The sequence below is a fragment of the Mesocricetus auratus genome, unplaced genomic scaffold, assembly GCF_017639785.1.
Source record: "Mesocricetus auratus isolate SY011 unplaced genomic scaffold, BCM_Maur_2.0 Super-Scaffold_100676, whole genome shotgun sequence".
NCBI classification, from domain to species: Eukaryota; Metazoa; Chordata; class Mammalia; order Rodentia; family Cricetidae; genus Mesocricetus; species Mesocricetus auratus.
The window spans coordinates 185419994-185563578 of NW_024429266.1; the positions used below are offsets into that span (position 1 = coordinate 185419994).

At 47.4% G+C, this 143585-nt stretch overlaps 3 protein-coding genes across 3 annotated transcripts; 1 reads left to right on the top strand and 2 right to left on the bottom strand.

The window, feature by feature from the left end:
• The first annotated feature begins 302 nt into the window (after positions 1 to 302).
• On the top strand, positions 303 to 9405 carry Fgf23 (fibroblast growth factor 23). Its single transcript, XM_005084070.3, has 3 exons — positions 303 to 615; positions 5434 to 5537; positions 7180 to 9405. The coding sequence occupies exons 1-3, from the start codon at positions 405 to 407 to the stop codon at positions 7618 to 7620; spliced, it is 756 nt and encodes a 251-aa protein (XP_005084127.1). The 5' UTR covers positions 303 to 404; the 3' UTR covers positions 7621 to 9405.
• Positions 9406 to 10835: 1430 nt separating this feature from the next.
• On the bottom strand, positions 10836 to 28496 carry Tigar (TP53 induced glycolysis regulatory phosphatase). Its single transcript, XM_040738177.1, has 6 exons — positions 28355 to 28496; positions 22458 to 22495; positions 18259 to 18380; positions 16736 to 16813; positions 15226 to 15336; positions 10836 to 14080 (listed from the first exon to the last, which is right to left on the bottom strand). The coding sequence occupies exons 1-6, from the start codon at positions 28384 to 28386 to the stop codon at positions 13661 to 13663; spliced, it is 801 nt and encodes a 266-aa protein (XP_040594111.1). The 5' UTR covers positions 28387 to 28496; the 3' UTR covers positions 10836 to 13660.
• Positions 28497 to 45795: 17299 nt separating this feature from the next.
• Positions 45796 to 71815, bottom strand: Ccnd2 (cyclin D2). The gene is made up of 5 exons (XM_005084071.4): positions 71306 to 71815; positions 69416 to 69631; positions 66729 to 66888; positions 59558 to 59706; positions 45796 to 50880 (listed from the first exon to the last, which is right to left on the bottom strand). Exons 1-5 carry the CDS (start codon positions 71495 to 71497, stop codon positions 50731 to 50733), a joined length of 867 nt encoding a protein of 288 aa, XP_005084128.1. The 5' UTR covers positions 71498 to 71815; the 3' UTR covers positions 45796 to 50730.
• Positions 71816 to 143585: the final 71770 nt, after the last annotated feature.

Below are 143585 nucleotides of genomic sequence, written 5' to 3' on the forward strand. Positions count from 1 at the left end.
CATTTCCTGATGGAAGTGGGACAGGTCAACGGATGACCCATGGTCATAGATAACTTTTGCCCACGCATTATTCACTTTTGGGAGCACTGGCTTGAAATTGAGGGGTGTGTGCGTGCGCGTATGTGTGTGCCTGGAACCAACGTGCCTTCCGCAAGCCTAAGAAGTCTGGGTTTCTTCTTCCAATGGATGATTACAACACAGAGGATGTGGCAGGGTTGTTTTTCCTGTTTGATGTCATGCCACTACCCTTTAAAAGTTCCAGGGCAAAAAGGAGGGAATCCAGCCCAGGATCCCCACTCCAGTTCCCGGTGTCTTCCTAGGAAGCCAGGAAGGCCAGCAAGATCCCGGCCTGGCTGGGGGTGTCAGATTTCAAACTGAGCCTGAGCCACTCAGAGAGCCTTGCGATGCTGGGGACCATCCTCAGACTCCTGGTGGGTGCTCTGTGTAGTGCCTGCAGCCTGGGCACTGTGAGAGCCTATCCTGACACTTCCCCACTGCTTGGTTCTAACTGGGGCAGCCTGACCCACCTGTACACAGCTACAGCCAGGAACAGCTATCACCTACAGATCCACAAGGATGGCCATGTAGATGGCACACCCCATCAGACCATCTACAGTGAGTACTGGCTCCAGGTTGGGAAGAGGGGAAACACCATGTTGTTGACCTCCAGGGGAGCTGGGGAAGCCCTGCCTTGGGCTAGATGAGAGGGAGAACCTAATTTTCTAACTTCTTGTGTGCATCTCTCTCTCTCTCTCTCTCTCTCTCTCTCTCTCTCTCTCTCTCTCTCTCTCTCTCTCTCTTTATCTGTGTGTGTGTGTGTGTGTGTGTGTGTGTGTGTGTGTGTATGTACCTAAGAAGAAAATTTTTTCCTCCTGCTTAATTGGACTTACAGGTTTTTCTCAACCTGAATAATCACTGCCATAATCCATTTCCAATAAAGACAGTTTTCTTTTCTTCTGTCCAAGAATTGGAGGGAAAATGGATAGAAAGATGGACTCAAAGAGGAGAATAGCCCAGAGAGAACTACAAATGATGAAATGTAACTGGGGGAGACAGTGGAAGAGATTCCAGAATCCCAAGATTTAGAATAGGTGAAATAAGGGGCTCTTTTCAACTCAAAATTCCTAGTATTCTGGCTTTATAAAAATTCTCAAGAGCTGGGCATATAGACCCTTAATACAATACAAGGCTTGCCTGGTCTACATAGTGAGCACCAGACTAGTCAGGGTGACACAGTGAGATGCTGTCTCAAAGCAAAACCTTCTCAAGAGACACCTGTTAAAGACAGACCACCAAGATGTGTGGCCTTGGCAAGTTTGACTGAATGCATCTACCCAATAGGTGTACCAGATGCTTCACAGGCTCCTGTATGAGCTGGTGGTTCTCTGAGAAGCTGAAATGTGTTTAGTCACTAACAGACTGAACTGGGTGTGAACTCCCTGGTGCTGTGAAAACACCTGGAATACTCTTAAAGATGGAGTCTATGGAAAACTGGATCATACACCATAAGTGTATACCAATTAGATGTATTAAAATGAGAGCTCCTTCCAGCATAAGGGATAATATATAGAGAAAATAGAGTGATAGCAGCTTCTATTTTAGCAGTCATGTAAAAAGTATTCTAAGTAAGACTGGAGAGCTGGCTCAGCAGCTAAGAGCACTTGCTGCTCTTGCAGGGGACCCAGGTTCAGCCCAGCACCAAGTAGTGGCTTATGGCAGGCAATGCATAACTCCAGATCCAGGAGCTCCAGTGCCCTCTTCTGACCTCCTGCGGCACTACACAAATGTGGTGCACAGACATCCATGCATCCATACACATGTAAGCCAAAAATCTAAAAAGTTACTGGAAGAGTGTATGGAAGACGCAACTGGGCTCAGTGACAGGGAAAGCACTCAGAGTAGAAATGATTTGCATCTCACTAAAGAACTATGATCTCCTCTTTGCTGTTGTAATAGGTAAACCTGGTTTCTGGATGTAGCCTCCAGGCATGTCTGACATTCTCTCTGCTATGGCCACTAGACCTTAAGCCTAGCAGCCAGATACAGGCACAAGCAAAGCCAGAGCTTACACCTGTCCAAGGGCTACACTGACAGGAGATGTGAGGAGGAGGAGAAAGAATCTCCAAATGTCAAGCATCCTCCAGAACTCAAGGGGATAAAATAGGACCCTGGAGTTCCCTCTTGAAAGCCGGAGCCAGATAGGGAGAATCTGAAATAAACTGGGTACATTTCATGGGTCCCCAGCACTGCTTGTGCTCTGTGGAACAGGACCCACAAGGTGCCTGACGACAACAGTCCCCTGCCACTGGAAAAGTGACACAGTTCTTCATAGACCTCTCGTCTTCCAGTGCATTATCAAACTTTTAGGAAACGCCATTGTATTCTTCCCCTGGAAAACTGCCGTGACTTCTGCTGCAAGACCACATGTGATTTCAAATGCTGGGCAGTGGATAAGGGTAAACTATTTTCATTTTGGAGATTGGAAATTTGCTTATAATTACAGAATGCATATAGCATGTCCCTAGAATCATAGAATCCCTTTGCTGAAAGGCGACCTCTCTGCAGAGGCCAAGAAGTCAGTATGAATTCCTCACCCCCGCCCTGACAGACATGGGGCTGGAGGATGCCTGAAGCAATGAACATGACTGAGGAGCAGTGAAATGGACTGACCTGACTTGAGTTTCTGTGTGTGATTCTATCATGTGCAAACTTTGTCTTGGGGAAGGGGAATAACACTGGACCTGAAATACTACTCAGTTATCAAGTGTATTTCCATAAGAACACACTTTTTATCTTCTTCTTATCTTTACCTATTATTAATATACTCTTCCCCCTAATTAATTATATATTTACAGCAGAACTTGGTTTTATTATGCTCTCACTTGTTTATTTTATTTCAAAAGTATGATGGTCTTGTTTGCATGTCTGTCTATGTACAACGTGTATTCAGTGCCACTGGAGGTCAGGATATCTCATTACATCTTCAACAAGATAAAGTGGGGCAAAAGTTTCTGTTTTCCCATTTTAAAGTTTTGCTTCAGTAAGTTTCTGGTTAAGAGCTGAGTGTACAACTCCTTTCCGGGGCGTTGGTCTTAACAAGATGGAATGATCTGCCCAAATGATGCCCATGCTCCCTGGACTCAGAAGGCTCTTGGGGTCTCTCCAGGGTTGGCAAGCTTTTTCTAATAGGAACAAGGCCGGCTCCCCACTCCCCACTGTGCTCACTTTTTTGGAAATGGCAAAGAAAGAAGAGTTGCTTATTGCCCTTGCTCAATAGCCCATTCTTTTCTTTTGGTGTGTGGCTTAGCTTGTACTTGACCAAGTGAACCTTCCTGCTGGCTTCTGTTGGTTGCATTCAAAATCCCATTCAGAAGTGCTCCCCCTGGTAGCCACTCACTTTCTATTAGGACTGGCCCTAGAGTGAGGGGTGTATACTGTGCTCACTGCCTGCAGTGCCTCCAACCATCAGGCAGGCTGGCAAGGTGTCAGCGTGAGGAAGTGGTCAGCTGTCAAGTCATTTTTGCAACCATTATCCCATTTGATTGGTGGTAACCCTACAAAGCAGGGTGCTACACTCACTTCACAGACTGCTAAGGAGACCTGGGCTGCAGCAATGAAACTCTCATGGCTACAGAGTTCTTAAGGAGCCAAATTGTGACCAGCATCCCTGTGGGCACAGAACCTCCAAGTCTTTGTGTCATTTTAGCACTTTTTCTGTTAGAGGCTATAGCTGCAGGGCAGGAAGACTCACTGACCTGAGTTTGAATTCTGTTTGTCTCTTAAAGATGCTACAATAACCACTAAAGAGATGCTGTTTATTTTTTAACAATGTATCAGTTGTTTTGAGAATTCAAAGTATATAGAGTGCTTAAGAGAGCACCCACTCAAAAAGAAAGGAAGAAAGGAGGAAGGAAGAGGAAAAAAAAAAACACTAAATGTAGTCCTTCACCTCACTTGCCTTGATTGGACCAAGAAGCCCTCAGGACAGAAATTCTTCTGTATTTGTTATGTCTGTCTGAGTTTACATAAAATCAGCTATATATATGAGACACATAGTCAGACATCACTTTGGAAGAACATGTGTGGTACCTCTCCCCACTTGGCAGGTTTTAACCTGCAGCCAAACTTTGAAACATTTGAAACAAACTGGATTTTCCTGGTTGGTCCTTTTCTGCTGTCACCTTCCCAGGCTCAAGTCTGCCTTCATTCCCTCTGTCCACATCACGCCAGCTTCGGTGTGTACCAGACTCTGTAGTTAGGGGATATCTGACCTTTGCGGGCTCCATCCCCTTGAAGGTCTTTGTTCTGAGCCTAACAGGGTAGGGAAGAGGCCTTAGGCTTCATGTCATCCCATGATGTTCCACCGCACGCTAGGCACAGACTGTTTTCTGAAGAGGGATTAGAAGTCCTGTCTGAGCAGCCTCCTTGAAGACATGAAGTGAAGTTCCACAGCAGGCAGTTGAAAGTGTCCTCCCTCAAAGATCTAAGTGAATGAGTCTTAAAAGAAAACGTCAAGTCTTGCTGAATCGCCATTCATTTTACAACACAATGTAGCTTGATCTTACCTCTATTACAGAATGCCTGTTTAAAGGTACTGATCATTGTTTAAGGTGAAGATGATACACATGCAAGTTTTTAAGTGAGGCTATTGAACGTTGTGCAAGATCACCATTCACAAAGAGTATCTCCCAGTGAGAAAAGCACAAAGGATTGGGTCCAAGAAGTAAATTCCATCCATCCCTGGGGCCTGCTAAATGTCCAGAGATGGGGGCTCTGTTTCTCTGGGAGAGGCTTTAGGTATGCAAATATGGTAGCAGCAGGTGAGGGACAGCTATAACAGCTGGGACACTATGCTGAAGAGTAGTCACTTCTGATTAGGGAGGTGAGAAGGCACAGCTGACCTTGGAGATTAAGCAACTTCAACAGGCAGGGACAAGAGGTCACTCTGAACACACAGGTAGGGACATGCAGTGAGGGGAACCCGAGCTCTACACATTGAATGACACTTCCACATAGAGCTTAAAATCACAGAAGCATCATCTCAGAAAGACACAACCTCAGCTCCAACTAGTGAATGACACTTCCACATAGAGTTTAAAATCACAGAAGCATCCGTCTCAGAAAGACACAACTTCAGCCCCAAACACTTAAGGATACTAGCTAGGCAAAGAAGGAAGAAGCATCCAGATGGAGGGGAATTTGTGTGCTGAACAGATGGTGGGATGACCAGGGAGTCAAGGTCCCCGTGCATGAAGGAGAATAAAGAGTAAGCGTTGTTGTTGGAGTTGGAAGTCACGGGAAATGAGAGGAACAGCTACATGGAGAGTTGTGTGATGCCATTCCCGGGAAGAGAGGTGTCATGGGGGTGTATTTTCAGAAAGTGTTCCAAGGGAGGGGTAGCTGCATATTTTGACCTGAGAGTCTTTCTTGCAGGTGCCCTGATGATTAGATCGGAGGATGCCGGCTTCGTGATCATAACAGGAGCTGTAACTAGAAGATTCCTTTGTATGGATCTCAGAGGCAACATTTTTGGATCGGTGAGTTTCTGTGTTGTGTTGGTCACCACTTTATAATGACTTTACCTCTTTTTCTAAGATGCCATTTTAAAACTGCTATGTCTGTGTGGGAAAGCAGCATGCATGCACTCACTCTTAACCACTGAGCCATCTCTTCAGTCCTTACTGTATGTCTTGTCAGGGTTTTGATATATCTAACTTTAGAGATACCACTTAGAGTGTCCCTTGGTCACTCCTTGCTGTCACCAAGTACTTCATTCTGTCCCAGTAGGAAATGCTCAGGTTTACACAGCTGGGGTTTGGAACACGGCTCTGGGTCTCTAGTCTGCACTGCCCCCTGGCACCCATTCTTGCATGGAACACAGTCCCTGTTATGTTGCAGGTCCTAAAGCCATGTCAGCTTGTGCTTTAATGTATACATTAGACATGATGAACAGCCCTGGCGTCTTCACAGTTCTGTTACCAACTGTGGCCTTGGGTGAGCTCTCTCAATTCTCTTCCCTTAGAAGTGAAGTAGACCTTGTAACCTGAAGCTCTCTCCCTCCAAATAATGACCCAGTCAATTACCTATGCCCTCAGGGTGATGGCTGGTCTTTCAGATTGTAAATCAAGGTTTTTCAAAACTAATGGCTACAGCATAATCTCAATAATTCTGAGGCAGAAATGAATGACTAATTGATTCGGGAGTCCCTTATCAATGTCCACTACACAGTTCCTGAGGTAGAAGTTCTCAATTCAGTTACTCTTGTGCATGTCCCAGAGCCTACAATACCATCTGTCCAGAGTAGATAGATACTTATGCGCATAGGAAGCCCTCACCTCTAGAATTCTTTGTAGTTTGGAAATATGTAAAGGTCCAGGTAGGCACTCAATAAAACTAAATACAAATGGGAGAATGAAGTTCTGATAACAAGTTCATGACCCTGACTTTCAAGCTACATTATGTCTTGGCGTCAGTACCCTCACTTATATGTGACCCTTCAAAGTCCATTCAAGCTCCAGCCTTTAAAGAGACAAGCCCCAACCTCCTTCCAGACAGTAGAGCTTTAAAAGGTATATACAACTCAGGCTCAGTGGCACAAGCCATCAGTCAAAGCTACTAGGCTGGCTGAGGCAGGAGGATTGAAAGTTCAACATCTCCCTGGAGTACACAGCAGAGTTCAAGGCCTGCCTGGGTAACTCAGTGAGACTCTACCTCAAAATGGGAAAACAAACAAACAAAAAATCAGAAAAAGGGCTGTAACTGTAGGTCAGCGGTAAGCCCCAGGAAGGGGGAGAGATGGGGAGGAGGGGGAGGGGCTGGAGACTATAAATGTTAGCCTAGTCCCCATTGCAGCCAGTAAAGAGAGACAGAGACATAAACAGAGAGAACGAATGAATACGAACATGAATGAGAATATGAATGTTCAGTTCTCCTCGCAGACTCTGAACAAGAGGAGTGCCGTCGGCTCTTTCTGGGCCCTGCTCCAGCAGGCTGGCCTCCAGACCAAGGTCCTCGAGGCAGTGCACTCCAGGGTCCTTATAGCTGCCACTCCCCTGAAGCTGGAGTCAAGTTCGGGCGCTTGGACATCCTTTCTTAAGAGGGAGGTGAGGGCCTGGGCTGAACAGTAGATCCTAACGGAGCGGGCGGCCCTCACCTCCTTGTGCTCCCCTTCCCTTACAGCATCACTTCAGCCCAGAGAACTGCAGGTTCCGCCAGCGGACTCTGGAGAACGGCTATGACGTCTACCTGTCGCCGCAGTATCACTACCTAGTGAGCCTGGGCCGTGCCAAGCGCCCCTATGAGCCCGGTACCAACCCGCCGCCCTTCTCGCAGTTCCTGGCGCGCAGGAACGAGGTCCCGCTGCTGCGCTTCCATACTGCACGGCCACGGCGCCACACGCGCAGCGCCGAGGACCCTCCCGAGTGGGACCCGCTGAACGTGCTCAAGCCGCGGCCCCGTGCCACGCCGGTGCCTGTATCCTGCTCGCGGGAGCTGCCGAGCGCCGAGGAAGGTGGCCCTGCGGCCAGTGACCCACTGGGCGTCCTGCGAAGAGGCCGCGGGGATGCTCGCGGAGGCACAGGAGGCGTGGACCGGTGCCGCCCCTTTCCCAGGTTCGCCTAGGCCACCAGACCCTGCGGCCTCAGCCTCCATCCTCCAATTGGCGCAGCCCACGTACAAGGTGGAAGGTTGGGTACCTGCTTCTCTCCTTTCCCTTTGGGACTCAGAGTTACCTGCAAGGTCCCAGCCAGGCACCAACAGTGGGAGGCTGGAGAGATGGCTCAGTGGTATAGAGCCTGTGCTGCTCACACAAAGGACAGTTCTCAGCACCCACAACTACCTGTGATTCTAGCTCCAGGGGAATCTGATGCGTCTAGCCTGCCTGGACACCTGCACTCATATGCACATACCCCCACACACATACACGTAATTTATAATGTTAATCTGTTTTGAAGAACCTGGGTTTTAATTTTTTTTTAACTAACAGGTAAACTAGACACTTGGCTTTAATTAGCCTGCTTCTTACCTAGCATTCTCACCGATCAATTAGCATTTAGAGACAGAGGTCCAGGGTTCACACCTTGAACACAGGAAGAGGCTGTCTCTATGGCTTTCAGTTTCTGTTCTGGGACCCACATGGGTTCTTGAATTTGAGCATCGTAATGGCTTCACTGGGCAAGTTGAAGAAAACGCTGATTCTACCCCTACCCCCCCCCAATTCTGGAAGAACTTTCAAAATAAGATCAGCAGGAGGCGGACTAGATCCAAAGGCACGGTGAACTGAAACATGTTCCACAAAGCTCAGCCTCCCTGCAGACTGAACATCCTTTGCCAGATTCGTAGAATGAGTGCCAACCCTACTCTGTTTCCAGCTCTGTGTGATAGAGCGACTTTTTCTGCCGCCCTGGCTTAGGAAGGTCCACCTTGCTAGGGTGTTTTGCAAAATGCACGAACTCTCTGGAGAGGTGTCTTAGTGAAAGCCTCCACCAGCTAGTTGAGTTTTGATGTACTCTAGGGGAAGTGTGGAAATGCGCCAGGAAAGCAAGAGCTCCGGTGCTGTGGGCTGCTCTAGGTGAGGTTTTTCTGTGGACTGAAAACAAAACAACACCCCTTTTTCCCTCTCCTAAGTGAAATGGGATCCAAGGTCTAGCTGGCAGGAAAGGTCTCTAGCACGGTTTTAGAAAGAAACGGAGGCTACTCTTAGGGCATTAAATGAAGACACTCTTTAGGTGTCCCCGGAACTCCAGGCTGTCCTGGGGCGAGCATAGCCTCACAGTGAACAGCCAGAAGGTGTTAGGCAGGCTTTGACAGTCTACTCTCCTCTGAGCCTTAGCTGGTGATAGGCCTCAACCAAGGGCATCCCTTTCTACCTCTCTTTAAATGAGCACCTGAAGATAGAAGAGTGGCGGAGCAGATTCAGCAACTTCCTGTTTCCACTGTCTTCATGCACACTTAGAAATAGATCTACTGTTTTTGTTTATCAGAGAAACGTCAGGCAATGTGGAGGACCAGCTCCCACTCTGAAATAGTAAAACCATGCAGAACAGTAGATGCCATACACCCCAAATCTTTTCCTCACTGGCTTTCACTCCCCGCTGGGGGTATCATTCTGTACGGCAGCCACTACAGGCCCCCCCACTGAGACAGCCATGTGGAAGAACCCAGAAAGAACTTGAGTAGCAAACTGGTTGTAAACGCATCAGCTCAACACCACCATGGGGCTTTCTTTTTGGCAGAGCTAAGGTAACCTTGTAATTTCTTAGGTCCCCTTGCATGTGGCAATATTTATTTATTTATTTGGAAGATTTTGCCTACCACTCTATATTTATAGTTATTTATAAAATGTAACACCACTTCTTTCATTCTGTTTTAAATAAAAATAAAATTTCTCTCAGCTTCTGTTTCTTATCCCCTTTGTATGACTGCAAAATGTGTTGAGATGTAATAAAAGGGAGGCATTTGGGAAAATCTGGAGAAAACAGAATGGGGTGAGGAAAAGGAATTTCTGGAGTCAAAATTTCTTCCATCTATAAGCATATTCAATAATTTTAATTGATCAAAATTATGAAATTATATCAATATTGACTTCTGATTATCCAAGTGATTCCTTGAAAGAATTTTTAACTTGAATAAGGCACACTGGCATAACCACACTGAAATCTCAGTTAACCAGATATTATATTAGTTTTCCATCACTATTAACAAATATGTTGCATGACCAGTCTATGAAGATAAAAAGTCTGCACCGCACTTTGGAAGTGCGGGTCCACAACCCAGAAGACCACTGTTTCATGTCTGCAGTAGATAAGTCAACACATACAGTGGGAGTCTGAGCAAAAACACGTACTTTCAGGCTGGTAAAGAAAAGAGGCTGAGGTCCGACTAATCTGCACATGCCCAGTGGCTTGAGGACATCTCCTTAAGCCTTACATGGCGCTACTACCTCCTACTAGCACAACTGGCTAGGGACCAGGCCTTCAACACATGGGGGAGCGGGTATGTTTAAACGAGTGTTCTAAACACAGTGTTACTGTCCTGTGAGATGTGACAACAGGACTGCTGGGTAACACTTTCCCTGGGGAGACATGAACAAATGTCTACTCAGTCCAGTTAGGGAAAGGGAATTGACAACAATTCAAAGTACAATTAGCAATACTATCAAAGTCCAGCTTGGTGAGCCAATGAGTTTATTTGGTTACTTCCAGGAGTAGTAATGACTTAAACAGGTATGCCTCCAAAGCTGGCATGGGTGAGGAACCTGGAGCTCACTGCATAGCCTGCAGGGAGCTCATCAGGCTGGAGAATGAATGCCTCTTCCTGGGAGCTGTTGGTCTGTTTTATGAGCCTGGAGACTTATTTGTTAGAATGACCCGCTCGGAGATGCCTCATGGCATCTCATAAACAGTACTTTAAGTGCCATTCTGACACTGATAGGATACTTTTATGCAATACTTACATGAAACAGAAAGGGTTGCAGGAGTTTGCTATGGCTTTTACGTGTCACATTCCTAAAACTGAGTAAGATAGCAGCTAGCACTGTCATAAAGGATAGATCAAGAGCACTGAACACCGAGTGGGATGGCGAGTAGCTTGGGTTTAGGGGACCATTTGGGTCAGACAGGATCTGCAACACAAGACCCTGCACAGGGATGATACGGCGAGACTTCCTGGGCGGTGTGGAGGTACACGACTGTAATCCCAGCATCGAGGAGGGCGAGACAGAAGCATCGTGAGTTTGAGGCCAATCTGACATACACAGTGAGCCTGTCTCACCACCCCCCAAGACTTCCCTATGACACTGCGCCTATACAACACTGCACAGACCTAAACACCCACGATACACAAAAGGTGCTTTATTTATTCAATAGAAGTTGTTACAATTAAATAGATACATACATTCCCAAATAAATAATGTCCCAAACAACATGGGCAAAAATGAGGAATATAGACAGTTGGGTATTTATGTACATTTGAAAGGTGTCAGAACACTTGCCTCATACACACCGGGAGAAGTTGAAAGAACCAGAGAACTTAATGTGGTGCCCTGTGCTTGGGCTGCACTGGAGAGCTGGCTAAGGGGTCTCTACCCACTAACCCTGGGTTCTTTTTTAAAGGGCAGGGTCCCCCCCTTTGTGTTCTTTTTTCCCCAGTGCTGAGGATGGAAACTGGGGCCACTGCTTGGGCTGCACTGGATAGCTGGCTAAGGGGTCTCTACCCACTAACCCTGGGTTCTTTTTTAAAGGGCAGGGTCCCCCCCCTTTGTGTTCTTTTTTCCCCAGTGCTGAGGATGGAAACTGGGGCCACTGAGTAACATATGACAACTCCAAACCCCTTGGGTTTTTATAACACTCTCCTCTAGCACTCAACTTCATGCCGGGTCCAACACTCTAGAAAACGCAGGCTGTTCTGAGCACAACCAAGGATGGCATGAACACACTTGATTTGCAACACAGATATCAAAGGACATGTCCTTCACTGGACACTCCACACTCCTCCTGTGGCCTGAGATCCACGCAAGCATCAGGATGGTCACTCAAAACTGGCATGTGGAAGCCTTCATTCAGATAGACTTCCTTTAAACACACTACGGTAACTGGGAGGAGGATGTGGAGGTGAACTTTCTACTTTTCCATAAACCTGAAACTGCTAAAAAGAATCTTTGTAACAAATCTATATAGCCGAACAGAGGCACTGGAGAGTTAGGATGCAGCCCAACAAGAATCAAGATGTGTGCTAATTCATCTCTGGTCGCCTGGGGGGTGGATGGGAGCTAAGGAGGATGACCGGTACCCTGGTTTTTGGTTAATACTGAGAAGGCAAAGGTTCTCTGTTTCTTCTCACCTGATTTCAGATCAAAATGACACCTTGATACTGCTTTAAAGTAGTTTATCCATTATGCATTTTTCTGTCAATATTTACAGTTTTTTATTCCTTTTAGCATGTTCAAGATGTAACACCTTATTTTCTAGTTTTAGGGAGGGGAAAATAGAGCCCGGTAAGAGGAGAAATCACGGTTGGGGGACGCATCAGAGACTCGGGTCAGACATGTGTGAAACCGCAGATGAACCCAGCCCAGCACACTTGCTGTCAGAACTGTTATCTGGACGACATGCCTGACACTGGAGTCTTGAGGCCAAAACCAAACAAACAAAAAACAACCTCTCCAGGAGTGGGAACAGAATCAAAACCCATAGTCTTAGGCTTGACTGAAGTCTCTTGTGGCGATTCTTGCCCCAAATGCTAACATGATTTTTGAGCTGGAGCTTTGGCACCAATAGGGCAACTTTCCTGTGGCCTCCTTAATTACTCCTTGAGTTTCTTGGGACAGGGCCACACTCTGGACTCATGGTGTTAGCAACGTTTCTGTTCATGGCACACATGCATTTGGAGTCCCAAATAAACCCTTAGTTTTTAGTTACCAGCATGCAAGTGTTGGCACCAGCTCCGCACAGTGTCCAGACAGGTTGTGGCAAGCCTTGACCTGTGCATTCCTTTGCAGGTGAACTTTACTGTTTTCCTAGGCGTCTTACGCTTGGTGCCTACTGTTCAATAAGCTCTCAATCCCACTAGCTGCTTCCAGCGCCTCCACAGCATGGTTCAGGGTTACAATTACATTTCCCCCACCCAATTCCTCTCCCTGATACTGTGACTTGTGCCTCGAAGTCTCAGCAGTTAATCATTTTCTCAGATAAGGATTCCTAAGGGGCAATCAAAATCCCTTTCCTATAGCGCCATCTGGGGGAAAGAAAGCCACTTATCTGTTCCTTCTGGAGGCCATTTTTCAGCATCTTTTCTGGATGCCAGTCTGGGTTTACTTTAGATCATCCCTCAGCTAGAAAGGCTGCACATGCAGGGCGGATACGAAGCAAGGAATAATTTATTGATTTTCCCCCTGGTTTGCCTTCTGCCCAGGGGCTTCCTGGGCCTGTGCCAGTGCCCGCAGAGGCCAGAAGGGGGCATTGGTTCCCTGGTGCTGCAGTTAAGGCAGTTGTGAGCCACCCAAGATGGGTGATGAGACCTGAACTGGGGTCTTCTGGGAGAGCAGGAAGTACCTACTCTTAACCCTGACTTAGCCCTCCAGTTCTTCATATTTATCTTGAGGCCTTTAGAATTAAAACACAAAACAACCCAATGCTGTATCCTGCGAAAGATGCTTTAGTGTTTTTCCATTTTCCATTACACACATTGATGACAGTAAGAAGTGCCAGTTTAAAGGACTTTGGACTCTGACATAACCATTGCAAATACGCAGTGAATTACACAAACCATTCTTTCTGGCAAGCACTTGATAAAATAGCGAAAAGACACAATTATCTTCAGCAGCCAATACCATCATCTAGACACCAAAAAGGTCCATGAAATGAAGACTGTGGAAGGCGGCTACTAATTCCCTAATGTGCAAATGCTGGATGTCCTGACACGTTAATAGTTAAGAAACATAATGGAACAGAGTGGCAACATTACTGTAGAAAATGGCAAGTCTACTGGGAAAACCAGGTTGATTTGGGGTGGTTCTCCACTGTCATCTGATACAGCCGGGACCCCAGTGGGCTCTGCCACATGAATTCTTAACTGCTTCTAAAATGGCAGGAGCCGAGGACGCGAGTGCAAGAGGCCAAGGCACTCACTCCCTTCAGAGGTTTCTTAATGAAGGACTTTAAACTTAGTGCTTTTCGCTCGCTCCGTTTAGATGTTCCTGGAAGTTCATACAAACACACTGAATTGCCGGTTCCAGCCCTTCCTCACAGTCTACGATAAAGACACTAATCCCAGTATTGGGAGTGACTGACGCGAGTTCTAATTTGCCTAGTGTTGCTGGCAACGAGCATTTGAGGTCACTCAGAAGGTAACCAAAGAGGCTTCTCATGTAAGCTCCGTGGCTCACAACTAAGATGCTGGCTGCTAACCCAGGGGTGCCACCATCAGGATGCAAGTGCAAACGGTTTCCTACAGGGAATACCTCTGCCAAACAGCTCTCCAGACAGTTGCCTGGAGCCCCAGGGAAGACGCTTTCTCTCTGGCCCGTCTCACCCACGATTAGTTGACAAATACAATTAAAGAAACCCTTTGCGCGTGCTTTCACCTGTAAGGAAAGAAGTAAAACAGGAAATAAGTGGTTAATGGTGTCGTTAAAATATAAGCCTGAAACACAACTGATCACTAAAACCCTAAGTTCCTATGGGACCGCAAAAGCATCACTAGTTGCTGAAAACACTAAGGGGAAGGAGGGGGCTGGGGAAATGCCTCAGTGAGCAAAGCGCTTACCACACAGCATGGAGACCAGTGTCAGGGTCCTCTGGCCATCAACCAGATATACTCATAAGAGAAGACATGACCCTCATAGAAAGTGCGTGACTATGGACCACCCTGCTACCTTTGCCAAATTCCAGAAACAGACCTGCGGCTCATCTAGAGTGTAGGCTTAAACAATAGAAGGAGGAATGTGAAAGACAAAGTTAGAATCTGCAGTTAGGTTACCAGGACACAGGATGCCCTACCCATCCCACTGACCTTCGCTCCGCCAGGCTCATCCCAGCTGCAGCACACCCCCATTCCTTCCCCTCCTCCCTTCCCCTATATAAATCCCTTTGGGATGAATAAAGTTGTCACCTTGATCAGACTCTTGTCTTGGTGTCTGTCCTTGTGTCCCATGCCCCCCATCTTTCTCCTAGGTGTCTACCAAACCCACATCGAGTGTCCTGCGGGTCGGGACAGATCAGAACTCTGGGGGTCCAGAGGCAGAGCTTGATTCACCGGCTGCCCCCACTGCCTGTGCCAACACTGCCTATACCTCGTGGTAAGTTTTTCTTTTCTGTTTTTGTTTTTTTGTTTTTTCGAGACAGGGTTTCTCTGTATTGTTTTGGAGGCTGTCCTGGAACTGGCTCGGTAGACCAGGCTGGCCTCGAACTCACAGAGATCCACCTGCCTCTGCCTCCCGAGTGCTGGGATTTAAGGCGTGCGCCACCACCGCCCGGCAGTAAGTTTCTCTTGTATCATCTAAGAGAGTGCTTCTATCACCAGCGACGGCTGCTGGCTCACAGTGGCTGAGACACACAGGGTGACTCAGAAAAGCGGAGAAAGAAAAGCAGCTGTCTTTAAAGCTTACAAACTGCCTGGCTGTCAGTCACAAGCAGCGAGGGTACCAAAACAGTCAGGATTCAGTGACTAGGTCACTGGCAAGTTCATTGATGTTCTAGCAATGTGACAACCTGGATGTGGGCTACATACCTGCTCGAGTGTCTCTCCTCCGGGTGGAGTGAACATGGGACACTCTTCCCCAGCGGCTCTGGCCATGGCCCGCATCTCGCTTAGAGGCTTGCCTTCTACGACCCCATACTTCTGCAATAGTCCAGTTAGATAAAGGTGCTGCTTAGATATAACAGTAAAGACCTGTGGAAATCTGAAACTGTCCAGGAAGGAGCTCAGCTCCCTGCACTTACTTACTATCCGATCTCCTCTTAACTGCTAGTAGGAATGTACTCAGCAGAGACCCCAGAACACACTAGAATGCTCAAACTGGGTGTTCTTTCCAAGCTGCTGTGGGGAGGAACTTCCCGAGGCTATCCCAAGCAGATGGTGGGGCTTTACCAGATAGACAAGGGATTTGCCCAGTTCTGAGGATGGAGAGAAATGCGTGCAGGCAACACGAGGTCCTGCCTACCTGGCAGCATCACCCCAGACTCTGTGCCAGTTCTCGGGCACGGAGAGGGAAGTTCCTTCTGCCAGAACTCGGGATGTGTCCCAAACCACAGAGAGTGTACTCAAGCTGAGAGGGGTGTGTCTTTTAGAATGCTCTCGTCATTCCAGCCAGGATCAGAAGAAACCAGAGCTGAGAGTGATGTTACTGGACTTGGAGATGGTATTGTAGGCCATAGAAAAAATGTTAACGCTCCATGAGACCTGGGTTCGGATCTCTGAGTGGAGATCTCCATGTGCCTTGCCCTAAATTTAAAGCTCAGTTTTAAGAAGACTCATTTCTGGTATACAAACGGGGTGAAAGAAAACCCAAGCACACTCACAGTGAGGGTAGGAGAGGGAGGAAGAACACCTTGCCCTTTCTTTAAACTTCCCCACAGTATACAAGTTTTTACCAGGGTGATCTTGAAACTTATGCCACATAGCTAAATAAGGTGTTCTATGGGTTATGTAGCAGGACATGACAGCTCTCCCTCCCCACCACCCTCTCCTCAGTCCTCCCGCTCTGTGCCGAGAATTAAACCCAGGGTCTCAAACATTCTAGCCAAGCACTCTACCACTGTGCTATTAGCTATTATCTCTAGATCTTGATTTTTTTTTTTGAGATAGGGTCTGTGTAGCTCAGGCTGGCCTCAAGTTAATAATCCTCCTGCCTCCACTTCCCAAGCACTGGGATTACAGATATTATGTGTCAACATGCCTAGCTACACAGATAGGCAAAAATTACAAAAATTAGTTGATCCTAAATTCCCAAGAAAGAGAGCTAGAAAGATTAGTCAGTGGTAAAGAGCACTGGCTCTCTTCCAGAGGACCCAGATTCAATTCCTGGCACCCACATGGCAGCTCACAACTGTCTGTAACTCCAGTCCCAGGAGATCCAACACCCTTTCATGGCCTCCTTGAAAACCAGGCATGCCTGTGGTATACAGACATATATGCAGCTAAAACATACATCCATACATATATATTAAAAATAAGTTCCCGAGAGGACAGTCTGTGCTTTAGCACGGTGAACTCTGTAATAGAAGATCAAAATAGTTACCCTTTCTCGGAGTCTGGGGTCATACTTCACCGCCATGTCTTTGCAAAATTTGCTTTTCTCCAAAATGCCGCATATGGTCTGAAATGCAAAAGACAAATATTTCTTTCCTTTTTCTATTTTTTTAAAATTAAGAATGGGTCATCACCATGAAGTTTCAAAAGCATGTCATTTAGTTTTGTATACATGACTACAGTTTCCTTGTGCAAAAATTGTTTCTCTGGTTGGGGTTGCAGCTCAATATCCAAGCACCTTCCCAGTACACATGACACCTGGGGTTTGTGACTTTTCTTCATGTCTTTCTCTGGTATTTACTGTTATGTACATGGTCCACAGGGCCAACTCAGACTACCACCTGCTTTTATAAAGATTTACGAGAACCCGGCCACATGACCACATACTGATATACTCTGTGCAAAACTGCCCTCATACCATATCAGTATGAACAGACATAAAGAGCTGTCACAGACACTGCAGAGACTGTCAAACCCAGAGTACTTATTATCAAGCTCGTAATAGAAACGATGTGGTAGCCTTCACTATGGTTGTGCGTGCGTGCGTGCGTGCGTGCTAGCGTGCGTGCGTGCGTGCGTGCTAGGCATGCATCTATGCACATCTGTGCTGCATGCTCCTGCAGAACCTGAGATGACCTGGACTGTGCTCCTGGATCACTCTTCACTTTACTTACTTAACAGACAGGTCTCTTGCTAACCCCAGAGTTCACCAGTTCTGATTTATCTAGTTAGCCAGCTTGCTCTGGGGATTTCTCTGTCTCCCAGTTGCTGGGACTGCTAGTGGCTGCTGCACATACCCATCTTCTATTTGGCAAGCACTTTATTCATAGAACTGTCTTCTCACTCCCTACTCGGGTTCTAGCTCTCCACGAAGCTGTCTCTAAATGGCTATTGATTCCTTTAAGCCTCAGTCTCAATCCATTGTCAGTTTTCCAGTTTGCACCCTATTTCTGTTTACTTGTTTTGGGTTCTCTGCTTAGTCTCTCGGTTCATCTTTCACCGAGGCATAAGGCAGCATTTGAAGCTCTATGTCTGATGATGGATGTGGTAACCAGGCTTGATCCTGGTCACCTGGGAGGCCGAGGCAGGGGAATAACCCAACGTATGCTAACTCCTGAGGCTGACTGTGCTGTGCTATTTTGCTTGGTTTTTGTTCGTTTTCTTCTTTATGTCTAACTGTTTTTGATGGACATGAGACACCAGAGATCACTTAAGACCTTCCCTCTCCCCTCCATATGCCTTGTGGTTTTGGCTTTAGTATTTCACTCATTTTGTGTGAGTATGTGTGGGCATGTGAGCACTATGGCATGCATGTGGAGGTCAGAGACAACTTGAAAGAGCCAATTTGTTCTTTCCATCATGTGGGCCCCAGGGATTGAGCCTGAGTCATCAGGCCTGGCTGCAAGCACCTTTACCCACTGAGCTATCTCACTAAGCTTTGGAAGCGGGATTTTCAAACTCACTGTTGTTAAGCTTCTGACCTATCAGCCCAGACACTTAGCCTGAACTCACCTGCTTAGTCCTGGTGAGATCACTGGAGAAAGCGTGCGTAAACTTCACATTGTTCAGAAAGCGACCAGCGGCAGCTGCTTGCTTAAAGCCAGTCTCGGAAAGGGGCTCGTCTACTCCTTGCCCTGTGGTGGGACAGAACCATTCAAAGATGTATCTAGGTGAAAGCTGATTCTAAACATTATGACATAGAGCAGTAACGATGAAAACTCGATTCAGTTGTAGATGAGACCAAGGCTGCTGGTCTCATGGAAATTCCATCGTTCTGAGCCATCTGACTCCTCCCTCTTTTCCGCCTGTCCATTTATCCACTGCATGTGCTGCACCCACAGGCTGTGCTCCTGCAGGCTGCACCAGGATGCAGTGTCACGCTCTACTGTCTAAAGGGTCAGCACAGATATCACTTCTCTTCCTCACCTTCTCTTTCTATTTCATGGGGGGGTAGGGGTGTAAAACTAGACTTGATGCCTCACACCTACAACCTCAGCACTTGTGAGGCTGAGGCAGGAGGATTGCAATGAATAAGAGGTCTTCCTGGACTACTTAATAAGCTGCAGGACAGCATGGACTACAGAGTAGCATTGTCTCAAAAAAAAAAAAAAAAAAACAAGTTAAACTACATTAAAATCCTCTGAAGCCAGGGGAAAGCAGAGCATACGGTAAATGAGCATCCTACAAGGAAGGAACTAAACTGCAGTGTTGTTCACTGCTGGCCTCCAGGAGGTGAAGCAAGCCTGACAGCCTCTGAGCTAAACCTGTGAGGAGAGAAGATAGAGGCATTACGTTATCAGCACATGCTGGTGGGCAGGGGAAGGGGGCTGCTATGTGGAACAGAGGGCTGGAAAACCAAACAGACCCTGGGAGGAGGCTAATGGAGTCTCACATCAGGAGAAAAATTAAACACAAATCCCCTTAAATCACTCTCAATATGGGGTAATAAGTTCTCATTCATTTACAGCAAACAAAAGATTCAACATGCACTCCATGTGCGCATATGTGTGCCATGTGCTTGTACACACACACACACACACACACACACACACAAGTGCACGCACACACGCACACTTGCACCTCATGGATGAGAGCCAGGAGGAGCAACATCCACGGGATTTAGAATCCCTAAGACTTTAGTATTAAATCAGCAGTAGAGACTAGAAGTAAGACAGATTCAGAATAATCTGCAAAAATAATGTGGCAGCCTTCTAAAGAATCTTTTTCTCTCTCTCTCTAATGAAAGAACTGATAAGGAAAATCCCTCCCTGGGCGGCAATCTGGCAGGAGTGGGTGTGAGGATCTCAAACACAGAGCTGAAGACATTATTCCAAGGGCAGCACAGGCACTGGGAGGAACTGGACCATTTCATAGATGTGTTGTATATACAAAGGAAAAGAACGCTCAACGTGTGTCTCCCAGTTTAAGCTACTGTAACAAAGCACCTCGGGAAAAGGCGGCTTATAAACCGAAGATATCTATCTCTCACTGCTGGGTTCTTTCTGGCGAGGTCCTCTGCCAGGGTACACAGTAGGGAAAGTCCAAATTGCAGAAAGAACAAGAGAACTCTCTGGGGTTGTTTCCCTGAAGAGGGGTGACACCTCTCATTTGTGAGGATGTCCCTTGTGACCTAATCACCTCCCAAAGACACTGGGGGAGAATTCCAACACAGGGATTTGGAGGGGCACAAGCATTAGTCTACAGCATACACCTGACTGGAATTCCAGAGGATCATTAGAAAAAGCATTAGTCTACAGCATACACCTGACTGGAGTTCCAGAGGATCATTAGAAAAAGTGGGGGGGGTGAAGAGACAGTGACAGATTGCTTTCTGAAACTGAGGGGAGGCGCGAATCTAGAGATAAGGAAAACACGATGTGCATGAAGTAGGATACATTAAAAAAGGGATACTCCCTGGCTGGAGAGATTACCCAGCGGTTAGGAGCACTGGCTGCTGACCAAGAGCTGCCTGCTTTACAGGCCGGCTTCTGGCCTTCGGGGGCATTGAATGTGGTATACATGCATGCATGCAGGCAAATCACATGCATAAGCGTATAACTAAAAACAAATCTTTGAAAAATCCTCCTAGACGCACGGAGGGAAAATGAGGGGCGCTAGAATCAACGTGAAGATTTACAGAGCAGCTGGAGGGACAGCTTGCCCAGGTGAGATGATGTGTTGGCTACTCACCTCAGCGCTCTGACAAAATACCTCACGAGAGCAACTTGAGGGAGGGAGGGCGGGGCTGGAGAGACAGCTGAGCAGTAAAGAGCACTTGTCGCTCTTGCGGGCAACCATTTGTAACTACAGTTCCAGAGAAACCAACGCCCTCTCTCGTGGTCTCCAAGTGCAGTGCACACGCAAGGTTCACAGACTTATATGCAGGCAAGCCACTCACACATATAAAACAATAAAGGGGCTCAAAGTTCAAGAGGATAGTCCATAAGGACAGGGGAGCCACGCGGAAGGACTGAGGAAGCACTGCTCCCCTCACTGCGGGACATGGAATGGAGCTGCCCCCTTTCGGGATGGGTCTTCCCAACCAGATAATCCCTTTCAGGCAACCTCGGGTTTCCCAATGGCCAGTTCCATGATTCTAGATCCTGCCAAAATGATAATCCATAATAACGTTCACAACTGATGGGAAACCTCCTTTACCAACTGTGCTGTTGCTCCAGGACTGGGAATGAGACCAGGGTTGCAGCCGCCAGCCTAAGAGCCTTGCTCCTGAGCTCCAAGCTCAGCTCAACAAGACAAAGCAGAAAGGGAGTAACATCCTGTGGGAAATGTCAGTTCAAGTGTGCGCTGACAGAGACCATCTTTCCATGAGCCACCTCCACACACTACAGGGTCTCCCAGAGAATGTGTCTCACCGTGAAGGGCTGACATGCAAAAGGATTGAGCACCAAAGAAACACACATGTAACTGGAAACAAACAAATACAATAACGTTTAAAAAATGTTGAAACCCTAACTCCCAAAGTGATGGTGGCAGGATGCGAGGGTGGCCCTGTGATATGGTCCCAGTGACTTTGTGAGAAGAGACGAGTTTCTACTCTCCCTCCACTGGACGACACCCTCAGAGAACCACAGGCTGCCAAGTGGGAGGCGACTGCTCCAGACAAGACCGAGGCACTGTCTTAGTTAGGTTTCCACTGCTGTGATAAACCCACTGGCCAAAAGTAACTTGGGGAGGGAAGGGTTAATTTCATCTTCTAGCCCCAGGTTATATACAGTCCATCCCCCAGGAAAGCGAGAGCAGGAACTCAAAGCAGAAACTGAAGCAGAGACCAAAAAAAAAAATGCTGCTTCCTGGCAGTGGGCACACACTGCACTCAGAAGCAAAGGCATGCTTGTCCCCAGAAAGGGATAGATAATTCAGGCGGGCACACACTGCACTTAGGTGTTTAGGCACACAACTAGTTTGTCCCCAGAAAGGGATAGATAATTGAGGTGGGCACACACTGCACTTAGGTGTTTAGGAACACAACTAGTTTGTCCCCAGAAAAGGAGCCAGACACACTGAGAAGGAAAACCAACTTCTACACAGCCCAGAAGAAGTTCCTACCCCAAAACTAAAACCAAAAGATTTTAGAATCAACCAAGATGTTCCTAAAAAGGCCAGACACACAGATTTTAGCACAGAATACAAGAGGCCAGCACATAATAAGAGGACACGGACTGCCTCAGAACATAGTGAACTTCACTGTTAGTACAGAAATCAGTTAACTGTTTAGAAAAGTGTTAATACTAATCTGTAAATGTCATGCTTCCTAATATGAAATCATTTTTATAGCCTAAATCAGTCATGAACTCTTTATGTAGTTCAGATACTGGCCTCAAACACACAGAGATCCTCTTCCTTCAGGCAGCTAGATGCTGAGATTACTGGCATGCATCACCTGGCTTTAAGCATGTTAAATCTCAACTGTAGTATTTCAAGATCGTAAGAACCCAACATGACTTTTCAATCTGCAGAGACTAGTAGAGAATCCCTGCATACCATATCCACTCCAGAGACTTTTGTTCCTCTTGATGACCTACTGTTTTGGTCAAAGTCTGTGGTTACCATGGTACCCTCATCCCCTAATCCCACTCCAATTTAACCCTATTGCAGTGGCTCCCTCCCGGCCCTCCCCTACCAAGCCTGATTAGCCCACACATCCCATTAACGATGAGACAGAGCTATGGCAACAATCTGATTAGACTAACCTTGAATGATTTTCTCCTTATTAAATCTTGTTTCGCCACTAAAATAAAGAGAAAATACCATTACCAACTTATTTTTGAAAAGAGGAAAAACAACAAATTTTATAATGACATTCATAACGAATTTTAAACTTGCAAATTGAAATATTTTCTTTCCAATCATCTATCCCAACTCATGAATTCCAAGTGAAGCCATCCCTTAAAGCAAATGAATATGGATGAGGAAACCAATTTTAATGAACTGCTGAAGGAAAACAGCTTTAAGAGGCATCCTTCTTAAACAGAAGTATATTGACTGGTCAAGACTACTTAAGACGACAGCAGGACTGCCACCTGGATGCCAGACTGTGGGTTGCTGCCCTGAAGGAGTACATGATTGGGTGTGAAAATGGGTAGAGAAAGAAATTCCAGGATGCTTGGCACCCACCCAGAATTGACAGGTTCTAGAGCTGAGGCAGTCACACCACGAGACAACTATAGGTATCATGTCTATGGGCATGCACCCGACTAAGGTGTGGCAACACTTTTAGGAATTAAGAAATCAAAACAATCCCGATCTGAAAGCAACAGAAGACCAACAGGACTGGACCCATTTTCAGGAACTATAGGGCAAACTGGGGCTGGGAGAGGGAGATGAGAGGGAGCCACGAGGGCCTACATGGCAAGAAAGACTTACAATAAAAGCCCCCAGGTGAGGCTGGCAAAGCAATTACCACACACGCATAAGAACCGAGTTGGGATCCTTGCACTATGGAAAACACTGGACACACGAATCTGTGGGGCTTGCAGGTCAAGTCAGTAAGACACTGTATGCGCCTCTAATAAGTCACATGTTTAATGGCGGCATCAGACTTCCTCCTACAGTTATGGAGTTTATGAAAGGGGGGAGAGGAGAGATGAAGAGGGGAGAGGAAGGAGTATAAAGGCTGTAGCTCAGTGGTAGAGCACTTGCTTACCATGCAAGGCCTCAGATTCAATACCCAGAACTGCAAAATTAACTAAGTAACTAAAATATAAATAAGAATCAGTGTGGTCTCATGGGTAGAAGAATAAGAACAAGAAGAACTGTTTTGGTTCTTAAACATTTAGATATAAAAAATGCATGATTACCTAAATGAAATTACTGTGTGCAGAACTATTTTGGTCTTGGTTTTGCCACCACTGATGGACTACTATTAATAAAGGAGTTCCTAGAGTCCGAATTCTTGCAGCACCTTCAGAAATGGCCACCGAAATGGACGTTAGCCTCTGACACGCTGGCTTGTCAGAAGCACAAAGGCAGGCTCGGCATGCTGTTGCTCCTAATCAAGAAAAAGGAACCGTGGCCCGGGTTCATTAGCTCTCTGACTAATAATCCTGAGATCAAGAAAATCTGCCTCCTGAAGATTCCTGCCTTTAATTCCAGCACTTTAGGGGGACATGAAAAGAAGGCTGCTTGAGTTCAAGACCAGCCTGGGCTACATATTGAGTTCCAGGCTATCTCAGGCAACGAAGCAAGACTCGCAAAGAACCAAAAGCTGGGTTCGGGGACATAAGCCTGTAAGTGGAGGGTCAGGAGTTTGAGGTCATCTGAGGCTAGCCTGGGCTACAGAAGACCTGTCTCAAAAAACTAAAGAAATAAAACAGACTACTGTCATATAGAACCATCACCCTCCCGATTACTCCCAGGAAGAGTCAAAGACACACCCTCACTGTGTAAATCTTAAAACAAGGATGGGGGGGACGGCTCAGACAATAAGTAACCTGCTCCCCACACAAACATGAACATCTGAGCTCCACACCTGAGGTAAACACTGGGTGGGTCCATGATCCTAGCATCGGGGAGCTGGAGACAGCAGGATCCCTGGGGCTCCCTGGCCAGCTAGTCTAGCACAGTCAGAAAGCTCCAGGATCAACAAAAAACCCTGTCTCCAAAAATTTGGTGGAGGGGCCAGAGAAGTGGCTCAGTGGTTAAGAGCACCGGCTGCTTTTCCAGGGGACCCACAGTGACTCATAATCACCTGTAACTCCAGCTCTAGGGGATCCACTGCCCTCTCCTGACCTCTGTGGGGACTGCATTCACATGGTACACAAAAATTCAGACAGGAAAAACACCCATAGTCATAAAATAAAAATAAGTAAATCCTTGGTTTTTTTTTTAAAGGTGTAGATTAATACACACAAGGGGGGGCAGAGACAGGCAGACAGACAGAGAGAGAGGGACAGAGATGTGCTAATTCTGCCACTCCAAAATTTTGCAGGTGGTACCAAAAGCCTGAGATCCTCCTCCAGTGAGTGACAGCGGCCATTCTTTTGAACACTCACTGAAAAGAATTCCAGTGACTCGATGGTTTTGCAAAGGCACTGCCTCTCATCTAGAGATTTTATTTATTCAGGAAAAGGAAAAACAATAGACGTGATACAGTGAACCACTTCCCGTAGCTGTGGATTGATCAAGATCTCTGCTGGGGCTAGAGAGAGATGCTCAGGGCTAAGAGCGCTTGCTTCGAGTAAGCAGAAAGAACTGAGTTTAGACCCTGGCACTCACATAAATGGCACGGTTCGTGCCTGTAACCTCAGTGCTGGAGGTCGGGGCTTGCTGGCCGCCAGCTGAGCTCAGGGCTCAGTTACTGAAGTCTTTTCTAGTATCCCCACCTCCAAGTGTGCATATGCCCGACACACACAGAAACAACTGGTCCCTTTTAGCCTCTGGCAGGCAGTTTTGTACTCAAGCCACTTTATAAATATTCAAAGACCAGGTATCCCAAAATAGAACTGTTTCCCCAAAACCTGTGTAAATATTTAGGATGACAGCTAGCATGAAAGGGTTTCTATAAATCCTCAAGGCAGGCATTTAAAGTTAGTTTAGGGGTGACCAAGGCTAAGCAAGCCCTCTGCTAGGGATCCGCTTCCCTGAACCAGACTTGGGCTTGTGACAGAGAGAAGGCGGAGGCTTCAGAAAGGTCACAGAGATGTATTTGGAAGGAGTCAAGGATATAGCACTCATTTTCAAATCCTGCAGGGTGATCCATTTCCAGAACACAACACCCGGCCCCACAAGAGTCTAGACACTTATGCCAAGAACTGTAGTCTCATGACCAGCCATTTATAGGCTCTGTGGGCAGAAGGGGGAGGGTGCTGCACGGGATGTGGCGGACTGTATCACTTGCTCTTGTCTAAAGGTGAGTTCCTTAGCTCAGGTTTGCACACTTAATCCCTTACTAGATCCTTATAAAGGATTCCGAGTCAACAGACGGCTGCCGGCCGGCCACAACAGAGAAGCCAATCATCGTGGGAAACTAGCACACCTTCGGGGTTTTTCAAAACACATTTACTCCCGAGTGTATGGAAAGGTAAATTACAGCCTCGACTGATGTCACCTGATGCTCAGTCATGAATGGATCCTAATGCCCTTTTATCAGTTAATTCATTTGCAAATACAGAATTCAAAGGCTAGCTTGAGAGGAAAAAAATACAAGAAGTAAATTAAATTTAGTTTGCAAAACAAAACAAAAAAAAACGGCGTAAGAGCTGGCTACAAATGGTTTTGCACGTGACTTGACACACTATTGAACAGAATCAAGGAAGGCCTCTGAGGTTTTGTGTAGGAACACTGACACCAGCCTCCTTGTGTTGGATTTACAACACTGTAACTTTCATGAGAAATTATAGGTCAATACCAAAGAGAGATTTGAAGTTTGGAACCCAGGATGTTCTAATCCAAAAACGACACACCTCCATGTCAAAATATGAAGAAATCGGAGCTGGAGAGATGACTCATGGCCTAAGAGCACCCACATGGCGATTAACAACTGTCCATAGTTCCAGCTCCAGGGGATCTGACACCGTTTTCTGACCTCTATGGACACACACACTATAGACATAACATTAAGACAAAACACCTATACACATAAAATAAATTAAGCAAAAGATTTTAAAACATAATGAATTAAGATAAACACATAAGGTTTCAAGAAGATTTGGTTTGACACAGGAAATTGCTTTACATTTCTCTTGCATTATAATACAGTTCAATATAGTTAGGCAACTCTTCCATGAGTCACTATTTAAGTACAGTGGCTACAAGTCAAATTTGAAAGCTTGTCTGTTCTTGAACCTCAAGGCTTCTAGGTGTCTCAAATACATCAGAAAGAGGACAGCTGGGATGGCCATGACAGGAAAGCAGCTAATCATAACCCTGTCTATTTCAACACACCCATCTTCCCATGACTTAAGGAGAATTTTTTTGGGGGATACAGGATCTCACTATGTGCCTCTGGCTGGTCTGGCACTGCTATGTAGATCAGGCTGGCCTTGAACTCCTCTGCCTCCTGACTGCTGGGATTACAAGCACATATCACCACAACAGTCGAATAAAACTACTCTTACAACCCCTTAAAATTATATCAGGGGGATAAAGGGTAGTGCAAAGCTGGTGCTGTTCAAATGACGGCCAAACACGGTGCTTTAATGTAACTGAGAGGCAGAGGGGGTTAATTTGTTCTGGTTCAAATCTTGCCTAGCCAACTAACCACGTTACTTTCATCAAATTACTTGGACTGGGATTCCCCTTACTCACCTCTGAATCAGATTCACAAAATAAGAAACTCCCACCGGGCGTTGGTGGTGCACGCCTTTAATCCCAGCACCCGGGAGGCAGAGGCAGGCGGATCTCTGTGAATTCAAGACCAGCCTGGTCTACTGAGCGAGTTCCAGGACAGGCTACAAAATACCTGTCTCAAAAAACAAGAGGGAAATGTGGACTCAAGTTCCTCCACGGCCCTGAACAAAGCTATTTTACCTTAAGAAAGTTAAGAACCCTCCCCAGAACACACAGAGGGTGAAGCAGATTTCTAATTTGGTCATTAAAATCAGTGAACCCTAAAGGCCCAGTTCTCATGATGCCCGAGATCATTTTCCTATGAAGGAGTAACTGGACAGAGAAGACACCATTGAAGAAGAGAAAGGCCTATGACAAGACTCAAATGCTGTCTGCGCTCCTATGAGCCCTATGAGGGCAAAAGGGTACCCCAGTCCCTTGACAAATTCAGAGCTCTCCCAAAAGGCAGTTCTAATAAACCTGGCCTACACAGGTGAGAACCAACTAACTGCCTTTTAGCTGAGTTTTGCTTATAGAAGAGCAAGTTATTAATTCTCAGGTATATTTCTTCCTCTCTGCTGCCACGCGCTCCATCTTCTCCATTTAATTCTCGCGGTTACCCAGCGAGATTAGAAAGACTGCAGCCCACCAATCTGTTTATCCCGACACAGGTCAGAAAGATTAAATCTGTCCTCAGCTGCCTAGGCTATATGAGGCTGCCGAGTCGCAATCCCAACATCTCTTCGCCTTGAAAATCCCCCCCCCCGTTATTCACCCCGAATGCTCGTCCCATCTTCATGCGGCAAACACGTGCTAAGGAGGAAAACAATAGGTGATCTAAAGTCAGATTCTGCTCCTTGTAATCTGTAGAAAAAAAAAAAAAAGACTGAGACTGAGGCCCTCTCTTCTTTCTCAGAACTGTAACCTTTGAAGTGAAGTAAATTCCTAAAGTGGATCCCCGCTGCGAGGAGAAACGGGTGGGGGTGAGGGAAAAGACAACCAGAGTTGGAAAGACGAGGCGTGGTCCAGCAATTCCGCAAACTCTGGGATCTGCTAGGAGAAAGGTCATGCTGAGAAGTCCGGGTCGTGTCTTCCTTCACTCAGTGACTGGGAACCTTGATCATGTGCTTCTCCACACTTGCTTCCTGAGGACATTTAAAGACCTGCCTTCCTCACTCAGGGTGGTGCGGTAAATAGAAGGGAAGTAGACCCGAGAGGGCGCAGAGGAGAAGTACATAGGAAGCCCACCCTCCTGGGCTTGATGCACGCAGGCACCAAAGGAGACCCAGGCCAGGAAGCTCCCGGAGATTGCGATACTCACTGGCGGATAACGGTCAGGGCGAAGCGAGGCATCTCGGCAGGGGCCCCAAGACGCAGGAGCCACCACCCAGCTCTGCTGCACTGCTCAGCGCCGGCACTGCGGGGCCACCTTGCCTGCACTACTTCCGCCTGCGCTGCGAACCGGCTCCGTAGCCATTGGTCGAAGTGGCCGCTAACGTCATCACAAGGCTACCAATAAGAGCGGAGATTGGGACCCGGAGCGACCCCGCCCAGGCCACTGGGCGCTTGCGCCCCGGCGCGCCGGCCTGTGATTGGCGCCTGGCAGGTGCCGGGGGCCCCGCCCTAGGATAACGTGCTGCCAGACCTACCAGCTCTAGACCGCTGCCTGCGCCAGGGGCAGGCAGATAAGGACTGCTTTGATTTTTTTTCTTCTACAACTGATTTGAGGAAGGCGTGTAAGGTGTGTAGGATTTCTAGCATGCCAATGACTCTCTCACAGTGTAGAGCCAGGGGTTGTATCCTGTGGAGTTTAGCTGTTATCCTCTACCTGACAAGTAAGGTCAAGCTAGGTATGTAGATCTAGACCAACCCAGCAACCCGGTTGTGCTCTCAACTTCTTAACCAAAAATTTTAGTGAGGCCCCTTTCTTGCCTTCTGCTTTGTTGGGTCTGATCTTACCAAGCCAGTTAATCTGCTAATGCTGCTACTGTAAGTCACTATTACATCTTGCTAATATCTGTTGTAATAAAAGTTGAATTCAACCACTGCTACCGTAGTCTCTACTGTAATAAATGTGGACTCTATCGCAATGGCCTAGAATAAAGTCCTTTCCTTACAAACAAATGCAGCTACATAGGTACTGTATAAAAACCTTCAAGAGTGGCTGGAGACATGAATCAGCGAGTTAGGAGCACTGATTGCTCCGCTAGAGAATTCGGTTCGATTCTCAGTACCCACATGGAGGCTTATCAAGCATTTGCCACTACAGTTCTATGGGATCTGGCGCCCTCTTCTGGCCCCTGCTTATGTTATGCACAGATATGCATGCAAACAAAACACCTCTACACATTGCCTGAGCTCTTGTCCTCAGCCAAGCGATAGGAAAATGGGAAAGACGTGACCGGAGTTGAGGGTTATCGTCTGTGCCCAAAAAAGCCAGGTTTGGCCACCTATCCTTCATACGCCAAATGAAAGAGCCAAATAAGTATCAAAAGGCAGAAAAGGGAGGTATTCAGTGCAGTCACCCCTCCCAGTCCATCTGTGGTATCCTAAAATTTCACTGTAAATGGAAGTTAAGATAAATACAACCAAGCCGTCCATCCAAGACCGGTTGACCCAGAGGATTATCTCAGCTCCCGCTCTGCCTGTCTCTGACTGTTATTTTCCTCCCAGAGAAAGGTCCTCTGGCTGCCTTTAGGACTTTCTCCTCCAGCAGGATATTCCTGGGGAGATTCTAATTTGGAGGATCTATCCTTTCAACCATCTCATAAGCAAAGAGAAGGGCACAGAGTCTCTTTAGAATGTATTCATTCTTGCCAAGTATCGTGGCACACATGCTTAACCCTACCACTTAGGGGACAGAGACAGAACAATCTTCTGAGTTTGAGTCCAGCCTGGTCTACAAAGGGAGTTCCAGTCCAGCTGGGGCTATATAGTTAGCCCCCACCTCGAAGCAATAATATTAATATATAGTAACAACAATGGATAATAATAATAATGTAATGGCTAGTTTATATCAACTTGCCACAAGCCATTGTTATCTGAAAGGAGGGGACATCGATCGAGAAAATGCCTGCATAAGATACAATTTATGGGCTGGGCATTGGTGGTGCACGCCTTTAATCCCAGCACTCAGGAGGTAGAGGCAGGTGGATCTCTGTGAGTTCAAAACCAGCTTGGCCTACAGAGCTAGTTCCAGGACAGCCTCCAAAACAATACAGAGAAACCCTGTCTCAAAAAAACAAAAAAAGAAAGAAAGGAAAAAAAGATGCAGTTTATGGCATTTTCTTAACTAGTGGTGAATGGGGGGGCAGCCTATTATAGGGGTGGTGCTGTCCTTGGGCTGAGCAAGCCATGGTGAGCAAGCTAGTAAGCAGCACTCCTGCATGACCTCTGCATCAGGTCCCGCCTTCAGGTTCCTGCCCTGCTTGAGTTCCTGTCCTGACTTCCTTCAATGATGCACTAAGATGTGGCAGGTAACCCAAATAAACCCTTTCCTCCCCAACTTGCTTCTGTTGGGCATGGTGTTTCGTCACAGCAATAGAAACCCTAACTGAGACAAGTAATAAATAAATAACAGTAATAATAGTCTACTGATTCTTGCCAGGCAGACTGTTTAACTATAGGCCCAAGCATGTCACAGGTCAATGCTAATGTTGGAGTGTGCTGTCTTCTTGCATTCTTAGCTAAATCCTTGCATTTGATAGTCCCTGTGTTGAGGTAATTCCCCACTTATATTTTAGATAGAGACTGATTCAAAACCTCACCCCATGTATCATTGCCTTCAATCTTGTAGCAATTGAGAGGAAAACAGTACAGAGATGAGAAATGTGGCCTCACAAGGAGCTAAGGCAATTGGTCTAGGCTCAAAAAGCTAGTAGGCACCGGACTAATTCAGACCCTCAAACTTCATTCTCAATGGATCACCTAGAGGCCTTTTAAAACACCAGGCTGAGCTCCAGGAAAACTAAATCTGGCTGAACTAGTGCTCCACACAACTAGTATGTTTGTAACGCCTCCCTGTTTGAGCCCTGAGAGCTAGCTGTTTGAAACCCTTCTTTTTCCCAACTTTCATACCCCTCTGCCTCATTTATTTATTTATTTATTTATTTATTTATTGTTAGGTTTGTTTGTTTGTTTGTTTGTTTTGAAACAGGGTCTCTCTGTGCAACTGTCCTGGCTATCCTATAACTTGCTCTGTAGACCAAGTTGGCCTTGAATTTACAGAGATCCACCAGCCTCAGGCTCCAGAGTGCTGGGATAAAGCATCCACCGCCACTCCTGTCCCTCCACTTTATTGATTGAAACAGGGTTTCGCAGTGAACTTGCAGCTCCCTGGTTCATCTAGACAGCGTGGCTAACAAGTCTCAGAATCGTCCTACCCACTCCCACCCCACCCCCAGCACGAGGATTTGTGCCCCTACAGTTGGCTTTTCACATATGTGCTACGGACAAAACTCAAGTACTCATGTTTGTGTGGTAAGCACTTCACAGCTTTTTTTTTTTTTTTGGTTTTTCGAGACAGGGTTTCTCTGTGGCTTTGGAGGCTGTCCTGGAACTCGCTTGGTAGTCCAGGCTGGTCTCGAACTCACAGAGATCCGCCTGCCTCTGCCTCCCGAGTGCTGGGATTAAAGGCGTGGGCCACCAACGCCCGGCTACTTCACAGCTTTTAAACTAGGTCATTTATGAATCTAAAGTAAAACTTATTAAAGATTCACTGGAATATGTAGACTCTAAAGTAATTGATGCATAGAAATACAAATTTCAGGCTAATTATCCTGGTCTGTCATTACACAGTGAATGCATACAGCACTATTACCCCACAAATATGTGCAGGTTTGTTTTTGTTGTTGTTTTGAGGGGGTTGTTCTTGTTTTTAGAGATAGGGTTTCTCTGTGTAACAGCCCCTGGCTGTCCTGGAACTCATTGTGTAGACCAGGCTGGCCTCGACTCACAGAGATCTGCCTGCCTCTGCCTCCTGAGGGCTGGGATTAAAGGTGTGTGTCACCAAGCCTAACATTGCATGCATTTTTAAAACACCAATTATAAAACAATCTGTAAAATTAAAGGACTCATCAGAGTACAAACAGGACTGTGAGTCTAAGATTAAATAAAAAAGACAAAGCTGGGCACCATGACACAACACTGATAACTCTGTTGCTCCAGAGTCTGAGGCAGGGGGATCTTCGGTTGGAGACCAACATGGGCCACATAAGTGAGTTCAGAGGAAGACACTCTCCAAAACGAACAGCAAAAAGAATGAACAATTGACATTCAAGTACAGAGTTGGAGTTTTCAGGAGCCAGGGAACTGTGGTTCTGTGATAGAGCAAGCATCTTTGACAAGTTGCCCTGCTAGGTCTCTTCAGGATTTTGAAGTTAGAGGCTGCGGTGGTTTATTCCAGCATGATAAAGAGGCATGCTTGGCTTTATTGGCAACATCACTGTCAAAACTGACCTAATGCCGGACCCTGAGGGAAGAGTAGGACCCTGAAACTAACAGAAAATCAGGACTACACGATAAGCCATCTGTTTTATCCAGCCATTGAGGAACAATAATGCGACCAATGATCCAAGCAAGAGGGGCTGCGAGGCCTACTGTGCCCAGCTCCCCATCAGCTTGGTATCTGGGGGTGGAGGAAGATGGGTTTTGGCAGTCTGTCAGCCAACACCTGGCATCTGTCACCAGGAGACCCCAGTAATGCTCATGACAGCCAGCCTTTTCATCGATGGACACCGAAGGGTGCCTTCTCAGTCTGATGTGCTTCCGGGGACCTCACCGTTATTTGAAGACATCCATCCACTAGTCCCTTTTCATGCCTTGCCATTTAGCCTGTCACTTCATGGGGGGGGGGGAGAACTCTTTTCGAGGCCGAGTTCACTGCTGTTTGGGGAAAATGGCAGCGGCCTGAAGGGATATTAGGAAAGTCGCAGTGCAGAGTGACATGGCTAACATTATCAGTTGTTTATGCCAAAGGGCCTCAGAAGCCTCTTCTTCCCTCCTCACCTGGCCTCGCCTTTGGGGCAAATAACCTTTGTTGTTTATGACACTGTCGAGGAAAAGTAAGCCTGTGCTCCCTGGGTTTGTGTATGTTCAAGGTTAGCTGAGTAACCCCCCCCCCCACTCCTCCAGACAGGGTTTCTCTGTGTATCCCTGACCATCCTGGAACTCTTCTGTAGACCAGGCTGACCTTGAACTCCAGAGATCTGCCTACCTCTGCCTCCCGAGTACTGGGATTAAATGCATGTGGTAGCATATCTGGATTTGTGGGGGAGTTTTGATGTTCCGAACTCTACAAACACTCCCCCCTTTAATACCCCTGATAGTCCAGCAAGCTCTCCTACCTTAAAAGGCACAAGAAGAGACTCAAAGCTTAGACCATGTATGTTGGCCCTGGGGCCAACCCGGCTCTTACAGCTTAAGTGTATCCCTGATCCCCTCACAGCACCCCGGTTCTCTATCTCAGTTAACACCAACAATCCCAGCACTTGGGAGGCAGGTGCAGGGGGATCAGAGACCCAAGGTCATCCCTGCTACAATGTGGATTTGAAGATGACCTGAGCTTGAGGTCCTGTCTTCAAATAAAATCAAGTACATCAATAAAGGCTTTAGTCCCTAAGACCCTGGTCTAGCACAAGTACCTAGAAAGACTTAGGGGAAAGAATCAAGTAAGGCCATAGGTAGTGACATAGCAAAATAGATTCTCACGGCTCCTTTACTTGAAATTTACAGTGGCCTGAAAGGTAGGAGTGAGTGGGGTTTTAGATGTCTGATCTATTGAGACGTTCTGAAATGTTGTACCTCCAATTCATGGGTTCAGGGTTGTGACAGGAAAGCGAGTCACACTAAGAATGCCAGGAAAAGGTAGTTGGATATTTATTAAGAGAGAGAAGTAACATACATGAAAAGCTGAGAATTGGGTTAGCGTTCTATGGTCTCCGAACCTCCGCCAGGATCCAAGAGAGAGTGAGAGCTCACCCTGTTCCTTCTTTTATCCCTGATTCTCCCATGTACCCGTGATCACACCCCAAGGGGGCGTGGTCAATGTTGTGGGTACATTATTTCTCCCTACAATTCCCCTTTTAGTCTAAATAAAAGATTTAGACTTAATACAAAACTCAAACATATACAGCATATATACATAGAAGATGATAAGTAAATTATAATCTACTTATATCCTATCCTAAGTATATCTATCCCATCTAAACTTTAAATTTATCTGAAAGGGATGTCTAAGTCTGAACACCTCCTTCCAATCCCAACCCTAAATAATTGAAAACTAACTCTATCAGGTGTAAACTATCCTGCAATATCAACAGTAGGGAACTGGGGCGTAGTAGTTGCAAAATTACTTCCTGTTGAAATGGGACGATGACAACCTCATGGGATCCTGGTAGGAAGAAAATGTTAGTGTAACGAAAGTCTCATTTGCATTCAGTCTCTGTTGGCAGGAGATGCTTGACTGAAGTTCTTGACTGAAGTTTTGATGTTGATTGAAGCTCTTGTCTGAGGTTCTGGCCAGACTGTAGAAGGTGCACCTTATCAGTTCATTGGTCCAGAGTTGTGTAGAAAGATGTAGTCCCAAACTGGTTTCAGGGTGGTAGTTGTCAGGTGGAGTCGATGAAGTGTGGCCCCATTTTCTTTCTGAAGTATTTGAAGATTGCTGTTAGGAAATTGCTTGTTCTCTGTGAAAAACTCAAACGTTAATATCAACAAAGAAATTTTCAACTTTTATATATATGCATATCGGGAAAGGCAACAATAAGGAAGACAGTAAGTATGAGGGAAATCAGACTTTCAGAAAAAGAACCAAGTATAATCCCTAGATTTTGTTTTCTTCTGTCTTACATCAATTGGCTCCTGGGTATAAAACAGAAACTCTGAATTTTATTTTACCAACACGCTTGTATTTAGAGGACGAAAGCCAAATCCAACTCCAAAGCCAGCTTCGGTTTAAGTGAATTGGGACCAAAGAGCATTAGGAAGTAAAGAGAAATACATATTATAAGTGTAAGATTAAGAGAATTAGACATTGATACAAACATTAGATTCTTGTTTGCTTGATGGTCCTTTGGTTAGCCATCCTCTCTTCTTCAGGTATCCACACATTTAGTATTTTTTGATGTTTGGAGATGGATTTTCCTGTGAAGACAAAAACAAAGCACTTTTCTTTCCTTTATGAGATCTCCTTACGCATAGTAGAATATGACTTTGTGGATGAGCTAGTATGGCTTCTGGGATTAAGGGTGTGTATCACCACTGCCTGACCTCTATGGCTTGTGGCTAGCTTTGCATTCTGAATCCTCAGGCAAGCTATAATGTATGTATGTATGTATGTATGTATGTATGTATGTATGTATGTATATGTATATGTATATGTATATATCACCGCAGAACCTCACTGTTCTGTTAGGTTAGGCTGCTGGACTAAGAAACCCCAGGATTTGCTTAGCTCCACCATCTTACCTCATGACCAAGGTTTCAAGTGAACCTGGGGATTGAACTCAGGTCCTTGGACTTGCATGGTAAGCACTTGATCAGACGAACCATCACCCCAACCTCTGAAATCAGAAACTTCTTAAAGGATCATCTAAATGCTTAAAAAAAAAAAACAAATCTGAGAAATTTTGATGCTCAGCTCTTGTTACTGACCATGTCCAGAAGTCTATGCTGACCTGACAAGGAATGGAATACTCAGACCCAGACTTCACTTCTTTCATTCCCACCCACATTGCTAGGTGGTTGTAACACATTCACCATCACCAGCCCTCAGGCTGTTGTATTTGTGAGGTAATGTGATATTCTGAATGATTTGCTTTTGGTTCTCCTTCATTAGATTTCCCTACATTTAGGGACTTTCATCTCCACGTTTTATTTGCAAGCAGGGTAGGAAGTACAAAGGTCTAAGAATGTGTTTTCCTGCTGCCTGCTGGAGATAAGAAGGATCTTAGCTAGGCACGCCTTTAATCCCAGCATTCAGGAGGCAGAGGCAGGTGGATCTCTGAGTTTGAAGAGAGCCTGGACTACAGATAGAGTTCCAGGACAGCCAGGGCTACACAGAAATCCTGTCTCAAAACCCAAAACAACAACAACAAAAAAGTAGGGATCTCGACAGAATCCACATCTAGAGACTCAGTGAAGAGTTCCTGAGTCTGGAGAGAGTACTGGGCTAAGAGAGGGAGGAAGAGAATGTTGGAGGAAAGATGAGAAACGCGTGTACGTTGGGACAAAGTGGGGGATGTGGCTTGCTGTGTATGGACAGGTGTGTGTGTGTGAGCACACGTGAGAGCATGCATGTGGAGGCCAGGTCAACCCTGAGTGCCTTCCTTAGGAGCCTTCTGCCTTTAAAAAACACCATTAGTTTATGCACATAGACGTCTGCCTGTATGTATACCTGGGCACCATGTTTGTACCTGGTGCCTGAGGAGGGCAGAAGAGTGTCAGACCCCTGGAGCTGGAGTTACAGATGGTTTTGAGCTGTCGTATGGGTGCTGGAAATTGAACCCAGGTCTTCCAGAAGAGCAGCCGGTGCTATTAACCCCTGAGCCGTCTCTCCAGTCTCTTGTTTGTTTTTGAGATAGGGTTTGTCTCTGATCTGGAACTCACCAACTCGGCTGGCTGACCAGTGAGTTCTACAGGCTCACCTGCCTCTGCCTCCTCAGCATGTAGGTTACAAGTATGTACCACAATGTCCAACTTTTTTTTTTTAACTTGGGATCCAGGGGTCAAACACAGGTCTTTATGGTTGGGTGACACTTTACTAACTGAGGCATCTCATCTCTCCAGCTCAGAGATGTGAGGGGTTTTTATATTTTTAATTGATTGATTGATTTTATTTTTTGAGGAGGAATCCCACTATGTAGCCCTGGCTGGCATGAGGCTTACAGAGATCTACCTGCCTTTGTCTGTGAGTGCTAAGATTAAAGGTGTTTGCTATCATGCTCCTTTTCCATGTTTTTACATGATATAGGCTACACGTGTGTAGTTGCCAGCAGAGGCCAGAAGAGGACATTGGATCCCCTGGAGCTGGAGTTAGACATGGTTGAGAACTGTTAGATGGAATATGGATGCTGGGAATTGAATTTGGGTCCTCTGAAAGAGCAGAACCACTGACCTATCTCTCTAACTCTAAGATGTGGCATTTTATAGGCAGCAAAATTTGGGTGTTTGGGGGTAAAACAAAAGCCATGGCAGAGCCCTGGGAGTCAGCAAGATTCTAGAGATGTGTGATGGTGCAAGCTTGGGGCTTAGGGTTTGGGGCACCAGCTCCATCTCAAGCCCCTCAGTAGGGTTGGGGGTGGTGGAACATTTCTTTTGCGTTCAAGAAGCAGCAACAAAGTCATGGAGAAAGCCATAGCCCCAAGGCCTGCAGCTTCCTTCAAGGTACTTTTACATATCCGGCATCAGTGTGCATATGATACAGACAAATTAGCATGCTGGTTCTACAAGCAGTGAGTCTTGATCAGCTCTGGTTTGGTAACAAAATACTGTCAGCTACATGGGTGGCTTCCACAATCCATATTTCTCACAGTTCAGGGGGGTGCATGTCTGAGATCAAGGAGTCCGCATTGGTGGGATTCTGCCTGTATTCTCACATGAAAGGGACAGGAAGGATGTACTTTCTCTCAGGACCGCCAGCCCCCAAATAATGACACGGAGACTTATTGTTAATATAAAAGCTTAGCCTTAGCTTAGCTTGTCTCTCACTAGTTCTTATAATTTAAGTTAACCCATGTTTTTAAATCTACATTCTTCCAGGAGGCTCATTAGGTCATCTCTGTACTGCCCATCCTTCTTCTTCCTCGTCTGCCTGGTGACTCTGCCTTTCTTCTTCCCAGAATTCTCTCTGTCCGGAAGTCCCACCTATACTCTGCAGGTTGCACTTTTGTCCCGGTACATGGCCACGGGGCCAGCTTCTGGATGGTTGTTGCTTTCTGTGACAGGAAGACAGTCTTACCTTGGGAACATCTGTCTCAAAGAGGGGAAATTTTTGCAAGTTTACCACCAGACAGAACATATAGAGTGTGTGGTCTCTGCTGTGTCTCCATAGGTGTGCCACAAACTTTAGTCTAAGGCTGTCTATGTGAGTAGATGCCAAAGTTGGAAGGGAGTGGCCAAATCCATACTTGTTAACATCTCTTATATTTTTGGTTGCCAGCCTAGCCTTTAACAGCTGAGCCATCTCTCCAGCCCACATGTTAACATTTCTAGTGGCCACAATTATCAGCCAAAAGAATTAAATTTTTTTCTTATGCCAATAAGGTATGTAAATGTCTTTGATCCCATAGGGATTCTGTAGGTACCAAGTAGAAGGCTGAGGCCGCCATTCTTCCCACCAAGGTCGCCAGAGCGGAGCAAGACTGAACTGGCAAAGGGTTAGGAACCGAACGACCACAGAAGCAGCTTCCCGGGGCCAAAAGGTATAGCGTATCTAATCCAGGTTAATGAATTTGGGAGCATGGTTGTAGCTCTTTATTTTTTACTCTTTGGTTCTTTACTGTTTGGGGAGGGCACTAGCCAGCTCCCAAATAAATCACACACTGAGACTTATTCTTACTTATGAGTGCCCAGCCTTCGCTTGGCTGGTTTCTTGTCAGTTTTTCTTAACTTAAATTATCCCCGGCTACCTTTTACCTCTGGAGTTTTTCTTTTTCTTACTTCTGTATATCTTACTTTCACTCTTACTCCGTGGTTGGCTGGGTTGCTGGACCCTGATGTCCCCCTCTCCTTATTCTATCTCTCCTTCTTCTCTTCCAAGATTTCTCTTTCTGTTTATCCTCTCTGCCTGCCAGCCCTGCCTATCTTTTCTCCTGCCTGCCTTGATATGGACCATTCCACTCTTTATTAGACCATCAGGTGTTTTAGACAGGCAAAGAATCACAGCTTCATAAAGTTTTAAACAAATGCCACATAAACAAAAGCAACACATCTTTACATCATTAAACAAAGATTCCAGAACATACACATGTGTAACATACCTTAAAATAATGTTCTATAGCACATGGCAGTCACACATTTGTAAACCGTATATCCTGGGAGAAACCTAAACGGAGTCACCGTGACCATTAACTGGGGTACAAGTCACACATGTGGAGAAGGCTACCGCTTCTTAAGGATCTACTATGAAGGTGCTTTCAACTGGAAAGCTCTTTTTTGCTCTCAGGCTTCATTTTTATCAAAGGTGACATTCTATCTACTGATTACCCTATTCAATCCACTGTGCTAAAATTCTCACTCTGCTCAGTTCTCAGGCAGAATCTAAATCAGGTAGCCTATGTGGTGCAACGTATATGATATTTTAAATCAGCCACATCTTGCCGACTTAACTTCTTGCCTGGGTTCAACTCCTTTCTCCAAGCAGAGACTGTCATAATTAAATTTAAAATGTCGCCCGCAGGTTCATGTGTCTGAAGACTGGGTCCCCAGCTGGTGACACTGCTTTGGGAGGTTGTGGAACCTTTGGGAAACGGGCCCTAGCTAGCAGAAGGAGGCTGTCGGGATGGACTTTGAAGGAGTTCCCTGATTCACCAACCTACGGGTAAACCACCCACACCCCGCAGGCTCTTCCTGGCCCTGATAGTGCCCTCACCACAAACCCTGATAAACCCCTCCTCCACACTCTGTCAGGGATTTCACTGGCATGACAAGGGCAGTAACAGAGACTCCATTATACCAAGGCGAGTGAGCAGTGTGACTCTTAATTTACTTAGCTCTGGAGTGAAGCCACATTCACCAGAGGAGTGTGAGGTCTGTGAACAGGGTAACCCCTCCTTCTTTGCTTCAGAGGCAGAGTTTCTCTGTGTAGCCCTGGCTGGTCTGGGCCTCACTATGTAGACCAGGATGGCCTTGAATTCACCAGAGTTCCTCCTGCCTCGGACTTCCAAGTCCTAGGATTAAAGGTGCCGCCGTGCCCAACCTTCACCACGAAGTGGTGGGGCTGGAGCCTGGAGCCTCGCTCTGCTACTGAGCCTGTGACAGTTGCTTTGGACACTCGGCTGGTGATTAGTCTCTGTGTCCGTGTTGGATGAGAACTGTCTGTAAAGTGATATTTTTTTCTATTTATTTATCTATTTTACGTTCAGTCTGCAGTTTCCCCTCCATCCTCTCCTCCCAGCCCCTCCCCCAGCCTCCCAACCCACTCCTCCTCCATTTCTGTTCAGAGAAGGGCAGGTCTTCCATGGATGTCAACAAAACAAGGCCGGGCACCTCCCCAGGCATTAAGACTGAGCAAGGTGACCCAGTATGAGAAGCATGTCCCCACGAGCCAGTGAAAGAGCTGGAGGCAGCTCCTATTCCCACTGTTAGGAGTCTCCCGAAAGGATCAAGGTGCACAACTGTAACATACATTCAGAGTGTCGAGGTCACTCCCAAAATGGTCTTTTTTAAAAAGGCTGAATTTTGCAGGCTGCTTTAGCCTGGGGTTATAGCTGGCTGAGCCAAGCTCTAAGCTTTTCAGCAGATCAACTCCATTCTGACAACACTCTTCGAGGAAGGTACTAATATCATCGGGCTTGGTTCCACAGGTCAAGAAAGTGAGCTGAGTTTACTGGGAGTGACCACACAACCCTTGGGTCCCTGGCTGGCGGAGGACCGGCGGAGATTCCAGAGCAGGCGGTATTCTGGAGCTCATGTCTGCTCTACCAACACAGTTGGACTGTGACTTCCTGTCTGGCTCTGCCACTGGCCACAAAGATCAGGGAACTGGTCCCTGGCAAAGTAGTCACCAATGATGATGCATTTGTTGCTGGAGGGGTTCCCTGCCAACCCTTCGAGGGAACCAGCCCTCATCTGTGCAGGGGGCCAGCAGGACCAGAAAGGCCTCAGTGAAAGGGCTCAAAGAGCCGTCGTTTTCATGCTGAGACATCTCAAAGGCAAACGGCATTTATTTATTATTTATTTACAGTCAGGATCTCACTGTTCAGCCCTGGCTGGCCTGGAGCTCCCTAGGGAGACCAGGTTGACCTCTAGTTCACAGGGATCTTGCCTGCTTCTGCCTCCATAAACCACCACACCCAGCAGATTTACAGTTAAAACAAAACAAATTGAAACAAACAAACAAACAAAAAAGATTAAAAGTCTTGCACATAAAAGAAAACTGACCCTCTTGTTGTGGAAGAGTTAGCTCAGACGTTAAGTGTATTTATTGCTCTTGCAGAGGACATGAGTTAAAGTCCCAGAACCAACTTGGTGACTCACAACCATCTGTAACTCTAGTCCCAGGGGATCTGTTGGCCTCTTCGGCCACCAGGCACACATACGGTGCGTATACATGCATGTAGACAAAACACTCATGCACATAAAATGAAAACGACCCTCCCCCCACCAAATAAAAATGGCCAGAGCTCATTCTCAGTGCACATTGGTTTGGCTCGCCCTACTCATGGCCGTGAGGTCTGCAGAGGACTTCAAAAAACGCTGCCCCACCCCTGGGTTGTCTGATGACTAGAATCCAAGGGCAGAAAGGAGATGACAAAAGCTTTATCCAGGGGCCTCTTGTCTTCTAGGTAGGAGAGTTCTTGAAGTGGGGAGGTACCTGAAGTGTTCTGGTTTCAGATTGCCTCGTCAGAGCTTGGAGCTGTGCGGCTGCACAGCCACGGGTAAGGTCACAGACTAGGCCCCAGAGAAATCGTAAGACCTTGACTTTTGTGGGAGAGATCTTTCATCTTATTTAGTGACTGTGGGAGTCAGTCTCACTATGTGTGTGCTAGCTGGATTCCGTCTGCCAGGTTGCCGCCTCTGGGCTAGGCACTGAAGAACATGACAAATCTGGGTCCCAGCTGATCCGAAGGGAGTCACTATGGCCTATGAGGTATCCGTGCATGGGACGAGCCTGATCTGACTTTGGTCTCTGCTGGCTGCCCTCCCCTAGGTCAGGTGCTAAAAGACTAGTCTCTAGACAGACCCTTCCTAGTGGCTTTGTAAATTCGGTCTATCTGTGGCACCAGCACCCCCTTGTGGACAACAAGGGAAGGGCCTCATACTTAAAACACAAGTTGACACCTACAAATCTGAGTGACAGCTCAGTCTCAGGAGCTGCAGTAATGTGTCATTCCTAGTGAAACAGAAGCAATATCCTCAGTAAGCAAAGCCTTGGAGGGATAACAATGATGAGGGAGGGGGCAAGGAAGGTGAGTTGGGCTTTGCCATAACGCTTTTCTCTGGCAGTCTGGTTGTTCAAGCCTGTGGACAGACCTGGAGGCATCTGGCCTGTTACCACCTCCAGAGAGGCTCTCAAAGCCCAGAGTGCACAAGCCACCAGTCATTTATCTGGAAACTTACAGTGCTCTGCCTTCAGGTCTCCTGAGAAATCTGGTAGGTGGTTGTTCAGTCAGTGTTTGTGTTTGTGGCTGAGTTTAATTCCACTTTCCAGGACGGTGCTCATTTATGGGGTTTAAAGTCTGTTGTGCCGTGTGCTCTGGGAGCCGCCTTTTTGAGTTATCTCCCCCTTATCTTAAGAAAAATCACTTCCCATCCTTTATTTTCAGAAAAAGACGAGGTTCACTTCTACTGTTTCTGAAGTGTACAGGACATTCTAACAAGTGTTGCTTGTTTGTTTGGTTGGTTTTGTTTTGCTTTTTTCACTTCACACGCTTTGAGAAAACCCCTCTGGTCTCGGCATGAGCTCTGAGCCCTAATCTTTCTTTTTTCTTTTTGGTTTTTCGAGACAGGGTTTCTCTGTATTTTGGAGGCTGTCCTGGAACTTGCTCTGTAGACCAGGCTGGCCTCGAACTCACAGAGATCCGCCTGCCTCTGCCTCCCGAGTGCTGGGATTAAAGGCGTGTGCCACCAACGCCCGGCTTGAGCCCTGCTCTTTCATCAGCATTGCTCGTCCCCTTGCAGTTGTGTGCAGGTCCGTGTGCTTTGTCTCCAGAGTGAACTTCTTAAGTCACACAGTCTGTGATGTTTTCATGATGCTTCCTGGAGGCCAGGCGTCAGCCCTGCATGTGTGCTGGCCTTGGATGCTCAACTCTCGTTGGTGCCTTGAATCCTCATGTCCACTGCAAGTGTGTGTGTGTGTGTGTAATTCCTTCCTTTCTCTCTCTCTCTCTCTCTCTCTCTCTCTCTCTCTCTCTCTCTCTCTCTCTCTCTCTCTCTCTCCCTGTCTCTCTTTCTTTCTTTCTTTCTTTCTTTCTTTCTTTCTTTCTTTCTTTCTTTCTTTCTTTCTTTCTTTCTTGTGACAGGATTTGTGTAGCCCTGGCTGTCCTGGAACTCGCTGGGAAGACCAGGATAGCCTCAAACTCAGAGATTCACCTACCAAGTGCTGGGATTGAAAGTGTGCACCACCAGGCGGATCTCTGTAAATTCGAGACCAGCCTGGACTACCAATCGAGTTCCAGGACAGCCTCCAAAGCCACAGAGAAATCCTGTCTCGAAAAAAAAAAAAAGAAAGTGTGCACTACCACTGCTTGGCTTTTTTTTTAGCTTATCTTTATTTATGTGCATGTATATGTCTGCATGCATATATGTATGTATGTATGTATTTTGTATGTGTTCCATATGTGCAGTACCTCTAGAGGCCAGAAGAGGGCACTGGACCCCCAGGAACAGTTGTGAGTCACCTGATTTTGGTGCAAGTGACTGAACCAGATCCTTCGTTAAAGCAGCAAGCGCTCTTAACTGCTGAGCCATCTCTCCAGCCCTCTCGACAGCATCTTTGCCATCGTCCATCCCACAGCCCCAGAGTGAAAACTACATGGCCTAATATGAGGCTGTGGGATGCTTGCTTCATGAGAAGACGTTAGGAACTCCACTGCTAAGTTAATGCAGTTATTGTTTTGTTGCTACCCTTGTGCACTCAAGAATGTTTCAGGTCTCTAAAAAGCATTTTGAAACACAAAAACAAGCCTTGTGTAGTAGCACACACCTTTAATCACCACACTCGAGGGGCAGAGGCAGGCAAAACCCCATGGGTTTGAAGCCAGCTTGGGTCTACGTTGTGAGTTCCAGGACAGTCAAAGCTAAATAATAAAGGCCCTGACTCAAAACTAAAACAAAACACAAAAACAAACAAACAAAAAAGAAATACAAAGGTGCAGACAAAACCCCTTATACATATTTTTTAAGAAAGACGGCAAGAACATTCGCTAGTAGAATTGGGAGATTCTAGTCATCACCTTGGTCAGAAGTCTGAGGTTTTCCAGGTGTTAAACTGCTAAGAGCTTCTTTGGGGCAGTGGGGAGCTTCCCCGGCAGCTCTGTGGACTGAGAGTTATGCAGAATGTTGCACTTGCTTTGTTGGTTTTTGTCTCTCTCTAAACACAGATTGCTCTGAAAGAAAGCCATGACGCTACCGGATGGTCCATGAACTAGAGCCACTGGCAGATACAGCACCAGTACTTCTGAGCAGCAGATGGGAGGAGAGGGGAACTCACCTCACAATGGGTCCTGTAGAGGCGAACTCCAAGAATGGTTATGAGTGCTCACACAAGGCTGTAGAGACTCCCAGATGTCAACAGACCTAAGAAAACCAGTACCCTGCGTATCTCCAGAAAGAGCAGATGTCAAGGGAAATGGGACAGAAGAGAACGTGTAGCATCCATGCAGCCATCACACTGCGGTGGCTTCAGCGTGAAAGTCATGGGTCAAAAACTCAATTCTATTTGGACACGTGACCCATCGGAAAATTTTATGATCTAATTAAATCCTGAGGGTAGGGCTCTTCAAGAGACCTGAACTGGAGCGTGTGGCGTCTTACCATGTGGTACCTTACACCCGAGTGACAGCCAAGGCAGCCCTCACACATTGGTGAGCACATACTCACACAGATGTCCCTGTTTTCTCTTCTTCAGAACCCAGACTCAGTCTTTTTGTTACAGCAGTAGTAAATGTAAGTTGTAGACATCGGTAAGGAGCGTCTTAACTGGGACTTGTCCGATGACCAGTTTTTTTTTTTTTTTTTTGGTTTTTACGAGACAGGGTTTCTCTGTATTGTTTTGGAGGCTATCGGTCCAGCCCAGCCTCGAACTCACAGAGATCCGCCTGCCTCTGCCTCCCGAGTGCTGGGATTAAAGGCATGCGCCACCACCGCCCAGCCGACCAGTTTTAATCTTACTGTTTACAACTTAGGTCAGAAAGAAACTGGGGAATCATCTTCCTTTGAAAGAGAAGGCAATAACAGGGAAAATGAATTTCTATGGTAATATCAAAATAGTTGTTAGGCTTCGTGCCCTACACGCCCATCATTCCTAGGAGACTGCTCTCCTAGCTGGCTCGTCCAAGCCTGGTGAGGAACAGGACCTGGCAATCGTCTGTGTTAAGGTGATAACTGGCTATCCCATCTGCCAGGTCCTACCTCACCAGCCTTTGCCAAGCATTTGAAGACTGAGATTCAAATGATAGACACAGAGAGGGTCAGACATTATATGGGAACTTCTAGGAACCTGAGGCAGAAGCCACCTGGCTGAGGCTGGGCATCCTTGGAGACACCCCAGAATCTAGAGATGGCACTGGATTTCCGGCACCCACCCTATGAGGCACTCATAGCCAAGACGATGAGAATTTGGCAAAAGTCAGGGGTTGTCATGGAAGGTCAGTCATAGCATGATTGACTCAGCCATCTCATAAAGAGACTGGGCTATATTCAAGGTTCAAAGGGGGAAATCAACAATTCCCGGAATTGTGAAGGCATAGACATGGTTTCTCTTCTGCTTATGATTTGTATTTTATACGGTTACCAACTATTGCTAACAGAGTTCTGTCTCAGGACAGGTGTATTCCAGTCTGAAGACCACCAGTCTAGGAATAAGTCAACAAAGGCCAGACATTTTAGGTCAAGGTGAGTTTATTGTCCAAATAGCATAACCTAATTGCATTCAAAACCACTTACAACTCCATCCTCAAATCCGACTTCAAACTGGTCAGAACATGTTATCCTTTTAAGATCACGTCAAAACTTAACAGCTGACTATGTGACATCACTGTCATAGTCAATACAATGTGTTTCCCCCCGGATTTCCTAAAGACCTCTTTTGTTGTTGTTCACCCTGATCATGCTACTTTAGCATCTTCTAGTATCCCAACTCTAAAAACCACCCACACCTGTTATAGAGTACACGGTGAGAGAATAACATTGATTTTATATGGTATCACACTCTTAAAGCAAATTAAAAAAGAAAAAGAAAGAGAGAAAACAATCCGAGACAAGAGATCGTAAATGATAGATCTGAGGTACACGGCAGAAGGATAATAATGGAGACAATTCAATGGCCTGGTGACTTGCTGGGGACATACAAGATGATCAGCATGAAAATGACAGCCAATGAAACTTAGGAGAACTGTTTAAGGTTTTCTTTTTTTTTTTTTCTTCCTTTTTTTGTCAAAGATAGGCACCTGTTGAAATCAAGTGGCTACTGTAACGGCTACGGTCAGTAAGGCACTTCTCCCCCACAAGTGGGCTGCAGGCAGTGATGGGCCTGCAACTCCATCAAGTGTATGTGTTGATGGCTTCTTCAAACTGGAGCCAAGAATGGGTCTGATGGCCCAGCCAAGTTTAAATGCAGAATGGCACAGGTTCTGGCTCACGCGCCTCTTCTGTTTAGACTCTAGAGTCATCAAAGGCCACGCGGGGTACAGGAGTCACAACACCTCCTGGGTCTCCCTACCTGATTTCATACAAAGGGATGAGAGAGCTGCAGCTGTTGACAACCACCCAGAGTCTGCACCCATGAAAGCGTGTGTGCAACGTGTACCTATGGAGGGCCTTGCTGACTTAAGGGGACTTCACTGACTTGGTATTCATTTCCCTTTTAAAGCTATTCCCAAGGTTTGACTGTCTAAGATAGGCAAAGAGGATCCTTTGGGCTTAAAAGTCAACTGGCTTGCTTAGGCTTCTTACTGCTACCTCCAGTTTCCACGCCACCAGTATACCCTCTGGAACCAGAAAATCAGTATTTACAGGACATAAGGTACAAGTGTGATCCTCCCAGTCCTGTCCCCATAGCCCACCCACATAGAGAAAGCTCACCTGCCCTCTTTGTGAAAGCCATTCAATCTTAGTCTTGGTCCTACAGTTCTCAAGGCACAGATTGGTAGGTCCCCAAAGAACTAGACTATAAGAAAACTATTAAGCTCCCTCTGAGGGGTCACTTATCCTGCTAGCAACAGGAGGGGATCCCAGACAGCTACATATACCCCCCAGCCTGCGTAGCTGCTAGGAGTCTGTCTTGGTAGGCACATACCTTATGCTAGCTGCCTCCAAGATGTGCCCTGCTCTTCTGTGGCGTCCTGGGGACGGTTCAAACCGAAGCAACTTCTAAACGCTATCCCTTCTAGAAGGAGCTAGCTACTCCGCACAGGTGGATGGTCAGCCTTTGTCCTCTCACAGGCTGCCTGGCTATTAGGGGACTGTTAGGAATCTCCTAATGCTTAGCATATTATTTTTGGCATACTTGGGTTTCCTTCCCCCTACGATTTGGTCAAAACAGGGAAGGACCAAAATTTGGCAGGCGTGGGGAACAACCTAGCCCCCACAGATGGAGAAAGAACAAACAATGATGACAAAAGAAAACAAAAACAAAAACAAGAGCTCATTAACAAAGGCAGAAAAAGACCAGAGTCTGCAATCCCTTTTGTAGGATGTGAAGGGGATGGGGGGGGGGAGGGGACAAGCTGAAATCCACGGGGTGACTTATACCCCTCTGGGACAAAAATACTACCAAGGAGATCCAAATCTAAGCAGAGGGTATCGGCCACCAAAGAATCCAGGCTCCCTTCCCTTGCATAAGCAAAGAGCAGGCGTAGCCACCACAGTGCACACCTCATCACACAGGCTCAGAGGATGGCAGACAGAAGGTGTCTCCTCTCTCCACCCCAGGTCAGAGGACTGGAGAGGCAGGCAGCAGCCTTCTTCTTCCGTGTTCCTGTTAACCTCCAAGGTCTCATGTGCCTTGTGTGACTCACCAGGCACCCCAGTTGCCCAAGAACTAAAGAGACCTTGTCTGCCAGGTTCTTAAAGATCAGGGGAGTGGGCTGTGCAGTGTGGATTGGCACCGGCTAACGGCAGGCTTCTCCTTTTCCCTCTCTACTTCCCGAACTCATCACCCACGGTTCCACCATAAACTCCCTAGAATTTTAGGGTCATGCTAACTTTTACTCCGAGTCCTGATCCTTCCTAAATACACTCGAGACCAGAGGAATGGCCTCTCACTCCCGTTCAACATGCATCCCAAACTCATTCAACCTGTGCTTCCTATGTAGCCCACTCAATGGGATTCAAACCCTGAAGCCACTCAATGCCACCCACAGACACCCTGTCCCTTACACAGCACTTGCCTGCCACGGCGGAGGACGGGAGTGCTGCAGACTCAGTCCTAGGAAGACTTTGAAGACCGTCCTAAGTTGGGGTGTCGGTGTCAAGAAGTAAACTGGTCAACTTTCATGGTGAAGGGGCCCTAGAAAGAAGTCCCGTTTCTGACGGGATGTAAGATGTGGGTGTGTCTCCTAACAATCAGCCGAAATTCTTGATTGTTGATTCTGGTGACTGCATGCAAATCAGGCTTGGCTACTTCACTGCCTGTGTTTGCTGAGCATCTGCCTTGTTCAAAGGAGGCCTCCCTTCAGCGTGTTCTTTTACCATGAGCAGGGAGCCTGAGTCAAAGGGGAGCCTGGTGACCTTTGAGACAGGAAAGATCCCTGGACCTGAGACCCTGGGGTCAGATCCCTTCTGCTTTCCACCTAGGAGGATGCCGAGCTTCTGCCTGCCCTCTGCTCTGTGCCTCCTGGTAGCGGCCTTCCAAACAGAAACTGTGTAGCTATGAGGTATCATGAAAACAAAAACGTACATTGTTATCATTATTGATTTTGTCCAGTAAACCTGAGGTAAATAATACTCTCTTTGAAGAATGTGATCAGAGGAGGGAAGAAAAAAAGAACCATGAAAGAAAAGGAACCAAAAAAGATGAAGTATAACTCATCAATATGCTACCAGAAGAAAACGAACCAAGGAAAAGCTTTCCAGTACAAAGAACTCATCTCAACCACCTACTTCGGGACTTGAAATTTAAGCAGTAAAATAATATATTATAACAATGTTTCTAAAATAGCAGCACACCGTGAAACATTACAGCTAGGTACTGTTAATGTGAATAGGGATGAATGATCTCAGCTTAGCAGCGAAAAATAATAATAAAAAACAGAACAAAAGAAAATAAGAGATCCTAGATGTTTCTCTGTCTTCAACCCTCACACAATGACACAAGGCAGAACCTGTGTGTGAAATTAATTCTTCGAACCATCCCCGTTCTGATCTTTTCTCTTAAAAAAAAAAAGGCAAATATTTTAACAAATAGCTTCATTATCTGTCAATTAACAGCTGTGGCTCCAACTTCTGTTTACTGACTGCCTCAAAGAAGTGGGAGAGGAAAAATTCAAGTACAATGAATACAACTTTGCTGTAAAATTAACAAACAAACAAATGGGGTAAAAAACCAAAAACGGAAAAGGGAGCAAAATGCCGCGCCCTGATGTTTCTTTCCACGTCCAAAGGAGAAAACTACAGACGGAATTCAATCCTTCTATGCCATCAGAATGGTTTAGGACCTTTGTCTTTAGGCTGGGATAGGAATGTCAGTGGATGGATCTGTTAGTCCTTGTAGGGACACCAGAGTTGGGTACCAGAACATCGGACTCCAGAAATGAACAGTAACAGGAAGGGTTGGGAAGGAGAGGGGGCAAAGCAGGAAGGAGTACTCAACATGATTGCATAAACCATCCCATCTAGGTCCCCACCCCCTCCCACCCCACTGGAACAATTTTTCAAAGTGCTTTTCTAATGGAATGGTTTATAGCAATGTCAAACTGTGGACCAGAAATGCCAATCAGCACCAAAGATTAAGTTGTTGTTTCCTAATAAGGGATTAAAGATCACCTTGCCCTCTTCTGTTACATAAAAAAGCTTTGTTTCAGATTCCATCTACCCCCATTTAGATGGGTTTGGTCAGGGCCCATAGCTAATTCCCTCCATTAGATAACAGTAGGATACATCCACAATGAACCATGTTTAGAGGAAGAAGCACAAACTCACCAAATATGAGACTTAGAAGCCAATCACCTATGTCCTACTGGCAAAAGACACATCCCTTAGATAGCAGCTACTGTAGACAGCGAGAGTATGCAATGTAGAGACCCCACCATGCTAGGTCTGGGTAACACTCGGTGAGGCACCAAGGCGCTTCTTACATCCAAAATGGTTCAGTCATGTGGACAGGTGGTTCTGTGCAACCTCCCCAGCCTGTCCCTTCTTGCTTTTGATCCCTTCTTGGGTTTGCCACTTTGCAATCTAATCATGCCTTCCTGGCATCCACGGCTCCTTGCAATTCTACTAAAAGGGGCATATGGACTAGTTCACAAGCACAAAAGACAGTGTCCACAAATTTGTTCCCATATTGCAGGTGTACATAATCTCAAACTAGTCTGCACGTTCTCCTGTAAGCATCTCACCATGACTTTTACATCGTCAAACAACAACTGTTCTCACAAACCAGGGATCCCCTCATGCTGTACTTTGAACAGGTACCACATGGGTTTCAACCATAGGGCCTTTTCCTCTCACTTCTAAAAGACCTTTAAATATGATCTAGGTGGGGGCAGATTTTTTTGTTTAAAGTTTCACCCTAAAACACAAAGAACAAAACATGACTATAGAGAGAAGGAGCGAGCAGATGAATATGCCTCTCTCTTGCGGGCCTGAACGGCATCCTCCTCACAGGTCAACATCCCGAACATCTGTGGGGGTGGTGGCTTGGTCCAGATCTTCCACAGACTTGGATCCATTGTGCTGCTCTTGACGAAACTGCTGCAGGCTGTTGAGCAGCACCGCTTCAATTTGCTCCTGGCAGGCTTTGAGACAATCCTAGAGGTGGGGGGAGGTCCAGACCGCAGCTATTAGCAAATACACTGGCACAAAACATCTCCCAGAGACAGCCGCTTTCAGGCTCACATCACCGCACACTTAGCATGAAGGAAAAGGAGAGACACTCTCAGGTGCCACAGAAGCTCAGTACATAAAGTGGGGTCCGTGGACCGGCAGCCAGCTAGAAGTCCATCCCAGATGGAGCCAATAGGAACTCACATTTCAGCTGAAGCCCAGGCACTTCCTATTCTAAAACCTATTGACCAGAAGGTGATCCAGCAAAACAAAAAACAAAACAAACAAACAAGAGCCTTGCCAGGACATCAAGGGGTCAATCGTAGGTTTTCTGTCTCAGAAAGATAGGAGGTGGCACAGAGGGATTTGGTTCCTAAAAGGTGTCATACTGTTAGCCAAGTCAGCAGCCAATGAATAGGTAGCAAGGGGGTTGCTTAATTGTATAAAGTGTCCGAAACTAAAAATCCCAGTGTTTTCTGCCCATTTACCAGCCTTGAAGTTCTTTTTCACAAAAACACAATGCAGAATGTTTACAAACCTCAGGACACTCGATCTTGTCCAATTTGGGAATAAGCAAGAATTTGCACTGTTGCCTTTAATAGTCTATATTTGGTAGGGAAAATCCAGAGCGAGTTGCCCCAGGCAGAAGTGTCTATTAGCTGGGAGACATGGAATGCGAGGGCAAGTCACATTGTCACTGAGATGGAACAATGGATCAGGCTAGAAGAATGGGGGGGCAGGGGCAGGCTAAGGAAACTGCTCTTGGTAAGGATTTTTCACCTGAGCCTCCTGGGTCTGCCTCCCTATACTGCGAAATGGCCTATTGCATACAGAAACTGTGCTAAATTGACTCTCCCCCTGCCTGCCCACAGCGTAATACACATGGCCCCTCTGTTTATTTCACTGTACAGATATTACCACCTAGAGGTTGCTATTTTTCCAAGCACAAAGGCATTATATTTATTTTCCAAAGACCTAAAATAAAGTTGGCACAAACTACCAAGGAGCGAAGTTTCCATTCCCTCCCATCTCTCATCGGCTCCATGTTTCAAACTATAGCTTGAAGATGTGGAGTGACAGCAGACCAAGGGCAAAGGTCAGAGGGGAAATGTTCCCCCAAAACTAAGAATGATGGGAAAAGAAGGGTGGTGTTTGCTGCTCACTGCACACTGGCAGGGCGTGGCTCCATTAGTCATCTGTTTCCTCATCTACAAGAACTGAAGTGCTAAAGAGCAGATCAATAAGTGATCACTGTTCATTATCTGTGTGTGGCAAAGACTCTGTCTGTCTTGGAACCTGAAAGAATCCTTTGGGCTTTAATCAAGTGATCCTCCTGCCTCAGTGCCCTGAGTAGCCAGGACTACAGGTACACAAACATGCCAATCTTAGATTTCTTCAAAGGAAGGTATGGATTAGCAATTACTTAAGATAAGGCTGTGTCGCGGTCCTGGCCCTAAAGATAGTGACTCCAGGGTCATCAAGACGATTTCAACAATGCCAAATGAGGGGCTCGTATGCCAAGGAGCGAACATCTCTCATCCTGATCTGTGGGCAAGATCATCTGGGTTGGCACATCTACCCCACCGTCATGGCCAATGTACATTTCCATGGTACCCGTGTGTGAGTCAGGCCAGATGGTCCTCTGAGGAGATCAGCGGACAGAGAGCTTAAGGCTTGGCTTTAGGATCTGCAGTGTCCCTACCCTTCCTACTAGTAAGCCTTCTCTTCTAGCTGCCCAAGACTTTAATGGGACGGTTCTGAGAAACCCCTACAGGGAAGACAGGACATCTGGCAGTCATTTCTACCAGACTTTCAGAGCCAAGAGCTCAAAATGATGCAAGCTCGATGTGACATACGTTCCAGCCAGGGCAGGCTCACAGGCTCTTCTAAGCAACAGAGGAAGATTCAAAGATTTTTATAGAAAATGCACACTCTTCTTTCCAATGTTAATTTAAAGCCAAGTCATTACCGACTCCGGATGACCCCTGACCATTGGTGCCTCTCACTTAGAGAAGAGAACAAAAACTAATGTAGCTAGTTAGCTGAGGAAAAAATGGCTGGAACTCACCCCCTGCCGCTCACACAGTAGACTGCCCAACACATCTGAGGCCTCCACTTGACCATCCTTCAGTACCCACCTCCCCACAAGTTGTCTGCTATCAGTTCTACTTTTAACTTGGGCCCCTCGGTCCCGGCTCAAGCAGGTGGAAGTCTCAAAGGCATGAGCCTGTCCTGCATGAACCATGGAAAGCATACCACTTCCTGCAGGTGGACTTCCTGCAGGTGGAGAGAGCTGCACCGTTCCTTCCGACATCAATCAATCCCAGTATAGTAACACCCTCCCTCAACTTTGTAGGAGTCCTTCTAGGACCCAGCGGGGCAAAGGAACTCTGTCTGAGCTGGCAGCAAGCAAAGAAGACACCACTGCAGGGGAGTCGCGATCTACAACGAGCAGCATATAGGCTGCAGGGGTGAGGGTGGGTGGTGACTTAGAAGACCGAAGAGCCCTACTCCGGCCCAGTCACACAGCTTGTGTGGAGTTCAGAGCAATTCCAAATGGAAAGGACTTACAAATGTATCTTAATAAATGACCAGAGTACCAGCCACTCTTCAGAGACCAAACTGGAGCTGGGGATTGTGAGCGGCTTGTCCCTGAATGACAGCAGAAAATCCACACAGGTAGACAATCTGAGAACTTTCTCTAAGTTCTCTTCCTCTTTCAGGATGTAAAGAAGGGGCATAATGGACAGAGATTCTCTGGAGAGGAAGAGCCAGGCCAAGTGTGTGTATGAGTGTGTATGTCTGTGAGTGTCTCTCTGTGTGTGTGAATGTGTGTGTGTGTTTGTATGTGAGTGTCTCTGTGTGTGTGTAAAGTGTCTGTGAGTGTGCAAGTGTGTCTGTGTGTGTTAGTCTATATGTCTATGAGTCTCTCTCTGTGTGTGAATGTGTGTATGTCTCTGTATGTGTGTCTGTGTGTGTCACTGTGTGTGGCTGTGTATGTCTATGTATCTGTGTCTGTGTGTGTAGTGTATCTGTGTCTGTGTGTGTAGTGTATCTGTGTGTGTGTGTGTGTGCAGGGGTGATGACAACAGTGTCTCTAATGAAAAGATGCTGCATCCCTGTGACAAGCAGGACCTCCAGGACCTCTGCTTTGTGGCAGCCTCCCAAAGCAGCAGGCATTGTGTTAAGATGCCCCAAATTAAGCTGATTAAAAGGGAAGCTATAATGCTAGTCTGTCAGTCGGACAGGTGGCACTCCACTGCGCTGGAGGTCGGGCACCCCTCCAACTCCTCTGATGATGGCCCCCTCCCCGCACTGCTCTGGCCCCCATCCTCAGAGCCCTGACAGCAGCGGCTGTGATCTCCAGCTTGTTACTCAGCCCCCGACTTCCTCCACTTGCTGGCTCGAGCTCCCTGCCCTGCCCCCTCCACCGCCTCCATGAATGGGCCCACGGAACTCCAACCATTAGCCCTCAGCATAACTGCATCAATCCATTGTCACTACACACGCACTGCACTCAACAGGGGGACAAAGGGCTGAATGAGCCCCAGACCCGCGGCCAACTCAGGCAGAGACAACTTAGGAAACTATCTCATTCTTCCTTTCTTCACAGGCTGTTTGGCTCGTTTCCTTGCATACCAAATGAGGCTGACGAGAAATGAGGAGGGAGGCAGCCCCCAGCTCTAGCCCACCTCCTCCGCCCCAGTCAGCCTTCGTGCTTCCCAGAATCCCTGACCCTAGAAAGCCCACTGAAGATGGCAAGGGTCTCAGAGACGGCTTGAGATACAGCAAATCTTAAGCTAAGGGGGAACAGAAGAGATGCTAGGGACCCTACAGAACACTATTGGTTTTATAACTACTCATTGACAAGCAGTATCATAAAATGCCAAGATGACCCTAAAGGAGGAATATTCTAGAATCTACTCTGGGCAGTTCTTGAGAACATGGCGAGGAGTTCTGATGTAACCCAAGTAGAACAAGCCGTATGACTAGAGCTTGCATTTGTTCTTTTAAATATCTTCTAGAAACTTCCTGATATCTTTAGAGCATGGATGGAAGCCTCAATTCAATTCTTTTTTCCTTTCTGGAAATGTTGGAGATTGAATCCAGAGCCTTGCAAATGTTAGGCAAACATTCTACCACGGATCCTCATACCCGCCGTAATTCGATAAGTGTGTGATTGAGAGTGCAGATTAAATGGCTTGCACTAAGATAAGTCTTCTGACATATAGCTAATGTTTAATTGCATACATATAGACAGACAGGTAGATATTCCAAAAACCCTGAATGAATGAAAAGAGCCGCACTTGAGACCCCTCTACCTGCCCTTTGTCCTTCCCTCCTTCCTTCCTCCTTCCCTCCCTCTCTCCAGCCCGATGATTGCCAGAGGCTTGGGATAAAAAGCCAAGCTAGTTGGGTCTTATTCAAAAGGCCCTATAGCCAGCTTAACAGTGAGGTAAATGCCAAACCAAAGCGTGTTAACATTGTGGAGGAGACCAAAAAGGAACCCAATTCTGCAGGGGCCTGGGATGGTCGGTCCCTGCTCGCAAACTCACCCTTGGCAACAGAAGCCTAGGTGGGTGGACGTTCCCTGAGAGCCAGGGTGCCTTCCTGGCTAGCGTCTGTTTTTAGCAACTCTTAACTTCTTGCTGGAAGTAAAAAGTACCAAAAATACACCCTCTTAAACTTTCCTCCCTGTAACACTGTCAGTCTCCTCACTCAGATTTCTCTTTGGAATGAAGCCTTCCGGTTTATTTTGGCAACGAGATGGAAAAACAAAGACCCACTTTCTCAGAGCCGCGTGGGTCCCTGCAACCCCAGCTTTCTGCTGCCAGTGAGGCATGGAATGTAGTTCAGTGGTGGCAGACGAGTCAAGAGGACCTACTTTCAAACCTTGATCTCAGACCATCCATGAGATATCTCTCAAAGTAAGAGCAGAACTGGTGGGTCTGAATAGATTGTAAAGAACAAGGCGAACTCAGGAACTCCGGTCAGCTATATGTCACAAGGGACAGCCCAATACATTTCACGGGGGTGGTCCAGGATGTTTCATATGTATTTGTATACATATATCCACATATATGTATACATAATGCATATATGTATATATCCATGTGTATACATATCCATATATGTATATGTGGATAAGATATTGTGAGATAAAATTAACCATTTTTAGTGGATTGCAGTGCTATGCACATTAACACTGTGTGTTATGCCCAGGATGCTCCGTCTACAGTCTACATGCATTTACCATTGACTTCCCTTTCTCTCCTCCTCCCATGTCCTGGGAACCTCAATTACACTTTCTGTTTCTGTGTATTTGATCTCTCCGGCTGCTGCATATATAACCTGTGTCTGGCTTATCTTACTTAGCACAATGGCTTAAGCTTCCGTAACCCCTTGGTGACGTTTCTTCTGAAAGGCTATACAACATTCCATTACTCAGTCATATCACATTTTGCTTCTCTAGTCCCAGGACATGTTTTACAAAGTGCTCAAACTACAATCAGCTTCATGTGTTCTTTCATTTAAAGAAATGTCCTGCCTCATTTAAAGTTCAGTACATGTTAGCATTTGTTAATCCAGGATCTTGTGAAGATGCTCCATGCTTTACTTTTCTTTTTAAAATTTTGATTAGTCTATTTTACATGTGTCAGAGTTTTGCCTGCATATGTGTCTATGCGCCACATGTGTGAGTTACAAGTCCTTGTGAGCTGTCACGTGGGAGCTGGGAATCAAATCCGGGTGCCCTAGAAGAGCAGTCAGTGCGCTTAACCATTAGATCATCTCAGCCCTACTTCATGTTTGTTGATTAATCCCCATGTTATCCCAGCATGGTGCCTAGGGACTTGGCCTCGCCCATTTCCACTTTCTAATGCAGCAGTCTGCAACAACTGGGCATTCTGAGTGCTTCCAGAAATCAATGGGGAGGAGTGATCCAAACACACCACTTCTTCATTCACAAAATGGTGAACAGAGGTCATGAAAGCAGAACTCTCCCTCCAAACACCAGTGCATTCACTCTGGAACTGAGCTCTTCAGAGAGCACGTGCTGATGGAGGGAAGGACATACGGCCCCTGGGAAGCTGCAGGCACACCATACCTTTCCACTGAAAACAATTCTGGGAAGCAGATGAGTGAGCTTCGGTGGGGGAGGGGGAAGGGGGCAATGGCATGCGTGGACCTTACCGAGGCACCAGTCATTTACCTGGATAGGTGAGGTTGATTTTGTTAGTTCCTATATGTCCATGCTTGGATTTTAATACTGCAGAGTCTATTCTTGGGCCCACTGTGAGAATCAAGCAGGGACCTGCACCCCAAATTAAGACAAAACACTGGCTCCTTGCAGAAATGAAGTACCATGGACAGTGGGATGGCTCAGTGGGTAATGTTACCTACCACCAAGCTTGCTGACCCAAGTTCAATTCCCAGGACCCACAAGGAAGAGCCAACTGCCATTGCAGGTTGTTCTAGGACCTCCACATGCAAGTTGTGGCATGCGTTACACACACACACACACACACACACACACACACACACACACACACACACGCACGCACGCACGCACGCACACATGCACAGGTAATTGAAAATTTTCTTAAAAGAAATAAAATACTGAATCAACAGCTGTAGCTGATGAGAGCCCAGTTCTATTTATCTCGGCCTGGCAGCAGACTGAGAGGGGAAGGTGGCATCTCTAGCATGAATGACAGACTGGGGTGTAGTCATGTAAATCAGGGCACAGACAGACAGTCTCAGTGGTAGACCACACGAGCAGTTTCTGTCCCTATGTAACAGTAAAGACTGGGGCAAAGGAGAGGAAGGCACAGCCTGGGGCCCTGCTGGGGACGTCAGCCAATCAGAGCAGGCCCATAACTATTGAAAAAAAAACGTGGTGACACCCGAGGGTCTAACTGTTATCATGGGCATTTTGTGTGGGTGAGTTCAGAAGTTGAAGAAAGGCTTGTTTGCAATCAGCTAGCATCCTATCTATGAAGAGATCCTTAACATTAGGGAAAGGAAAGAAGGGTGACACTCTACACACAGACACAGACACACACACACACACACAGACACACACACACACAGACACAGACACAGACAGACAGACACACACACACACACACACACTCGAGCATGCATGCACACATTTCCCCTGGAGAATTAGAGATGTGTTCTTCACACTGTGCTGGGTAGGAGATGGGGCGTTTTACAATCTATATTTTGAAGCCCTTGCTGAGAAGCAGACATTTTAGCACCAACATTTAACATAGCCCATGAAAAAAACTGGTTGAGGGGCGAGCCCAGGCTTAGTTCTATCAAGCTCTTCAAGGCCCGCCACCTCTCTGAGCTAGTGGTCAGGGCCAAATACAGGTAAATTGATGAATGGCCTTAGTTCCCTGAGTCTGAATAGCCACTGCTTAGCATACTTGGGGGAGACACCAGTCACAGGCATGTGTATCACATGACATGACCCTTGAACCCAGTAAATTCCTTCACAGGGCACTCTCATTCCCGAGCCTCTCCATGGTGAAGCACCAGGACCTGAGATATAGCAATACCCTTCTCTCTGCTTGGCCTTTCAACCAAATGCCTTTTGCAAATACCAAGTTCCCAGGAGCCACAGCGGTGAATTGTCTCCAGGCTGGAGTCAGAGCCCAGAGGCATTAAGTGGCAGCTCTGCTACTACCTGTTCCGCCTCTAGGTTGTGTCCCTTACCCTCTCTGCTGCCTAGGGAAATGCAGGAAACTCTATCTGGGCTCTGCGAGCCATCACAGATGGAACCCTCTCCAACTGTTACGTCCTGGCCAGTGAAATCAGGACCTATGGAATCCTGGTCTGTCTCAAAACCTCTCTTGTTTTAAGAACTCTGAATCCTGGCAGCTGGCAGCAGACTTGGGGCCATCCACACAGAATGGAAAAAGTCTACAGCTAATAATAGTTTCATGTATTGTACTTGATCTTTGGGTGCCTTGTCATCCATCACAACTTTGATCAAAAGGCGAGTCTCAGACAGGATGGTGGAAAGCCTGGCATCATACACACAAGGCCACCTCTTGAGTCTGTGCCCTCCACTGCAGTCACTGCCCAGCCTTAGCTGTCCCCTCTTTCAGCCCGGCCGCCTCAGAGCGGCGTAGCAGAACTGGAGGCTCTCCATGGCAGAGCAGAGGGCTGACAACGTGTACATAAATGGACATGAACCCCACACCACAGAGGAAAACCAGTCAACGGCCCTCCCCCACCCATCAGCCTGTATTTTAAGACACACACAGGCTTTCAAACCCACAAGAGGAAGCAGGAGGCATTGGTGCACACCTGTAATCGCAGCTACCAGGGAGACAGAGCCAGGAAAATCACAAGTTCAAGGCCATCCTGGGAAACTTTGTGAGATTGTCTCTCAATAAAATTTAGAAAAGAGATAACGTCACTCAGTGGTAGTGATGCCTGGCATGAGCAGAGCCCAGCCCCCAGTCAGTAAGAAGCGCACCTTGGTGGGGAGGCATCACTCTGCTGGAGCTTACACCACCTTAAAAACTGATCTTCAAAGTCAAATACCAAGGGCAGGATAAAACACCTTTGATCCACCATCATAAACAAACCACCTTTTCTGGAAGGTGAGGAGAGGCATCTGGTTTCAGCCACGGGGGCCGGTACCTACCACATCAGTGTGGGTGATCTTGGCCAGCAGTTCGGTCAGCGCATCACACGTGAGTGTATTCTCTTCTTCATCCTGCTGAAGCCCACAGATGGCTGCTCCCACACTTCCGGTTGCAATCATTGATGGTGGGTACATGGCAAACTTGAAGTCTGTAAAGACAGAGAGGCTGAGAGTTAAGCCCAGAAGCAAAATGGGGCCCAGAGCTTGCCAGCCTGCAGATGCTCACATATCAGAAGGTGTGGGAAGGCCCTAGGGTCCCTGGCGCCACAGCCACTCTGCCCCTCGACAGGAAGCTCTTTTGCCAACTATTGGTATTCTCAGTCTTGAAAGAGACAGAGGCAAGTGAGGGAGGGCAGTTGTCTGAGTGCACATAGCAAGTCACCAAAGGCTCCGGGTCCTGAGTAGCCTAGGCCCGGCAATTATTCAAGAAGTCAATACACGCCAGGTACCTTGTTCTTTGCCTTGGGTGATGGTGGAATATCGAGTCAAGGGGGCATGCAATTGTTCAGGTCAGTACTCTACCTACCCTACCGGTGGGATAACTGTGGCCTTTCAATGTTTGAAGGAGGGAGGAAAAAGTACAAGGAGATGGGGGGTCATGAGAACTTTTATGAAGATGATACCCCCAGCAGATTCTTGCCCTAGTCTCTGGCTAAGTATAAAGAAACGCTACGGAGGGGATGGAGAGTTACTCAGTTTATTGAGCCCACAGAGGACCCAGGTTCGACTTCAGCACCCACACGAACCACCTGCAGCTCCAGTCCCGAGGGATCTGATGTCCTCTTCTGACCTCCACAGGCACCAGGCATGTGCAAGGTGCACACACATACATACATGCAGGCAGAATACCCTAGGTGTGTGTGTGCGTGTTCACACATGTGCGCATGTAAGCTAAATACAGAAGCAGTAATGTAGGAGATGAGGTGAATTGGCTCAAATTCACTTAATTCTCAACTCCTAACCCTATGTTAAGGATCTTCAGAACATTAGGACAGAGATCAAATACCAAAGACTAACATTGCTTTCCACTCATACTCTTATTTTCTAAGAGTATCGAGAGAGGAGTTACCTTAGGTAGTAAGGGCAACTCGGGAGCCTGAATTTATTTCCTACTAAGTGATTCTCCAAGGGGCTTCAGGACTATGACCCAGTAACTGCTGGGCCTGTCAGCTGCTAACATATGTGCACTGACTGTGATGTCTAACATATTCTATCCGTGTTATGCATGGAAGTGTGGAGATACCTTGTTTGTACGAATAAAGCCTGTCTGACGATCAGAGGGTGGGGCCTGCAGTTAGCTAACTATAGAGACCTGGCAACGGTGGTGCCCGCCTTCAATCCAAGCACTAGGGAGGTGGAGACAGGAAGTAAGAGAAGGCAGAGAAAGGAATGTGGGTGGGAGGAAACAGAAACTTGCTCTCTTTTCAGCTGGGAAATTGAGTAGGTAAAGTGGCTGACGTTTTGCTCTCTGATCTCTCAGCATTTCCCCCTACATCTGACTCTGGGCTTTTATTATTAAGACCCTGTTACATGGAAGGGAACCTGGGAATTGTCAAGCTGTTCTAGCCCTCGCCCCTGCCTTGGGCTCACAAACTAAAGAGGTGACTGTCATCATTCAGTCTAGTGGCAGTTGTGAAATGGGGCTCACTTTCCAGTGTATGATGTCCAGTTGTTGCAAATCACCAGCAAATCCAGTGGGCACAGAAGACAGAGCATAAGGGACAGATGAGTCACACTTCAGATCGTAATGAGGCCACTGTGCTGAACACAGGAGCTCAGAGCAACGTAGGCTCTTCCCTTCTCCGAATGCACGGCCTCTTCCAGCAGTGTGTCACTGGGAAGCCTTTCCAACGAGAGCACAGTGCCTCAGCAATGAATCTCTACTGTTCCTGGACACTCCACAGACCAGGGAACCCCGCATGCTTCCCCTCCCACCTGGGCTCAAGCCCAGGAACACAGGGTAGGCCTGGCCGTCTGTCTGTCTCTCTCCTTGGCTTTTGTCCCTTCACCATTTTCACCTTGAGGGCCGTATATTATGGGGTTTCACTCCACTCCTGCTAGTCACCAACCCCTGCCTATCTTCTTTATCTGCCTAACTGGTGTGACGAAGCCAACCTCCTTGCCTTTAGCTCTGCTGTAGGTCTCTCCCATATGGGCCACAGGGGACTGTTTCTCTGTCCAATAACCCTGTTAGCGCCCCTTTGTGACATTCATAGCGCAGAAGAGGCAGCCAGCCCATGGCCCCAGGCCCATAGAGGCCCTGGGTGAGAGCACCTGGCAGTGACAGGGGCAGGGAATTGTTCCCAATGTTCCCTTTCTTGTGTGCAGGCTCCAGATCAGGAGGCATGCATAGCAGCCCTGTAGAACTTTCTAGTCACACTGCTAACAAAACCAACTCAAGGTTAGTGGGGGGAGTCACAAGGGATATGTGGCTTGACCTGGAGTGCAGGTACAAGACCTTTATGGGGGGAAACTCAATCTTTTCCCTTTCCCTAAGAAAGTTCTGAGGAGTCCTCCTTGGGCAGAGTCTGACCGACTATAGTGAGCTCCAACACACACGACTTAGCCGCCTTCCAGCCCCAGTGGAAAAACAGGTGCTCCTAAGAAGCACAGTTCCCGGTGTCTGGGTAGCTAATTTGTTCCACAGCAGTACACCAAGTATGGTGCACTATGCTTGGCTTCATATATCTTCAGAAGAAGCTTCTCTGACGTAAGAGCGGTAGTGGTGGCATACACCTTTATTCTCCGCACTTAAGAAAAGAGGTGGAATTCAAAGTTCAAGGCCAGCCTGATCTACAGAACAAGTTCCAGGACAGCCAGGGCTACCAAGAGAAACCCCGTCTTGAAAAAAAAAAGGTTGAAGTATTAATTTGCCTTCTTCAGAGTGCTATCGTGAGGATTAACTGTGATAGCCTATGCTGCTCACCCACAAATAGAAGCTGGCTCAGGGTAAACTGCAATTGACAGATGTCAGTCCCCCTCGCCCCTAACCCTCCCCCTCTACTCCTCGAACCAGTGGGACTGCCTATGAGACTGTTAAGCCAGTAGTTATCCTTCTGTGGGTCCACGTATATTTGATGTGATTCACCTAGAGCTCAGAAGCAACACCCATGTGGGGAGTCCCAGGCCTCTCCCCCTCCCTCCTGGTGGGAGGGAGGAGGCAAAGGACACATTCCAGGTGAACTGAAATCTTGGGGTGTCAACTGATTTGTTCCTTGTCACTCACTCAGGAGGGGTGCTGGGCATCTGACTAGGGACACCTCTGTACCCCGATCCAGTCTGGGTTTAACAGGTCTCAAAGTTACCTCCTACACCATGAAATAAAGACTGAAGAAGGGTTCTTGCTCAGAAACCCAGCTATATGGGCCACAGACTTGTCCACCACCTCTGCAGTGTCAGTTGGGGACTGTGGTACTAAATCCCACGGTTGCCATAGTAGCAGCTGGGTGTCTGGATTGGCTCCCGAATCTGGGCAAGGATCAGGAGAAACACTCCATATCCAGCAATGTGGAATCTGCACTTTCTGATGAGATTCCACGGGCCAAACTGTTCTCTGCTAATGGAGTTTAAATCTGGGATGCTGTGTGTGGTCCTGCTCACAGGGCTTAACACTGAGTAAAATTAGGAGCGAGCCTGAGTAGCGCTGGCTAACAGAGCCTCCCAGGGGCTGCTTTACTCTTGTTCGCCACTAGAGGGGGTGTTTGTTTTGAGGCTGAAGGAACCAGCAAATACCAGAAAATAAGTCTGTTTTCTGTTTCTTCCTCTTCCTCAACCTGTAGTGAGGGAGGTACAAATTTGGCGCAAGGGCAATAACTGCTTCTGAGGAATGAACTTGGGTGGGAAGAGAGGGCCGCTGTGACTGGACAAGAGCGTCCATTCATCTCGTGGCCAGAGAGGATGTGAGATAGCCAGTATCACTCGCAGAACTGCAGTTCGGTGCTACTTCCTCCTCTCAGCCCCATGACTGCCCTCTGGGGGCAGTTCAGAGGGCCCCCCGGGTGGAAATGTGGGTTTCGTTCTTCCTTCCTGGCCACCAGAGTGGCTTGGATTACAATTCTAGAACAAGAGTCAAGTCCCCAGACTTTTCAGGGCCACCAGTCTGGCTACAACTCAGGGCTGGGAGCCAATGAACACCTCTAAGGGAAGACTGGGTAAAGAGGAGGACTCCACCTTGAGGTGGAGGTGGGGGCCACAGGCAATCAGGACAGCAGACACAGGCGGGCCCAGTGCAAAAAGAGGTGTCTGCGGGGTGTCTGGGGGTACCTGTACCAAGTTTAAACTCAGTGCCACTGTAGTCACGTGCTAAGCATGATGAGGTCACTGGTACCCAGGTGAGATGTTGGTCATCTCAGGAGGGCCTTCTTATCCTTTCCTGATCTGGAGACTCAGGTGCAGGAGAGCTGAGCCCACTTCTGCCTTCCCTGGAGCCCCAAATTCTGGTCAGGAGCAAGAGTTATGAAGACCTCCCACCGCACTCAAACTCCTCCACCACAGAGGCCAACTGGGAGAGCCCTACCAGGTAGTCTCAGGCCACCTCTCTCACAGAAGCCACTATAAGCTGAACAAGGAAGGCCCTGCCACCAACCTTAACCCAGAGTCCCATAAAGGCCGACTGCTGGTCAGCCACTTCTCCCTCCCTCGGCAAGCTCTCTTCCCCTTTCACACACACATACGCTCAGCACACCCCCTCAGGGCCACAGCCAGCAGCTCTTTCACAATTGCCTTTTCCCATAAACTAGCAACACCGCCCCAGGGCTGGCTACCTACCATCTCTTCAGGGACTGCCTGCCCCTTCCCTTGCCAGTGCGAACCCCCAAGGCCCTGGCTGCAAGCCTTCCTCAGCTCCAGAGTAGAATATCCAGGTAGCTGAGGCTGTGGGGTGGGGGGAGGGAGGGTAGGGCAGGAGGAGCACCAGGTGTGAGGAAGGGTCAGGCCCTAAGATCAGGCTTACCCTTTCCACACCCAGGAGGCCTGAGGCTTAGTACTTGGAATATGGTGCCAACCTGACTGGAGGTACACTCTCCCCTATACTTCCCACTCCTTGGCTAAAGATAGGCCGAGGCCCCCAAAAGGCAGCCTTTCTGACTGCCTCCGCCTCCCAGGGGGCCTCTGTCCTCAGGCCCTGGATCCCAGGCTCCCCCGTTTTGGCCCCAAAATTGGCAGCTGCCCCAAAGATCTGGACAGGGTGGCCAAGAGTGGGGGATGGGATCCCCACTAATAGAGAATGGGCCTGCGGTCTATACAGGATTGGGGGAATCTATCTGAGCCCACTCACCCCAGTGCAAGATCAGAGAGAAAGAAGTGGTAAACAGACCCCCAAAGACCGGTTAGTCAAATACAAGGTCAAAGCAGGACTCCGCCATTGGCAGCTGGGGTCAAAGATAAAACTGTTTCACCCCTCTGCCTCACAGAATCATGGCAAGAGAGGGAAGGGACAGAGCTCCCAGGAGACAAAAGGGCCTGTTTCAGTGGGACTGACCTCTAGAACCCAGGCCAGTCAGCAAGTAAAGAGCAGGGAGCAGGAGGCCTGCTGTCCAAAGGGTAGCCAAGACTGGGCCCTCTGTGGGCACCCCCACACTGATGGAATTCCACAAGGAGCTGGGACACGTATGCCATAAGGCCTGGGTCCCCAAGGGCTGGACCAAACCAGGGCAGGAAACCTGCGCACACACACACACACACACACACACACACACACACACACGCACGCACGCGCACACACACACGCGCGCGCACACACACACACACACACACACGCACGCGCGCACACACACACACGCACACGCACACACACACACACACACACACACCCCTAAAACTGGGAGGTGGAATCCCACAAACAAGCCAGTCAGAGCCTGTGTCCTATAGCAGGAAAAGTCGTTTTGTCCACCTTGGGTGGAGAAGTTCAAGTCTCAGACTGGGGCTCCCCACCAGAGTCCTTTCACAATTAGTACAGCATCTCATAGCAAAGCACCGGGCATGTCTTGCTGTGGCTTTTAGTTTTCCTATGCAGCTGCAAAGGCTAGAGAAATGATGTATCCAAAGGCTTGTTTTGCAGATGGAGTTGAACTTCAGAGAGGTAAAACTGGCCTGTGCAAGGTCACTCAGTGATAAGTAGCAAAGTCGTCTGACCTTTTAACTTCGAACACTGACCTTTTAACTTGGACGAAGCACAGACCCTATTGTCCAATACACAAACAGTTATGCAAACACATAATTAACGTGTTACAAAGAATTACAATGTTACATGCCTCCCAGACTCCCCACCACACCTGCACAGTCCAGCAAACCGTTGACGTGAGACACACCCCACTCAGTTGCTTTACCTTCTGACCCTGAGGAGATGAACTCTTGACACATCTCCCCTGGACACCCAAGCTTCTAGGGCAGAGGTTCTCATCCTTCCTAATGCTACGACCCTTTAATACAGTTCCTCATGTTGTGGGAACCCCCAACCATAAAATTATTTCGTTGTTACTCCCAAACTGTAATTTTGCTACTTTTATGAATTATAACACGGATATCTGATATGCAGGATATCTGATGTGACCCCTGTGGGGGTCAAGACCCACGGATTGAGAAACACAGTTCTAGGGTCTTCTACCCTGGTGTGGGCCAGTAACAGCTATGGATCAAAATATTTTTCCAGAGCTTAGAAACCAATCTTTGCTCAAAGGGTTACTCTCCCATCAGCAGGGAGCAGCCAGAAGGTAATAAAGGGACTACAGTGAAAGGAATTCTTTCCCACATATCAGGGCGGGCTGCATATTTATCTTGTCGTTGTTCCTTTAACCTATATTTGCCCCCACCTTCCTTAAATTCCCTCTTGGGCTTATCTCCAAGCTGTGCTTTTCCTCAAAAGATTAAAGATTTGAACCCAACCAGTGAGCAGCAGATATAATCTTCAAAGAGCACTTTAGACATCATAAACAATATTTTAGCAGGCACTAATTTCTTTTCCCTTACCACACCTGTCCCCCCATAAAGTATTTATGAGTGAAGCAGAGAAAGAAAATACTCCAGTTTCCGATAAAGAGCCACGAACAAGCCAGAAACGAAACTCCAGACTGGCTCACTCAGGCCCCCTCGCCTAGACAGCCACAGGGGCAGAGAAGTTGGTCCCACTTCCTCCGGACCGGTCCCTAGGGCAAGCCCGCGAGCCCCCTCTCACCGGTAGCACACAGCGCGATGAAGGTCTGCGCATGCTTGCGAATCAGGGACAGCTTCTCCTTCTGCTGGGGCAGCTTGCGCAGGATATGCTCAATGAAGTCGTGAGGGGTGACTGCAGCCAGGTTCCACTTCAGTTTGCCCAGCACGACCAGCTCCCACTCCTGCAAAGGGCGGGAGGAGAGGGCAGAGCACTCAGAACCCACAGGCTGACTCCAGGCTTGGGCTGGGGGCTGGGTTCCAGACCAGCTTTAATGATGCTCATTAAAGCTCAGCTGTCAGATCCTGATCACTCACGGGAGGGGGGGGGGACTCATTTGTCACCGTGCCCCTCACGCTTTGAAGTGGCTGACAGCTCTTCTTGTGCCGAAAATGTCAGGCCCCGCTGAGGATAATGAGAGGCCAGGTAACCACTGCCAAGATCTGACTTTCTTCTGGTTTTCTTCCTATCCCCACCCACAGGACCCCAATGACCACAAAATGCTGTTGCTTGCCCACCCAGAAAGTTGGACCTATAGCGAGATCTATCTAGTCAAGGTCATTGTGGCACTGTGGCGATAATTTACTGGATCCGTCTCTATCATAGGACTAATGGGCGGGGAAAAAAAAAGATGCTTGGAGATACGGAACAAAATAAGCTTCCTTGGCTCAACTCATTGGCAACCAATTAGCTGGCCTTTCCTTGTGGGAGAAAGTATTGTTTTCCCTCTGTTGCTGACACTTTCCCCTTTGACACACCATGCAGAAGTCTTGGGGAAATGACACTTAGCCCTTTCCCCCACCTCTTCACTGGCCTTTGTACTCGAGTGGCAGATAGAGCAGTCTGAGGCCTGGCAGGGGTGCTTAAACAGGGTCCCGAAACCCTTTCAGAGCAAACTTTCTTTTACGGACCTCTCAAAGCAGTGCCGCTAGTAAACAACCTGTGTCTGTCCTTTTGGGAAAGAATATGGGAAATCAGGCTCAGATGAACTGGACTAAATAAAATCAAACCGTAGGAATCTATATACCTGAGGAGTGCATGCCAGGGATTCCACCTCTCCAAGGCGGAAGGAAAGTTCCAGGCAAGCTTGAATTATGTAAGGCCTTGTTTCTTTTGTTTTGCCTTTCTTGTTTTCTGAACACGGGGTGCATTAAAAAAGATGTTGTCTCCCACCAATCAGCCTTCAGAAACACAAGAGGCAGATCCTGCCTGACTGGCCATGGCTTGACTCTGGAACCCCCCCCCCCCCCCCAGTCTTCTGCTAAGCTCAGGGGCAGGCTACAAAGCACTAACTAGCTATGGTGTGTCCTAGAGCGAGCTCTTTCCATCCATAATAGGAGGGCTCTTCCAGACCCTGGATAGGAGGTGGAAAGTTGGCGTACTTTATTCAGAGAGAATTAAGTTAGCTTCGCTGGTCCTGGAAAAGTTAGGGTGCTTAAAAGTACAAATCCTCAGCACATCAGCCACATTGAAGATTTTTTAAATGTGTTTTGGGAGATAAACAAGCGGGCCTCTAACTCTAATCTGGTTTTTTGTTGTTTCTTTTTCTTTCTTTCTTTCTTTTTTTTTAATTCATAAGCCTTCAAGTCTGGCCTGGCTTTTTGCAGAAAGTTGGGATGAAACCCTGCTTGATTAGAAAAAAACCAGAGGTGGCTTGAATCCCAGCCCTTACTTCTCCTAGGGCAATGTGAGCGCAAACTATGTGAGCGCAAACTCGTCCGCTGGCATCATTATTAAGAGAAGTAGATCTTCCAGAAGAAAGCACCTTTAGGGGCCTCTCAGACCAAACCAGAAGCAGCTGAAATCTGGCAGTGGTTCAAAGGTGAAGTCATTCATGCCCCTCTCGGCATTCTCCGCAAGTCCTCCCCCAACCTTGCACATGTCTGCCACTAGGTGGCAGCACAAGCCCAGGAAGGGGGCTCCTCACAAAGGGCTCAGTTCAAGAAGCCAGTCTTAGCCTTGGAGATTTTGTGTAGGCCAGGGCTGTGCCAGCAAGGGGGGAGGAAGCCGGCAGAGGGGGTGGTCCTCTCCTACCAGTGCAAGAGAAAGGTGTGCAAACTACTGAAGGTGGCCCCAGAAGCTGCAGAAGAGTTGAAGGTTTCTGATGTGTAGCTGCTCTACGAAGGAACACTGCGGGGGGGACGGGATGGGACATATGGCGGGAAAGCCTTTTTAGCGGAAAATGAGAGCCAAGACAGGACCCTCTGGTAACTGTATCCAGGTCACAGTCTCTTCTAGAGCTAAGAATTCATACTTCCGATCCCACCAATAGAAGGCCAAATGTTGTCTTCCCATAAAAGTTGATATGTCAATACTTAGTATGTTGATATTATGAGACTTTATTGATGTATAAGACATTACCTGTGACACCTCCAGGCTCTTAGGAGACACAACCCGGCTAGCATGTGAGAAATCAGGCTGTGTTCTCGAGGTTCAGTGGAAATGTAGATCTTAATTAAAAATCACTAACTAAAATATTCTATACCGCCCCCCCACACACACACTTGAACTGTCTTCAACTGGATTTTACCCTCACAAACTTCCATGAGAGACTGAGAACTTTGTTCATTCCCTGACATGAGAAGACACCTGCTTAGTGTGAAGGCTGCAGTGGTCCTGGGAAATCCTGAATCCTACAGTCGCCCTGGGGCTGCTGGCTGGAAGACATTGTGATGGGAGAGGGCAGAGTCGGGCAGGGAGGGCAGCATTACCAGCAGCTCCTGGGGCTTCACGGAGTTGTCAGTGTAAATACACAGCTTCTCGGCTGTCAGCGGGATGGTCTCTTTGAGCTTAGAGGCCAGGAACATGCACACTGCACCCAGGAGCTGAAGGTGGGTCTTAGGAGTCGGGACTCCAGCCAAGAAACGGTCCAGATAATTCATGGCCAAAGGAAAGACTTCCTCTTCACACTTCTGTTCCTCGCAGACCTACATCCAGAGTGGGGCAGGGTCGGAGAAGACAGTGAAAAAATAGCATCAGAAACATTTTGAAAAGAATGAAAACATATAACCCGTGGCGACCAAAAAAAAAAAAAAGAATTAAAAAAAATTTTTGAGGAGAGGGGGAGGGGAACAGAAAGGGCAATAAGAACAGGGTGACAACACTGAGGTAAATCGGAAGAGCCCTTGGGGCTCGGATATTTCCCCAGAGCTGAAAAGGGGTGGCGAACTAAAGCCCCCAACCCCCCAGCCCAAGGCAAAGCCCAGAGCAGCAGCCGCCCGCCCGCCGCTCCCTCTGGCTCCTCACTTCTCTCTCTAACTCACTCACTCTCTTTTTTGGATTTCGTCATCTTTTCAAAAAATCAATAAAAATATTCTGGAAGCTCCAAGGGTCTACTTTTTGGTCTCATTCGGATCCCCAGACCCTATTCTATCATTCCCGACAATTGAAAAAAATGTTCAGGGTGGTCTCGGTCGCCCAGGGGCCGCTGTTGAGGGGGTGGGTGGAGAAGAGAGGGGGAGGGAGGAGGAGGAAGCGCGCCGCTGCCGCCGCAGCTGGAGCCGGAGCAGGGGGGACCGCTTCAAAAAAAATTATTAAAAATCGAGGAAAAAGCCTAGAAGCGTCCTTTGGGCCTGAAAACCCCAGAGAGGCTCCAGGCTCTCCGGAACAGAGGTTTTGGGTGTCATTAAGGTCGGTATCTCTTTCCCAGGGACTCTGGATCCCGATGGGGAAACTTGCGGAGTGTCCGGCCGCGGCCCACAAGGGCAGTAGCTAAGAAGGCTGTACCCAGCTGGGAGCTGAGGGAGACGGAATCAGGGAACCCCTCTCAAGGAGGCACGCGGGACTCTGATCTCTCCTTTGGGGGTGTCCCTAGCTCGCTCTACACACACCTCCTCCCTCGTTTCCTACCCCACCCAAATCTGCGCGCTGAAGAAGCAGTCAAACTGTAAGTAACCTTGGTGAACTGGGGGCTGGGAGAGAGGGCACGATCAGAAAAAGGGTGGCCACGATCATGGGGTGCTTGGGGGAGCCGGCGAATGTTCCCAGTCCTAGCAATTGGAGTTTGCAAAGCAACATGGCGAAACCACGGCAGGTCCAGAGCCGTGCATACGTGGGCACCCTGCTCTCTCCGCAAATACTGCAAGGCTAAAGCAGCAGCGGTTCTTTCAGATTCCCTAAAACGCACGCTTTTTTCCAGTGTGACTTCCGGGGCTCTCCTGAATCCCGTTTCTCTCCCCCCTTCTCCCCCACCAAAGTGCCAACGCGGAGTCCCAACCACACGCAGGGGACCGGAGGCCAGGATGGCTTTGCCCCAGCCTTGCGGGGGGGGGCATCTGTCTTTCACTGTTGGTGTGGATTTTCACGTCCCCACACCTTCGGGAGTCTCACAGAAAGCAGCGATTCCACAAAACAGGTCAGGATGGGGATAGGGGGACGAGGGAGCCACATGCAGACACACGCGCGCGGGATGCCACCCCCCCCCCGCTCCCGGACTCCTCACCCACGTTTTCCTCCCCCACTTAATCTATATCGTTCAAGGGTGCGGGTGCCCAGGTAGGCCAGCGCAGGGGTAGTCCTCTCACAGTTTTAGCGTCCCTATGTGTTGGGGGGGTAAAGCGGATAGGACTGTCTCTTCTTTAGAGTGTCACCAGCGCACCCACCTCTAGCATCCAGGTGGCCACCATCCTGCGCATGTACGGCTGAATGTCCTTCTGCACGCACTTGAAATAGGAGCACTGCGGGAGGTAGCGCTCCTCGATGGTCAGCAGGTTCTGCAGGACGCGGTCTTCCAGCAGGTTGCGGTCCGGCACAGCCCTGCGGACCGGCTCCACCTCGCAGCACAGCAGCTCCATGGCCAGTCGGCGACCACTCGTCACGACTGTTAAAGTTGTATTAGTTTTTGGAGGGGGGGGAAGCTCCCCTTACCTCCTTCCTTTGGCTAAATAGGAGATTTGAGAGAGAAAAGTTGGAGAGAGAGAGAGAGAGAGAGAGAGAGAGAGAGAGAGAGAGAGAGAGAGAGAGAGAGAGAGAGAGAGAGAGAGAGAGCTTGAGAGGAGGAGGACGAGTGGAAGGAAGGTGGGCGAGCACAGCCTCAAGGGCTGCCCGACTCGCACCGGTCCTTCCCTCGGAACTGCCTTGCTCTCCCCAGCTCGCTCTCCTCACTCTGAGGCAGTGACGCAAGCTGGCAGGGCAGTTAGATCTCCTCCCCCTCTCCGGTTCCTCCTCCCCTTTCCTCCTCTCCCCTGGCGTCCCTCCCCTCCTTTCAATTTCTCCCTCCCTCTTTCCCTTCCCTCCCTCCCCCTTTCCCTCTTGTTATTAAGGAGCACAGCAGCTGGCCCGACCAAACTTCAAACACGATCCCCCGCCCGCTCCCCCCCCCCAGTTCTCTAAGGCCCTCTCTCTCTATCCAGGCCCGCATGCTAGGGGCCCCGGATAGGGGAACCCACAGAACCCACGGATTCCTATTGATTCTCTATCCTTTCTAACGTTCTGTAGCCATGGGGGGGGGGGGGGCTCTGACTTAGGCGGCTTGCAATGTGATCGGAATAAGTGCCCACTATTCACGATCCAGAGGTAGAAGGTAGATTGATTGGACATGTGGATGAACTCAGACAACTTCGAAGCAGATCCCTTTAACTGAAGAAAGAGGGAAGGCTTATTTGAGAAAATTGCAACCTTGCATACCCAGGGGTAAAGGTTATAACGCCCCTGAATCTTAGGCTCCTGATAACTTTTCGAGCTTTTTCCTGGCCCGGAACCACGTCTGTGGAGAGGAAGAGAAGGAAGGAGTGGATGCTGAAAGGAGGGGGCTGCTTCTCGGGCCTGGTAGAATATAACCCTCGTGCAAAAATCCTCGTGTTCTTGGGGGCGCCATTGGGCAGCGCGGCCAGCCGCTGGTGCTGCTGCAGGCCAGGGGCAGGGCTAGCAGCTGGTCCTTCGCGGCCCTTGGCCACGCAGGAAAAAAACCACTTCCTCACCCCTGCATCTGCTCACAAGCCGCCCTAGGTGCCTGCGCTGAGCGTGGCCTACAGCTTTCTAGGAAATGGCTCGGGAGGGGCCGGGGGGGGGGAGGGAGGGCTTAAGTTTGGCTCTCCCAGCACCAGCCGGGCCTCCTTTCCCCGGAGCTTCCTGGGTCATGCACCCCTCAATCTCAGACCCCTCGGGAGCTCGCACCTCACTAGTCAGCCAGGACTTTGGATCGGCCCCGACATGTGCTCTAGCGCATCCTGTGGTCAAGGCTGTTTGTAGAAGGGACACGGTGGCGCTTCCTCACCTCCTTCCTCCTCCCAACATGCTTTTCAGCGTATTCCACTCGGGGGGGAAGGAGCAAGGACCCAGGGCCCCCGGTAGGGTGGCCACGCTGGCACGTGCAGTTAGCACGGCGTGGGTTGCGGCTCTCTGGGTACACCGAGGGCCACCGAGTCCCTCCTTCCCTGAGAGCGGAGGCCCGAGCTGGGGCGCCTACAGCTAGCGGAGGCTGGGGGTGGCGCGCTGGGGGAGCTGCGCCCGTGGGCTCCTAGAAAGGCCAGGGAGGGGAGGGGAAAGGGAGAACGCGAGAGAGGAGGGGGGCAATAAAGCCGAGGTGCAAGCGATTAACTCCGGGCTGGCCAGCCCCTTTAAACGAGGGTGGGGCGGAAGGGGTGGGCGGGCGGAGGGAATATCACTTTAAAAGGGTGAGTAAGAGTTTGGGGCTCCTTCTCCCCTCCCTCTATTTGCATAGCCAATAGCTCTGGGGCTCCTGCTACTGCGCGCTGATTGTTACCGGGCAGATTACTTTTTTTTTTTTTTTTTTTTTTTAGTAGGACGCCTTCCCCGCTACATCAAAAGGAAGCCCGGGGAGGGCGGAGAGAGAGCGGGGACCCGGGCGGGCTGGGACTGCGGAGGGGCCCGGGTGCCTCGTACCTTATCAATGGCAGCGAGAATTAGTATCCAATCTACTGCATGTAAAGAAAGGGGAGGGAAGGGGCGGGCGAGGAAAATGTCTAATTGCAGTGGAAGCCATTGGCTTTCGGGAAGAAAAAAAAAAAAAACCCTCATTGAAAAACCCAAGTTGCAAACTCAAAATGAAACAGTCCCGCGCTCATGATGACACTTGGCTAGTGCAAGGTCCGTCGCCTGTTAGTTTTAATCACAGGATTCCCGAATAGAGTATTTTTGGTGTCACCCTGGACAGACACGTGAATTTACGTTTTAAGACCCCATAAAGCAACGACTAAAAACTCCCCCCAGAGCCACCTCGGAGAAATGGATCTGACAGAACTCCTGGACAGGGGCGACATAGGTGTTTGGAGGTGTCGTCCACTCCGACGGAGGACTTCCATTCTCTCCACATCACTCGAAGGCTAGCTAGCCCTGCAGGGTCTGCTTTGCACCTCCAGTGAAGACAGCGTCGGGCGCTCGGGGGCGGAGAAGAGGCGGGTGGTCGTCGACGAGGCTCGCCCACCAGGAGGACAAAGTCTGGGTGGCGGGTCCTCCCGACTCCAGAGCCTGCGGAGGGCCCCTCGCCTCTTCCCTCCCCCACTCTTGGCTTTGCAGTGAAATTCCAGCGGGGAGGGGATCCCGGGGGTGGGAGAGGTGGCCCGCGGCGGAGAGGGCGGCGGAGGAGGGAAGGAGAGGGTCTCGGGATGGAGTCCCTAACGTCTGGAGACTGGAAAGTTAGAGTGCTTCCCTCTTGAGAGACTCTCCTTCAGCTCCAATTCTACCTCCCCCTCCAACTACTGAGGGTTCCCGAAGGTGAACCTCGCACCGAATCCGTCCCCAGCACGTGGGGTGCGGCGTGAGAGGGAGCAGAGGTTGGCAGCCTTTCTCTGAGAGGTTGGGAATGGAAAGTGCGTTCTCCCTTTCGGCCGCCACTCCGAACACGTGCTAAAAAAATTCTTAATTTCTTGGGTTTTTTTGTTTCATAAAAAGTGCTCCAGCCAGCACGCGGGAAAGGGCATGCCGCTGTAGGGGCAAACGTACTTTTTTTCTTGAATGTGGACTTGGGTATGCGAAAGAAGCCCCCGTGTGCTCTGCTGGGAGGGGGTGACATAAGAATAAGAGTTCTCCGCCCCTTCTTAACCCCTGAAGGTGGAGAGATCCTTCCCTAGGTAGGATCCCTGGCAAACCTGAACCAAATACGAGTTTTACTGGACTTTTAGTCCCTCCAGGACGTGCCCCCCCCCCGGCATCTAGCAGTTTCGGTTGGAAAGTGTACAAAGCCGGTAGGTGTAAGGTGCAGCAGGGTGTTGGGTGTTTATAGGCATATTTCTGCAGGAACCTGCCACCTAGGCACACATTCTAATAAGATCACCTGGCGGATGCCAGCCAGCCAGGTGATCCTGCGGTCGGCCACAAGCCAGGGAGTCCTTGGTTCGAATCCTGTCACCTCAATGTTCTGGGGGGGGGTCATCGCCTCCTCCCTGACTCCCCCAAAGAGTATATATATATATATATAATTTAACATGGGAGAGGGGGCGTGGGGAAGAGTCGGGACGTGAAGCCCGGGAAAGAGGGTGCAAGGTCCCAGGACTGGAGGTTCCCACACCAAGACCAAGTGGCTCCAGGTGTGAGAGCGTATCCAGGACCCTCTCCGACAGCAGACCCGATGAGCACAGCCACCAGCCCTGTGTGTTCCAGCGACCCTCGGGTGGGTTTCAGCGTGGACCCGGGTAGCGTTCTTGTGGCGTAACAAGAGCTGGGAGTGGGTTCAGAAAGCCAAGGCCTGCGGTTGGCTCACACACCTCGCACCTCTCCTTTGGAAGAAGAAGAAGAAGAAGAAGAAGAAGAAGAAAAAAACCCAAACTTCCCCGTCTTCCTGTCTGATTCAGCTTCAGGACACGCCTCACCCGGCCGAAAATAGCCCTGGAAACGCATTTGCTTTTTGAAAGTGAATTTGCTAGTAAGATCTAGGGTGGGGTGGCGTGGGGGCTTCGGGCCGGCGACGTCCGGGGTCCTGGTCCCTCCCCGGGACGCCCCCGGGAGGGGACAGCGGGGCGACGGAACCACGCCTCTGCTTGGGGAGCCACCACGCGGCTTTTTCGCGGAATTTTGACGTCACCCACATGTGGGGGAAGGGGCTGGGAGAGCGAGAGGAAACGGCGGGGGAGGGGGACTGTGCGGCCGGTAGCCTGGTGGCCGCCCAGCTGCTAACAGTGTCCCAGGTCCCTAAGCACCCGCCGGGTGCCGTGGTCAGAGTTGAGCCCTGACCGCAAAGCTCGACTCCCTGCTCCCAACCATCCGCCACTCCCAAAGGCTTCCCCCACCACCTTCCACACTTATATTTATTTATTTATTTATTTATTTATTTATTTATTTATTTATTTATTTATTATTTCTTACTTTGAAATCGAGACCCGCCCTTCGCTCCAGAAAAAGCTGGTTTCTTTGGTTTGCGGTCCAGCTCTTCTGGTCCCTGACATCCGACCGAATATCGCGACTGCTGGTGGCAAAGGTTAGCCCGGCGCTTCCTAAGCCTCTCTCCACCCGGGAAGATGATCTTGTGTCTTTCTGGTCCTTGGGAACAGAGTTCTGTGATTACTTTCACACGCGGGATTTTTCCACGCGCGACCGATTCCTCCCTGTCTCACTCCACATTCCATTTAAACATCCTCTGAATTGGTTACTACGACGGTGGCACACGGAAGTTCCTGGGGATGTATGGGAACGCTCACCCACGGGTTTTGCTGCACCCACAGCTAACCTATCTATAAACACTCCGGTGAGAAGCACAGAGAGATGAGCCAAAGTGCAGGGCCACTCCCCGCCCACTTGCTGGAGACCCACATGGCATCCGTACTGTGGAGAATCTTCTAGAGAGACTGCAGGGGGTAGAAAGCAGCAGGGTGAGCCCACGCACCTTCATTTCCCCTGAATTTGAGCATTTTTAAAAATCTTTCAGTTTAGAAGGACGAGTGCTAAAATGTGTCATTATCCTTTGAGCCCATGACAATTAGGATGAATTGATGCTCACATTCAAGGAGCTACAGTGGGGGTTTGGGGGTCAAAAACACCACCTGGCTCTGGCTTTCTCTTTTTCAACCTTATTGAGGTAAAGGGGCTTGTGGGAGGAGCCAAGGGCCTCTTTGAAATGGGCTTGATGTGGAATTATTTGTTTCACAAGTAGGGGAGTTTTCAGTTTGAATCAGAGGCGAAGTTTGGAAAAGTTTCTATTTTGAAGATGACAGAGACGTTATGAGAAACGCTTTCTTGCTTCGTTTGAACACATTCTCTCTATTTTTAACTTACTATTTAGTTCTTTTTCGTTTAACGATGACTAGTCTGACCCAAGCAGCCTTGTTTTGTTTCTTCTGGGGGAGGGGTGGAATTATAATTAATAAAAATGTCAATAATTGCTTTGGAGGCTCATTGTGAGGGACCTTTCCTGAAGAATGGCTGCTTTTAGGTGACTGGTGTGATGAGCATTTGCTTTGTGTGTATAAGGTAGGGAAACAAAATAAATTATTAAAGACTTTAAAAAAAACAGCCAAAGGAAGTGTTTTGAGAACCTAAAAGACAAATATCCTTTAAATTTTACCTCACCTTCATTTGACACTTTAAATTGTGGCCATTCTCTGTAAAACTTTTAACACTACTCCTACAGATTATTTTTTAAAGCAAAAGTCAATTTTGTTTTCTAAACACTTTACTTTTGTTTAAATTCAAACATTTCCCCCTTTCTTAGTGTGGTTGAACACTTTTGATTTCATTGCATTATTGAGCCATGTATCAGCCAAGTTGCAGCCTTATGAAACACTCTAATCAATATTCTGTATTTCCTATCATATTTTTTCAGTCATTCAACATAAGGACCATCAGCATTTGTTAACACAATCCCACAGCATACCAGATTCACTCTCCAACTTTTCAACAATTAATCCACTTTTTTAGATGATTTTTTCTTTAACTCTTAATTTTTCCCTTCTTTTTTTTCTAGAGGCAGGGTGAAATTTATTTCTAAAGTTATTTTCTTGGTATGGTTTTGCTGGCAAAAAAAAAAAAAAAAAAGAAAAGAGTTTGGCATTGTGAAACTGGTTGTTTTCCAAGTTTCACATTCTTCAAAATGTGCATTTTAGAAGAGACACTGTGCTTTAGAACTGTCCTGGAGGAGTTCAGTTTGTGTCAGGGTGCTAACCAGCCCACACGAGCTTGGACCCCTATGAGGAATGTATATCCTCTTTGCTCAGCATTAAGTCGGGGCATCCGCTTTTACATGACCTTGACACAGTGAATGTCTGTGTCTGTACAAATAAGTCTGGAGCAGAGGAGTTTATATACAGGATGAAATTAAAGCAAAAACAAAACAAAACAAACAAACAAACATCCAAAGTTGTTTCTGCTCCCAACTGTCTCCAACCACACTCTTTATGGTAGTCCTATCAGCTGCAAATCAAATGACACTTTGTAACATGTTGAGGTATTCCACCAAGCCCCAGTGTATGTGGTAGTCATGTTAGTTACAGTGATGAGGGACAGTAGTGAGTTTTAGGATTGCACTGAGTCCCTGCAGGAGCCTTCACTTTCTTCTTTTTCTCAAAATTATTGTCAGATGTTAGGTTTTTGTTTGGGGATGTAACACCTAAAATATTCTGACATTTTTTGAAACTAAGTCACCCACTGCCTAGATGAAAGGTAAAGAAGGGGGAAAAACATACAGAATTTAAAGTGAATAAAATTTTTCTTTGCCTTGGTTCCAGACCCTTGTTCCTTCATCATGCCTGTATATGTTTCCATTGATTTGAGAGCAGCTTGTCGGTACAATGGGGAAATGCCAACATCAGGACCCAAGCCCTACCCTGGTATCAAAAAGGATGTTGTGAAGCAAAGGGTTTGGGTTGATTTACAGGAGGCTTCATATGAAATGTCTTATACTTAGCATCCCATGGCCACCAATTGTTTCAGGACCCTGAAAACTCATTACTTTTAAAAACAAACAACAAAAACTAAACAAACCAAAACCAATGTTTTTTGAGAGCAGAGACTTCCATCGTGACTCGAATCTGCAGGCCACTGTGTGTGGGGTTCTCAATGACATCGTTTAATTGAGGACCTTTAGTTGTTTTGGGTACAGCACATAATCCCCGATGTCTGATGACAAAGGGTGAAGAATTGACTTTTCTACCCCTCCTGCCTTTTGAAGAAAAAAAAACCCAAAACAAAACACTCTTTTCTTTCGAGAATAAACTAGTGTGTTTAATTTAAAATTTCCTTAGCAGAGTATTGAGTAAGGCTCCAATTTACTTGCTTCGGTAAAGAGACGTCCACATAATTACTCTTTGTAGTGTAATTACCAGCGATTTTTATGTCATCTAGCAAATGGTCTAAGTGAGTCGGGAATGCTCATGAAATTTGCTACAGTTGAAATGAAAACCTTACTAACCTTGACAATCCCTTCCAGTCACTAAAGACTGCACACTGTATATTTCACTCAAGTCTTGTTCTGGATCATAGGTTAGATGAGGTCTTGTTCTGGATCATAGGTTAGATGAGGTCTTGCTTAGGGCTGGAACTCCTGGGGTTTTAGGCAGTCACTAAATTTGTCTCTGTGTTCAGGAGTTTTCTGTGGAAACCTATGTAGCATCCGTCAGGGCCATTCATGCTGAGAGTGTGCATGTACACTGGACTGATAGCATCGCAGGTCTATGTGCTGATATAGTAGGGCATGTCGGGAGTGTAGTTTGAACTTGTAAGGTTGAACCCGAGTGGTCTTAATAGATGAGTTGACTGTGCTGACATTTCCATGCATCTGGGTTTTGCACTGCATTTATTTGCTTACGATTGCGTCCTTCCAAAAATTGATAGATAGAATAAGCTTATAGTTGCTAGACAATAAATGTGTTGGAAAATATGAAGGAAAAAGAATTGATTCATAAGCTTCTGACCCCAAGAAGCACATTCTCTAGTGATTAAATGTGGTAAAAAAATTAACATACCAGATAAATAGGTGGGTTTTTAAAAATATTAAAATTTGGGTGGAGGAGTAGCTCTGTTTCTTAGAGTGTTTTTCTGACATATAAGAACCCTGTGTCCGATCCCCAATGCCCAGTAGAATTGGGCATAAGGGTGCATGCCTATAATCCTAGCACTTGAGAGGTACAGAAAGGAGGACGAGGAGTTCATGGTTATTCCTGGCTACAAAGGGAGTTCCAAGCCAGTGTGAGATACATGAAACCCTAAATAAATACAAATAAATAATAATAAAAGTGTAGGTCAAAAGGCTTAGGATGAGATACTGTTGGTTGTCTATCTGAATCCTTGGAAACTAGTTAAAGATTGTGTCCTTGTCCCCTTCATCTGTGAGTACCTGTTTCTGTGAGCAGTTGTGTGTCTCAGTGTTTCTGTGAGCGGCTGTGTGTCTCAGTGTTTCTGTGAGCGGCTGTGTGTCTCAGTGTTTCTGTGAGCGGCTGTGTGTCTCAGTGTTTCTGTGAGCGGCTGTGTGTCTCAGTGTTTCTGTGAGCGGCTGTGTGTCTCAGTGTTTCTGTGAGCGGCTGTGTGTCTCAGAGTGTCTACTTCTCATGGCGGCTGTCAGGGCTTTGGGGTGTGTGATTTGAGGTTAAAGTAGCTTATCCTGACACAGCCAAATAAATACATAGTGGACAGTCTCTTTAAAAATGTATTTATTTTTATTTCATGAGCATTGGTATTTTGCCTGGTATGTATGTCTGTATGAGGTTGTCAGATCCCTGAAACAGGAGTTACAAGCTGTTGTAAACTGTCCTATGGGTGTACGGAATTGAACCCAGGTCCTTTGGAAGAGCAGCCAGAGCTCTTAACCACTGAGCCATCTCCCCAACCCTATACATAGTCTTAGTGGCTTGCATTCCTTCCACCAGAATGTACTCCTTGTCATTGGCAGCATGCAAGTGAAACAGCATTAGCCCGGAAGCCAGAGGTCTCCTATTCTTATTCCCGTGTACCCTCGACTACTACTGTGGCCAGGGTTGGTCTCTGTGATCCAAAAAGACTGAGTTCACCCGTCCACAGAACCAGCTGACCATAATAAGTGATCTTTAAGTTCCTCTTCAGTTCTGCGCCTCTGGCAGCGCCCTTGGCTTCCCTGTCATCATTGTCAAAACAGGATTACAATACACACAGCATCTTTTGTATATTCTATCTTTCATATAAAGGTTTTAAATGGTATCAATGTCCTCACTCCCTGGCTAAATAGAAGACTTTTACCTTATTTGGCATCTGGGCTATTTTAATTAATTTTCATCTGTTGTCAGCTGATAGACAATGGTGCCCATCTTGTCCGCAGCCACTAGAATCAAATCAAAGCTTAAAGACCTATATAGTAGGAGGATATGTGGACTATAATGTTACTCCAGGATGTTTAAGGGAATCCCAGCTAATTTGGACAGAACCTTGTAGAGCACATACGAGTGGTTTGGAATGGGTTCTGAATTAAAGATCCTCTTCCAGGTGATTAAGCAACAGGCAGTTCATAACCCTTTCAAGCCTCTTTAAATGAGGCTTATTTTGAGGTGCATTGGAACTCACATACCTGATGGTCCACTGGCTAAAAAAGAATGGCACAGTCCCCCCAAGTTGCAATATTTAGACAGGATCCTTCTTGCTTTCTGGCAAGCCTTAGTACCTAGCAGCGTGCAGTGGAAACTCTGCTGGCTCCCATCTTTTCTCATTTTGAATCTTTGAGTATATCAGAGACTCCATTTGTTTGAGTCCTCTGCATTGTAGTGAAAGCCAGCAAGATAACCATCCATAGAATTAGAAAAGTATGTGTTGCCAAGTCCCATTTCAAGTGTGGCTACTAAAATGAGAGACATGTGGCAAGTAGATAAATCATTGCATTTGGTATAGTTTCTAGATAGATCTCCATAAAATTGCTTTGGTTCACAGAGTCATGGAAAGAGTGTTGGCCCCGGATTGAGGAGAGGTGTGCTAATTCCCCCATCTTCCACTGCAGTTAATTAGGTCTCCATCACTGTTACAAAATGCTAGAGGCAGCTTGGTTTGTAAGCAAAGAAAAGGGGTTGTTTGGCTCACGGTTCTGGACCTTCAGAGTACCAGGTTAGGTAGCCCCATTAGTTTTGTCTTTGCTAGTGGCAGTGTAGTGTCAGGAGCCTGCTGTGTCAGAGGAGGGGAGAGAATATCAAAATATGAATGTGGACCTCACAGTCTCATTTGAGAATGTGCCCCTTGTAACCGAAGAACTTCCTTCTGGTCTGAATTCTCCCAATAAAACCCATGTAGGGACAAAGGTTTTAATCCCAATGGAGCCTTGAGGACACTCAGAACTCACCCAACCTACAGCTCTGTGCAACTTGGGACCAACTTGGTCTTGCGGTTGGATAGTCTGTCAGGGGTAGTGCCTGTTCAAGCTCCAGGCTGCTGTACACCACCCTGCTCTTGGAGCCCTTGGCGAGGTTGTGCAGGCAACGCCATGGCCCCATGCTCTCCTCCCCAAGCAGTGTGAGAAGGTCAAATGGCCAAAGCAGCAGGGGCTCCACTATGGTTCTAGTGGTGGCACTGGCCTAGCGGCCCAACCCTCTCAGTGACACTTCCTACAAAGCTAGAGTTACGGGTGTGAATCTGCTTTCTGCACGAGGAGCCTGAGCTCCTTGCTCTGTTGCATCCTTCCAAGAACTGTGTAACATTCAGATATGAGGCAGGGGAATGACTCACTAAAGGTCACACAGCTATCCAGAGATGGAAACCTACAACTTCCTGACAACTGAAAAACAATGTTTTAACTACACTTACTTATTTTTAGGCTTTTTTTTTGAGCCAGGGTTTCTCTGTGTAGCCCTGACTGTCCTGGAACTCACTTTGTAGACCAGGCTGGCCTTGAACTCACAGAAATCCACCAGCCTCTGCCTCCCACAAATCTACCTGCTTCTGCCTTCTGAGTGCTGGGATTAAGGGCATGCCACCACGTCCAGCTTACCTGTCTGTCTATCTGTCCGTCCATCCATCCATCCATCCATCCATCCACCCATCTATCATCTCTTTATTTTGTTTGTGCACATGTGAACATGTATGTCTGCATGCACTTGCCCTGGTACATGAGTGGAGAGCCAAGGACAACATGTGTGCCTTGTCTCAGCTCTCCTTCCACCACGTGAGACCTGGGCATCAAACACAGGCCTTCAGGCTTGGCAGCAGACATCTTCACGCACTGCGTCATCCCATGGGCTCTTCCTGACAGGTTTTATCCACAAGTGCTGCCTTTCGTCATAAAAACATGGCAGAACAAAACGTTCCCCTAGCTTAGACTCTGAGTTGGCCAGGTACCTGCGGGTGCAGTTCCTTCAGGTACTTTTTTTCCAAGTGGACATCAGCCCCTTGCCCTGAGGTTGTCCTCCTCACCATTGTCTCTTCACTGGTACCATCTTCAAGTCTGCCCTTCCTAATGTGTAGCTAGTGAAAAGGGGGCCCCTGGAACAATGCTGGGAACCCACAGACCATGAAAACAATGGTAGGAAAACATGAGCTTCCATTTCTGCCTCCCTGGCTGTGGATTCCTGGAACAACTCAGCCTCCAGTACCACTGAACACACTGCTATAAAGAGAGAAATGGTTTTGCCATTTTGTCCAGGCTGGTTTCACAAGTGACACCTAAGATTGCACCTACTTGTTCATTATAAATGGGTTAAACTCAGCTGTTCATCGTCTTCCGTCATCTGTGTTCAACAGCACCAGGAGACAGTACTAGGGTCTCATTAAGAGTCACTTCTGACGGAGGCTTAGCAGGGAGACGAGCGATGGGGGTTGAACCTGCAGAGGGCCGCAGTGCTCCAGGACAACTAAGAAAGGCAGGTCTTGTAGGAAGATGCTTTTGAAAAGTGGGGTCACGGAATCGGGGAGGAGGGAGATGGTGCAGCACATTCAGCAGAGAAAAGCTGAACTAGAAGGATGCAGCATGGGCTACAGCCATGGGACTGCTGCTGTGGCTGACAGAGGACCACAGCCCCTGGCCTGCCGGGAGGCATGGGCCACCCCTGCGCCCACCTCCATCGCTGCCTGCTAGGCCAGTAGTGCCACTGAACCTGCTGCGGAGCCACGGTTGCCACTCTCTGCTCACCCTGCTTGTGGGAGGAGGGACCGTGGCAATGCCTAAGATGAGAGCAGAGTGGTCAGACCCAGGGTATTGGCAGGGCAGTCAGTGCCTGGTGCAGGGTGGGGTGCAGCATCCTGAAGCTTGAGCAGGCCCTGCCCCTAAACAGGGTGCCCTACAGCAGGATTACCCAGACTCGGAGCAACAAGATACCCAAGATAAAGAATGGTTCATTTTCTGGACTGAGTCTCCTTGAAAGACTTCTGTGGTCTGTGCTGTGGCCGGAGGCCATGTTGGTGTTCAGGGTCCATCCCATGTCTGTGACCCATTCCTGCTGATGTCCATGGTCTATGTTGCTGCTGGAGGCCGAGTTGATGCCCATGATCCAGGTTGCCAGGGGAACCATGTTTAAGTCTAGGATTTGTGCTGCATCTGGAAACCACGTGGAAGCCTGTGATCAGTGCTGTCACTACTGCTGTGGGCAACGAGGCTTCTTTTGCAGGGGTGTTGACAGCTGCAGACACAACTGAGAGTAAGAGACATTGAAGGCTTCTGTGACACCCTCCACACACACACACACAAACACACACACAGAAGCAGTCCAGACAAGAGGCCACTGAAGAGAGTCCTTAAAAACTGTGATAAAAATGTTCTTCTCAGTGGATGGCTTCTGGTGGGGGTGGGACTGGGAGGGAGCTCAGTTTTCTTTAAGGAGCTGGTACTGGAAGTGTGATCATGGTCCAGTGACTATATGAGTAACACAATTGGACTTGGTGTTTTTTTTTAATTTTTGGGGGAGGCACGAGAGTGGAGGGGTGGACCTGGGAGGAATGGGGAGCAAGAGATAGGGGTGCATTGTACGAAATTCCCAAATAAAAATACTATGTTGGGGGAAGATGGATAGTTTCCTTTAAAATAAAAAAAGGTCACTCTTCTGTGAGGCAGTGCTGGCACACGCCTTTAATCCCAGCACTAGGGAGACAGAGGCAGGCAGATCTCTGAGTTTGAGGTCAGCCTGGAGGGAGTTCCAGAAAAGCCAGGGCTGCACAGAGAAACCCTGTCTCAAATAAATAAATAAATAAATAAATAAATAAATAAATAAATAAATAAATGTGAGTCATAATTCTGAAACTTTAATGGGCTCTTGATGCAAAACTCATCCCAACATGGAGAATTGTCTGCCGTAACCAGGAAAAGAACCTGTGGTAACTCATTTGAATGTAATAGATTGATGAGGCATTGATTTGTGGCTTCAGTTTGCCACACTGCACAAAGGGACAACACTTCCAGGAAGAGCTGTAAGGAATAAAGGCGAATAGGGTGCGTTCACCATCAGCATGGCCAGTGACTCAGTGGCCATGGTCCACATGGTTTAATTTCAAACCACTCCATTCTAGAGTCTTGAATACACACTCTTAACTGACAGGTACCAAGGGATTCCTTCTATCTTCAGTAGAAGGGATGGGAGCCCACCTATACCATCCTAGATGCCTAGAGAACCTTACACATCCACTCCAGTGTTCTCCGAAGAAAGGTGAGTAGTCTGTGGCAGCCCACCTCCTCCTGAAGACTCGGAAGTTCAGGCCTCACGTAGGCTCTTTATTTGAGCAGTGTTGCCATGATTTTCTCGTCTCTCTCCTTTCTTCCTGCATCTGTTCCGCCAATGACTCACCCTCCCCACTTGACCTTGGCCACTTCCCATTGCTGACCTCTGCTTTTCCGGTGTTTCCCCTGTGCCTGTGACCTCTCTGTGTGGGTTTGCCTTTGTCCTATCCCCTCTCCAAACTTTTTTAAAGCCACCGACTCTCTCTGGCAGCTACCCGGAAGAGCTCCAGTCTAGAGGCTGTCTTTATTTGGTCTCACTCAGCTCCCGTTCTCTGCAAACATCCCTTTACCTGTGCATTTGTCCAAAATGGTCATTGGCCGATGACTGACATTTCAACGGCCCAGGTGACATCAGTTAGGACTGATACCAAGGCAGACTTTTTTTTTTTAATTAAAAAGCAAATCCATGGGATGAACTAGTTTAGATTAAAATTTTTATTTTATTTACTTTATGTATTTTTACATTTATTTATTACGTAGTATTTTACATTTTTTGTGTGCATGTGTTGGGGGAGTGCACGCCAAAGTATTTGTGTGTATGTCAGAGGAAACTTGTAGGAGTTGGTGCTCCCCTTCCATCATGTGGGTCCTGGGATCAAATTCAGGTCATCAGGCTTGGTAGCAGGTGCTTTTACCGTTTACCCACTCAGCTATGATGCTGGCCCCATGTAGTTTGAGCCCTGATTACTCCCCTAGAGATGCATTAAATAAAGGCTTGGCCCAGCCAGTGGTGCAAATGGAGTATGGTGAAACTTAGGGAGAGATCACTGGAAGAGACCCCTTGAAGGACGTACTGGGATGCCAGTTTTTAGCCTCTCCTCCGGCCAGTTACCTAGCCCTTCCTCCTTCCCGGCCATCTTGAATACTAAGACACATGCTGCCCAAAAGCAGTAGGAACAAGGAATCACAGAGTGAACCCTCAGAAATGGTGAACTAAGATACACCTTCTTCCTTTAAACTGAAATAGCTTAGATATTTGTCTCAGTGCCAGAAATCTGGTGTGTGTGTGTGTGTGTGTGTGTGTGTGTGTGTGTGTGTGCACTGCCCATATGGAGCTCAGTGGGGCCATGATGCATTTCTTTCTTTTTAAAGATTTATTGCTTACTTTATGTGTACAAGGGTTTTTGTGCACTGAGAGGTTAGAAGAGGGGGGGATCCTAGGAAGTAGAGTTAAAGACCGTCTTGAGCTAGCAGGTAGGCAATGGGAACTGAACCTGAGTTCTCTGTAAGAGCGGTCAGTGCATTTAACCACTGACCCAGGGGTGTTTCTAAGGTGTGGAAGTCCACAGGCACGAGTCCATGTACGCTGTGGAAAAGCTTGAAAAGGCACTGACCTTTGCCCCTGAAGACACAAAGTGACTGCGACACCAGGACCTTAAACAGCATACCAGATCGCCAAAGGCATGCTGCAACAGACACCAACTCCCTCTGCAAACGCTGGGAGACGTATTGGCTCAGACTGTTTAAAGAATTGCCCGTCTGAGCATTACCTGAACACAAAGAAAGCAGACACTCTCTGGGGTGGAGTCGATGTGGATTTTGTGGATGATAAGGAACAGACTTCACACAGTCAGTAGGAAATGCACAGCACCAACAGTACAATGGAGGCAAGGGGAGGTAAGGAGGGTGGGCGGGTGGGCAGGGGTCCTAAATGAGAGACCCTACCTCACCCATAGGTACGGAGAGATCAAGGAAGACTCCCTACCCCATCTTCTGCTCTGCACACACATACACATGGATATGGACTTGCACACACAATTGTGCTCATATGTGCATGAACTCACACACCACACACAAACACATCTACAGAGCAAAGGAGACATTAGGGTATTTTCAGATAAACAAAAACTGACAGATTTTATTGTATTCTTTTGTTGCTAGCAGATCTCCCTATATAAAATAATGACTGTAAGCTAGAAGCATGGATCAATGATAGCATACATAGTTGGCACACAAGGAAGGTGGGGAGGGGAAGAATATTGAGAGCTCTTGTAGTTTTAGTGAAAGGACACTAGGCAGCAACTGAGATCCACACAAATAAATAAAGGCACCAAGATGTAATTATGTAGTTATTAAAAATAAAATACACATGTAGGTTTTTTCTTTTGCATAACATTTTGTTATGACTTTAATATTTACTAAATGTTGTAGATGGTATAATGTATAAAGATGTAGTTTGTATAATGACAGCACAGAGGAGTCAGGAACCATGTTGTATTGGTGTAAAATTTTTGAATGGTGATGTCAAATTGGAATCACTTCTTGCTATACTGTAATATCAAGAATATCCAGTAAGAAAACAACTAAAACTATATGTCTATAAAATTAAACAATAAAATAATTTAAATGCCACATAATATCTGTTAAACAAAATAAAACACTAGTGGGGAAAAATCTCAATATTTGTAAGAATGGTAGGACAAAAGGCAAGCATAAATCCTGCCTTCGTAATAATTGCATTAACTATAAATTGACTAAATTCTCGAATCAAAAGAAAACAGATATGCTTTTTGGTTTTTTTGGTTTTTTTTGAGACAGGGTTTCTCTGTATTGTTTCGGAGGCTATCGGTCCAGCCCGGCCTTGAACTCACAGAGATCCGCCTACCTCTGCCTCCCGAGTGCTGGGATTAAAGGCGTGCGCCACCAACGCCCGGCGAAAACAGATATGTAAAGTTATGACATACTTTATATGCAAGGAAAAGTAAGTTTAAAATAAAAAGTTGGAGACTGCAAATGAAGCTCAGCAGTGCTTAAATGTATTTATGAGGCTTTGGGCTCAATTCCCAGCATTATTAAAAAATGGTTAAAAGATTGAAAATACACACCATATAGAGAAGAGCCAGACAAAATAGACTTTCCTATAAGAAAGAACATTTTATAATTATAGAAAGGTAAATCCTCCTGAAAGACCTAGCAGTTGTAAACATATATGCACAGAAACAAAAAGCTGCAAATTAGATAGAAAAACATATTTTTATGTGTTTTGCAAAAGCTTGCCTGTTATATTGATTTCTTGGTTTTATTCTGTTCTCTGGGACTTACACAACAGAAATCTAACTACTATATGACCAGACGAGTCTCAACTGCATGAGGCCAACTCTCACATCTTCCTTACTTTCCATGTTCACGTCTCACTGGCACTATGGACGTTTTCCTAGGACACAATTACATTTTTTTTTCTGAGAAGGAGAGCTACTGTGCAATTACTTAGAAGAGGACACACATTCATGGAATCTGAGGACTGAACAGAAGCTGAGATGGTCTTATTCAAGTCTTTGCTTTTGTATATGACAGGCTGGGTCCCACACTTAACTTGGTGGACTTAACTGGGTCACTCACCTGCTTAGCCAAGACCATTCTTTTTCCAGTCTTTATCCTTGATAGGGTTATTGGTTTTTTCTTTTGTGTGTTTTCCTGGGAGGAGAAATAGGAGGAGAAGGAAGAGGAGGAAGAAGAGAGAGATCCCTAATTTTAGTAACACCGATGTTCTTTAGGATTTATTTTTTATTTATGAGTATGTGCATATAAGTAGTACATGCCACATGTGTTCATGTGCACAAGGATCTAGAAGAAGATGTCAGATCCTCTGGAGGTGGAGTTGCAGGTAGTTGTGAACTGCCATGTGGGTGCTAGGAACTAATGGGTCCTGGGAACTGAGCTCAGGACCTCTGGAAGGGTGGCAGGTACTTCTAACTGCTGAGCCATCTCTCCAGATCTAGTGTCAGCATACTTCGTCTCAACTTTGCTGCAGAATAAAATTAAAAAAAGCTAAGAGTAGTAGAAGAGTTGTGTTGAACATTTAAAGCGTGGATCATCTTTTGGAACCAGTAATCAACTTCTTGGATAAGTCACTTCAAAGTAAGAGTTCTTGGGGATGTCGTTCAGTGGTCAAGTACTTGCCTAGCATATGAAAGGCCACAGATCCACCTCCATTACCAAATAATAACAATAGCAATAACAGTAAAAAGTAGTATCCAAGAAACCATATAGTATCTATTGGGCACGTTACCTGTGAACCTCTCTGTGCAAGGATAGTTTGACTATGACATTTTCCAACAGTTTCATAAATTTGGGGATTTGGTTGCCTGCCGATGGTCTTTTGGATAATGATCCTTGAGGCTCTGACCTCAACAATGGACGGATTCCATCAGAGATCCCTAAGATGATGGCATTGCTGGGAAATGGTGAAGTATTGAGGAAGTGGGTCATCTTTCCCCAAACCCTTCCTGTAATCCCTTTTATCTCCAATTCCCCTTCACTATGATTGACCTGCTTTGCTCTGAAGTCAGAAGCCAAAATCAGTCCCTCTGCCATTAAGTTATTAGCTTAGGTTTTGGTCACAAGCTAAAAACTAACTCCCAGAGCATCCCTTTCCCTACAGAGTCTCCATGGTGGTTGGGATGTATATGCATCCCCTGAAAACTAGAAGGCCTTGAAGGCTCTCATCACTGAGTAGTACAAGTCTAGTGAGGCTCAGGTCTGCAAATCTCCCAGACACCCTACTTACACTTTGGCCAAACCAACTTCACACTAAATTTTTCCGTAGATCCCCCGTTCCAGCATTTAAGGGTGATGATGAATTCTGTGTGTTTGAGTGGTGCCATTGCCTGTTGTGTGAATGGGAGTGAGGAGCCATGGGCACAGCTCCTTTGATGCTGTGGGTGAGGTTTGTTTATAGTGACACAGTTCTTGGTGTTTCCCATCTTGGGCATCATGGACCACAATAAACAGGCTACTGACAATACAAAGGAGGAAGTAAAGGGAGTCCTGGGGTGACTGGATAGATGTTCACCCGAGGACAAGGACTTAATTGGTAGGCAAACGATGACACTGTGTGATACCATGATCTGTACCCTGTTACAGCTCTATAAACAGGCCTTGTTGGAGCCTTCTTGTTTTTAAATTTTATCTTTGTTTTTTTTATTATGTGTGTGTGTGTCCATGTAAATGTTGTTCCCCTGAAGTCCAGAAGAAGACACTGAGTCCTCTGAAGCTGGAGTTCTAGATGGTTGTGAGCTGCCTGATAGAGGTGCTGGGGAATCAACTCAGGCCCTCAACAAAAGCAGCCAACACTCGAAGCCACTGAGCCGTCTCTCCAGTCCCCTTGCGACCTTCTTTTTATGAGGGTTTCCCAGTTTCAACTTCTGGTTCCTCATCTATCTTAGCCAGCTCCGGTGTAGGACTGTCTTGGGGGGAAGTGAAATCAGTGAAAAGATGCCATGAAGTGTGCAGGTTGATGCTAAGAAGTTTGCAGCAAGCCTGTGTGAAAAGGGTACCCACTAGACGGAAGAGCAGAAACTCCAGGCTGAGCAGAGAGAGGAGAGAAGGGCAGATGTGCCAGCCTCTGAGGAGGAGATGGATGAGTGTGAGCTGACTCCGGCCGTTGGGCACAAAGGCAGGACGCCTCCTTCACTTCGTGTTAGATGAGGTTAAGCATAAGTGTTCCTGTGGGGACATCATCTGCCTTAGTTTAGTTAGGATTTCCTTGCTGTGAAAAGACACCATGACCATAGCAACTCTTTTACTCTTTTTTTTTTTTGTGGTTTTTCGAGACAGGGTTTCTCTGTGTAGCTTTGGAGCCTATTATGGCACTCGCTCTGTAGCCCAGGCTGGCCTCGAACTCACAGAGATCTGCCTGCCTCTGCCTCCTGAGTGCTGGGATTAAAGGCGTGTGCCACCAATGCCCAGCTGACCCTGGCAAGGAAAACATTTAATTGGTTCTGGATTGCAATTCATGTTTAGTCCATTATCCTCATGGCGGGGAGCAGGGCAGCGTTCAGGCAGACATGCTGCTGGAGAAGGAGCTGAGAGTTCTGCATCTTGAGCCCCAGGCAGCGGAAATGAACGCCACACTAGGCCTAACTTGCGCATAGGAGACCCCAAAGCCCAACCCCAAAGTGACACACTTCCTCTAACGAGGCCACACCCATTCCAACAAGGCCACACCTCCTAATAGTGCCACTCAGTATGGGCTGAGCATTCAAACACATGAACCTATGGGGACATACCTACTCAAACCACCACACCATCTCAGTGGACACTGAAATTTGTTAAGGATAACTGGTCCCCGTGGTGTTCAGAGAACTACTTCTCTGAAAAACTCACCCAGACCTTCCTGAGTGGTACCCTCATCACAGGCATGAAGAGAGAGGCTGGGTCTGGAAGGGGGAAAGAGATCTAGTGTGTGGTGGCTCCCATCCAGAAACATGTTCTCTTTATCTCTTCCCAAAAATCTTCCAGCAGTGGGGAAGGATACCCTTGCCAGCGTTCATTCTGGAACCAGCAACAGCAGCTTCACTTTGGTAGTCTGGGTCTTCTGAAGCCAGCGGTTTGCCTTTCTGGTAAGGAAGGTCCCAGGTAACTCGTCTCTTGAGGAGGGGACAAGGAAGGTAGTCGGGGTTTTAGGGTGGGCCAGTGGACACGGCGCTAGGCTCTGGACCGTGCAGAGGAAGTCCTTTCACAACTGTGAGTCCCAGGGCCCGATGCCGTTTGTCTGAGCCGGAAGTGGCACAGGTGTGAAACAATTGCCAGGATCTGACCACACACGTCCTTGCCAGCGTTTCATCCCCAGCTGAGTCCACACTGGGTGGTAGATGAGTGTTGGACATGCAGAACTGGGCCCTGGCAGCAAGGAGCCCCGGACCCGAGTTCTAGAGCACTCCTCTTGGGAAAACGCCTTCCAGCACATGGCAAAGTCTTCAATGGAGGCCAGACCTTCAAATGAGCATCTCTGTCGTCACCTGTTTGTCCGCACACACCCATCAGGGTGATGATGTCATTAAAGGGAATGAACTCATTACATTCTTAGCAGCCTTCTCTCATTTCTGGAACTGTCAGTGGGAAAGGAGCCGGAGGACCCTCCTAGATATGTCACCTTAGAGCTTCCGTGGCTCTGCCTTCCTTTGGGCTTCCCACTTCTCTGGGATTTGGTTTGACTTGTATTGCTCCTCAGTAGCCAATTCTCAGCCCATTTTGCTCTTTTGTTTATTGCATGGGTCTTGGATCACACCATTGAGGTCTTAAATCACCAGTGGACTTAGTGGGAACAAATGGGCGGAGTAGCTTAAAAGGGGAAGGTTTATTTTGGCTCATAGTTGCCCAGGAGACCATCATGGAGATGGGAGCCTTTGGAGAAGGGGTTATTGACCTTCCTCATGGCACACAGGAGGCAAAGAGCAACCATGCCTCCCAGTGACCTCCTCAGCTCCTAAAGTTTCTAGAACCTTCTAAAATAGCACCATCAACTGGTAACCAAGTCTTTGGGGTAAACAGCTCACCTCCATAACAGCCATACATAGAAAACTCCCAATGTTTTCATTTCTGCCACACCATGATCCCCAGGACACCCCATTGGTTTCATACTTCCCTTGCTCAGGGACCAGGTCAAGTCCTTCAGAGTCTGCTCCACATCAGGATCATCCTTGAAACTTTGGAAGTTCCCTGGAACTTCCCTATGCCTTGGTTGACTCTGGATACATGGTATAAATCCAAGGTTAGTAAAATTGCTAAACCTTTCTGGTTTAGCATCCTCCGTTATAAACAAGACACCAGCAGCACCTCGCTCAGCACATAGGTTTTTGCTGATCAGTGTGATAATCTACATAAAGAAATGTAGCACAATCTGGGTGATGATGGATGGTGGCACACATCCTTGATCCCAGCACTTAGGAGGCAGAGACTGGAGGATGTTTGTGAGTTCCAGGGCAGTCAAGGCTACACAGAGAAATCCTGTCTCGAAAACCAAGCCAAACCAAGCAAACAAACAAAACGAAACAAACAAAAAAAGAGAGGGAGCACAGTGCCCAGGGAAATAGGGCTCCAGGGATAGAGGAGTGGGTCCACATTGGCCCAAGCTGGTCAACAGAATCCCTTCCATCTTGCCATGGGAGTGGAGTCAGAGTTGAGTGTGTGAACCTCACTCTTTCAAAGAGACTTGCAGGGTTACGATGGTGTAATGCCCACGGGAGGCCGGGATTTCCCGAACCACTTTCCTTTTTAACTAGAGCAATGCCAGGATGAAATCAAAGCAGGCCTACCCCATGTAGTGAGGCAGAGTTGAGAAAGTCAAAGGCACTGGAACCCAAGGCTCACTTAAGTATCTCCTGTGGTCCCCACACACAGAATTTCGATTGCTTGAACCAATGAAATATTTGGTGGCATCAGCTACTCTGTTAGAATGAAAATGTACATTGCAACTGAAGATTGATATTCTACATGTATCATCATCACCATTTCTGTTAATACTTTCCTGTGTAGAGCCCACCTTTTGGCTTTTGCATACAAGACCCTTTGGAGAAGAAACTAGCCAGCTAAGCTGTGACACTAAGTCACTGACTACAAACACACTGCACAGCGTTTTCTCGTGTTCACAGATGTTCTGGCGGGGCCCTTTCCGCCTGGAGCCTGTGGAACTGGAGCATCTTTGGTGAAGAAAGAGGAGGTGCATGTTCTGGTGGCTCATGACTGCTGCTTCATCTTCCCTCTGTCCTGTGGTGACAATGTCAAGTCCACAGTACATCAGCCTTACTACACATCATGCATTACATGTGCACACCATCTTTCCCCTCTCAGCTACCTGTGGGTACCACATACCTGTAGATGCACCCTCACCACACACACACACACACACACACACACACACACACACACACCCCGCACTGCACACCACCCACATGCACATACACCATACACACACACAACCACTGTCACTACCACCACCCCATACCATATTTTTGAAGCAGGAATTTGAACCCAAAGCCTTCCACATGTTAAGTATATGTTGTCCCATTAAGAAACACCCCCGGCCCTGCTGAGTGCTGCTGCTGTGCCCCGTGTTTAGGATTAGAATCAGTGTTGTTATGCTTTCAGGCTCAAATGGTCCCCTCTATGCATCTTTTGAATACTTGATCCCAAGTTTGTGTCCGTGGAGGCTTATGGAGCCCTTGAGGTGGGTCCCTAGGGCCTTTGAAGGTTTTATTCAGCTCTGGTTCCACCCTGAACATACTATTTCCTGTTTTGAGCTATGTGAACAACCTCTGCCATGTGTTATTGCTGCCACAGACAGAACCACTTTACCAACAGAGATAGTCAGAAATCTGAGTACTGGGTTGAAGGTGTGTGCCATCATGCACAACCCCTATTTCTGTTGGGTGTTTTGGTCATGGTGAGGAAAACTGTCACTAAGACGGGTATGGAGAAATATTAATAAACATAGGCAGATTATATAGATTTCATATGCTGTAACATAAAATCCAGTTATGATGGCACACATGACTGGAAGGTCAAGAGTTTAAGGTCATCTTTGGCTTCATAATGAGTTCAAGGCAAGCCTGGATTATAAGAGTAAAAAATGCTATCTCCATGTATAACTAATTCTGCTTTAAAGAAAATTAAACTAGAACTCTTACACAACGCCCCATGAGTGTGGCTTACACATGAAAGATGATCTTAGGCTCTAATCAGCCGACCCAGACTTAAAAATAGGGTTTGGCTTGACATCAAGAAGTTGGTAAATAAATGTACATTAACTTCAAATAAAATGCTTAAGGTATGTGTGATTCACTCTTGATGATATCTTACTCTCCCAACATTTTCAGATAACCTGCTGCTTTCTCAATCACATCAGACAGATTTTTATGGTTTTTGGTTTTTGAGTGTAAGAGTGTAAGTGCAAATGAGATCTTGCCAAATGTAGCCTGCAAATTGACATCTTTCTGTGTTGCATTCATTCCATGCGGGATATTTCCCAATATTGAGAAAGTGTCATATCAACTTCTTGGACTTGGTGAACATTTGGGGGCCCTCCCACACTGATTCTTTTGTTTTGTTTTGTTTTTATGAATAAAGTGCCATCAAGCCTTGGGAGACTGGCTTCTTTGTGCATTTCAGTGTCTGTGGGTAGACAAAGAACTCGATGGTGCTTACTCAACTTACTAATTGGTTCACGAAAGAAAATGAACACCTTGAGGTCCTGCATTACTTTTCTCTTCACTTAGATAAAGAGCCTGGCTGAAGCGTCAGAGGGTTGATTTGTGCCCACAGTTTCCATCCTGGCTGGAAGAACATGGTGGCAGCAGGGTGTGGGTGGCAGCAGGGTGTGGCTGCTCGCTCACTTCTCGGAGGATCAGGATGCAGAGTCAGGAATGCCTGAACTAAGCCCAATTTCTCCTTCATCCTTTCATTTGGTCTAGGACCACAGCCCATGAGATGGTCCACGACATTCAGGGCAGGCCTTCCCTTCACAGTAAAACCTTTATGGAAACACCTCACAGAAGTGTGTTTCCTGGGTAGTTTAAAATCCAGTCAAGTTGGCTGTGATTGGCTATCACTGTCTGTCTCCAAACCTTACCATCCTTAGGGAAGTAAAGATAGCAAATACATCATTGTGACTTTAGTATAACATGGAGGGAAATAGAAGGTGATTGGATATTTCACTTAGGGTTTCTGTTGCTGCAGTGAAACACCACGACCAAAAAGTAAGTTGGGAAGGAAAGGATTTATATGGCTTATCTTTTCCTATACTGCTTACCATCAATGAAGTCAGAACAGGAACTCAAACAGGGCAGGAAGCCGGAGGCAGGGGTTGACGCAGAGGTCATGGAGGGATGCTGCTTACTGGCTTATGCCACATGGCTTGCTCAGCCTGCTTTCTTATAGAACCCAGGACCACCATTCCAGGTATGGCATCACCCACAATTGGCTAGACCACCTCCTATCAAGCACTAATTAAGAAATGTGCTATAGGCCTGCCTTTAACCTGGTCACATGGAGGTATTTTCTTGATTGAGGGTCCCTCCTCTCATAACTTTAGCTTGTGTCAAGTTGACACAAAACTGACCAGCACACTAGATATTGTGGGGAGACAGGAAGAAGGAGACTGCAGGGTCCAGGTAAGTGGGTAACAAGGAAGCCTGCATGGGGAGGTGTCACCTGAGCCTGAACTCCAAGGGACAAGGTTGTCTGTCTGTCTGCATGGCAGTTACTGGCACTGCACTTGACTCAGTGGGACCATTTGGCTGGATGAAGGGAGAAATGGAAGATGCTTGAGGAAAGCTGAGCAAGACCAGGAACAGACGTGGAAAAGCATACAATGTGCTCAGGCAACCAAGAATTTATGACCTCCTCAGCTCCAGCCCCTTTGATGAACACAGAAATAGAGGGATGTAGGGGGGTTGGACTTTCAAAGCACACTGGAGAGACTTATGTGAGTCTGAAAAAGGAGCATCCATGAGATGTGTGGTGAAGGTGGGGTAGAGAATTTAAGATTGCTATGAGCCCAGTGAGTGAATCCATGTTCTTCATAGGTTTCCCAGCAATCCCAAGTTTTGCTGAAGCTGTTACCATGGCAGCATCAAGACTTCTTTTAGGGAAGCTGTTTCTGTTTTGGATTCTTGGTGGAAGAGAAACACAAGGTTTTGCAGGAGTGGGAAGGACCCATCTACTTTCATTGGCTACTTTATCCATGTCCATAAACATCTCCACTGGTCAACAGATTTCCACGCTCTGTTTATCTCATCGATTCTACAAAGCTTCAGATGCACCTTCAATAGCTTGATCCCAGAAAGATGACGTGCAGCCATCAAGCATTCGGCACTGTTTCAAATAACCTTCCTCTGGAGCCAGACTTCTAGAGGGCCATGTGAATGTCAGACATGTACTGGCTGAGTCACGCTGACATAGTTTGGATGCCTGGATTGCGCTGGAATCTCGGGGTGCCAATCACAGGCCAAGGAGAAGTCAATGGCTGGGAGCAACAATGCCAAAGTGTTCACTGTCCATGCAGAGGGAGGGTGGTGATAGTAAGGGGGACATGACCTGCAAGCTGGGGACTACAGAGACCACCCCCCAAGCAGAATAGCACCTATCAGCAGTGCTGACCAATGCACAGAAGCATTCTAGGATACAGACCAGGACCCCACTGTGCTCCTGAGCCCCAACTGAAATAATTACTCTCGAACCACTCATGAGTAAACGCCCAGCTTTTACATCAGGGCTTGGAGACCCAAGGTTGATGATAATGATCAGAATGTATTGACCCTTCCACCTCCCTGGATTACATACAGCAAGCAGCTGCATTAACCCTTTCATTCTCCCAGCTCTGTGGCGAGGCTTTAAAAAAAATCACAACTTTTGTTTTATGACAAAAGAAGCTGAGACTAGCAGGGTGTGGCGATACATGCCTGTGACCTCATACTGAGGAGGTCGAGGCAGAAGGGTCTTCAAGGCTAAGACTTTGGTGCCACAGAGATAGCTCCTGTCTCTCTTACTTTTGGGGAGACTAGGGAGGGATATGACACATACTCAAAGTGCTGGGATGTGACTCGGTTGGCAATGTGCTTACCTGGTGTGCACAAAGGCCTGGGCTGGGCTCTTAGCACTGAATAAACCAGGCACAGTGCATGGCAGCATACATCTGTCATCCCAGTAGTTGGGAGGTGGTAGAGGCAGGAGAAGCAAGAGTTCAAAGTCATTTCCAGCTACATAGCAAGTTCAAGGCCACTCAGAGTTACCTGAGACCCTGTCTCAAATAACAAGCAAAGAAACACACACACACACACACGTGCTGATGTGTGTAAGTGTATATATATATATGTATATATATGAATAATATATATAATATGAATCCTACAGTTAGCAATGACAGAATGAGGTGAACCACAGTCTTAACAAAGCCAGAAGCATGAATATTAACTACTCTGCTACACAGCCAGGGTATCAGTGCACATGACCCAGGCTGTTCACACCAAAGCTACATTAGAAAGTGAACTTGGTGTGGTTGCATGTTGTGGGGGTGTAGGGTGTGGGGAGGCAAGTTGAAATGCCCCGATCAGCCCCTGCTTTTGTTTCAGTGACTGGTCGTGTAGAGGGTTGACTTGGCTGTGGCAGCCATGCTGCAGGAGGCTGTGGGCATGAGGAAAGGCACAGCCAGCTGTATTTGGAGGTTTCGTCCACATGTTAGATATATGAAGAGTTCTGCTGAGCTTTCAACCCCCTTGTGCTTCCTCTCCTTCCTTCCTCATCCCATTGACTTCATGTGCTGACATAATTTGTGCTGCCATATTGCAGAGCATCAAAGGGGCCATGGATCAAGCTGGGATGGACATCATGCAAGACCTGAAATGTCAGAGTCTAGGAGTGTGCCTCTGATTTGTGTCTCAAAAAGAACGTCATAGTTCCGTGGATCTCCCACAACTTCTCACAGGGGTGTCTGGGCAAGGTGGCTGTTCAATCAAAAGCTGGTTTACTGATGGTTCAAAGACTGTTTCTAGTCTGTGTTTTTGGTGGGCAGCAGGATGGATGCTTTTGAGACAACAAAATCATATGGAGTCAACGCTGGAGAAACCAGATATTCTGGGGAAGAAATGAGATACATGCAGCCCTTCTCTTCCCGTGTGTGCGTGTGCGTGCATGCGTGCGTGCGTGTGCGTGTGTGTGTGTGTGTGTGTGTGTGTGTGTGAGAGAGAGAGAGAGAGAGAGAGAGAGAGAGGTCAGGCATTATTTTTTCTTTTATTTCTTTTTGTTTTTGTTTCTCAAGGCAGTTTCTCTGTGTAACTTTGGAGACTATCTTGGAACTCACTCTGTAGACCAGGCTGGGCTAAAGCTCACAGAGATCCACCTGCCTCTGCCTCCTGAGTGCTGGGATTCAAGGCGTACGCCACCAGCACCTGGCCAGGCATCATACTTTATCACTCCTCACCTTATTTTTTGAGACAGGGTCTCTTACTGGGCCCGGAACGCAACATTTTGGATGGTCTAACTGCCCAGAAAGCCTATGGCATCTAACTGTCTCCTCCCCAGTTCTGGAGTTACAGATGTGTGCCCCTGTGCCTGGCTTTTACCTGCATGCTGGGGATCCAAACTCAGGTCTTCATGCTTGCACAGTAGACACGTTGCCCTTTGGACCATGTGTCATTTTCCCAGCTGTCCCTTTTCTGACACAAAGTCTAACTACATTGTCCAGGCTAGTCTTGCACTCTCAGGCTCGAGTGATCTTCCAGCCACCTTTGCAGGAAAGTTGGGACTATGCCTGAATGTCATCATGCCCAACCCTAAGTCTTGAGTGCAGTCGGGACTGTGGGACACAGAGAGACAACCCATTTCAATGAGGCTGTGATTTATTGATGGAGCTTGCCAACACGGAGCTCGTCTTTATTCTATTCTGTTCTTCAGTGCACAGAACAGTGCACCCACCGACATTGGGATTGCTTTGCTGGAAGGCTCCAAAGCACCGGTGTTCAAGTTGATTTTGCCCACTGTGTCCACACCTCCTGTCCCAATGGCAAGAGCTGGTGTTTTGGTGACCTCAGATCTGCAGGACCCCCAGGAAGGCTGCTGTCTTACTCTGGTCTAAAGAGACTCCCACTTCAAGAGAAATCCCCTGCCCTGGCTAAAGGAAACATGATGGATTGGCTACGCTCCCCATAAATCCACTTACAGTCCACAGGACTAGAGTATGGGAAAAATTTCTAAGCTCTGAATGTGTTTGCCTTGGTTGGTCTTTTACTATGAAAAATAAAATCTGAATGGTGAGGAGAAAGGACACAGCTCAGACAGATGTAAGGACACAGCTCAGACAGATGTTTTGCTTAGCTTGGAGCTTCTCTCCAACTGATTCTGTAACAAAAGCGAACTTCTGGCACATTGGAAGGAGGTTGTCCCTCGGAAGTGACAATCTGTCCAGAGTCTGTCAAGACACCCTTGGCCCCTGGAAACCCCACAGTCACATCACGTGAATGTCGAATGGCATTTGAGTGCCACTTTCTTGAGATGAGGATGGAGATGCCATGGCCTGGAGAGCTGAAGCCAGTTTCCATGTTCTCTGTGTCCTCAGGTCTCCTAGGTACTCAGTGCCTACCCCCAGTTTTTAAATTAGAAATTTAGATTTATTACTTTAAGAGAGAGAGAGAGAGAGAGAGAGAGAGAGAGAGAGAGAGAGAGAGAGAGAGAGAGAGAGAGATGCTTAAGTGCAGGTGCCCAGGGAGACCAGAGTCACATATAGCTGTGAACCAGAACATGGATACTGGGTACCAAACTCAGGTCCTCTGCAGAAACAGTCAGTGCTCTCAGCACCAGAGTCATCTTGTTTGTTTTTATTTTTGTTTGTTGTATTTACCATTAGTGTGTGTGAATGTGGGCGTGCTAATGCCACAGTGTGTGGCTGTCATAGGACAACTTTGTGGAGTGGGTTCTCTCCTTCCACTTTTGCATGGTATCTGGGGATCTAAGTTAGGACATCAGGCTAGCAAGGCAAGTTCTTTTTACCTGCTGAGTTATTTCTTTGATCCATAATTTTTTTAAAGACAGTGTCTCACTGTGTAGCACTGACTTGCCTGGAACTTGCTATGTAGACTAGGCTAGACTGAAATTCATGAAGATCTGCCTGCCCCCTGAGTCCTGGAATTAAAGGATACACTACCATAGCTGGCCTTTTGTTAATTTTTTACTATTTATTTTTATTTATTTATTTATTTAACTGGACTGACAAAATGGTTCAGTGTACAAAGACACTACTAACCCTAATATCTTGAGTTTGATCTCCAAGACACACATAGTGAAAGTTGTCCTCTGATCTCCATGTGTGTCATGGCATATTCACAAGAACATACACATACATACACAAAATAAATGTAGAAAAGATTCATCTAATTTGTGTGTATGTGTATGTATGTGTGTGTATGTATGTATGTATGTTTGAGTGTGTATGTGTGTGTGTGTGAGTGTGTGTGTGTGTGTGTGTGTGTGTGTGTGAATATGTGTGTTCAGAGCACAGGAAAAGGCCAGAAGAGAGCATGGTATCCCTTGGAGATGGAGAACTATCATTTTTGAGGTGCCCATCTTGCTGTGGGTGCTGAGATTCTTGTCAGCAAGCACTCTAATCACTGAACCACTTCTCCAGACCCATTTTTTCGTTTGTTTTCTGTCTTGGTTGTTGTGGGGAGTTTTTGTTTTTGTTTTGGGAGTTTTGTTTGTTTGTTTGTTTGTGGATAGATCTTACTTTGTAGCCCAGGCTGGCCTCAAACTTATAGCTGTCCTCCTGCCTCAGCCTCCCAAGTACTGGAATGCGATCACAGGCGTGAGTGACCACACCCATGCTCCCTCACTTGGCCTCTGCAGTCATCTCCTTTGAATCCTGGTTCCTCTCCGGCTCAGATGGCTTTAAAGTTGATCCAAACCTTGCCGTTTGTCTCCAAATGCTCCACATGGGGGCCAATGGCTACGATGAGAAAGTCAGTACTAACGCCCTGATGGAGCCTCCCCCCCTGCTTTCCCCGTCTCCCTCTCTCCCCTGCTCTCCTCTCTATCTCTCTGCACACACAGCTTATCATATAGGACCAGCAGCTGGTATTCCAAGTCCAAGTGTTGGTATCGGAATGCCTGTTGAGTGCAGGGGCTGCAAATCAGGGTTATTTGGCAGCGTTTGGGGATCACGTTTGGAAATGCCTTTGTGGCTGTTGATTTTGAGACAGGGTTTCGTGCTGTAGCCCAGACTGGCCTCTAGCTTGAGGTCATCTTCTTGCGTTAGCCTCTGGTCTCTGGGATTTCAGGTGAGCATGTGTGCATGAGTCACTTACATGCCTGGCTTCTAGGTGACTTTGTACTTCCAAAGCCTAGAATGTGCATGTCTCACACTGGGGACAGTATCGTTTGCCTCCAACAGAGGACACTGAGGTGGTGTCACAAGGCCCAGTCATGGCCAAGCCAAGACCATCCAAGTTTCCTGATTTGGCTCCTCTATGGCTACAGAATTCCATTACGGACCTTGCCTTTTAAGATTATAGCTTCTAATATTCTAGGCTGGTTAAGTTCCAAACCTTTCCTAAACACTTCATCAATCACAGCTCATGTGACCTTCACAGCACAGCTATGAAGGACCCGCCTCTTTTCTCATCACACTGATGAGATGTCCTTGGCACAGAGAGGCTGAAACACTTCCTGAAGGTCACACAGCCCTTGTATTACACTCAAGTACTTCTTACTCAGAAGGCCATTATGATGCTTGAGATTAGTTTTCAGTGTGACACAAAATGGCATATAAAACGTTTTCTACTTTGGACACTTCATAGACACGGATGTGTTTTCCTATACCCATGCCTGGGCACTCCCTCAGGTCTAAACCCAGAGCTGAGAGGACAGGCTAGACTGTACCAGTCTGTCCTCATCTTGCATGGCCAGTGCCTGTACCACATGGTCCCCATGTTGGTCTGGCTGGTCCTGCAAACTGGCTTGTGTTTTCACAGCGATCAAAGCCCTCTTTAGAAAAGGCTTCCTGGTCTCCTGTGCCCTGGGATGGATAAAGTTTTCCACTAGACCCCTCCCCGGACTCTCCCCCACCGCTAGCTCCCCCACCTCGCGGCTCCCCCCCAGTCTCCCTCACCTCCTTCCACACTAGCTCTTCACGAGAGCTCCTCAAGACGTCTCACCTACTTCAGACATTTTCAGGGGCTTGGCAAGGCCTGGGGTGCCGCTGCCAGGAACCCGAGTCAGGAGGAGGCCAGCTCCCCTCTCAGGCTCTGCCTGGGCTGCGCGTTTGCAGGGCCTGGCAGAGGCCTCCAGTCAGCCAGCTGATTCTTTTTCTCACACTTCCCAAACAGCACAGTCTTGAGAGGCAGCTGGGGCCTGTGAGGCCTTCGCCACGCCTGCCACATCCCCAGGCTGTGTCCTGGTTGTATTTCCCCTCTCCCCCCTTTTAAAGGACGTCCCCCCCCCCAAGTCCTTCAGTCACCGAACAGCTGGGCTCAGATATTAGATAGACCCTTTTCTGTGTTCGACAAGCCCGCGAACAAAAGGGTTTTAAGAATCCTGACAAATGAACGAGGTCTTGGGAAGATGAAATGGTAGGAAGATTTCAAACAATCGCAATCCTTGTGAATCTTGAAGGCTGTGCCCTTTCTGAGCTGGGCCTGCTGGGGACTCTGTTTCGGAGTCTAGGAGACCCCGCTCTCTTTTCAGCCTCCCTGTTGGCCTGGCCTGGGAAAGTCGGTCTGAAGATGGCCCTGCACAGGCATCAAAGTCCTAGCCTTGCTTTCCCATCTGCCCTTTGTCCTGGCTGGAGGGCGCAGGGTGCCACTGAGGCTGGCCCCCACTTCCTGACTCATCTTTCATAGCGAATCTAGAGCCCAGGCTGGAGCCTCCCTTCCTCCTGTGCTCCCTGTCTGCAACACGGTCCTGTGAAGTCTGTGTCAGCACCTAGACTTTCAAGTGGGGAGACAGCTGGAGACAGCGTGGGGCTCGCCCAAAGTGGCTTCCCAAGCCTGTGTGCAAGGGGACTGCAGCCTGCTGACTGCTCCAGGAGCCAGACTCAAGTCCCCATTATCTGAGGCTTTGCTGGTTTCTCAGGGAAAACGGAACCTGTGACCATGTGGCAAGGGGATCTGCACAGAGGATTCCTGGATCGCCTGCCTCCCAGTTTCCAGATAGGAGCTCCTAAACCAATGGAGATTGCCTTGTGTTTTCCTTTACTCGTTTCTGAATTTTTAAAAATTGACTTTTTAAGTGTGTGTGCACACGTGCACGCTCAGGTGTGTGTGCCCATGTGCTCAGGTGTCTGGGGTCAATTTTCCTCCTCTCTTGCAGGTTCCGGGATATGAACTCAGGTTGTCAGACTTGCAGTCAATCACCGTCACCTGCTAAATTAGCTTCTGGTCCCAATCCTAACCTACTATTCCCTAACCTGGAGCTTAGTTTGTAGACCAGGCCTGAACCTGTGGCAATTCTTTGACTCTACCTCCCGAGAGCTGGGGTCCAAGGCATGGACCACCATGTCTGACTTTTTGCTGAAGGCAGTGTCTCATACTTTGATCCCAGGGTGACCTACAACTCCCAGCAATCCTCCTGCCTCAGCCTCTCTGGTGCTGGTCTTACAGATGTGGGCTGCCACATCCAGCCCATAGGGAGGTTTCATTTTGAAAACTTCCTCTTTACCATCCAGCCCTCTGTGAGCTCCTGAAGCAAACACGTGTTTCTGAACGTGTCAATTTCGTGCCATCTGAATCCCGGGCTACTTGCTAAGGTTTGCTGGCGGCTCCGGTCGCCTTGAGCCTCTTCTTGGTCCTACCTCCTGTGGGAACCGTAAGGTCAAAGCTTAGAGTAAACTGACAGATGGAAAGAAAAGTTTCCCCCAGCCCTAAGAGCTCCGTGAAATCCTTCCTTATGGGATTTGCCCTGTGGGGAACTCGAGGAGAAGCCTGGAGGCTCACAGAAGAAATCGAGGGCACATACTCATTGCAGGGAATACATCTCACTCAAAATCTCAAGGGTGGGGGCAGCAGAGGGAGGGGGACGGGCAGAAAAGAGGGCAGAAAAGAGGGAAATGACAGGCGGGGGTGGGGGAGTCATTTTCTGCTCATTGGCATCATGCCTGCCCTCCTTCGCCCAACCAAAGAAGAGGCTTTTGAAAAGTTCCCGAAGGAGAAGCAACCCAATTCCAGAGATGGGAGAGACGCCCCAGGTACCAGCCACCCTGAAGATTTGCAGATGGTCACCCAGACAGGTCCTACCTGGAGGAATTTAGGGACACAGCTGCATGGAGGCAGTGGCATTTCCATGGTTTGGGCCCTGTGCACTCAGGGTGGGTGGCCATGGGTTCTCCGGCAGGATTTTCTCATTGCAAGCAGGCTAGAGTAGGGTCACTAAGTCTATACAAGGACCACGAAGAGGTCTATAGAGCAAAAGCTGGAGATTTCCACACCACCCACACATCTATCACGCCTCCCCTCCTTCTGAAGGTCTTTGTCCTCTTTAAAATTGTTATTATTATATTAGTATTAGTGTATGTGTGTGTATGTGTATGTGTGTATGCGTATGTGTGTGTATGTGTGGGTATATGTGTGTATGTGTGCATGCGTGTATGTATGGGTATGTATGTGTGTATATGTGTATGTGTGTATGTGTATGTATGTGTGTATATATATGTGTGTATGTGTATGCATGTATATGTATATGCATGTGTGTGTGTGTGTGTGTGTGTGTGTGTGTGTGGCTTGCCACAATACATGTGAAGGTCAGCAGATGACTCTGGGGTTGGTTCTCGCCTTCCATCCTTCCGTGGGCTCTGGAGACTGAGCTCTGTCCCTAGGATTTGGAGGGTAGTGCCTTTGCCAGCTCTCCTTCGTCTTGTTTCTCTTTTTTTTTTTTTAATTCGAGGCAGGGTCTCACACAGCTGAGGCTAGCCTGGAACTCAGCATGCAGTTGCATATGACTTTGAACTCCTGGTCTTCACCTCTCTGCCTCCAGTATTGGGTTACAGAAGCCCTGCCAGGCTTGACCGTCCTTCTCCTTAGTTTTGAAGCTTCTTGTTGCCTTTGTGGAAAATCACAAACAAAACATCTTTCTTTGTGAGGTTTTCCTGTTGATAATGAAGGTTTTTTTTAAAAGAATTTCTGTAATAATAGTTTTAGTTATTTCCTTAAATCTTGTGGTTCTGGGGATGGCCCCTGGGGCTTTGTACATGGTTGGCGATTTCCCTACTACTGAGCTACATCTTCAGCCTCTTAAAGATGTTTTTGCATACGTCTTTGGACATATGCTGGGGTTTCCCGAGCAGGGTATGAATTATGTGGTAGAGGCAACAGTGTGGCTGGGGGAAGCTTCTGAGGTGTCCACCATAGCTGAGTAACCACAAGACACCACATCCCTTCTTGGCTCCTCCTGTGGCTCTCTTGATGCGGGAGGAGGGTCCTTTTGCATGCTAGGCAAGCACACTACCATTGAACTATACCTTGGCCCCCAAAAGCTTAATCGTAATTAGTCTGCCTGCTTCATAGAGAACCAAATGAGATAAAGTTTGGAAAGTTGTTTGCAAGGATAAAGGGACACGTAGCTGTGACTGCTGCCAGGCTTTGCCTTCGCGGTTGTCGGGATGGTGCTCTGCCAGAAGGCGTGGGAGGCGAGGGGCTTCCGAAGCCAGCAGCAGTTGGAACTCTGAATGGAACATGGCCGCTGAGCCTTCGGCCCACACAAACCACCCACCACCCTCTTGGCGGGCAGGCACCAAGCCCCAGGAAGGGCAGAGTTTCTGTGGAAACTAGAGCCAGCCGTGCCTGCTGAACCAGGCTGGCTAGGGGTGGGGGCAGCCCTGTGCCACATGGTGTGGCCCACATGGGCATGGAGGGGGAGCGACAGCTGGAGGGTAGGGAGCTGGAGGTGGCCAGAGCCTTGCCCCAGCCAGCCTGTGCTGGGCCTAGGGGCAGCCGCCTGCTCCCGGCTTAGACAATTCGTGGGGGGCTGGATGAGGCTTGGAAAGCCTGTGGGTGCAATGCCAGCGAGGTCTGGGGCCATCAGGCAGGGCAGAAGGCACACATCCTCCACCCAAACCAGAAGGGAGTGGGTTGGGCCTGGCAGGCCCCTTACCCTGATAGCACTCTATGACAAAGCCATGGCTCACCTCAGAGCTTCTGGTGCACGGAGCTAAGCCTTGCCGCAGCCTCTGTCTTCTTCCCTCCACAGCCCCTCCCCCCAGGCCCTGGATGTGTGCGTGGCTGCTTCTCCAGAGGCTTTGCCAGTCCCCTCCTGGCACCCACTGTGTCTCATTCCCTCAGGCCTCCCTCTGCCTGACCACCTGCGTCAAAAGGGTGGCACCCAGGAATGAGGACACAGAGAAGTCTTTGGGGGGTGACTGTGGTCACTTTAGCACTCCAGGTTAGCCCTCAGGAAGCCTTTATCCTCCTAGACACCATCCTTCTCTGGTCTGACTTCTAACACCAACTGGCCTTTTATAAAGGTGCCCGTGTCACCAACTGTGGTACACACTTTACATCCATTTCAAACCACACAGTGTGGCTTTAAAACTACGCTGTCTACGCACAGCTATTGGACCAGCATCTGTGACTTCCTTTCCCTGTGGAGTAGATGACACTTATTTTTTGTTATTGTCACTTTGAGACAGGGTCTTGCCATGGAGCCCCTATTGGTCCCAAACTTGCAATCCTCCTGCCTCAGCCTGCACTATCATGCCTAAGTCCATTATTTGTTTCATCCTGTCTCCTGTTTCCATGGTTTTGGAGGGGGTTTAGTCTGGTTTCTCTCGTTGCTGTTGTCCTAACCCTCCACCTCCTTCCTTTGACAAGACCTCGCTTTGTACAACCCCAGATGGCCTCAAAGTCGTGACCCTCCTCTCCCCTTGGCCTCCCAAGTACAGAGATTACAAGCAGGAACCTCCAAGCCTGGCTCATAGTCTGCTTCCCGGCTCTATAACCGAACGCCACAGACTGGGTACCTTACAGAGGATGGAGGTTTATTTCGAGAGTCACCTAGCCAGTCCAGGCCTAAAGGATGACCCTCAGGACCTCACCCAAGCCTACTCACATCCCCTCTGCAAGACCTCAGCCCCAAATGTGTTGAGGCTAAGTCTCCAGCACATGAGTTGAGGGATGGCCGTCAAGCAAGCCCAGAGCCTCATTTTTCTCGCCCTGACAGAGAGGAGGAATGAGATGTCTTCCCAATGGAAAGAAAACTCTGGGAACCAGAGAACAGACTGTGGACTTCTGCCATGTACTTGGCTGTGTATCTCCTTTTCTTTTAACTCTCCCCCACAAGCCCTGCATAATTCTACCAGGCAAAGGCTCCTCTCTCCATCCCTATCACCCTCCTTCACTCAGCTGAAACTCTCTACTTAGCCCCCAGGCTCAGGAGCCTGAACTCGCCCCTCTCCTTTGCTTGGTACTGCTGCTGTTTCCAAGCGAGGCCGGCCCCCTCTGGGTCATTTTCCTGGGTTGTTGCCCCAGGATGCTCCTTCCCATGGTGACAGGCTCCACATGGTCCTTGGGGAGGCTGAGGGACTTGCTGGAGGAGCTGGTCAGGAACCCGAATGAGAGGCCAAGCTTTGCTTGCCCTAGAACTGCTGTGAGTTCTGGATCTTGCAACCCCGCTACCTATTGCTCCCTGCTTTCCTGCTTTCCTGTCTCAGCTACTCACACAACTTGAGGACACCACACAGTTCAAATGCTCCATCCCTTTCCGGGGCCTCCACTGCAGAGTGACCCTTCCACCGGCGATTCTCACACGCCTGCTCTGGAGTGGGTCCCCCTTATACACTCACGGTCTGCCTGCTTGTTCAGGCATACCCTGAAACAGTGCATGGCCACCGACCGTCTTTCCCTCCTCTGTCCAGTGAACCCCCTGTCCTCTGCCGCATGCTGTCCTCTCTTGAGTTGCAGCAGACAGCCCTTGTGTGATGCCCTCTGCCTCCTCTGTGGATCTGTGAGCGTCTCCAGGGTGGCGAGCAAGCTATTTGTTATCGTCTCCATTCACAGAACTGAGTGCCAGTCTATGTGCTAACTAGGTTTTCCAGAGGGTGGCAGCTTCAAATAGATACCTTATTAACTTCATTAACAACGAGTTTTCCAGCTGAGGATACTCACCTTAGGGGGACAGTGGCTGCTCTCGGCTTTCTTTACTCAGCAGGCAGAGGCAATGGGTTCCAAGCTGGTTTCTGGGATCCGGGAGATTTTTGCCCAGAAGTTGAGATTTGCTGTGTCTTGTTTTGACTGTATGCACGGGATATTTTGGGGCTCATTCTGGATAAGCACAAAGACACTCTTGGCAAGTCACCTCTTGGTCCCACTTCTACAGGGGAGGTAGGTCACACAGCTAGAGTCAGGACTCGACCCTCAGGTTGGAGACATCATCTGAACCAATAACCCTGGGGCATTCATCACGGGTTAGTTAGTACAACTCACTAGTGAGTCATTAACACGGAGTTTATGAGCAGGAATGTAAAGGCCCCCCATTTCTTCTAGCTTTTATGTCAATGAGGGAAACAAGTCATTAAAATAATGATACATTCAGAGATGACACACTGTGTCAGTGCAGCACAGAAGCACTTGGGAGGCAATCTTACATGGATTTTCAGAGCTGCCGCAGGGGCCTGGAAGGCCCCTTCCAACGGGTAGGTGTGTGTGTGTGTGTGTGTGAGAGAGGCCCAGGCTCATGACTCTCATACCTCCTCTCCTTCATCCTCATCCTCATGTGCTGGGGTTGGAGGCGTGTGCCATCCCACCTGGATGGAATATATTTCCCTTCTTTTCTGCAGTAGATGTTATGGAGTACCATCTTCCCTCCATCACTGCCTGGGGTAGATGGACTTTAGTATTTATTAAAGTCAGATGCAGGATAGTTAAAAGCAAAACCGCACGGCCCTTAAAGACAAGCGGAAGTGGGTTGGGGCACTTTATGAGCTTGTACTTTGAGGACCAGCTCTTCTCTGCTATCGGGGAAGGTCAGGGAGGGTGGGTGAGCAGACATCAGAAGCAAAGGGATTGCATCTTCTCAGGGAAGCCACAGTGCCAACTCAGGTTAGCCTTCCCCTTTCGCCCAGAGTCTGCAGTAAGCCATACACAGGAATGGGAGCGGGAATGAGGGGCCCAACCACTTCCCAGAAGCCCATGCACCGCCCCTTTGGATAATGAGAGAGACTGGTTTCAAACGCAAAGGTCATGACCACACAGGGCAAAGGTTGCCAGTGCTCAGAGTCAGGGGATAAGGGGCTGCCTGGGAAAACCGCGAAGCTGCCAAGCGCCTTCCATCCAAAGATCCCAGTGGTATTCTGAGGAAATGGGGGGTGGGTGGGTACCATGGAGTACAGTGAAAGAGGCTGTTGATGGGAATGAGCTCTGTTAACGTTCTAGAACTTTCTCTAGGGTGGTGAGGGGCCAAGGGAGCATTTCTAGAGACTGTTCTAAGGGAGAAGGGATAGACAGGTGAGGGGCACTGACCCTGGGTGTGAGAAGAGCTCTCACAACCCACTGCTGCAGGGAGACTTTGCCATGGGGGAAACAGTTTCAGACACTCAGTGTTCTGTCAGAGATTCCTTACCAAGTGTGGTAGCTTTCTGTGGTTTATTCCCACCTGGGTTAGAGATGAAGCTCTGTGGGAAAGACTTGTCTGTCTTTAATGGCTTTCAAAGACTCCACGGAGGGAGGGTCTGATGTCCATGGCGTTCCCTGTACTCTCTCCCTGCTACCTATCCTTTGTGAGTGCAGGAGAAAGCAGGATGGTGCCATATGGAGTGAGGGGAGAGGGAAGAGGCGGATGACTTGGCACACACTCTCTCTCTCTGTCTCTGTCTCTCTCTCTCTCCCCCACCCTCTCTCTCTCTCTCTCTCTCTCTCTCTCTCTCTCTCTCTCTCTCTCTCTCTCTCTGTGAGATCTCTGCTCTATCTCTGGGGCCTCTGCCTATTTCACTCAGACTGATGTTTAAGCAGCCCCCTCCCCTCCACACACTGACGAACTATTCCAAGTGGTCCCTACTTGGTTTCCTGGCTTCCACGACCCAGCGTCACTTCCCTATGTGTCAACTGTCTCGTCAGATTAGAGGAAAGATGTCTGTTTAGTGTAGGAGGAAGTCTGTATGCCGCCATTAACCATGTGACTTACTAGAGGCACATACAGATGAGGTAATAAAAGGGCAGTTTACCACACCGCTAACCACACCCACTTTAGGCGTGACTAAAGACGTATATGGCCGGACGTAAAGACGTATACGTACGTAGGCGGTGAACTACGTCACTAGCCAGGCCCACTTTTGGGCATGGCTAGGGGGTGTTACGGGGGAAGGCATAAAAGACAGCACACAGGAAGTCTCGCTCTCTTTTCCAGAGTTCGGCTTCTGGTTCGGCAGCGGAAAACTATTTGGCTCATCTGGGTTACTTGTTTGGTATCTTGTGAGTAATTTCTACAATAAATACTTAGTTTTACTTTCAGTAAGTGTGTCGCTTATTGTTACAGCGTCCTTTGGAGCCTTCAGTTTAGAACTGTTCTCATCCCAAAAGTGAACGACCATACACAGCCACTCTTCGAACCCAGACAGGATGCTGCTCGCCATCCTTCCATATTACAGCAGGCTTCGTGGGGATCAGATGTGGCAGGTGAATCGTGGCTGGAGGAGAGGGAAAATACAGAGCTCAGCATCCACGGGGCCCTCACAACACGAGGTCTCCTGGGGCATACAAAATTATACTATCTAACAATGATGCTGGAGTCAGCTGGGGGATTACAGAGGATCATCATCACCTCCCAGCAGGTAAATACTATGGCAGGTGAGACTTGATTCCAAACTTGGGTGACATGAGGATTCTGACCGGGAGAGGTAGGAGGATGATACTGCTATGCATAGGAAGATTTGAGCACAAGAGTGGAAATAAGAAGTGTTGTGTCCATGAGTATCAAGTACTAGATGAGAGCAAACCATGGCTGTTGGGGGTGAGGTGTGTGCTCAGAGTGAGGATTGCAGAGATGCTGGAAAGGCGATGTTAGGGATCCAGCTCAGTTACAGAGGACTCGCTCAGCCACAGGCATCCCCTCCCAGGGGCCGCAGGAACTCCCAGGACCGCTCTTTGCCAGGAATCGGGATGTGAACTGAAGCTAACAGTAAGGGGCGGTTAAGTTCTGGATTCTCCCAAGCACTCTGATTGCATGGCCGGGCCTGGCAAGACAAGACTTCTTATGAGTTTTCTCCACCATGATGGCTGTCCTCCAGATCCACAGGCTCCCAGGCATCAAGGAAAACCCCACACAGAGTCCCGCAGGGCAGACAGAATGCTGGGCCTTGAGAACGCGGAAGGAGCTCTGACACCAGGAAAGTACCCAGGTCTCAGAGCAGATGCTGAGGGCCCATCACTCTGCCCCTGAGCCCTGTTCCACGCTGCTTTACAGAGTCATGTCTTGCTACACCCACCTCTTGCCTCCATTCTTTCCTGGCATCCTCAATTAAGTCCACCACAGACAAGCCAGACAGGCTCCACACCAGCTGCCTCTTAGCAACACCTGCCTTCCCCAGCTACCCTTCCAAGCAGCTTTCTGTGTCCTTCCCTGGTGACACCGGCCACTCTATCCCCCTGCATCTGCTCAGGAATTAAATTCTTTGGGCAGATGTGTGGAAGTTCAGCCTCCTTTCACCTCATGCCCCCTCTCACTGCCTCCTTCTTGGGCTGTGTAGCTCTAAGCACACTATTAAGCCTTGGTACAGAGTTTGATCATCAAAACCATCATCTCCAAATGCGCCATGAAGAGTGATCAGCATGCATGGAGACTGGAGGGGAAAGGCAAACTTCTATTAATTATTTATTCATTTATTTATTTTTGAGACAAGTTTCACTGTGACCCAGGATGGCCTTGAACTCACAGCAGTCCTGCCCTAGCCTCCCAATTCTGGGTTTTCAAGGACAAGCCACCATGTCCAGTTATTTATTTAAAGAATACAGCCATAAGGCAAAGGCTTTAGTTATGAGTGTGTTGACAGTCGTTCACTAATTATAACAATGTACCAAAGTTATACAAGGAATTAACAGAGAAAACTGGGTTCAGGACATGTGGGAATCCCCTGGACTATCCTGAAAATCTTGTCGACAGAAACTCATTACAAAACAAAAATGTCACAACATACCCTTCTTTAAAAAAAAAAAAAACCAACCTCTCTCATGTGTATGTGTGTAATGTGTGTGCATATGCATGCTCACATGTGTGAGTGGGTGATCGTGCACACGTTTGCACTTGTGTGGAGTGCACATGCACATGAGTGTGGGTGCTGTGGAGGCTCAACGTTGATGTGGGGACCTTCTCTTGATGCTTACAGGTGGGCTGCCATGCTCACTCAACAGGTAGGCGGGTTCAGGGAGTCTGAACTGAAGCCAGTGTTCCAACCACTAAGGCACTCCCCAGCCCAGTGCTGTCTCTTGCATAGCCAGTTTTTCCATGTGTTCTGCACTCCAGATGCTGCTCTTATAAAAGGTACAGTAGAGCTAACACATAGGCTCAGGGGCATGAGAGTGGGACCCAAGTCAGACAGAAGTGTCCAGAGGCCTGTGATAGGCTGCTATGAAGTCTGCGCTCCGTCAGTCACCCAGGGCTCAAGCCCCTCCTCTCTTAGTCTCTCTCTGCTGTTAGCTTTGGCCTCATCTACAGAGCCCACGGTGGCTTTTCACCATGCGCATGCTCCAGAAGCAGCCTGGAGGAAGACAGCTAGAAGGGCGGGTTCAAACATCCACATCCTATTTCAGCTCAAACCCCACCACATCCTATTTCAGCTCAAACCCCACCACAGTCCGGAGCTCCATTCAGATGGCCTGCGGTGGAGGGCGTGGGACATGCAGTGTTTACTGTGTGTAGCAATTGGGGGTAATTGTGATGTGAAGGAGGGGACCGGGACATTGGTGGCAGCTTTATAAATATGTAGCTAGTTAGGCCTGTATTGAGATGGTTCAGTCTTTCTGTTTGGCTTTGGTTTGCTCTTTTGAGACAGGGTCTCACCACGTAGCCCCAACTGGCCCGGAACTCCTTATGTAGTCCAGGCTGGCTGAACTTGCGATGAATCTTCCATCTCTGAGTACTGGGATTACAGATGTGAGACACCATGCTCAGCTTAGTCATTTTCTTTAACTGATAGGGGCGCATGATCAAAGTATTGAAGCCACCAGGTTAAGGCTACAGCCCGAGTTTCTTGGATCCTAATGAATGCTCCCTTCGAGGTCCAGCCCCGTCCGCACCCCATATGTGGGCTCTCACAGAGCGGTGCTCTCTCCAGCCTCATCCACTCTGGGTGCATTTGGGAGAGCCCCACCTCTGCCCGGCTGTGGGAAAGCCTCTGTTTTCTTGGCAGGCTCTTCGCTTTAGTCAAGGAGACTGGGAGTGTGGAAGAGAGGCAGAAAGGACAAGGACAACATCCGAGCCAGCCAGGCAGACAGAGAAAGAAACAATGGCAGATAGAGGAGGGGAAAGAGAGATAAGATGGAGTGGCCAGACATTGGGCCTGGAGCCCAGGACACAGGCCAGGAAGAGGGACAGTGACAGGGTGAGGTGGGGGTGTCTGTGAGGTCACCCCTACTCGGAGGCAGGGAGGCAGCAGTACATACAGCTTGACCTGGGAAGACAGGGCACGGTGTCTGAAACTCATCCAGCTGTCTTTATCAAGGCCTCTGGAACCATCAGAGAAAGGATGAGAAGCTGAGCTGGGGTGGAGGAGAGGTCACCTCAGTCCTCTTCCTACCTCTGCCGTCCATCTCACAGATGCTGCACGCTCTGAGCTCCATTTACGCAGTGGGCTTATCACTGGGTCTGTGGGTTTATCTTCCTTGACCCCACGCTAACACTTCCTCCTCAGCGCTCCCACAAACAGCCGTTCCAGTCAAGTAGATGGGAGGTGGAGGGCTAGCAATAGTTTCCACCTGGCAGGCTGTGGAGGGCTTTGTGGAAGAGGTGTCCATCTCTGCGTGCAGGAAAAGATGGCAGCAGTAGGAAGAAGGACCCTCATGGCCGGGGATCCTTGTGATGACGGATGGGCATGCTCAGAGTAAATGGCACACCAGAGCGGCCGGGAGCAAGGAAGGGACGACGGGAGTAAGGGGAGCGGGGCTGCGCCCTGTGCTGGGGACAAGAAGAGCACAATACAGTGACTTTCTCCAAGCGATAAAGGGAGATGTTTCATGTCCTGTCTACAGAAGATAGGAGCAGAACCAGGTGTCTGGAACTGTGTCCAGCAATGGGCCACCGTCTGTGCACGCCACAGCCCCACAAGCACCGAGCCTGTGGCTCTCAGGCCATTCCCACAAGGGGCTGGGGAGCCAATGCGTCAAATCACAGCTGCACGGCTCCGTTGATGCAGAATCCGCTCAGCATTACTTCACCACAGTCCCATCCTGCTCACCAGTTCTTTTTTGTTGACCCGCTTAATTCCCTTCCCTGCCTGACGTGGTCAGTTCTGTCTCTCCCAGCCCCGAGCCTTCCTTCTCAGCTCCTTCCCATTTCTTCTCTCCCCGCCCCCCATGCTGTTAGGCTTCACTGTGGCTCATTTCCTCAGCTGGCACATTCTGCCCCATGGCTGTCAGTCACCATCGCTGCTTAGGATTTGTCTTCTTGACACACATGGGAGTCACCTGGGATTAAGGAACCTGGGCTGAAGACTGGCTCGTGGGAAAGTCTTAGGGGGCATCTTCTTCATTAACGCTTGACGTGGGAGGATCCTCAGTGTGGACTGTCACACTCTTGGAGGTTGAGAACGGTAGCTGGATGTGAGCCTGGTGAGCTAGTCAGTGAGCAGTGTTCTCCACAGTCTCTGTTCCAGTTCCTGCCTCCAGGTTCCTTCCGTGGCTTTCCCTGAAGATAGACTGTGATGATGATGATGATGATGATAATAATAATAGTATAAACCTATAAGCCTAATAAGCCTTGAGTTGCTTTTAGCCAGTGTTGTATCACAGCACTGAAGTATCTAATACAATGGTGACGGGAGTAGAATACTTGTAGTAGCAGAAAATGGCTTAAATGACATCAATTGGCAGTTTGGTGGCATCACTGGAGACGTGGTTTCCATCGTGTCTTCTTTGGCAGCGTGGGCTTTACTCTTGGGCTTGTTGTTTCATGGTCGGCAGACAGCTGCAACAGCTTCAGGCCATGCCTCCTCACAGAGCCATGAGTAGAAGTGGACACAAGGAAGAGTCTCCTTTTAAAAATAAAGACATCTTTTTTTTTTTTTTTTGAGTGCCCTTTCTAGTTTCTCTTGCCATGTCGCTGTCTAGTGTTTAAACACCGGTAAAAAGTGGTCGCCTGTGATTATCCTGGAATAATCAAGATGTGCACATTAGTGAGAGGGTCTGAGGCTGGGCCTCTGCAGATATGACTCCAGTAGATGTAAACAGCAGGGCTTGATCCCAGTGTCATCTGGGTCTGACTCTGTTGGTTACTTTTCTCATTCCTGTGACAGATCATCTGGCAAAAGAAGCTTGAGGGCAGAGGGTTTATTCTGGTTCATGGTTTGAAGGGGCACAGTCTGTCATGGTGGGGAAGGCACAGAGACGGACGTGGGAAGCGTCTGGTCTGGTTGTAGTCATAGTCAGGAAGCAGAGACCGTTGATCAACCCCCTTTCTCCTTCTTACTGAGCCCAGGTCTTTGGCAGGTGCTGCCTGTGTTCAGCTCTTCCCTCCTCAACAAAACCTCCCTGGAAACCCCATCACAGACACACTCAAGAGCTGTCTCCTGGTGACTCTAAATCCTGCCAAGTGACTATCAAATTAACCATCAGAGCCAGGTATAGTGACACATGACTTTAGTACCAGCACTTGGGAAATTGAGGCAGGTGTATTTCTGTGAGTTCCAGGCCAGCCTGGTTTACAATGTAGGTTCCAAGACAGCCAGGACTGTTACAGAGAGAAACCCTGTCTCAACAAACAAAACAAATGAAAATTAACCATCAGAGTATCTAACCCAATGTTTCTCCCAAGTTCAGATTCATACATCCATGTCCTTCTGGATGTTTCCACTTGGAGAGTTCAAAGGTCCCCCAAATTTAATATGCTCACAGCTGAGCACATTTGTTTGTCTTTGTTGAAGAGCAGCTCCCATCTTTCGCACCAGGTAGACTTGAAATGAATGCAAAGTTTTCCCTCTTCTGAAGCCACTGAGATTGGTTTTGATGCCTATTGTACTGTACGTCCTTGCTCCAGGGGAGCCAGACTGTCATAGTAAAGAGGGTTTCCTAGGATGGCTTTCCCAGTCAGAGGCTGGGCTGACCCATGATGACCGTCTGAAGGCTCAAGAACAAGAAAACCAGCTTTTCTGTATGAGAAGCTGGGATCCTGAGAATAAAGGGAACCAGGATACCACCCCAGAACTGAGGCTGAAGGCTTAGGTGCTCTCTGGAGTCGCTGGTACAAGGCCACACTCAGAGCTGATGAAGCTGGAGTGCGATGGCCATGAGTGAGAACAGTCACAAAGACACCTGCTCCAGGGGGTCAAGCTGGGGGCGCAGGTGGGCATCCCTTCCCCTCCTGTTGGTGCCATCCAGTAATGTGACACTCATCTTTAGGTTGAGACTTGCCCCACTGAGCAATGGACCAATCATCTCAGGAAACATCCTGATAGATACAGAAGCATGTCCTCAGGACTGCCTGTTTTGATTGTCTACTATGTGCCTGTCCACAAGAAAAATGTTACAGTCAACAAATAAACTCAAATTTTAAGATACAAAATCAACTCACAAAACAGTTCTGTTTCATAAAATTAACAATCTTTAAAGATAATTCATCAGTTCATAGTGATTGAAATGTAAGGATAAATTAACTTAAGAATCTAAATGATCTGTATGTGAAGAACTAGAAAACACCACTGACAGATCTTAAAGAAGTCATAAATAGATGGAAGGCATACCACGTTCATGGATTGGGAGATAATATTTTTAATATGAAGACATTGTCCAAATCAAACCACAGCTGCAGGTGAGCACTATTAGGACTGTAACAATTTTAAAATAGGAAAACTCTCACTAATATCCCTATGGACTCACAAGGACCCAGGAAACACAAAAGTGAAAAATACAGTCTTTTTAGAGAAAACATCAGAGGACACTCTATGACATTGGTTTCAGTGGTGATTTTTGGCCTTGAAAACATAATTAAAAATAAATAATTAGCCAGGAGTTGGTGACGCATGCCTTTAATCCCAGCACTTGGGAGGCAGAGGCAGGCGGATCCTTGTGAGTTCAAGACCAACCTGGTCTATAAGAGCTAGTTCCAGGATAGCCTCCAAAGCCACAGAGAAACCTTGTTTCCAAAAACAAAACAAACAAAAGATTATATAAAAATTAAAAGCATTTGCATATTAAAACACATTTTCAAGAGGATGAAACTAGAAAACAAACCACACACAGGGCTGGAGAGATGTCTCAGTGATTAAGAGCTATCTTACTAGCCCATTTGTGTCATCGCAGAGGACCCAAGTTTGGTTCCCAGCATCCACATCAGGCAGCTCACAACTACCTGCAACTCCAGCTCCAGGGGCTCTGACGCCCTCTTCTGGCCCCCATAGGCACCTGCACACAGTCACATCCACAAGCACACAGATAGAGAAAACCAGCAAACTATACATCTGATAAAGACTTGATATCTAGATTATATAAAGAACACCTACACTTCAGCAGCAAGCAATCAAACAAGTCTTTAAAAAATTTAGCAATGGCCAGCAAGATGGCTCAGAGGCTGAAAGCACTTGCCATACAACCCTGACTATCTGAGTTCAATCCCCAGAGCCCACATAAAGGTAGAAAGAGCACCAGGAGTCCACAAAGTTGTCCTCAGACTTCCAGAAGTGTGCCATGCTCATGCACCGTCCCCAACATCATATACACAGCAGTAAAAAATAAAGTAAAATGTAGTGCTTAACCAAGGATTCAAAAGTACGTGCAGATGGTCAGTAGACACTTGTAAAGATGTTCAAATGGCACTAACCGTTGAACTGCTTTGCCCCTGTAACAGCTGTCATTGAGGACAACAACCCCAAACTGAAAACAGCTGACATTGGAGGTGGTGAAGTCCTGGGAGACTTGGGCACTGCTCTGGACTAGGATGGTGCTGTCTCTATGGAGAACAGTCTAGTGGTTCCCACAGAAGCTGAGCACAGAGGGACTACAGTGTTGTTTTTCTGCTGTTTAACCAAATAGCTAGCACAGACAATTAAGGGAGGCAGATTTCTTATGGTTCACAGAAACAGTGCTCAGTCCATTGCAGTGGGGAAGACCGAGAAGCAGAGCAGTTCTACCATGGCAGGCCAGGGCAGCAAGGGAGTGGTCCAGGGAGTGGCTGGAGATGCTATATCCTTGATAGCCCATCGCCTTTCAAATTTCCAGAACATCTCCAAATAGTGTTATCAGCCTGGGATCACAAGACTGGATTGGAGGGGAGTTGCATTTCACATTCAAACAATAACAATTTTTATGGGCCTGTCAATTACACTTCTAATTGAAAGCAGGAACTTAGATGCTTGTACACTAATGTTTATTATAGTATTATTATAGTACTGTATGTAACAGCAGAAAGATGGAAACAAACGAAGACTCCATCAACCAGGCCGTGGTGGACACACCTCTAATCCTAGCACTCAGGGAGGCAGAGGCAGGCAGATCTCTGAGTTCCAGGCCAGCCTGGTCTACAGAGTGAATTCCAGGACAGCCAGAGCTACACAAAGGAACCCTATCTCTGTCTTAAAAGCTAAGCTGGAGGGTAGTCAAGGAAGACTCCAACCAACATAGCATGCAGGCATATGTGCATAAGCACACCCCTTCCCATGTGTACAGGTACACACACACCAAACACACATTTTTAAAGTGGTTAAAATGCATATACTGCTACAATAGCAGAAATTGCTGAAGGCAGTGGCCAGAAGAGACAAGGCTTTTTGTGCTGAGTGTTTAGTGCCACACACAAGCTGGCTCCTTGTTCTCCATCCTTTTGTCAGGGTGATCTCAACTTGGCTTGACAGCTGCTCTACAGTGACCCTACCTGTGGGCCGTGAGGAAAACCAGAGAGAGGTAGAAGGAAAGGTCTTAGCTCCCCTCTGGTGGCAGCTGTTCTCTGCTTCAGGGAAGGGCCTGAAGCCAGGCCACTAAGGACTGTGGGCCATCCATCAATCCGTCGATCCGCCGATCCTGTAGCCTTTAGCACAGCCAACTCAGCTGCCTCTGCTTCTCTCGAACAGCAGCTGTGATCCGGGGTGGGGGTGTGGCAGTCAGACCAGTCCCAAGGAGGCATTGTCAACGCTGGTGGCCACCTCATTCGTGGCGTCTCCTTTTGGTGCCACTCTCTGGCCTTCTCTTGTCACCTTTGCCTTCATGGGCAAATGACCCGGGCCAAACATCATCCTAGGGCCAAGCCCAGAGCGCTGTGTGGAGGCCTGTCAGTGCTTCCCGGGAATCTGCTGGCGCTCTCTAGTCTCAAGTCCACATCTGTCTCCTACGTTTTGCCCTTGCAGAGGTCTCGATTCTCACATCTTGCTCTGCTCCCCACCCCACCGTTGCCCCGAAGCAGCTGTTTCTCCCCATCCCTGTCTCCTCTGGAGTTCAGAGCTGCCCCTGCCCTAGAGCGTCACTAACACAAGGCCATTGTGCTCACCAGACTTTCCCAAGGGCTGGGATAACTGGCCGGTGGCACAGGGAAGGAAAAAACCAAGACAGCAAAGGTCAGACACCACTGTTTCTAGATACTCGTTGGCTCTTCCATGACCTAAAATGGTTTTCACTGGTTACTCCTACCCTGCCCTGAGTGCCACAGCCCTCCAGGCAACTGGGGACCCCTATCTGAAGACTCTTGTCCCATGCCCTCTTTTTATGAATCTCAACCCTGTGTTAACACTAAGGTACCTTGATTTCTGTGAAAACCATTCGACTTTTAACTTAGCATCACTCAAAGGTCTCTTTCCCATGTGCATATACAAGTCCCTTTGAAGATTGTTCCTTAAGCCCAGACATTACCAGTGGGCATACAAAGAACCAAGCACAGCTCTGAAAGTGTGGGTTCTATAGCTCGAGTCAGGTCAGATAGGAAGGCATCCACAAGGCAGGGCTGCCCTGAAGGCTGGGGTTTTCCTGTGTCTGTTGCAATGTGTCTTTGGGTTGTGGTGAGACTATAGAAGGAGACCCCTACAGAGCTGGGACACATGGGACATGTGCATGACTTCCTGGACCCCAGCCATTGGAGAGTAAGCCAGGCTAAATGAATGTCACCTGATGCGATCAAGTTTATGGCCTGCCAACTCCTTCTGTGTACAGACTACTGAGGGTGACCATCAACAGAATGCGGCCAGGTAAGGCAATGCACACCTGTCATCCCAGAACCGGGGAGGTGGAGGCAGGAGAATGGAGAGTTCAAGACCTGGGGCTGGAGAGATGGCTCAGTGCCTAAGAGTGCTTGTTTCTTTTGCAGAATGAGTAGGTTCCATTCTAAGCCCCTGCATGGTGGTTTACAACCATCTGTAACTCAAGTTCTAGGAAATCCAATGCCCTCCTTTGGCCTCCATAGGTATCAGGTATGGTTGTGGTATGCACACACACATGCAGGCAAACATCCATACACATAAATTGATGATAATAATAATAATGATAGTTTAAGTCTAGTCTTGGATATATAATCTGAGGCCAACATGGGCTATATGAGACTGTCTTGAGAAAGACAGATCTACAGGCAGACAGGCAAGTATGAGATGCTGAGTTGGGTAGGTTGAGGAGAAAGGAAACCCATCATAAGTATAATATGTTTGAGAGCAGAACAGTGTCCTTGCTGGGTTGAAGTAGAGGCCAGAAAGACCACTGTCATACCCACTGAGAAATCCAGACAGTGTGGCAGTGTCATCACATGAATACACGGACCAATAGAGTAAGAGAGAAACCTGAAACATCTCCATGCATCTGTGACTTGGAAGAGTGAAGAGATGGAGTGATTGACAGGACGGGGGGCTGTTTTGCTTGCTCAAGTGTTAAAAAAGAACACAAAGGCTGGGGATGGCTCAGCTGGAAAATGAGTTCCACCAACAGGAATGGCATTCTTAGCTGGGTGTGGTGGTGTGTGGGCTTGCAACCCCAACACTGAGGATGAGGAGACTAGGGGATTCCTGAGACTCAACAGTCAGTCAGTCCAGCCCTAGTGGGTGAGTTCCAGGCTAGGTATGAGACTCTGAAAATACAAGGAGGATGGTGTTTTAGCAGAAATGCCTGAGGTTGACCTCTGGCCTCCAAGAACATATACACACATTACACACAACAGCATGCATATATACACTTGCTCTTACACACACAAACACACACACACACACACACCTAGAGAAAACTCCAAAATTGCAGAGAAATGTTTCTCAGAGGTGGAGGCATAGCTTGTAGAGTGTCTCTATTGCATGTGCAAGGCCATGGGTTCAATTCCCAGCACAACACACACAAAATGCTAATCCTGAAGTCATTAAAGAGCTTTAAATGATTCTTTAAGGAAACTTGAGCAGTAGTTGTAAATAAATTTACTTGAAAAAGTGTGAAATTCCCACTGTTCAGTAAGAAAACCAACATGAAACTATAGAAAAGTGGGACTAAGACCTGGCAGGTAACTACATACAGATGCTCAGACCCACTGGTGATCATGCATTCAGGAAACTGACAGATTACAAAACCTGACCAACCTGGACTGGAGAGATGGTTCAGTGTTTAAACTCATTGGCTGATCTTCCAGAGAACCCAGGTTCAATTCCATCTTCAGACCTCAGACATGCCTATGGTACAGAGATCTACATTTAGGCAAAACACATACACATAAATAATAATTAAAAATACCTCACCAAACCAAATTTCAAAGAATTTAGGACCACACATCTATAGCTTAGAGTGTATAAATGGATACAACCACCCATTTTGAACATGTTCAAACATACATCTGTGTTCTGTTCCTGCAGGAAATACCTGAGGCTGGATCTATATAAAGAAAAAATACTTTGTTCAATTCGTAGTCTCAGAAGCTAAATGTTCAGACAATGTGGCGCAGGCATCTCCTTGGTGTGGATGAAGGCCCTTGGGTGCATCAAACAATGGCAGTGGAATTATTGTGGGAGCATTGCTAAGAGGGAAAGTTGGCGTGGAGTTACATGAAGCCAGAGTCAGACCTGGGTCACCCCCTGCCCCCTCTGATTCTTGTCAAGCTAGATGAATGCAGTTAAGATTCCTATGACAGTGTCTGGGCCAGAGTTTGTACTCTTAACTCAGCTCTTAGGATTGTCACTGTTTGCTGGGTTTGGTGACAGGCATCATGAGAGAGGGGCTAGGGGCTAAAGCCTGTCCTTCTTCCTTCAGATGAATAGGTGTTGTTAGGGAAAATGAACCCTGTGCTTGGAGTATTTAGTAAGACCTTGCAAGCGACTGTTGGAAGAGCAGAACATTGCAATCAGGGCTGCTGAACTTGGAGGAGGTAATTCTCTAAGAGACCAGGAGAAGTGGCTCATCTTGGGTCAAAAGAACTGAGATTTTTGAACCTTCTAAACCAGGGTAGGAAATGTGAGCCCCCGTTGTGTTGGATCCAAGCTATCACGGGATAGAACACCATTCGATGTAAGGAGACTTGGAGGTGGTCAGTTGATTTGACCATAAAGAATTCACATGGCCTTCTAGATGTGGATATAGAAGCAAGAAGACAGCTGAGTGGTCAGGAAGGTGCCAGATGTGGCCACACAGAGGCCAGGGAATGAATCTAAGGATGTGCGAAGACCTTCTAGATTTAAGAAGCCAGACCTGTCCAGTCCAAAGCTATAGAACCCGGAGATGCTTGAGGTGTTTCTTAGAGGGCAGAGAAGTCTTATAGAGGGCATCTGAGTGGTGGCGGTGCATGCCTTTAATCCCAGCATTTGGGAGTCAGAAGCAGGTGAATCTCTGAGTTCCAGACAAGTCTGATCTATCCAGTGATTTCTGGGAGAGCCAGAGCTACACAGAGAAATCCTTTCTTAGAGGCAAAAAAGAGTGTGGAAGGCAAAAGAGGATGTGGCTAAGAATATAATGGGCAAGAGATGAGCCAGAATTACCCAGAGTCCTTAGGTACCCTGGGGCCAGACAAGTGATTCTCAGAAGCCTAGACTAATGCCTGACTGTGAAGCTATGATGGTGTGGTCCATTGAATCAGTTGGTCAGAAACAAGGCCTTCAACACCCTTGCTATGTGATGGCAATTGCCTCTTAAGTGTGCATTGCCGAATGTGAGCAAAGGGGTAGGTGTTCCCCACCCACCTGCTCCCACCTGTGTCAAAGGAAACTCAAAGTGCATTTATGCCTAGTGCTTCAAGCCTAGATTCTGAAGATAGCTTGATATGAAGGATTCTAGACACTGGAATTCACATAGCCTCTATAGCATACACAGTTTGAGACTAGCCTACCTAAGCAGAAGTCTTTCTGTTCTTGCTGCTCTTCCCAGTTTAGAAGTGGTGTCACCATATTGATTCAACAGTTTTGGGGCTTCAGAATTCAAGGACGTGAGAGTGGGACTTGGGGATGGGGAGCGGACTGAATGCTGTCTTTTCAGGCAATCAAGTGACTTTAAAAAGAAAAAATAAACAGCCCTCTTAGTTGAATTAAAATGCAAGGGGGAAGATTTCATGTGACTGCCTTCTAGACACTTCTTGTACTCAGGGTGATCCCATACCAAGCCAAATACAGAATAACCCCTGAATGTTTAGTCTCCAAGATCCCAGCCTCCCCCTTTCTCTCTGTAAAATGGGAATTGCTCTGACAGCCTTGTCTTGGCTCAAAGGGGCCAAGACTTCAAGGAGATAGGGAGGTGTGAGCCTTTGAGTGCCTTATCAAAGCATCTTTTGCCCCAGGCTCTTGAAACCTCTTTAAAGCACCATCATATTTTCATCAACTAAAAATTGCCCAAGAGAGACTTTGTCATTACGCGCCCTCGGTGGGAAGCTGGCATCCATCCTCACATTCCTCTATGATCACAGAGTCTTGTTGGTCCAAAGAGACCACAAAGGGCATCATTCTTCTCCCTATCTGCAGTGTCTGGTAGAAAGCGAAGGCATCTGAGGGACCTCCTCCCTCTACTCTGGCCCAGGCAGGCTTCCTAAGTGTTGCCATCAACACTCCCTATCCTTCAGCTAGCTTCTTCTAGTTGCCAAGCTGACTTTTGGCTAATCCCACTGTCTAATGCAGAGCCACTGAAAGGACTTTTCTCACTGTCCATAGCCATCTGGCTGGTGAGTTGCATGGATAGGGCATGTTCAAAGTTCCCTGGGAACAGGGAAGGCAGGAGGAGACCCATGGAGGTATGTAGGGACTCTTTGCTCCTCCTTACTCCCAGATGAGGCACACAACTCAAGTTGAGAGCAGGTGCAGGCTGTGCTTCCCCTACTGGAGCGGGATCCTGGTCTTTGTCTCTAAAATGGAGTTTGAAGGGAAAAGGACTGGATCTGGCCTTGCCCCATGACTGAATACTTGACCTCGGGCAAATGACTTAACCACCGAGATCCTCAGTTTCCTCAGCCATCAATTAGGCATAATGATACCTGCTCTGGAAGGCTGCTGTGAGCATCAGTGATGCACGAGAGCTGGCTGGATCATAACAGGCACCCAATAAATGGTCATTGTAAGGACTATTAAATTTTCTCCATAAATTCCACAAGTAGCAATTGAATAGGCATGCTTTATTAATTCATGTGTTCAAAAATCTATTCATCCATAAAACATTAACTCAACATCAGGTTGGGCTCGGTGGGGGTTCTATCACAGAATAGAAAACTGGCTTCCTAGGCTGGAGGTGTACCTCGGTGGAAGAGTGACTGCCTGGCATAGACAGGGTCTTGGGTTCCATCCCCAAGACTCCCGTACTGAAAGAAGTACAAGTTCAACCATAAACAATTGAGCAGGGAGGAGTTGAAGTGTACAGTGGAGACAAGACTCCATAACTCTAATGGCTCAAGAATCAAAGGAGCTGAGCCTGTGGAATGAACACTCCACATCCAGCCCAGATGGACTTACTGAGGAGTGACCAGACTAAGCTTGGATCCTTCATATGCCTAGAGATGGATTTACAGATTCATCCTTTCTGCTGTGAAGGCGTGACACTGAAGGACTCTCACTTCCATGGGCTTTCCCCAAAGCCCTCATTTAACTGTGTTCTTCCTTTTCTGTATATGGTCTCCCAACTGCATAAGCTACAGGGCTCAGGGCTAGTAAAACTTAGATTATCCTCTGTGGGTGGTTAAGTTTTAAAGTCAGGTGATAAAATAGAAACTTACAGCTCACATCTCTGGCCTTCAGAGTGTCAAGACAATACAGGTAACCTTGACGACCAAGGATTCCTTGAGGCCTAAAAGGCAAGTGTTAACTGAGGAAGGAGCAACTGTGAACAAGACTCTGAGCACCAGAGACATCAGAGGCAGTGAGTGAGGACAGTGGGGCTGGAGAAAGTAGACTTGGATCAGAACACTCATACAATCTTTATATGTTCAGGAAATCTAACAGTAGAGCAGCAGTTGGAAGCTGGACATTGTGGTTCATGCCTATAATTCCAGTTTAGAGGATGGAGCAGGAGAATCATTTTAAGTTTGAGGCAAGCCTGGGCTACATAACAAATTTCAGGTCTATAATCAGACTTTGTGTGCCAGCCCACAAATAACAACAGGGAGACTTATTATTAATTTTGAAAGCTCGGCCTTAGCTTAGGCTTGTCCCACTAGCTCTTACAACTTAAATTAACCCGTATTTTTATTACTCTGTGTTCTACCATGTGACTTTTACCTCTCTTCCATCCTCCTGTTTCCTCTCCATGTCTGGCTGGTGACTCTGCTTTTCCAGGAGTTCTCTCTGTCCCCAGAAGTCCCACATAACCTCTATCTGCCTAGCTATTGGCCATTCAGCTCTTTATTAAACCAATCGCAGTGATGCATCTTCACACAGTGTACAAATATCCCACAATGCAGGTCAGCCCGGGCTACAGTATCAACACAATAACAGCAACAACAGTACTATACGGCACCACACTGACCTGGGCTCTACATAATAACATCATGCATTAACAAATGTTCCAGTTTTCATGCCTGTAGGGTTTAGAGGAGGGTGTTGATTCCCCTGGAACTAGAGTTAAGGATAGCTGTGAATAAAATGTATTTTTAATTTTTTTAATTAGAAAAGGATAGTTGTGAGCCCCTATGTGGGTGCTAGGAACGGAACCTCAGCTCTCTGCAAGAGTAACAAGTGGTCTGAACTGCTGAGCCAGCTCTTCATCCCCCTCAGCTAGCTTTCTTATATAACCCAGACCCATCTGCCTAGGTATGGTGCCTCTCACAATGATCTGGCCACTCCCATGTCAATCATCAATCAAAACAATGCACCATAACCATAACAGCATGCCAATCTCATCGAAACAATTCTTCACTTTAAGTTCCCTTTTCCCAGGTGACTTTAGGTAGTGCTAAGATGGCAAGTAGTGGTGGTACACACCTTTAATTCCAGCACTCAGGAGGCCAAGGCAGGCAGATGGCTTTGAGGCCAGCCTGGTCTACAGAACTAGTTCCAGGACAGCCAGGGCTACAGAGAGAAAGTCTGTCTCAATCAACAAGTGACCAACCAACCAACAAACAAAAGCTAACGAGGCCATTCAGCTTCCCATCCCTCTGATCAATACCTGAGATAATCAGCTCATAGAGAGAAAGGAGAGATTTGGGGTCATGGTTTCAGAGGTTCCACGACTAGTGAGGCAGCACAGTGGGTATGTGTGACTAAGCAAACCTGCTCACCATGTACAGAGTCAAGGAATGAAAGGCAGGAGGGGCTTGAAGTGCCCCTCAATCCTCCTAGGACACCTCCAGTGACCTAAAACCTTCCAGCAGGCTTCACCTCTTACAGGTTTCCCCATCTTCCAACAGCGCCTCCATGGGGAACCGCGTCTCTAACACATGGGAGCTGCCAAGATCCTAACTGTAGAATATCATGACCTTGGGAAGGTCATGGAGCTTTTCAAAATGTCAGTTTCCTTGAGGACAAATCGATGTCAGTGGCAGCACTACTCAGTGATGCAGGTGGTAACCCTGTGTGTGGTTAGGGAGGGGGTTATAAGTGCTTTATAAACTGTAGAAAACATCAGTGTTGTGCCAGGCCATGAGGTTCATACTGCAGAGAGAACTGAATTGTTCAACAACACGACAATAACGAGCCGTGTTCTCAGAGGTACCCATCCAGGACAACCTGCGTAAGAGCTTTGGCTCATTGTGTGGTTTTCGGCAATCCCTTCAACCTCTCTGGGCCTCTGTTTCACCACCTAATGGGAATAATTATACTTATTTTCTGTGCCATTATTAGACACCGGTGAAATTATATTTTAGGTCAGACCAATCTTTAAGTTCCTTGGAAGGAAATAAACAAGAGTGTTCCAATGCACATTTTTAAAAGACAGGGCCGCTCTGTGTAGCCCTGGCTGGCCTGGAACTTGCTGCGTTGACCAGGCTGGTTTTAAGATCAGCTTGCTTGTGCCTCATGAGTTCTGGGACTAAAGGTATACATCACCACATGGACCAGCTTTTTGGAGCCCATTCCATGTGGTGGGATACCTTGCTCAACCTTGATACAGCAGGGAGAGGATTGGTCCTGTCTCAACTTGGTGTGCCAGACTTTGTTGACTCTCCAAGGAAGGCCTTATCCCCTCTGAGGAGTGGATGGGTGTGGGAAGGGGAGGAGGAGGGGGGTGGGAGAAGAGGAGGGCCAGAGAACTGGGATTGGTATCTAAAAAAAATCATAAATTTAAAAAACAGATGTGCACCACCATACCTGGTTCCAATACACTCATATTCCAATATTAGTACATGGAAAGCAGGATTTCTCAGGAGTAAGAGTGAAGGGTATTGAGAGGCTCAGTGTCCCCCTGAAATGGAACAGTAATGAGAGACACAGCGGCTGCAGGTGTGGTCCGGAATGGCATCTATGTTAGCTGTTTAACACAAAGCTCTCTGCACTAGCCTGACTTCACATGACCTTGTGCTTGGCACCAGTGTGCACACCCCTATAGCTGAGGAAAGTGTGACCCATGGGACCCACCCCCGATACCAGCATGAGTTGCAAAACCAGGCCAAGGATAGAGTCTACTTTTCTCCAACCCAGCTGAGTGTTGCGTCCCTTTTGTTCAAGACATGGACATTTGCACAGGTGTCCTACCAGAGAAGGGAGGAGATGTGTGTCAGGTGAGAGACTTGGCTGTCCACTCTTCGCTACTGTAGAATCATTCATTCATTCAGCTGGTGCTGAGACTGGAGCCCAGAGCCTTGTACAATGCTATCCTAGGGTTCTACCACCAAGCTGCTTCCCTAGCCCTAGTTACAGTACTAAAATCAGAAAGCGCAAATCTGTTCTCCAAAGAGAGGACATTAGCTTCCAACTAATGGTCTCACTGCCTTTGCCTCTCTCTATGACAATGTCCTAAATAAGAAATTTGTCTTCTCTTGTTGTGGCTGGGTCTGTCAACTGGTCTCTTCAAAATTTAGTGAAAAACCACTGTGGAGTCTACACGGCCCAGAAAGAGACTGTCTGGGAACTTGGTAATACCAGGGAGAAGTTCAGTAGCTCAGGTGGTGACCTGTGCGAGAGCAGGTATGATCCATCTATGTCTTGTGGCCCCACAGCTCAGGGGAACCGAGAGGACTATGGGGCTGAGGCATGACCACGATGTCAATGTGACATGCCGGTAGCCCTGACGCCCCACTCCCTGTCCAGAAGGTACCGTTCCCGTCCACCCCACACTTCCAGCAGTTGGTTCACTGGTCTTCACCATTAGATGAGTCACTAACAGTAGGGTAAAAACTAACCCCCCCTGGCCAATCCCAGAGCAAAAGCAACATGTTCAAACATCCTGTCATTATCACCACCAATGATAATAAGAGGACTAATGAGCAGGAATTACTTTTATTAAATAAATCAGGCAAGTGCACCTTATTACATGTTCCGGAGCCATGAGGAGGCCCTGTAAGTGCTGGGATGGTGTTGGAGCCTGTGCTGGCCTCCATTAGGAGCCAGTTTCTTTACAATTACTCACTCTTCTCTGCCCAGCAGGTCAGGGCTCATCTTCTAAGTGTATAATAACATAAATGGATTTTCTGTTTATCAGCTATGACTTTGTAAGTGTGTGTTTCCTCCCAGTCAAGTCCTCATTTTAATAGATGAGTTTTGGAAACAGCATTAACTTTGTACCCCGTTAAAAAAGACAGTTAACCTTCATCTGTTGCTGCTTTGCTCACTTTGTGAGAACTAGACTAGTCTGCAATTAGCCCTACCCAGCCCTGTAGCCTTCTCCAGGACTCAGCCCAGTGATCCACTGTGCCAGAATACACAGGGGTGCTGCAGGGGCCCTTTTGAGAGATGGAAAAAAACAATGTTGTATAGGAGGGGTCCATACATGCATTACCTTGCCTCTTCATGGGGCTGAAATAGTTTTGTAAAAATGGCAATAGTAATAAGGATGGGTATGTCAGTTACTTTTCTTGTCGCTATGGCAAAATGCCTTACCAGAGCAACTTGGGAAGCAAAGGCTTATCTTGGCATATGGCTATAGAAGGGATACAATCCATTGCGATGGGGAAGGCATGACAACAGCGGTGTGAGGTCACTGTTCACATTGCATCCACAGTCCAGAAGCAGAGACCTCAAGGCTGATCTCCACAGAGACCCACTTCCTCCAGTGAGGGCCCACCTCGTAAGCATCACACAACCTTTCAAAATGGCGCAACCAGCTAGAAGCCTAGCAGTCAAACACATGAGCCTGTAGTCAAACCAAAGCACAGGACACGTAGCTTCAGAGTGAGCTAGATCTGCTGCTGTAGTAGGTACTGTGGTTTACCCCCAGGGACTTGGCTCAGTGGAAGAATGCTCACACAGTATGCCTGAGGCCCTGGGTTCCACACTCTCAGCACCGAAACACTGAGGTTTGAAAGAGGTTCACTATTGCATCCCTCCCTCCCTTCCTCCCTCCCTCCCTCCCTCCCTCCCTCCCTCCCTCCCTCCCTCCCTCCCTCCCTCTCCCTCCCTCCCTCTCTCCCTCCCTTCTTCCTTCTCTCTCTCTCTCATGTGTGTGTGTGTGTGTTGTGTGTGTGCACACTACAAATAACTTATTGTTGAGATATAGTTCCCACCCCAATATTCCAACAAAACAGTTGGCTTGATAAAGCATCACTCTGCCTTCAGTATCTTAATGTATTTGATCTGTGCATTCATTCATATTTTTCCACTCCCATCTATATCTCAATAGTATGTTCCTTTTTTTTTTTTGGTTTTTCGAGACAGGGTTTCTCTGTATTGTTTTGGAGCCTGTCCTGGAACTCACTCGGTAGACCAGACTGGTCTCGAACTCACAGTGATCCGCCTGTCTCTGCCTCCCGAGTGCTGGGATTAAAGGCGTGCGCCACCAAAGCCCAGCTCAATAGTATGTTCCTTAATTATTATCTAACATTCATTTTCTTGATCTTTCCTTTAGTTTTAAAATAGTCATTTGACAGAGATAAGCACCATCACAAAAGACACTCTCCAGACTTCCCCCAGAGCCTGAGCTACTTCTACCTCTCGTGCTCTGCTTCTGGGGATCATCTTTCCACCGATCAAAAGCTCTGGGGCTCAGGGAGGATGGCAGAATGGAGGTCATGCCCACTCTCTTCCTTTGCCTGTACCCTGTGCTGCTCATGGAAATGGCAGAGTCTATAGCCCAGAGTGTGAGGACGGCACTGTGTCAGGAAGAAAGTTCAAGCGATCCAAAGAGGGAGCCTCAGACACAAATCATGAATGCTTGGATGCTTGGTGGGAGAAGCCAGTGAGGGAGGCCAGCTGTGGTGGACAGGGTGTTGCTACCTATCTATCCCTGTCTTTGGGGATAGGGTGAGTGGCTAGGCATAGAGCTACATCACAGAAGGCTCTAAGTCAACTGCCCTGCTGGATCTAATTCTGCTGACGGTAAGCAATGAAAACGCAATTATAGATCCAATTAAAACCCGAAGAGAGAAATATAATTAAATTAATGATCAACAAATTTGGAATAAACAAATTCAGCCTTGGGGAGGGGTCTGTTCTATCATTGACCTTTTTTAGTGACACATGTCCAGGACAATAATAAGATGCAGACTGAATCCGGTCATTAATGTTTAAACTCTCTGTAGGAGGTGGCCACACCCTGCCCCTTGAGTGTCTCCCAGCAAGCAGGTGATTCCTGGGAAACCCCCTGCAGAAACAGCCAGGAGGGCAAGCATGATCTAGTTACAGGCTTAGTCACCAGAGGGAGAACTGCACTCCTAAGGCCTTGGCCTGGCATGCTGGCCACATAGGTCCTTTCTCACTGAGGTCTGAGATAGGGAGGACAGAAGGAATGTTGGTGTAATAGCCCTGAGGTTTGAGGGTCATTACAAACAGAACATCTTGCAAGGAGAAGAGCAGGTGTTTTGGCCTCTTAGTATAGGATGCCATGTGACAGGACACCTGGGGGGGGGGGGGAAGAGTGATAAGCCCCAGGTGCCACAGCCTACAAAAGCAAAAGAACAGAGTGATGACCCAAGAGACATACTAGGATCATCTACTGGAGTCATTCTGATAATAGGAAGCCAGTTATTTGATTGTTGATTTTGTGTGTGTGTGTGTGTGTGTGTGTGTGTGTGTGCATGTGTAAGAGGCAGGAAGATCAGGAGTTTAAGGATCTCTGAGTTCAAGCCATCCTGGGTTACTTGAGACTCTGTCTTAAAAATAAACAGGCAGGAAATTAAGGCAAACAGAAATGGCGTGCCTCTGGTAGGACTTTTGGAAGACCAAATGGAGAGGGTGCCAGTGAACTTCCTGATTTCCTACAAGAGCATGCATACATACATTCCAGAACATACACTAAATAGATGTTAGAAAATACCAAACCAACAACAATAACAACAAAACCCCGAGATTGAATGCATGCAATGCCTGCCTCTTTCGCCCTCACTGCCTCCCCCACCCACCCTAGCAGTGCTGTGGTTCTCAGGAAACCTCTGACCCTGACTTTAGCTCAGATGCCAATTTTAAGTTTTTATGTTTGTTCCTCTTTTTTGGCATTGAAAATATCAGACAACTTGACAAATATTTTTCTTCCAAACCAAAATTATCTTTGTAATTACACAACAAGACAGCACCCTACCCAGGATCCTTTGTCTTTGTCTCTGATTCTGGAATGAATTTTCCCTGCCGTCACATGCCACATGCTTCTGGGCCAGGTCTTTGTTCATACCTTCTTAACAAGCCTCCCTTGCACACTCTATTTAAAATTGCCGTCCCCAACCCTGACACATCTTGTGCTGATTCCTGTTGCATTCCACGTGCGGCACTTGCTGCCTTTTGACTCTATGGTTGCATCTGGTTTGGGCTTTTAATCCTTGTTTTCAGGCATTAAGTGGGTAGAAGCTAGGAGTCTAGTTTACCGGTGGGGCCCTATTTAGGAAGGGCAGAGTACTGTGATTGAATTCTGGTGTCTCTGTGAGAAAAAGGAAAAAGATGGATGGAGATGAAAGAGAAGAGCAGGAAGAAGAGGAAGAAGAAGAAGAAGAAGAAGAAGAAGAAGAAGAAGAAGAAGAAGAAGAAGAAGAAGAAGAAGAAGAAGAAGAAGAAGAAGAAGAGGAAGAGGAGGAGGAGGAGGAGGAGGAGGAGGAAGAGGAAGAGGAAGAGAAGATGTGCCTTCCTTTGTTTTGAACATGCCTCATCAATGCCCTGAGGAGTGGATGAAGAAAATGGAAGAAACGGTAGCTGGGATGTGATGGTTCCTTTTTGTTATCTTGACGTAATTATGTTAGAATCATCTGGGAGGAGGGAACCTCAACTGAGGAATTACCTCCATCAGATTGGCCTGTAGGCAAGTCTGTGGAGGCAGTTTCTTGATTAATGATTGATATGGGAGAGTCCAGCCCATGTGGGTGGTACCACCCTTAGGTAGGTGGTCTTGAGAGGTATAAGGATGATAGTTGAAAGTGAGCCTGGACCAAGCCAGTAAGCAAAGTTGTTCTCTGGTCTCTGCTTCAGCTCTTACCTCCAGGTCCCCACTTGAGTTCTTGCCCTGGTTTCCTTAGATGGTGGCCATGGAAGTTTAAACAAAATATAGCCTTTCCTTCCCAGGTTGCTTTTTCTTTTTTCATCACGGCATTTTGTCACAGCAACCGAAAGCAGACTAGGACACTACAAGTGGAGCTGTTGTACTAAAGGTATTAACCTGTGTCTGGAATCAGAAGAGGTAGTTATGTAGTTTTCCAGAGGTGTTCCTTCAGTCTCTCTGCTCTCCAACTTCTAGCCCCAACTTCCTCATCTACAGGATGGGATAATACATCATCATCACCTTCATCATGTGTGGTTGGGATCAGATGAGAAATGGTGAAAAATCCATGTATAAAGAGAGATGGCAAGAGAGTGAGTTTTGTGTGTATTCAACCAGTGTGGCCTTGACTTCAACCTCACAGGCTCTGACTTTCGTTGATGTATTTTGTTTGGAGACTGTGACACTTAGGGGTCACTCTTCCTCCCAGTCGAGTGTTCCTCCACAGTGCCCTGTACTTCTCCAGAGCCAAAGGGCGATCCCTGGTCTTTACCTTGGCAACACAGACTGACAGCTTTCAGAAACATTACAGGCACTGATCGGGCCCCTCTGTTAAGGATAGGGGTCCAGTGTGATGTGGGACTTAGACTGTACCTCAGTCCTTCCTCATTTAGTAAGCTACGCCTCCTTAGTCCTCCCAGCTAAAGGGCCTCAGTTTGTCCACTCTGAGGGTCTTTTAACTAGAGTGAGGATTTATATTTTTGAGTAGAGTTTATGTCAATTCTGCCTAGTGACTGAGGAGTTCAACAGTTTGTCAGGAAACTTCTTCTCTAATCCAAATGCTCTGCCTATAATGGTGGCCCCTGTCCCGTGCTTAACCTTTAGAGGTGGTATCATTCAAAGGGAGAAGGAGTCTTGAAGATCAGGGAACTTGAGGTCTAGAAACTTGTGACTCTGTGGCTTTGTCAGATGTCCACAGTGGAATTATATCATGCATCTCTCTGAACCAGATGTTCCTCAGACTACCTGGATGAAAGGTTCAGCTGTGGTAGACTTTCAACACTGATTGTGTTAGATGAATTGGAATTCATTTGCCGGGCACAGACTCCTGCTAGCTTGTGGGGTTCAAAGGATGACATTAGGGAGAGAAGCCCTATGGTGTATAACCCACCAGCTGGCATCTTTGGGGTAGAGTAGCCTGTTTCCCATGGATATGCAGGGAGTATATGGCAAAGGAAAGCAGGACCCAGACAGTTCTTGTGTGGAAGCTCTGTCTTCACACTCAACCGGGCAGGTGATTTCCCGTCTGGCCCTCAGTGCTCTCCTTTAGGAAGTAGGAAGATGAATCATGGAGTAGTGGTATGAATTAAATTCACATCTATACCAAGCTTTGACTCCCACTTCTGCTTTGCTAGCTCCTGGCTAGAGTTGGGCTTGAAGGAAGACAAAGTCATATCAAAAGTAAATCTTTTTGGTCATCAAAGTGCCCTCCCAACTTCTGTTCCCCCTATGCCAGATGCTTTCCCAACTACCCTTCCTGAGCTATTTTTAGTAAAGCAGGCATCTAACTTTGATACTGCCTTAGAATCCAAGATGAGAAACGTGAATTTACATCTGTAATGAGGTATGCAGAGTCTTGAAATTATATAAGAGTCTCATTCTCTCAAGGCAAGCAGTGGGTCTCCCTTCAGCTGATTTCTTCAAGATCATGTTAGAGTACCCCTCCCCCACCACACACACACACACTTTAAAGGAGCTGGATGAGGTTGGTGTGGAGGAGCAGCTAGTGCTGAAACAGAACCAAGATCAGATGTGGTGGTAGAATGGGGTTGACCAGTTGGCTTACTTGTGCTGTAGGCCCTATTAGTCAGGCTGAATTTTTTAATGCAGGTGCCTTCCTGCATGGCACACTCTCAGACTTAGTTGCCACATAGTGAAATGCCTGCATCTTCTCTCATCCATGAGTAAGATCTTGAAGGACATCTTTCCTAAGAGACTCCTTGGTGTCTTGGCTAAACTCTTGGTGTCTGAGATTAGAGATTATTTGAAGTATCTTGGAATCTGTAACTGTCAACCATCTTGTTTATTACTCCTGTGCTTTGCATTGGTGGTTCTCACACTGGAGAAGGCCCAAGACTCACCTCCCACCATATTTATTTATTTGAGATAAACTCACAAACGGTATGGTTGGTGACAGGAGAGACTCAAAAGAAAGCAGTTACTTTTTTGTGGGCACTAGAATCACCTGGCAGAACTCCCTTCTTCCTCATGCAGTCTTTTAGGTGTGCCCTGCAGGGGAGGGATGGGGGAGTTTTTTTGTATGTTGGTTATAAGAAAAACAATGCCTCCCCTAAAGAAATAGCAAGGGTATTTGAAGCAGTCTAGATGGAGTGCTGGGTAAACAGCCCAGAAGCAGAAAGGATGGGATGATGGATAAGCAGACCTGAACCCCTGCCCCTCTCCCTCTACTCCCCCACCCCACACTGACATCCATCTGTATCCTCTGAAGTAATTTAAGGAACATGCAGTGGTGAGAGAGTCAAAGGAGAGTCAACCCTCGGACCCCTTCCATCACAGAGGTGAGGCACTGTCTAAACAATGCCACTTGAAAGATGGGCCTCTGCTCTCTGTGAGGGAATGCTCAGAGGCCACCCTTTGTAAAGGGCTCAAGAAATCCCTTTAATCTTGGTCTGTTTCTTTTAAGCAGTTCTCAGGGAACCTCCCTGGTGAAAATCCACTGTCTGCTGCCGACTTCCTCTAGAAGTTCAGAGAGGAGGGTCACCCCCACCTAACCCGGCAAACATTCTTACAGACAGTTGCTCACCTACTGATTTATGATATGGAACAGTGTAAGCTAGACTGAAACGTGGCTATCCATACATTTGACTCCCAATGAATGGGGGCATGCTCTACAGAATTAAAGGACAGCCCTGCACAGGACTAGTGTTTGATATTAGGCCATCCTTCAGGCTCTACTTCCATTCTTAAAACAGTGTGTGTCTTTGGGCACATAACTGAAGTGCCTTTGGAAAGCCATAACTGAACTGAAGATTCTATGGACTGACTGGGGAGAGTGGGAACGATACAAACCGTAATCCAAGATTGTGTTGGGCTGGTTTTAGTCTTCATCTGACCTTTTGTGTATTAATTAAAAAGTTATTAACAGACCTATAGCTTCCACTAACCAGACCACCCGATGTCTCTGCTAATATGTGTGGTAAATGCATTGACTGTTCTGTGACTATGAAAAGGTTAAGTCTATGTGGGATGTGTCACTTGGAGCAACTTGAACCCATGCTCCCAGGATATGCTCATACATTTTTGGCTCAGAATAAATTCTCTCTTATTTACCTTGTAGTGAGAACTGTGCTGCTGTGTCCACAGGCAAATGATTTCTTATGTAAATGTCTTCTTTGCATGTATGTGGTGAGTCTTGAAGTAATGTGTTGTTGTTTGGGGCTATCCTCCTAATCAAACTGCTTCTGTCTTCCTCAGATAACTGTGCCTGTTTGCATGAGATCAGCAGAGCTGGCCTTGTTGACGGTCGACCTTCTCTTATATAAGGGGCACATAACATCAGTTCATGGGATCCTTACCTGAGTATCCAGCCACCCCTTCCAACCAGTTGTATGAAATTCTAATTGCATGAAGCCTTGGGGAGAGTGTGATAGCTAATCTTCCTTGTCAACTTGAATGTATCTAGAGTCAACTAAAACCCAAGCAGCTGGGCTCTGAGGAGTTTTCATGTTTGAATCATTTGAGGTCAGAAGACCCCTGCTAAATCTGGGCCACACCTTCTGATTGTAACCTAGAGAAAAGGCCATGGAAGAAAGAAGCTTTTGCTTTTTGCCTGCTTGCCCTCACTCTAGCTGGCAAGTTCATCTGTCCTGCTGCTGCTAGTGTTAGAACCTACTTCTTTATGATTGACTGAAGATCAGCTAAGACATCCAGCCAAGTGGACTGAACTAGATTCTTGACCTTTCCTTTGGTAAATAGCCATTGCTAGACTAGGCAGACCACAGCTTCCAAGCCACTCTAATAAATCTCCATTACTATAATACTCGTTTTGTCACTTCTGTCTCCTTAGAGAACCCGATTAATACAGAAAGGTTGGAATGTATAGGTTACAGAAGGACTACCTAGAGGAGGGACCTCTATGCAGCCGAAAATCTTCCAGTGTGGCTACCTTGAGGCCACCCAGTATGATTGTCTGTAACACCTCACCCATTGCTCTGTAAGTAAACCTAATAAAGTTACTGGTTCCCCAGGGTGAAGTTGGGTGGATGCTATCTTGATTCATGTTGGGACCTCAGGGAAGGGGTAGATGTTGTTTACACCATCCCCTGCTCCCAGGGAAGGAATTTGAGCAACATGTGTGTAATGCGTCTGGAGCATTATATAATGTCAACAAATGATAATTACAGCAATCTTGATTGAAGTTGTTTGTAACCCATTTCTCAACAGGTTACTATAGCACAAATGCTCCTAATTCAATTGGACAGTTAATGCACAAATGTTGATATATAGGAAGTATTAATAACAAGAGTAAGATTAATAGGTGAAGTTATAGCAGAAGTCCATAGTTGGAACTTCAAGTGAGAACCAGTGTTAACCATTTTTCTAATCTCTGTGACCAAAAATCAGACAGAGGCTATTAAAGAAAGAAGGCTTTATTTAGGCTCATTGTTCAGGGGTACATGATGGTGAAGTTGTGGTTGCAAGGGTGTGCAGCTGGGATTCTGTACATCTTGGTGATAGAAAAGCAAAAAAAAAAAAATCAGAAACAGGGTCAAGCTATGTAGTTGGAGGTTTCTCATCCCACCTTCCAGTTCCCAAATAACCACTCTAAGGCTTATTATTAAGCATGTCTGTTTGGCCAGTGGCTCAGGCATATTACTGACTAGCTCTCACAATTAAATTAATCCATTTTTACTAATCTGTGTATCACCACATGGGTGTGGCTTACCAGTAATGCTCTTGCATCTTACCCCTTTGGTGGCTACATGGCATCTCCCTGACTCCACCTTCTTTCTTTCTCTATCTGTTAGGATTTCCTACCTAACTATATTCTGCCTGGCCATTGGCCAAATCAGCTTTACTCAACAACCAATAAAAGCAACACATATTTGCAGCATACGAAGGGCATTCCATGACAAGGTTATAACCATCAAAGATTCACCTCCAGTGACTACCTCTGTTAGTCAGGCTTCACCTCATAACCCAACATCCCAAATAGCACCACCTAGCGGGAACCAACTGCTTATCACAGGATCCTGTGGGAACATTTCCTAGTATGTGTATTCTGGATATAGGATTGATGGTGGCTGTCTGCTTCACACCCCAGCACCATGCTATGCTTATCTGCTGGAAAGTGAGGGGCAGAAGGAGGCAGCAGGCTTTTCTGTCTGGAGAAGCTCTCCCACCAGCTCACTCATGTGGGGTCATTTGTTAGGGCTCACACACCCTGCCCTGGGCAAACAGAGTTTCCTGAGGCAGGAATTCCAGAGCCACCACACCAGTTCTGCAGCTACTGACTCTCTGGAAAACCCTGCCTGCCTCAGAAGATGTCTCAAGACCAGAGCCACAGTGCTGCAGTGTTGGGTGGGTTGGGAATCCACATGCAATTGCTGCTGCTTTTGCTGAAGAGCACTGAGTCCTCACTGAAGCCCACAGGGTAGCCTCAAGCAGATGAAAGTCTGGCTTCTTTGTTCACGTTGTAGACCCGACTACTTCACTGGGGTTAGACTCCTGCTACACTCTGCCAACCTAACCCATCTCATGCCTTGTCAAGGCTGAAGACACACTAAGTCATTGTCCTCTTTAGCTGCCTTAGATTCCAGGGAGAACAAATATCTCACAGGATAGATAATGAGGGTTGTTATCCATGAGGATAATTCTGTATTTGGGAGAACTACCTGTCCCCTCAAATAGTTCAGACTTCTTAAGACCACTTTGTGTCACTTCTTGGGACCACCTTAACCAGGAGTGTTTAGCTACTTATACTGCTTGCCCTCTATTTAAAATTATCCTTAGGTCTGATTTGGGAGTCACAGGATGCCTCTATTGGTCCATCTTCCCAATATGGCCTCAGAGAATAGATGTCTCTCTGCTTTTCAGCACAGTCGGCATCTTTAATTGACATTCTGGGACTCTTTGTGGCTGTCTATTGGGACATCCCAGCCAGGGCTTCCGACTATGTGTGCTTTGAGGTGTTGAGAACAGAGTTTCATTTGACAGTTTGTAGGGATGGAAACCAAGGTGTGTCAGAGGGTCTGCCCAAAGCAAATCACACCTTTCTACCTTTTAGACTTTACTGTTTCTCAAGTATTCTCAGAGGAAGGAGGTAGAAGCAATCCCACACTGCACTGCTCACTGCATGTCCTCAGCACTCAGCCTTTCAGAGGATCACACTGGTTCCGTGGGAGGAGCAGGCTCCTGGGTCGGTCGGTGGCTTCCTGTTGTCTTTAGTTTACTTAGTGTCCTATGGAAAAATGCCCCTCTTCTTTGTGAGCCTGGGCATAGCTGCCACAGTCTCTTAGCAGCAGATGTGCTATGGTCAGCTTCCCTTGGTGAATGCTCTGGAAACTTCAGTTTTGGAAGATTTTGGCTTTGTTTTGTTTTGTATTTCTAGCACAGATGGTAGCCCACAAGGACCTTCTGAGTGCTGTGAGCCTTTCATGGGAACTAGCCTGCCTCTTTCAAGTCATGCCTTGGATGTTATTGCTACAGTGTGGTCAAGAACTCATGGACCTTTGACTTTTATATCAGCCACAGTACATAAATCCCAAAGAGGGCCAATACTAAGGAGCCTGCCTGGACCAGTCAGGGAAGGGTCCACCATCTGTTTAGATATCCAATGGCCTCTAGGAATGCGGCTCTGGGGTAGAGCTTACCTGGACCACTTGAAGTTCTGAGAAAATACAACAACAAGAAATCAATGAAAGCATCCTGGGAAAAACCAAAGAGGTGGTCTGTGGCAATCCAGTGTTTGACCTCTGAGGGCAGCTCCCAGCGAAGCCAACACTCATCTCTCTTCTTTCCTTTTGTGGACCCTTAAACACATAGGGATCCACTTGTTACCTTGTCCTCATTCCAGAGCCACTGAAAGATGGATAATCTAGAGATGCCTTGAAAACGCCACCATGTAGTTTAACAAGTTATGCCCCATTGGGGAAGCCTTCTGCAGGGAAAGTAAAGGGTTCTGAGGAAAGATAGGCACCAGGGGCTGCTGAGGGCTCCCTCAGCATCCAGCTTCCTTTTTCTCCTCAACTGATGTCTGTTAAGAGAAGCTTTTTCTTGAGAGGAGCCTTCCCACCCGCCTGGTTCTAGATCCGCATCAGTCCCAAATAAACACACAGGAGGCTATATTCATTATGAAGCTGTTGGCCTTGCTTGTTTCTTACTGGCTAGCTCTGACTTAAGTAATTACCCCATAATTGTTAATCTAAGCATGTCTCTTACCGGAGAGGTTTCCGGGCTTCCTACCCCAATGCCGTTACATCTCGACTCTCTGTGTTTCTCCTTCCCAGAGTTCTCCTGGACTCCTAGTCCCTCCTATCTTGGTTCCCTATAGGCTCAACAGTACTTTATTGACAAATGCACAGGACTTCCCCCAACATCTCCTCTTTTCTGTTTAAACAAAAAGAAAGGTCTTAACTTTAACACCGTCAAATTATACATAACAGAACAGTTATCAAGTAAGAACATAGTTACAATATTTTAGCAAGATTTAAAGAAAATATCATCCATCCCATCCTTGTGAGTCCAAAGTCCTATATGTAGCTTATCTTTTATCATAACTAAGGAAAACTATAATTATAACTATCTGTCTTCAACTCCATCAAAGACCACAGAAGGATAATATATAAACACTAGGATTGATAGAGACATCTTACTGCCTGGAGAGTCACCCGAAGTTCCACTGTAACGTTGGGGCATCCATCTTCAGCCCGTAGGCCACAATGTATCCAGAAGATTTCTCAGCCAAGCAGGAAATTTCAAAACTGTCCATCTGCATCAGCAGTCTGTCAGTCATTTTTCTGTGTCCTGCAGAATGTACCGTAGACTCTTCCATGAAGCAGGAACCCTGTAAGACTCAGTTCAGCAGTCACTTTCTTGTGGGTCCTGCATGTCCAGATTATACAATAACAGTCAGTCTAGGCAAGAGCAGTTTCTTGCCCAAATGGCTAATCTTGCCATGTTGAAAGCAAACTCCATAACAAGTTTCTTCGATGCCAATCTTCCTCTCAGACGTAATTGGTGCTGCCAGGAGCAGACATTTCTCATTGTCAAGAAAAACCCTAAACCATTTTAAATGCCATTTTCTGAAGGTCTTTGAAAAGTTTGAAGACTGTCTATGTCAAATATATTTCTGTATATCTAGAAAACCTAACTTACCTAACTATAAATTCTGACTATTATAAGTAACTATCTATAATCTGTATTTAATTACTCATTACATTTTAAAAGATCAGTATAAGCACAATACTTAATCAAGAGGAGAAATATACATATCACAAAATTGACCTTGAATTTGTATCAATAAATGAAAAACAATACCCATACCGTAATTTCCCTTTTTACCATTAAAAAGAGATCGGCTGTGATCATTAGCCAATTATAAACAATCCCATTTAAATGAAAACAAAGATTTATAAACAAGATGGAATTAGGATGTCGTTCATTCCAAACTGCTTCCTGCTGGAAGGGGGCGCTGTTCACACCATGGGGATCATGACAAAACTCAGAAACCTGTATAAGTCCTTATTTTTGTGGTCTGTAAAACTCCATCATCTTAGCTGTCTCAATTGTTGAAACGCCTTGCCCACTGCTTCCGGGGGTCTTGGTTCATGAACCACAGAAGCCTGGAAGGAATCCTCAGCTTTTCATTTTCTGTGGAAACATAAACTAAAACTCCTTTTCCGAGTAACATATCCTTATACTTAAATTTTGAAGTCAAGGCATTTTTAAAAGATGGAAGTTGAATTAATTTAGCAGCATTTATAATCAAGTGTACTTTATCATTTGTTCCTTCTTAGCAATGGAAAAACTGAAAAACACAATAGCGTACAGTATCCAGACTCTCTGTGTATTTTCCATCTTTATGTGGCTTATTTATTTATCTATTATTACTTTATTTATTTTACTTTTATTTATTTTTTTCTGAGACAGGGTTTCTCTTTGGAAATCCGCCTGCCTCTGCCTCTGCCTCTGGAGTAAATCCTACCGGCGTGCGCCACCACAACGCCGGCTTTTGTATTTATATAGCACTTTGTTATTTCATTTTCTCTCTCAATCTCACGTATATTTTTAAACACACTGTAAACCTTTAAAGGTTGTGTTCATCCAAGTGTGACTTTACTGTAAATCTTTACGTTTTTCTGGCCACGTGTCTTATTTGTAAAACCGCGGCTGTTTTAAACTGCCGGTTTTTCGTCAAGATGGCGGGCATAAGCGTGATTCCAGCTTACCGCCTCAGTTCATGTTGACATCCAGCAAAAGCTGCCACTTCCAGCTGTACATACACACCTTTCAATCATTAGCAGAGTCTTTTTTTTTTTTTTATGCCGAGTCAGGAAGACTCCGGTAACCGAGCCATGAGAATCTCGGCTTGTCGCTAGCAAAACAGAGCACACCTGAGAAAAATGCTGCTACCAAAAATCTGTGCTTCTCTCTGTTCTTCTGTTTCTAAAATTCCTTTAAAGCTTTTGTTATTTTGCGTGGAAATTCATGATCCCACTCCTGATCACCATTTTGTTAAGAGAAGCTTTTTCTTGAGAGGAGCCTTCCCACCCGCCTGGTTCTAGATCCGCATCAGTCCCAAATAAACACACAGGAGGCTATATTCATTATGAAGCTGTTGGCCTTGCTTGTTTCTTACTGGCTAGCTCTGACTTAAGTAATTACCCCATAATTGTTAATCTAAGTATGTCTCTTACCGGAGAGGTTTCCGGGCTTCCTACCCCAATGCCGTTACATCTCGACTCTCTGTGTTTCTCCTTCCCAGAGTTCTCCTGGACTCCTAGTCCCTCCTATCTTGGTTCCCTATAGGCTCAA

Excerpts from the sequence above, each read along its gene's own strand:
- Fgf23 (XM_005084070.3), top strand. The coding sequence starts at position 405 with ATGCTGGGGACCATCCTCAGACTCCTGGTGGGTGCTCTGTGTAGTGCC. Across the intron at positions 616-5,433 it reads ACCCCATCAGACCATCTACA|GTGCCCTGATGATTAGATCG; the intron begins GTGAGTACTGGC and ends TCTTTCTTGCAG. Across the intron at positions 5,538-7,179 it reads GAGGCAACATTTTTGGATCG|CATCACTTCAGCCCAGAGAA; the intron begins GTGAGTTTCTGT and ends CTTCCCTTACAG.
- Tigar (XM_040738177.1), bottom strand. The coding sequence starts at position 28,386 with ATGCCTCGCTTCGCCCTGACCGTTATCCGCCA. Across the intron at positions 22,496-28,354 it reads GCCCTGACCGTTATCCGCCA|TGGCGAAACAAGATTTAATA; the intron begins GTGAGTATCGCA and ends TCTTTATTTTAG. Across the intron at positions 18,381-22,457 it reads TAAGGAGAAAATCATTCAAG|GGCAAGGAGTAGACGAGCCC; the intron begins GTTAGTCTAATC and ends GTCCCACCACAG.
- Ccnd2 (XM_005084071.4), bottom strand. The coding sequence starts at position 71,497 with ATGGAGCTGCTGTGCTGCGAGGTGGAGCCGGTCCGCAGGGCTGTGCCG. Across the intron at positions 66,889-69,415 it reads TGAAGCCCCAGGAGCTGCTG|GAGTGGGAGCTGGTCGTGCT; the intron begins GTAATGCTGCCC and ends CGCCCTTTGCAG. Across the intron at positions 50,881-59,557 it reads AGATCACCCACACTGATGTG|GATTGTCTCAAAGCCTGCCA; the intron begins GTAGGTACCGGC and ends CCCCACCTCTAG.